This window comes from Medicago truncatula, chromosome 8 (genome assembly GCF_003473485.1).
Source record: "Medicago truncatula cultivar Jemalong A17 chromosome 8, MtrunA17r5.0-ANR, whole genome shotgun sequence".
NCBI lineage: Eukaryota > Viridiplantae > Streptophyta > Magnoliopsida > Fabales > Fabaceae > Medicago > Medicago truncatula.
In genome coordinates, this window is record NC_053049.1 from 472,051 (window position 1) to 616,229 (window position 144,179).

Consider the following 144,179-nt stretch of genomic DNA (forward strand, 5'->3'; position numbering starts at 1 on the left):
AAGATTAATGTTTATCATATCTATATCATATTTTGTCACTATCAAATTTTATATCTTATTTTATCTCTATCTTGTCTTGACCATCAAACGGATAAGGTGACTAATGTGGTGATTCTGTGAATGCAGAATTTTGCCGGACTACATTGAATTTGTATACTATGTACTTCTTTTATTATTTGGGAAGAGATAAATGTCTTTAACTGTCACTTTTGTGTTAAGATGAAATCAATATAGATTTTACCACTTTATATTAAACACATTTCTATGTTGTGTGATCAACATTAATTTAATTCAATAAAAAAAAATTAAGTGTTAGAAAGAATGTGAAAAAGATTGTTCTTAATTTGGTTCAAAAGTGTTTAAACTTTTATTAGCCAAACCAAACCTAAGTTGGTAAGAACGAAGTGGTTGGAGTCCTAAACGGCCGTTTAGGTTGGGGGTAGAAGGTAAAACATAGTACCAACTAACAAACGGGAATTTGAATCCTTCCATACACTATAACCCCGTTTTTGGTAGGTGGTAGTTATTCCTTTAACTAGACCAATTTAGTTGCACCCTATTTTTCAACTAGCAAAATATAATAATTTACATGCCTAAGCACACATGCTAGCAATTGAATTGAGTGGTACATTCCTTTCAAAAAGAACAAAAGAAGCAATTCAATACCCTTTTTCTACCAACTACTAATACGAGAGTTTGGCACCTACATCCCACAGCAGCACACATATTTATTGTACACTCAATTACTTAGGATATACACGTGTGTGTATGTGTTTATAACTCTCTTGAATGTACACAATACTTCCCTCCAATAAATTCTTGCTTTGATTGAATACAAACTTTTTTCTTCTCTTTAGATCATGACAGACAGATCCAATTTGATTTATAAATTTTATATTATGGAAATCAAAAAAATGTATTTAAAAATGATCTCAAAATTCATAACATGATTTTTATTCATCTTCTTCATTCTAATCCAAGCCAAAAACATGGCCACATATAACACGACTCGCCTGTAAGCACAAAAATGCGATTGTGAAAAGGTTGATATGAGAATCTCTCAAAAAAAAATTAACCAAACAGGAATTATATGCAGGGGCGGATCTTGATCAAAATATTAGGGGGAGCCGTAAATATTAACTAAAAGGTCAAATGTATTTAAAGGTTTTTAAGTTTTTTATTTTTTCCAAAGTCGTCCTTTAAGTTTCAAAAGTTCCAAACAAATCCTTTAAGTTTCAAAAGTCCCAAACAAATTATTTTAGTTTTTGAATCGTTTCAAACAAATCCTTTTAGAGGATGATGGTGATGATTTAGATGATAGCAACAAAGAGCATTATCCACCATTTGTCACGCCTAAAAAATGACTAATTTTAAGTGGGTGTTAGGAGCCAGATTTGGTACCAAAGATGAGTTCAAGGAAGCAATTACCAACTATGCTATCTACAATAGGACTTGTTTGAAACGATTCAAAAACTAAAAGGACTCGTTTGAGACTTTTGAAACTTAAAGGACGACTTTGGAAAAAATGAAAAACTTAAAGGACTTTTAGATGCATTTGACCTAACTAAAATGTTATAATTAAAATTCATAAGAGATTTATATACTTTTTTTCTGAAAGAAAAAAAAAAGTAAAATATCTATTAAAGGAGAGGGTTTTCTTGTAAAAAAAAAAAGTAATAATGTAGGCTTTTAAAACCATTTGTTGCACTTAGCATATTGTGAGCTTTTAGAACCAGTGCTCTTCCAAATAATAATGATAAGAGAATTAATTTACCCACATCCACTTTTACTAATACTACTATTTACTACTACTAGTTTATAACTATTAGCTATCTGAGAAAGGTGAAAAGAAGTTCTATCGTTTTCTTCACCCCTTCTCCAAACCCTTAAACCTTTCTCAATCAATTTTTATATCAAGTTTCTCAATCAAATTGAATATACAATAATTTCTCAATCAATTTTCCCCATTTTCCATTATCATAATCTTCAGCCCCACTTTTGTTTCTTCTGTTCAGTCCAATTATCTTACACCCCCTGACCCCTTTCGTCTTCTTCAGATGGTTATGTTCTCCAACCCCATCTCTAATTCAAATCTTAACTGGGCTTTCCAGAACACTAAAGGTATCACTGTATTCATTCTAATCAAAGGCAATGGAATTTCAAAAGAGAGAAAACATGAGAGTTAAAGGAAGGAAAGGAATTGAGATTCGAATCTGCGGCGACATGGATATGAAAATTTGAGATCATTGGCCGAAAGATTCTGTGTGGATGGTTAATGAAATGAACATATGGAGGTGCCATGAGGGAGAAGTGTTCAGCCATGGAAGATGAGCTCTGCACTAGCACTATATATAAATAAAATAAAATAAAGTGGGGGGTGCCGTGGCTACCCTCCGCTCCCAAGAAGATCCGCCACTGATTATATGTGTGATAAATTAGTCCTATAATGTTATTTTGTAACAAATTAGTTTTTACATTTTTTTTGGTAATAATTTGGTCCTATAAATCATAAAATATTTACATTTTTACACTTTTTTGCATCGAACTTCCTTAAAAAAATACTTACATTGCTCTTTAATGTTGAGGTGGTAGGTTCAAAAAATATTTATGACACCATGTATGATTTCTTACATAAAATTTCTCCTTTTTTTTTCGCACATACAGACCTAATTTTATCAATAAATGTTTCATTAACAATATTTCAAATCTAGTAAAAGATCAATTATGTTTGAAACCAAGATTGAAATACACTTATATGAATTTAGACACACTAATTTACCATTAAACATCAATAAACATAAACACTTTTAAACTAAGTTTGGTAAAAAGAGGGTAATGATGAAAATATTTACTACCTCCGTTTCAAAATGAGTGTCGTTGTAACAAAAAAAATATTTTAAAATGAATGTCACTTTCAATTTTCAATGCAATAATAATTTTTTCTTTTCAATTGTATCCTTCAATTAATAATACTATATACACTACTTCCGAAGTATTATATTTTCTATAATGAAAAACAAACCAATAGTTGATTAGGATAATTTGCTAAAATAACATCTCTCTTTCTTGTTCAAAAAAACATCTCTCTTTATTTTAATTAATACATTTCTTAATATGTGTATAAAAACCTTAAATGACATTCATTTTGAAACGGAGGGAGTAGTAATTTTTAAATTGGAAATTGTGTAGTTATGACTTTTACATATATTTGACTTGTATTTTCAAGACAGTTTCCTTTTATGGGTTCCTTAAACAATACCCTTACGATACTTGTTAGCAAGATCCTTTATTTTATTATTGATTTTGTCTACATATTTGATTATACTTAATTAAGCTAAAATTTGTAGAGGTTACATTAAATTTGACACCCACTATGTAGTAGGTTAGGATCAAATTGAGTGTGAAACAAAGCCATAAGACCTTTTTAGTTGCCAATATTACAATTAGCTGACATATTGTTAGGAGAACAAATTTTAGGCAATTTACCTCAAAATATTTGAATTCCTTCATAACATTACATTTCCTCAATATTACATTACATTCCCCCATCCAAACAATGAAATTCACATCAAAGTATTTGAACTCCCTTAAAACATTACATTCCTTCAAAACATTCCTCCATCCAAACACACTCTAAAGGTTTTACAAAATCGAGAATCAAATTGAAATATTCCAAAGAGTAGTATACTATAAAAATAAAAATAAAAAGGTTTAGGCTAGTTGAGTAAAGCAAGGCTCTCAAAAACTAAAGTTTTCACGATTTTGGGTACGAAAACCTAGCTAACCAACCATATTTAATAAGGTTTCTCCTCTCAATCATACTTTTTTCACTCATAAATATCAAATCTGGGACCTTGTATAGTTTTAGTTGATACAAATATCCAATATTGTATCCAAATACAATACTATCCTTATATATATAAAGAATTAAAGTGGCTCCAAGCCGTCATCAGAAAAGCAGGTAATTATACAAAATAAAATGCTTAATTGACAGAGCTTAACAAATTGAGGGATCGAAAGTAAATTGAAGATTTACTACAAATCATTCTTCCACCAAATTTGAAAATATTTCTTCATGGATTTCATTCCACCAAATTTGAAAATATTTCTTCATGGATATCATCAAAGCCAAGAACCAAATAGCATAGGTGGCGTGCAACTATGAAATTCAATGATCATTGCACACCTTATAGCACCATGAAGCATTTAATTTTCATATACTAAATAAATATTACAGCATAACTTAAATCAAACAGTAACTGTAAATAAAGTAACATTGGCAAATGAATCCTAAGGTAAACTACGAGGCAGTTATATAACTGCATTATGAGAACAGAAAATACTCATGGAGAACATTTTAGTTGAATACTTTTATCATAAATTGAACTACTGTTGAGCGCATTGCACCCGAGGCTGCGAGTGCTCATCATCTTCATCATCATCGTCATCATATGCCTCGCGGTATTGTTGCTTCTTTCGACTCATCTCCTCTGCAATATTGACATCATGCAGGGTGGTCTCCTCACAATCATCTACCTCCTTTTGGGACAAGTTCTTGCTTGTCTTTTGAGGTAATATCTTTTCTAATTCCAGGCTTTGGCTAGGGGAAAGAAAACCCGAATCTGGGAAATCAACACTAAACTTGATGTATAGGCGTCCTTTCATGAATGGCCTACCGTGTTGTGGCATTCCCTCATCATTTATAGCTTTATGTTGACCTACAAAGTAACATGAACGTTCATAAAATCAGAAATGAAATAATTGAATTCTAATTAAATGTATTCCAAAAAAATAAAATAGTACCTGGCTTGATGACTTCGCCAGGGTTTGATTTGACCAATAGTTGCCTTCCATCAAGATGTGTGACATTAAACTGGAAGCCACAGAGAGCCTCAGTTAAGCTCAAATTGTGTTCAATGTGGAGGTCATCACGCTCCCTCCGAAACTTCGGATGTCCCTTTACTTGCAAGACAAAAACTATGTCTCCTGTGATTGTGTCAGGCTGCATAATGTAAAGTTGAATAATCAACTTAAGAAATAAACCGTGAAGACACAAAATCATCAACTTCTGGCAAACCGTGGAGACTCAAAATCATCAACTTCTGGCCATCTTTACTAAGTATTAACATAGTAAGTACACTAAATTATAAACCACAATCCCTAACAGGAAAAAAGTAATAATTTCTACTTACAGCTTCATCAGCTTGTCCTTCGAATACAATCTTGTGACCCTGCTGCATCCCCTTTTCCACATGCACCTCCAGCACCTTCTTTTCTTGAGTAATCTTGTTTCCCTTGCATTGAGGGCATCTATCTCTCTCACTAATGACCTCGCCTGCAACAATGAAGCATGAGCTGCTGGACAAAACAACACAGAAGCAGCTTAACAAATATGGAAAATGAAATTTCCATTACCTGTTCCTTTGCAGTCAGGACAGACGTGTTGCATTTGTTGAATCATGCCCAGTCCAATTTGCCTTCTGGTAATCTTCATACCTGTGCCCTGGCATCCAAAACACCTTCCAGCTGTTCCACTTTTTGAACCTTTCCTGATAAATTAAAAATTGCGAACAGACTATTCTTATTTCTGCTTAGTTGTTAAATATTGACAATAAATCCCTACCAAGTTAAAGGATTGCTAAATTGAAATAACAAGTACTGCAAATCGTGAAATAACCAAGCAATTAAAACAAGACTGTGACGTGTGTCACCACAAAAAGATTCGACTTCCCTACGGTGAGCAACTAACTAGCTTTAGAGTGTAAATTGAGTATTCAACAACCATTTAAAAACAAACCAGAGAAGAATATCGCATGCCCATCATCACAACAAATCATGAGTTCATTGAAATAACAACTCAAGATTTTCCCACCTTACACACTTTAAAGGGAGTCAAATTCAAGGTAAAATATGGTTTATATTAAAACTTTCGGTTCACTCAAACACCATTGGTTTGGGTCCAACATAAGATCTGTTTACATGGATTGGAGAAACAATGGAAGCTCTATCATGGACTGAAACATAATCTTCATCCTATTAGGAGAAATCTACATCATTAAAGGCATGAATAGTGATGTGCAAGTTAAACGAGAAACCAAGTTAATTTTAAACATACAGACATTTTCTGATAAATTATTAAGACTAACACTATTTTTTAGCTCCGGTTACAATGTGTGGTCCGTACACATATACTTGTCATGTGCTCTTTCCTTTCATAGAGAAGCAGGGTAGGGAAATAGAGCTACCAAATCTAAACATGGAGATCCTAAACATAAACTTGAAGTAGCATAAGGTGCATTGCATTCTAAAGCGGTACGTAGATTGGATGTTAAAACTTCTATTTAAAAAGAATCTAGAGTACAGAACATTTAAGCATGGATAAGACCGTACCCTTTACATTTTGAGCACAGTGCATTCCTAGAAAGTGATAGCTTCTTTGTAGTGCCGTTATACACATCCTCCAAGGAAACCTTTATAGAATGCACCACATCTTCTCCTTGCTTCTGTCTTCTTGCGCGTGAAGGACCACCACCTAAGAGCAAATAGAAATAGGCCAATGATCAATATTGCAAGAATGAAAGATGATTTAGAAGTGAAAATAAAATAACATGAATGTAAAATGTGAGAGCCTCACCACCAAAGCCTGCACCAAAAAATGATTCGAAAATATCAAATGGATTATGAAATGAGCTTCCTGCTCCTCCCCCCATTCCTTCTTTAAGGGCATCTTCACCATATTGATCATACAGTTCTTTCTTTTCAGGATCGCTCAACACTTCATATGCTTGGCCCAACTCCTTGAACTGATATAGAAACAATATATTAGGATTGAAACAACAAAAACAAGGTCAGCAACAAAAGGAACATTATGCAGTTCTTCAACCACGGAAGTATGCATCATGGTTGTCAAATTCGGGATTCAACCAAAGATCGTTTGGGCGTAAAAAAAGCGTAAATCGTAAGATCGTAACTAGAATCGTAAGATCTCACCAAACAGACAAAATTATAGGAATAGCTAAGAAAAATAACTTGACCATCATTTTTTAATTAATTCAATCATAAAGATGAGTTTGACCAAAGTCAAAAACATAAATTATAGAATTTTTTATTAATTCTCACCAACCACGGGATGATAAATGCAAAGATCGGATAACCTTTGATTGGAAGAAGGGAATTAAAAAAAAAATACCTTGAAACCAAAAAAATAAAAATACGAGTCCCAAAAATAGGATGAGAACTTCCCAAATTGAGGAGAAATCTCACGAGTCCCAAAGTAAGTGTACGCTACAATCTATTCCTTCTCTTGCCATGAAAAACGGATTGAATTCCGAGTCAAAACATGTGAAACTGGGCTGTAAAGGTGCGGGTTGTTCTGGGTCAAGATTTGCGACCCGGGTTAAAAAGTGTGAAACCAGCACGGGATAAAGCGCTGCTCCTACGATTCCAAGATCTTCCTCTGTGCGCTCACCGCTCCGGCCTCTTCAACGATTTTCGTGCCGCTCCGGCACGGTGGAGAGAGAAAAACGCGCAGGATCTTAAGATCTCACGATCTAGATCGCGCTCTTAACAACCTTGGTATGCATAAGAACATCAAAATTGAATAACATATTTCATATATAAAAAAGTCACAAAACAAAAAACCAACACATAGCACGCTCAAGCCATCTGCATGCCACAGTAAGATTGAATTATCCCTCAAGTAGCCAGTGGCGGACTGCAGAGCATTGCTGCCACCTACCCGTAAAACAATATTTTTAGGAGAAGTTGAAGTAGAGAGGCTGCACAAGAGAAGGATAAGCAAAAGTTGCAGATGCAAGAGGTGCAGTGTTAGGGCTTTCAGACACATGGGTTTTTGGTTGTACGAAAAGAGGGAGTCTTTTTCGGTTTGTCAAGGCTTCATTTAAGTGCAGCCGCAGCCACTACGGTTTCCAATTGTCCATAAAATTATTTTCTTCATTTGCACTATATTCTAACTTTATTAGCAGAGTTAGAGGCAAAATAACCAATATATATTAAGTTTAATTAAATTATATAGTCAGAATGCAAACAAACAAGGACCATAATAGCAGGGTATTCACATTGCATAGTATAATGAAAATGCAACAAAATAGCAGTAACCATGAGGCTAACCTTCTCAGGATCCCCACCCTTATCTGGATGGTTCTTCATCGCTGCCTTTCTATAGGCTTTCTTGATTTCATCTTCACTAGCACTTTTTGAAACACCAAGAATATCGTAATATTTGGTGTTATCACTCTTCCTTGTTGGTCCGCGCCCAAACATGATTGATACACCTTAAAAACACTACACAAAAACAAGAAGGAATTATAAACTTACAAATAAAATACAAAAAATAAGGGATTATAAAATTTCAAATAAAAGAAATCTACAACCAAAAACTTTATAATGTGAATTTTTCCGAATCAAGCACAGAGCATCTCACATACTAACATTACATGAGAATCTATCAGAACTGATAAATGTATCCTACACAAAAAGAACAACACTCCACAACCGTAAACTCCATTGAAACTAACAAATTACAGGCGAACCAGCTCAAATCATGCACAATATACTACATGGTTCACAATTTTCATCCAAAATATCTACCCAGGTTAAATTCAATCATCTCTTCCTCCCTCTCGCAAACTCTCCTTCACTACCACCCACTCGAAGCACACTTCACCACCGTCAACATGTGATTACATTCAATTATGTCACTCATTAGCATGCATTGCGACTACGAGTTACAGTTTTACCAGCTCAAATCAAGCACAATATACTACATATTTAACAAATTTCATACAACAAAATCTACCCAAGCTAATTTCAATACCATTATAACTATAAACAAGACTGAATTAAAAAAAAAAAAAAAAAAAAAACATCAACACACGATTAAGTAACAATTACTACTCTTTCCCCAGAAAATAAAATTACAACTTTTGGTGCAAAATATTATTTTTATCATCTAAAACCTAAAATTCAATATAAAATCGAAACCCTATCAGAAAACCAACAAAATTTTGAAACTTTAAGTAAAAAAATTATGAAAGGATCAAAATTGATCTAAACCCTAATTGAATGGATGATAAAATTTGGGATCTAAGGAACACGGAGATTGAAAAAATTGATCAAAACCCTAATTCAATCGAAACAGATCTGAACCCTAGAAATCAAATAGAAAGAATAGGATAGAGAAAGAACATACCCAACAGAATTTCGTACGTTGGTGTTGTGGATGTTGTTGTTCTTCTTCTTCTTCAAGGGAAAAAAAACGAAACCCTCGAAGAGAGAAAAAGAAAGAGAGAGAAAGTAAGAGTGAGAGTGTGAATTGGTTTTGTAGTTAGCGAAGTTGTTATTTGCACTCCCTTTTAGTTGTGATAACTAAACAGCAATATTATGTGCTATGTAAAGTGAAGTGACAGGATTTGCTTTGTTGTGAAGGACTTGTTTGGGATTGGGTTTTGATAAGGAGCTTGTGTTTGTGATGTGGTCATGTTTGGCGGCGTTCCTTAACAAAACTTCCTATCATTGTTTTTTAGCTTAATAGCAGTTTTCGTCCCCTCACTTTTACGACGTTGTGATTTTAGCCCTCTAAAAAAATACATGGCATCTCATTTAGCGTGCCACGTCAGCGTAGTCCGAGTCAAAATCGGCCTTGGAGGCCAAAATTGCTACAAGTGCAAAACTTATGGGCGGTTTTGTAATTTTTTTCTCAGGGGTCTAAAATCGCAACTTCGTGAAAATTAGGGGGTGAAAACTGCTATTAAGCCTTGTTTTTTTAATGAAAAAATATTTTTGTAAAATATATATTGAAAAAAATTATTTCACAATTTTTTTAAAAGGAGAAAGAAATTTTAAATAGACCAAGCAATCAAAGTAAAAGTAGTATTTTGGATGAAAAGTTACAAAGTTAACAAAAATATATCAGATTTTTCTTCTTTTTTCATTACGTCAGTTTACAAAGTTACAAAGTTACTGATAGGAGGATGAATGTAGATGAAGATGAGGGAAGAAGAAGAAAGTAAATAAATTAGGGGTTGGTGATACACTATAAAATTTGATAGACCTCCGTAATCCAACAGTCTCTTTTTCTAGGGGATTAAAATTATCAAAATTAGATCAAATTGAATAAAATAAATAAGTTAAGGGACATGTTTGAGAAAGTTAAGACTTATGGAACCAAATTGAATAAAAGAAATAAGTTAAGGGACCGACAGATTAATTAAGCTTTGAAAAAAAGACATTAAAAAAATGAAATCTCACATTTTCTATAAAAGTCTTTCTAGTCAGATTATTTTCAGTTTTCACACTTTAAAAATTCAAAATTTTTATACACCCCAAATATTTAGTTATTAGTACATCTTAGTAATAAACTATTATTCTTTCTTTTTTTTTTTTTTTTTGTAGAGACAAACTATTATTCTTTTATGCTTGTGTACTACGGTGTGATAATTTTCTATGTTATGTATCTGTCTTAATAATTTATCGACCTTATTGATTACGTATTGTCGAATTAAATGTCTCATACAAACTAACTCATTATGATATATGTATATGGTACCCTAATTTACTAAAATATTTGGTATACAATGAAGTGAGCTATTTAGTATGTTTAATTTAGGTGTCACACTTTGGACGCAATTTGTATGTTTGTTTTGTACCATCAAAATTTTAGAAATAGGTATGTTTAATTTTTCACCATTTCTTTTTAATTGATTTAAAAAACGATAACTCATAAAAAATATTCGAAAATAAACTATAATTCTTTCTTACATAAGGATTCAAACTCATCTCATGGAGTTTGAAGGCATACCTTCTTTTATCTGGCTTCACCTTTATAAGAGGTTTGAAACTTCTTTTATCAATACACTCAAAAAACTAACCAAGACAAACTTTCAACCATAATTTTTTGAAAATCAAGCACTCAAAAAATAAATGATTAATTTATTCATTCAAATTATATCAAGCTAATAAATGTGATGCTAAATTATGTATTTCTTTAAGAATTATATTATCTTTGGTTGGAAGATGATCAAGTAACAACCTCCAAACAAACAATAATATCTTTATTGGAACCAAATTGTTCTAACTAATATTAAACAGAGGAGAATTTATTATTTATTCAAAATTAGAGATTAGTTCATAAGCTTCTTTAACCAAAAACAAGCAGGCTAGGATCTCAAACTCAAAATGTCCTCCATATCATCATCATGTAAGGTAATGTTAGATAACAGCGCTTTGCACCACTTTGGCGCAACAACCCTTCCTTCTCTATCCTTACCCTCCACGACACCACACCAACATTTGCCTTTTCTTCTTCACCATTGTACCTTCCGATCGTCACTTTAAAGATATCACCAATGTTCCTTCTAATTAGTCATTTTAAATTCTATTTATTTTTTTGGTATTCCATTCTATTAATGTTTTATCTAATAATAACAATTTTGTAACTATGAAACAATAATAATGACCTCTTGATTTTTAATTGTTTTTTATTTGAAAATTCACAATTAACTTATTTTGTAATTTTTTTTAAGACAACTTTTTAGGCTCGAATAATCTGAGGTTGATTGGCTGAGATTCAACGACTAGCACGAGGTACTATCATTATATTCATTTTGTTTCATTATTTTATCGTATAATGTTTTCTCACGAAACCACCAAAATTTTAAAAATAGGTATGTTTAACTTTTCACCATTTCTTTTTAATTGATTTGAAAAACGATAACTCATAAAAAAATATTCGGAAATAAGCTATAATTCTTTCTTACATAAGGATTCAAACTCATCTCTTGGAGTTCGAAGGCATACCTTCTTTTATCTATCTTCACCTTTATAAGAGGTTTGAAACTTCTCCCATGCCTAACGGATGTTGCATTTGGAAAGAGTGAAAAAAAATCAAACTCATTTTTATCTAATAGTAGATGAGGGGGAGAGCTTTTTCACCTCTCTTTCTTGAATCCTTAACGATGTCTCTTTGTGTTTAAGTTAAAAGAATCATTATTTAGTGATCCTTTATAGTCTTTTTCAACAACCTCATAAACATCATGTACTTCAAAAAGAGCCTGCATTTTTATACACAAATTATCACATGTACTTCCTTTATGAAGTGGAACTAAGAAGGATGTCGCTCTATTGCTCATCATGAGTTCATGACTATGAAAGAAAGGGTTTCTTCTCATTACCTAAGTTTTGATGCCACTTTGTTGAAAAGGAGAAGGTTGCAGTGAGATTTTGTGAGAAATTGGGAAGCATATAATATTTGAGAGAACAACAATTTCTATTGCTTTAGTGAATATTTTACATTGAATGACACACTTCTCAATTACTCATTAAATGCTATATCTACTTCCTAATTAACCTTATCTACATATTTTTAGGGGGTTGTTTGTTTTGTTTCATGAATTGCAATCTTATTCTCAAAAATGTGATCTTGAAAATCTTATATTTTACGTTTATTTCAAGTTTTAATAAATTATGAATGGATATTTTTTATTCCTAGGAATAAAATGTACAGTTGTCTTTCTCATATTTTATTTTTACGACAAAGGGTGGGAATCATGTTTTCCTATGAGAATAAAAGATAATCAACCATAACTTTTCACTACCACTTCATTTAAACATATTTACTTTTATTTTTATATTTGAAATTAATTTATTTATAAACATTCATATGAAACTAAACCACTTAATGAGTTTCCTATATTTATTCTATGAACAACTTTTCTCAATTTTTTTTTTTTTGGGCTGGACCACTTGAAACAAAACGAGTCTAGCACTTGATTAATCGAATGGATCAAATATAGTTTATAAATTTATAATCCAACATGTGTATGAGTCAAGATCCTCCGTTGTGACTGATGTCTTGGATTCATGCCAAAATTTGGATTCGTGGATGTGGTTTTGTGGTTTCATGTTTAAGTATTCATCTCAATCGTACCAACATGGACATTAGATCTCAAACCGAATAGTGATGGATTAACCAAGTAGCTTTCTAAGTATTGTACCATGCATAATAATATATTTTTTAAATTGCCACCATATATATATATAGGCATCTCTTACTCACTCACCTTTAACACATTAGTCTGGAAAAATAGCATTGTCTGAAATGGAGGCTTCAAGTCACAATGATGCTGGTATGCATTCTTCCTTGGTTTAAGATTAATTTATTTTGTTTATAGTCATTCATTCCGTCATTTTTTTTATCAAGTAATCTGGTGGATATAATTCACTTTTTAAAGTGAATAAGTGGAGTGTAGGAGTTTAAACCCCAATCCATGTATATCACTATACATTTGCATTATCAACTGAGCTATACTCATGGAAACTTTTATTAAGTCATTATACAAGAAAGAAATAATATATTTATGTTTTTGTTAATCAAGTAGTCTAGTGACTAGAGTTCACACATTTTAAATGTGAAAAAATGGTGTGTCTAGGGTTCGAACCCGACCTATATATATATTGTCCCTACCAACCAAATTAAAATTACGAGAACCCACTTATGTTGATAAATGTTAGTAGTTAATTTGTTAAATTAATATTTTTTTTCATTTGTCGGAACTTAAACCCAAGACATCAAACTCCTTTTCCTAATATATGTAAGAAGTATAAAGTATGTTTGATTCGAAAAGAATGAATGCACGATTTATATAACAATGTATATTGCAAACGGTTTAAGTTATCAAAGAGTTTTTTTGAAAAAATCATTGATTAAAAAATAATAATAATTAAAAACAAATAAATAAATTTAAACAAATTTAAACCCAACTACTTGAAGAGAACCAGTACTTCAATGCAAGCAAAGTTATCAAACAAATTATTGTTTTCTATGATATCGCTTAATAGATTATGTGATATGAATAGAAACATCTATATGCTAATAAGAAAATCCATGTCCCTTGAATTTGGTAATCTACTAATTGGTTGAGTGTTTTTTTTTTTTAATAATAGTCTATGAATTTCCATTTTTGCCCCTAAACAAATTTTTTTTAATTATTTTTTAATAACTTTTAATTATTTTCCAATTTTTATATTTTTAACTATTTTTCAATTTTTTTTTCCCAAATTCATTTGCTTCTACATTGCCGTTGTGGAAGATTAAAGTATCGTTTGACCTACCTTTTTTCAAACTTCTCTACATTTTTAAGGAGAAGTTAGGCCAAATACAAATATCAATTAAGTACTTACTAAAAAATGTACTTTTTTAATGCATAAAATTGAATGGAATGAGTTTTGGCCAAAAGTTGTTGAATGCTACTTCAAAAATCTACTTCTCAACAATTTATTTCACAAGTATCTCTCTTCAATTCACGTTGAGAACCTTTTCTTTTATTTTTTAATATTATATTTCAATACTTTTTTTTCTTTCATTTAATTTTTTTTCGCACGGTTGCATTTAATTTATTTTAAGGAGGTCCCATTTAATTTTATTACCTTTTTTTCAAAGGAATTTTATTATCTTTTTATCATTTATATATTTAATTTCAATATCGTTTAATCATCAGAACCTCACAAATATTTTTATTCACGCTGTCATTTAATGATACCAAATATTTTTATTTTCTTTCTTCAACCTCACAAATACACACACACGCATTAATGTTTAGAGTAATACTTTATGTGTGTCTGATTTTTTGTTACGCTACTGCATATAATTTTTTTTTGGCGTTGCATAATGCGTATGATTATTTTTATAAAATTTTGATTTTAATTAAAAGTAACATTGTAGATGTCTTTTCTTCAAAAAAGGTCCAGATGCCTAAAAAATTATACTTATATATATATATATATAGGATGTATACAGTGAGAATGACTTCCTTATATGAGAATGTGAGAATACATTATTAGCCATTCAGATTAAAATGGAGGACTTAGATTTAATGTACCAATAAAAACATCATATAGACCATCACCTTCTTCCTTTCTTTCTCACTGGATATGTTTTTATGTTCTGATTTTTATTTTCAAATCTTTCACTCTCTTACCGCTTTAACTCTTCTCTTCTTCATTCTGAAGCTGTCGTTTCTTCTTCTAAAGTTGATGTTTCTTATTCCTCTCACCGTCAATTATTTTTCCGACGACCCAACCGGCACCGTTTTTGCCATCTGCACTCGTTCATGGTCGTAAACCTGTCGTCGCCACCTTCTACCTCCGGTTCACGGTCATAAACCCGTCGTGGCCACCTTCCACCACCGGTTTGAGGTCGGAAACCCGTTGCAGCCACCGTCTGCATCCGTTCGCTTTGCGGTCGAAAACCCTATAAAAGAAACCATTCCAGATCCAATTTCAAGCTAATGTCCATCTTTTGTTCTTTATGATCTGTCTCGACTCGAACGATCTGAATCACTTTGTTTTGAAATTTTTGTTTGGCTTCTTTTCAGCAACTGAAAATCTTAATCATATTAATTCTTAAATTAAATTGAATTAAAGAAAATATGGAAACGTTGGTGAACAACACTTGCGGTTCTCAAGCATATTGAATTCAATCCTTTCAAAAAGACAATAAAAATCTGTCCAGTACATAATCACAACTAGGAATGTAATAAAGAGGATTAAGGGAGAGAGAAAGAAGAATTAAGATTAATAGAGGAATCACGGATGTGATTTTGTTCAAAGGAGTTGAAAAGATAAAATGGGTTTATGAGAATGAATGTAGTAGGAGAGATACATGTATTTCTTAAATCAGCATTTTTAATCTCAATCATTTATTTTTGATCTAATGGTTATTAGATATTCTCATCATTCTCACATAAAGAAGACATTCTCACTAGATATGTCCTCATATATATATATATATATAGGGCATATCAAATTAGAGGAGTGTTAAGAGTAAATTGGCTTTCTCCATTTCCCTTATCCCGTTCTCTCTCTCTCTCTATTGCATAAACCATAAGTGACTGCTCTTTTTACCTCTTCTATGTATTGTTCTTCCTTGATTTTTCTCTCTATAGAAAGGATCTCTTCCACGTTCTTTTGTTCCTTTCTTTCCTCTCCCTCAATTTAGGTTCAATAGAAAGAAAACATAATAAGATTTTGTTAAAGAAAAGAAAGATTATGATAGCTTTGGGAGAGAAATTCCAATTAGTTAGAGTAATTTTGTAGAAGACTAACAAATAATCACAAGCTGATTTAGTTAAGAGTGAAATTATAGTTTAGTTATACTATTGTTCAAATCCAACATATTATATCAGTCAGTCATGGTTACCGCATTTAAAATTCTGCCACAATGATGATACTCAGAAATATATGTGATAAATGTCTTTTTTTTTCTTTTTTTTTTTTTTGTTTTTTGTGCTAAATCGTCTCTGGCTATGCTTGAAGGTATTTGTTGACAAGGCTGGAACGAGAAGTGACATCCCAAGCATTGACAAGAAAAAGTAAGATGTTGTCTGTCCTAATACTGAATGAGTTAGATTTAATTTTTTTATCATATTTTCTTAACATTATTATTTATGTAAAGTTGCAAAATAATTTGGCCATACCAAAAAATTAAAGCACTATACAAGTAGTTTATGAAGCTTGGCTATAAGCTATTTAGTATGTCATGATACCCGTGTGAAATGATTATTCTATTTAATACTACTAATTACCATAACTTAATAAGGATGTTCTGTGGTATTTCACACTTAAATATATCTTTTTTTTTTTTTACTTCCCCAGAGTGTTACCAGTAAAAAAATTTGAACCAACAATTCATGTTTTGCAGGTAAATCTGATGATCTCCAACACTTAAATATTGGTATTTGAATGGAAAATTGAGAATTTTTATTAACATAAACATGACAAGTGAGATAGACCAAAATGAAAACTCAAAAGGTATAAAATAAATAAATAAACATTTATAATGAATTATAATTTTGCCTCTTTGATTATTTTTTTCATGTCACATTGGTCTATAGGTCTATATGTCCAAAGAAAAAAGTGCATCTTATTAAAATGTACCTTCATAAAAAAGAGTGTATGTGTTCTAACAAATAATAATATAATTAGAAGTGTCTATTTAACTCCACAATGGGAGTGTCTCTTTAACTCGATGTTAAATAGGTGAAACATCCATCATTATGGATGGTCTAACACTCTTAAACCTACATACATGGACTCTTGTGGACGCGAGAAAAATGTTACTATCTTGTATTCAGCCATTTTGCAACAGCCTAATCTTCATTCACCCTAAATTCGATTGTTTGTTGTTGTTGGCTAACATCTTATTTATTTTTAGGTGCAGAGACAACTATATGTGTGTGTGCACACACCATTTTATTTGTAGGAAATATGGCAAATTCTATGGTACACTAAAAAATTTGGGTGTATTGGTACACCAAGTCAATAAATTAATAGTTAAATGTGTTATTTTTTGAAGAGAAAAATTGTTTTCTATCACCTATAATTATAATAATTAAATCTTATTTACCAAAAACGTCGAAGAAATAAAATTTAATTTTTCTGAATTTTTTGTGCTCATAATAGAGAATTTTGATTATTTTTTACAATAAAATATAAAAAAAGAAATAGTATGATTCTTATAAACAACGGAATGACGTTTTTTTTCTTATAAAATGACATTTTCTAAAATATAAATATCAACAAATAACTCTTTATTCTATAAAAATAATAGTTAATTTAAAGATTTTTGAAGTAGGAGTATCGATACACTTTAATTTACGGGTGTACCGTAGAAGTTCCCAGGAAATATATATATATATATATACACACACTTTTTTTTTTGATAATATTTGGATTCAAATAAACCATCTTATCCATATCAATGCAGCTATGTTTATATCAAAAAGAAATCTGCCACCAGCCGATTACTTGTTTAAGATCGAATCATATTCCTTGTTAACATATTGTTGTTGTCTATGCTCTAGGAAGCTGGTACTTTATCCAAGTGGCAATTGCAGATCCAGAGAAGATTTCTCATGGTCGGAAGGTTAATGTAAATTTTAAGTTGTAATTCGTGTATGATAAGAAAATTGCCAAATATTTGATCATCCAAGGTACATATATACCATACATACTACTTATTATGAATCATGCATGCATGAAAAGTATTTGTGATATATATGCCTAGTTTTTTTTCTTTCAAATTTTAAAGCATTATTCAATTACTCTTGATTATTGTAGATGGTGCCAAAGTACGAACATTTTGTGAAGAGAAAACTGAATGTGGTTTTGAGAAATTAATTTCATTGAAGGAACTCTTTGATCATAAATCTAATGGATACTGTGTTAAAGATTCATGTAAGTTTGGAGCTGAAGTCTTTGTGATTGGCCTGCCATTCTCCAAAATCAGAAACTCTTTCTGTAGTTAAGAATCCTACTATTACCCCCTTCACATTGAAACTTAAGAATTTCTCAACATTGAATGGCCTCTCTTACGGTTCTGAAACCTTCGCTGATGGTGAGAGAGACTGGTACGTGTATGTATATAATCAACCTCTGATGAATTTTCAACCCTAAACCCTAAACACACTTAGTTGTTATATCTATACATCAAATTCTTAATTTTGTTTAGTTATATATCATTGTTTTAATAACTAAAGTTGAATTTGTGTAATTCATTATGTATGCAGGATTTTAAGGGTTTATCCCAGAGGAAGTGATGCTCCGACCAAGATAAATATCTATCTTTTTAACGTGTATGCAACTTACACGTTAAAAATTGTAGACCAGCTGCGTCATAATATATATCATCAGAATATATATATATATATATATTGTTGACACCAAATCTCAACCGTTGATTTATTTAATCCAAATGCCTTGAATTATTTGTACAATTTAACTTGGGTGAACCTTTCCTCCTCCTCACCACATGATACTCCTTCGTTTTGCCGCTACTCATGTTAACAAGATAAACTCTCGTCACCGATCTGATCTCAATTTCACCTGCATCTTCAAAGTCATACCCAATTGTGATTTTTCCATACTGAAAATTGGCCACCAATTCAATTAGTTTTTAATTAAGGATTTTCTATTCATACCCAACTGTGATTTTTCTGTACTCTAAAAATTGGCCACCAAAATTAATTTGAAAATCAATTGATTTTATACATCCATACCATATGTAATGAATCTTGATATCTGGCTGTTTTTAATGATTTCAATTGCCATTAATTTCATAGTTTGACATAATACTTGCAAAGGTTGCAATCGATGAATTAATCAAGGGATACAAAAATGTCGACAACAACGTTGTTGAGAATAAAATAAATTCTAGAAACAAAGAATATGTATGGTAGGTAACACAACAATGTTTTCAAATTAGGCTAATCGATTTCTTAAAAAAAAAAAAAGGCTAATTGATTGAAAACAAAAAAAGTGTGAATGGAACAACAAAAAGATATAGAAGTATGCCTGGAAATCACAAATGCAGAGAGAGAAAACCATGAAACAATTTAGGAAATGAAAATCTCAAAAAGATATACTACATGATATTTTAAATGAATAAATATAAGCCTTTGGATCAAAAGAAATCCACGATTAAGATTTGGTGTCAACGGATCATGACTATATATATAATAATAATAATAATTTGTAATAGTTGGGAGCTTCTATGATGAAGTCAGGAAAATGACTTCTTCGGTGAAGTCGTTTGAATGGGCCAATCAGATTTTAAATGATGACACGTCAAAAACCCTAATCATGTTCCAGTGTAGTGCGGTCTACGGTAGCGTAAGTGAAGGAAAACTTTATTTCATAATTTTAATGGTTAGATTTACTTGATCTCTATGTTATTGTGGTACACCATCTACACATGATTTTTCTTCTAGTACCAATTTTCTCTCCTCTTTATTTTTCTTTCTTTATTTATTTATATTCTCTCTCTTCCAGATTTTTATTAAATCAACATCTTCATCTTTCCTTCATCTTCTTCATATCATATCTTCATCAACTTATTCATCATCTTCATGAGAGAAAAAAAAAAAACCCAAAAAATAAAAAAAATAAAATGAAATTACATAATAAAAAAAATGTAGATATAACATGCTTATATATATTATATATAATATATTTCGATTTTAGACATTAAAAGATAGATGATATGGTGGTTACAATTTTGATTTTGCACACCTACTTCCCTCTCAAAGCTCAGACCTCCCTCCCATTCAACACTTCTTTTGAATTAAATTAAAAATAAAATACTTTATACTCAATATCTTAAATTGTTTTAAATTTTGCATAATTTTTTTTTAGAATATTATAGGTTTCACACAATATTATGGAAACTTATTTATCTTATACAATTTTAAAAAATGTTTATAATTAAGAAAATATATTTAATCATTGTCTAAAAAATTATATTTAAATAAAACATGTGATAATAATTATCTTATATTAAAGATATGAATAATATTTATCTTTTTTTTCCATGATTCAACCACATACAATTAATGCCTAAAAAATGTCAATCTCTTACTCTCCAAATTAACTTGTCATTATTTAATATAAAATCTTTTTTTCAAGAAAAAGACTTCCTTTTAAAAATTTAAAAGTGTATAATATATAAAAAAAACTTATGCATTAAAGTAAATTTTTGTGTGATGTTTTTGATTTTTTTTTTCTTTTTCTGAAACGTAAGATGTTTTCGATATCGTTATTAACGCAAATTTCCGAGCTAATTAGCCATTTTCGATACTGTTTTTAAATAAATTTTCGATGCCAATATTTCTTCTTTAAAAAAATATAATAATTTTTATTCTGCAATCACACTTAATACGTATTTAATGCTAGCTGTATAAATTGAATCACACTTAATACGTTTTTAATGCTTTTTTTTTTAAGAAGAAACGGAAATGCTAGTTTTTTTAAGGGCGTTTTAATGGTAATTATTACTTATTAGTACGTTTTTAATGTTAACATTTTCCTATTAAGCCAAAAAAATAAGTTAGAGTACCTAAGGTTCAATTAAGCCTAAAAACTATTAAGACGAAAATGATGATTATATAAATTGTTTTAAATTAAAATTGAAAAAATGGATTGGGTTAAAGTCACCATGTTTAGGATAATTATATTTTTCCTCTCAATTCACGTCGTTGATACTTTAACCAATATTGTTGCCCCATAAACGAGTACTCGCTGAACCAATAACATGATGGACATACTAATTTTCAGCCTGACCACATCACTTCTTTTGTGCATCTATCATAGAGATTTGTCGTCTCAATTTGATAAAAAAATTACTTTTTAATTGCTGGAAATTAACTAAAAGCATAGCTGCTCTTGATTCAATCTGTATAATTCTGCAACTAATCCACTGAGAGTATATATTGTCGCATAGCAGCCGCAATTAACACTCTACTTGTCCATCAAGAGTTGGATTTAAATTAGGGTAATTGACTTTTGTGTTGATTAGAAAATGGAGATGAAGAAAATATTGAGATTTATGTTATTTGGAGATGTATTTGAGTAGTTATTTTGTTTTTTGTTCAATAAAGAAGATGATGAAGGTATGAAGATGGTGATGATGTTCATAATCTTCCTTGGTTTATTTATTTTTAATAATGAAATATTTTTTTATAAAAAGGATTATCATAAAAAGGTTTATTTAAATATTTTTTGAAATAGAAGGAAGAAAAAATCAAAAAGGAGATTATGAACACAATAACACTAGTGAATTGCTTAATCTGATAGTTCAAAAAAGCTAGTCTACGGTGGTACATATTGAGCAGATACACGGTATATATCATACAACAGTCAACACACATGACATCATTCAACAATGTGGCGCATTATTATTGGATGTAGGATAACTTCTCTGAAAAAGTCAATTTAATGACTTCACCATAGAATTTCCCTAGTTTAATTTCCCAAAACTAAGGTAAATTAGTTTGAAGGTATTTTTTTACCAAAAAACCCCAATTTGATGTATCTTTTTTATATATTGTCATAGATAAATATAAATTTGTAATTTATTGAAACAAATATTAATGTTTTTTTTTTTTAAAAGCCAAAATGATTCAATAACAACCACAAATAGACGCTTCAGTACAAGAAGTGTCAAAAAGCCTATCCAAGATCAAGGTTTAGTTTAGATACACTATGTAAAGCCTCAAAGGCAAAGAAACAAGCAGCAAAAAGAATGAATAAGCTAAAAGATTGAATTTAAGCAAGCTAAAGGAATCTGCCTCCACACTTGGTAGTTAAAATAGAAAGTAACATATTTCGACTTCAATCACCAAAAAGACTGAAGCTTCACCCTTTCACATAACGCTTGACACCTTTCTTTTTTCCTATGAAACATTCTAATGTTACGCTCTTTTTAAATTATCTAAACAACAAATAGCTAAATAATGTTCATTGACTCCGTATCTGCTTTCGAGAAACCCCAATAGCCAAATATTATGTTGTTTGTCAATGCTTCTTATTTTAAGGATTTTTTTTCTCTAAAACATTGATTTTGTGAATGTAAAAATTATAATATGTTTTTTTTTTTTTGGCTAAGTTGTATATGTTTTTCATATGCAGCAAACAAGTTGATTGGAGATTCAGGTAATGATTTCTATAACCTCTTTTTGTGGACATACTTACAAATTAGATAAAATGATCTTTCATTTATTTCTATTTTTATGCTAAGTTGTCCTTTTTCTTTACCAGCCGCTAGCACGGTGTTAGGAGTCTCAAGTAATGCTTTTTACCACCACAACTTTGTTATTTAATCATACAACTTTTATGATAGAGTAACATTTAGTCGAATTTTGAGAATTTTTCGACACACTGACTCTTTGGTGACATAAGAATAATATTTTATTATTACAAAAAGTTATGATAAAGTTGTATATTTGTTCAGCTGCAGCAACCAAGTGGATTGAAGCGAAAGGTAATGATTTTCTACAAACACTTTTTTGTTATTTTTATCCTTAATTAATCACAATTTTTATGTTTCAAATAACACTTTCCCAACAACTTAGCAAAGAAACACCATAATCATCATAGATCTAGAGCCTTTAGGAGTAGTCCATAAAAGATAGGAGGAGAAACTTTTCAAAGGCTTGATTCTAAACAAAATTCCAAATATAAACTATATTCTAATGATAACTTATCTTAAATTTATTTTAATATAAATATTAATTTATGATTTGTTTAAATAGGTGCTAATATTGTTTGTTAAAAAAAAATTAGAGTAAAATTAGAATGAGAAGATAATGTCCTAGTTTAAGGCATAGAAGATTTTCAGGCTTAGTCAACGTTTATAAAATTATTTACATTTACTTGTTGTAAAAGCAATAGTTATTTGCATTTTTTTTTGTCAAAATAATTATTTACATTTACTTGATGTAAAAGCAATAGAGTGACTCTCGGATCCAAGGTCTATAAGTAGCAAGTCGGTTCATTATAAATATATAAAATTAAACTTAATGAATGGTATTAATGAGAAACTAAAATTAAATATTGTTTTTAGGTTGAAAAGAAAAAGAAAAAAGGGAGCTAAAACGAAAATAAACTAACTCTTTGAAAAGTACCTGCATAAAGCATCTCCTAGTAAAGCTGATGATAAACACGAAAGATGTTCATTAAAGTAACAAGATGATCTAGACTTTTAGCTCCCATTAGCAAGACTATCAACACAAGAATTTCTCTCTCAAAGGATGTGATGAATTTAGTCGAATGAGTTCTAAGAGATTTGAATAATGGTGAAACCTTGCGGTCTCCTTCATTACTAGCTGCACCACATGAAGAAAGTCGAAATAGCACATGAACTTTCTATATCCTATCTCCCAACACAATATTACACAAGTCAATTGTTTGAATTTCAACATGTATCATATTTGAGATCCTATACACTAACAAAGAAACCAAGTTAAAAACTTCCATGATGCTTACGAATTAGACCACCATAACCTACTTTCCTAGATCTGTCACCTTGAATTTAAATAAGAGTGTGAACAAAAAATAAAGTTTAAATAAGAGAGAAGCGGTGCCGGTAAAATTTGATTATTGTTTTTTTTTAAGGAAAATTTGATTATTTATTATACTAAGAAATTATGAAAAAAATATGTGACAGCCAATTTCAATCCTATGGTCATTGTTTAATTCAAGTCTTTGGAAAATATATTACTTAATTAAAATATAGTATTTCTTTAATTCAAGTTGGTCATTCTTTAATGAAAATACATACTTGGTCATTTTTAAATCAGGTTTTTCGTCAATATTTAATTAAAGTTTTTCATCACAAAATGTGTATATATTGATTATTTGGCATCTAATACTCATCGTCTCATCCCAATTGCTCATAACCCAATCTATATATTTTCTTTAGAAGATGCCGTTGTCTGATTTGGAAACTGTTTGTATCCGAGAGCCAACCTCAAGTGCTCGTTGTGGTGTTGGTATGCATTCTTTTTCGGCTCAAGATTAATTTCTTTTCTATATTATTTTTTGGGTACAAATTATTTTTATTTATTATTCTGTTTTTTCTTTTCTTTATTATTTCATTTATTCCATTATGTTATTTTTATAAGAAACAATTAATATATATTTTTCATATATATCAAAAACTCATGATCCATTTGATTTGCAAAAGAATGAATACATGACAAACACTTAAATATATGGACATTATTTTTTTTAATATATATGGTGTGTGGTGTGGTGAAGAATTCACAACATATTCAAGATTAATTTCTTTTCTTTTATCATTATTGGTATTTATTTATTCCATTCTGGTATTTTTATAAGAAATAAACAATAATTTTTTTTCCAACATAAAGCATATGATCAGTTTGATTTGCAAAAACTTGACATGGTAGTACATGATAAACATTTAAGTTAGGAAAGAATTTTTTTATCATATACAATGTTTAAGAACAATTCACAACATATACATATGTAATTTGATCCTCCTCTCTCATGATGTTTATGAATTTAAATATTACTATTTCCGTTCCTAAATATATGACATATTTGAGAAAAATACGGGAATTAGAGAAATTAGTTGTTCTATTAATTTCGTTGACGATGTCTATTGGTTTATCTTCTATTTTACAAAGCTATCACTTTTTTTTTAAAAAAAAAAAGCTATTTCAGAAATTCAAGAAAAAATATTTAAGAAAAAGATTGAACATGACTATTTTTAAAAATAAATATTTAAGGCTTGTTTGATTGAGTTTTCATTTTTAGTTTTTGAAACTATTTTTTTTAATCAATTTTACGAAACTGTTTTTAAGATGAAAGTTGAAGAAAATTACGTTTGGCAAATTGATTTTTAAAAACAGTTTTAAGATTGAGAAAATGAAAAAATCTCATAATTACTCAATTGCCATTAATGAAAAATGGCACCATATCCGCCTTTTTTCTTGTTTTCAAAATCAAAATTAAAAAGCAAAACTACTTTGAGCTGTTTTGCTTTTTTAGTTCTCAAAACTATAAAACACAAATCAGTTTTTAAAATTACTTTTGTAAAACAAGTCTACCAAACAACTTTTTTAGTTTTTCACTTTTTAAAAATTAAAAACTGTTTTTAAAAAGTGAATCAAACAGACTTACTATTTATGGAATCTTTAACATGTGCTCTTAGAAATATAAGAGCATTCTTTAAGAAACGTGTAACAGAAAAATTCATCTTAGAATTATAAGTCAAACACTTGTCAATGTCATAATTATACCACTTTCAACACAACATTATAATAAGATTATTTATAACAAAATTTTCTGAATGATAACATTATAATAAAACTATTTGAGGTTTTTAATTTTTGAGTTTATTGTATACTTGTCGAAATTATATATACTCCTAGTTTTTTGTTTTTATTTGAATTTGAAGTAATCATTTAATTTGCCCATATAAGTGCAGGCATTTCAAGATCCAAGAGAGATTTGGCACCAGCAGACTACTTATTTAAGATCGAATCATATTCCTTATCGATGGACACAAAGATGGAGAAGTATGAGTCAAATGCTTTTCAAGCTGGTGGACACACTTGGTAGGTTTTAAGTTCATCCCGTACATTCTTACAAAAAAAAAAAAGAGTTCATAACCATACATTTTTTCTTAATTTAGACTCATGATAGATTCTTTTGGTGTTAATCATCCGGATCTCAGGGAAAATGGACCCTAATAACATCTTAATTACTTTATAAAATCATTCAAAATATTCTTTTGGGGTAATTTTTTTATTTTTTATTTTTTTTATTAATGTTTATGATTGCCTAAAATATTTAGTCAACTAGAAGGGAGTATTCTTCCTAAACAGTTTAAACTATGTTTGGGAAGTAGGTAAACAATATTAATATCTATCTAGCTTATAGTATTTTTTTCCCAATATATGCCGTTTTTTTTTTTTTTTTTTTTGCTGTAGGAAGTTGGTACTCTACCCAAGTGGTAATTCAAAAAGAAATGGCAAAGGCCATGTCTCCTTATACCTTGCAATAGCAGATACTGAGAAGCTTTCTCGCGGTTGGGAGGTTTACGTAAACTTTAAGCTGTTCGTGCTTGATTATAATTGTAACAATTATTTGACAATCCAAGGTATATATATATATAGTATATAACATGTGAGCTTTTCAATAAAAAAGATTAAAAAATAAATCCAGTGACTGTTAGCGCAACATATGTTTCTTGCATCACAAGCAATCACCTATGATGAATGAAAACTAAAGAGAAAGAGTGAGATTAGATGATGATGATGAAGATCAAGATAGAAGAAAGTTTGTTGTAACTATATTTCATTGATTGATGCAAATCAGAGTTTACAACTTATTTATATACATACAAGTAACTTGTTGGTCAAGTATATAGAATTAACCAACTAACCAAAGCTTAACAGCTTTGTAACTAACATTTATTCACTATTATGGATTAACTAACTGTGACAAAAATCTAAGGGGAAAAAAAAAAAGTATGTTAACGTTATTTCAATTCATCGGAATTTTGGTCTAAAATCTTTAAATTCACATATATATCCTTGCACAATCAATTCAGGCAATTTTATTTGTAATGAAATGTTAATTAATAACTTGATAACTGCAGATGCTGATGGGGTTGTACGAAAATTCAATGAAATGAAAAGTGAATGGGGTTTTGATCAATTAATTTCATTGGAGGTTCTCTTTGATCCATGTAATGGATACCTTGTTGAAGATTCATGTGTGTTTGGAGCTGAAGTTTTGGTTATTGGTCATTCTGCCAAATCGGAAAGTCTTTCTATGGCCGTCAACACACTTCCGGTGAAGCCTCCTATTGGGCCTCCGGTGGAGCCTCCAACATATGGCTCCTTGACTTGGAGACTTCAGAACTTGTTAACATGGGCCGCCTCTGATGTGGTCATCTCCAAAACCTTCACCGTTGGTGATAGAGAGTGGTAATCAACCTCTCATCATCCCAATATATTATTATTATTATTATTATATCTAACAAATTCTTATTTTGGTTTAGTTAAAATTGTTTCACAGAAAACAATTAACTTCGTGTATGTATGTAAAAAGATGTAAAGATCTTTTAAATTTGTGTGTCTATAATGACATCACACAACTTGTATTTATAATGACGCTTATTTAGTAAGCACTAGCCTAGGAAGTTGAATACTCTAGGAGTTATACACAATAAAAGGGATATCTAAAGATTATTAACTTTAACAATGTATATATAGGAATTTACAGGTTACTCCTAAAGGAGATTCTGCAGATGGGATCAGAGGCAAATATCTATCTTTATTCCTACAGCTAACAGATTGTGAAAGGTTCCCATCAAATACAACGGTGAATGCAAGTTTTAAGCTTAAAATTTTAGACCAGCTTCATAATCAACATTATGAGAAAACAGGTACTACTATTCTGTGGACATTTTTTAGACACACTGATCTTAGGGTTATTTGAATAATTATAATATGAAATTTCTTCTAAGTTGTATATTTTTTCTGCTGCAGAAAACTCTTCGTTTTGTGCTTCACATAAGCAAAGGGGATATTCAAAGTTCATATCTTTAAGTGAACTCTATGAAGTAAAAAATGGATATTTTAAAGACGATGATATAATCTTGGAGGTTGAAATATTAAAGATGGCTATAATCATGGAACCTCTAGCATATGAAAACTTCACTTGGAAACTTGAGAATTTATCAAAGTTCGACTGGCTCAAGCGAAACCACAGTGGTCCTGAGAGACATTGGTATATCAACCATTCATTATCACACTTAATTAATTGTTATATCTCACAAATTCTTAAGTTAGCATAGTTAAATTGTTTTCGCAACATCCTCATGAGCATAACTCAGTTGGTAAGGACCGGGAACTCCAAATTCCCCACTTATTCACAATTCTAGCTAGCCATTAGATTATTTGATAAGAAAAGAAAAGTTTTCGCAACTAATATTTAATTAACTTTGTGCTTGCAATTTATTACATATGCAGGAAATTCGAGGTTCATACTAAAGGAGTTGAAGCCGTTTCAAAAAAGAAAGGAGTTGATACAGACAGTATCGTAGGAAAATATCTAGCTTTATTCGTGAACTTATCAGAGACGAAAAAGTTCCAATCAAATAGAACAATCAATTTAACTTTGAAGTGTAAAATTTTAGACCAGCTTCGTAATAAATATTATGAGAAAACAGGTACTAACATTGTTTATCAATGCTTCTTATTTTGTGAATTTCTTTTGATACACTGGTTTCGGGGTCATAAGGATTATAATATGATTTATTTTTTTCTGTTGCAGAAAACTACTCATTATTGATCTCAGACACACAATGGTTGTTATCAAACGTGATATCTCTAAGTGAACTCAATCTAGCAGAAAATGGATATATTAAAGATGATGCTATAATCATGGAGGTTGAAATCTCTAACATATCCATGGTTTAGATACCTCCAAGATCATTTACTTATGATTAATATAAAAATAAAATAAAAATCAATACATTTGTGGTTGTGGTGAACAGATATAAACTGTTTTCTTGTATTTCATTTGGGTGTTGTTCAATAAAGTTCTTTGTGGACTGTTCTATTTGTATTTAATTTTGATGTTTTTTCAAATAAAGTTGGTTGTCCATATTAAACTGGTATTTTAAAATAGACAAACACTAAATGGATTTTATAAGTCAAATCAACATATATAGTAACTATAAAACTAGACATAGAGCACAAAGTTGTACCCAAATATATAGCATAAACAAATTAGTACATCAATAGGTATGTAGCAAACTTTTGTTAGTCCGAATTCAAAATCAGTACCTCATAAGTGGGGCTGGGATGGGACTGTAAAATGTTATAGGGATATTTGATGCAATGGGCTGTTGGTTTGAAATTTGAAACCACAATGCTTGCACTTAGTGTGTGAATTTCGTTGTTAGACTCATTCAAACCAAAAGAACAGGTGCAAGAAGCATTCCTAATTGCAGAGTTAAAAGCACTATAGCAACAAATAGTGGCTCAACATTAAGAACAATCCAAGCCTTATTCAACTAAGTTAGATCGGTTATATGAATCAAACCACGTCAATATTTTATATCAAAAACCATGTCTTTCTCCTACTTGTTTATCTTTAGATCCCTCCTAATAGTTTCTCGTATAGTTTTTTTAAGATTACCCTTATCTCTAGTGATATGTCTTCCCCATCTCTGTAGAATCCACAAGTCTTCTGTCTACATGCCCAAACCACCTTAAAAATATGTAAATTATGTGTGTCAATAATGAGATCACACAACTTCTATTTATAATTGTTTTACAATAAATGCATTCAATGCTTAATTAGTAAGCAAGAGACTAGGAAGTTGTATACTTCAAAAGTAAGAACAATCAATATAGGAATCTATACAATTAAAGGAATATCTAAGTTCTTAATTTTAACACCCCTCCTCAAGCTGGAGCATATCTGACATAAGCACCAAGCTTGTTACAACAAAACAAAAGTCACCATCAAGATGATCATCAATGAGTAGAGAAAGGACCATTAAAAATCATTTGTTGGAAAATAGTCATTGAGTCACCCAAATGATGAAAAACACATTAGAATGTGGCAGAGGGGGATACATGTGATGGCTAAATCGGGAAACCGATGGCCGAATAAATTTAAACATCCAAGACCAAGCATCCAAAGAAAGGAAAAATCTTGAAAGAGAATTCCAAATTCAATTGTATAAATTACATAGCACCTCTAAATCATCTTAAACATCATGAATTTGAAATGTTTGGATCAATTTTTTTTTTTTTTTGCTATCATAAATATATTTATTTATTTAAAAATGGATTAAAATATAGTACATAAATGAATATTAGAGAAGGAGATTGTAATCCAAAGCATCTCTTAGGGGAGGGAGTATAATTTATTTTAGGTTTTTTACTTTTAAGGGAGATAAGTGTATATTCTAACATAAAAGAGAAGAGGAGTGTAATTCAAGTTTCTCTTAAGAGAGATGAATGTAATATACTCTAGTTTTAATTGTTCTCAATTCACCCCTTATTTAAGCGCAAGCTCATATTATCAAAAAGATTGTTTGTATATTGTTGACTCATAAAATTATATAATATTTTTTGTTTAACAAATTAACATATATAATATTATTGACTTTCATTATTATAATGTTATACTTTTCCTTAAATTATATAATATTATTGACTTTCATTATTAAAATATTATACTTTTCCTCATTATCATTAATTATTATATAATTAATTTTATTATTATTGCAATATTTAATGCTTTGGTATACAATAAAATTAATTTCAACCTTATCATCTATAAAATTAAAATTAATTGTATAAAATGAATTTAAATATTTATCATCTATAAATACTCACCCCAACTCTTAGTTTGCTAAAAAATTAAATCCTCAATTCTATCACAATGGATTCTTCAAATGCTCAAACCCAAATCAGCAAAATATCCAAGCTGAATCCACATGCACAAGAGTGGAATAGACCTAGAGAGGAGGATAGATGTCTATTCATCACATTTTCAAAACATAATGCACCAATCAAGGCACAAGATTTAACTATGTATTTTGAAAAGTAAGTTCCTTTCTTATCAATTTGGATAAAAAAAAAAAAAATTACAATTCTATCTTTACTTCGATTTATATATGCCACTTCTTAACATGATTTATTAATTTTTTTTTGTCAGAAAATATGGTGACTGCGTGCAATCAGTTACAATGTTAAGGGGAAATGAAGGTCAAGAATCAGCACTGTGTGCTAAAGTGATTTTCAAATTATCAAGAACATTGTTTTTGGCAACATCAGGTGAAATGAACTTCTTTGTCAATGGCAAGTCAATTTGGTGCAAAAGGTACCAACCAAAGAAAAAACAAGGCCCAAGATAAGGGTTCGATCGAGAACATGGAGTAAACCTATCAGATATATTTATGTAACTGGCTTATAGATCTAGATATAGATGTCGTCTAAATATTTGTTACTGTTAAGATCGTGATGTTATTTGTTTACTTTTCCGTCAATTTGAGTACTTATGATATGGAATAACTACCCCTAAAGTCATCTTGTTTAATTTTCTCTCTTCCTGGCCTTAGGCCCCTTTGTTTAAAATAAAAATAAAAATGGAATAACTCTTTTTTTTTTTTGACAAAAGAATAACTCTTTTAATTACAACCTGATTTACCAATTACATCATTTGGAGTGACTTTAATTTACTCCCTCCGTCCCAAATTGTATGACGTTTTGGACATTTCACACATATTAAGAAATACAATTAATATTGTGTGGAAAATATATATTATGAGTTGTTTTACAAAATTGTCCTTAATAAATAATATGAGAAAGATAAATGAAAGAATTGAAAGAAGAGGGAGTAATAAATAATTAATGTTATAATTGGAAAAAGTAACATTAATGTTACATGGGTATTGTAAAGCGACATATAATTTGGTACAAATTTTTTCGCCTAAAGTAACATATAATTTAGGACGGAGGGAGTATGAGTTTAATTTTCAAGCACCAAAAGTTTAACACTGTGGACGCATCATAATTAATCATGTGTTGTGACTTTAAAAGTAGTTTTGATAAAAGTCAAATAGTTTTAATGATATAATTAACGATTATGATTAATTAAATGTATACAAAAATTTATACTAACAATGGATATAAATTAGTTCTTAAATTAATGAAATTTACCTTTTTAACATAACTTTTAAAAAAGGATAACGGTGAAGTGTAAAATTACTTCGTGGAATTTTTTTTTTTTTTTTGAATTGTAAAATATATTATATATAGATAAGGGATTAAATCCCAAGTATTACACCAGAAAGAAAATAAAAATACACCAAAACACTTAGCGGAAAATCAACAAATAATCAAGTTTCCACTACCACCAACGGAGATAAAAAAAAAGCAGCCGACAATGATATGTTGCATCAAACGATCAGATTCACCCACCACTCAACAACCGATGAGTTGGAGGAGCCACAAAAAAGCCGAAAAGAACTTGCATAAAAAAAAACTAGCTTCCGATCTCGAATCTAAAGTGATCGACCCACCAGACTCCCGACACAAATCAAAACGGCATCCGTCAACTCACAATCCACCAGAGCAGACACCTTAAAAAACTCGGCCCACCAATATCCCAATGCCAAACTCGAAGACAAAGAAAAGGTGGAACAACAGCGTAAATCGACCAGCTCGAACAACAACAAACCAACACGAGCCACAAACTCAACCACCAATAGCACCGCCCTGAACACCTTATCAGCGCCACCCTCTGGACCACTATACCGTCTTTCTTCGCAGAGGAGAAAAATCTCAAATCATCCAGAGAGATCCACCACAACTGCACGACCCTTTATAGACCTAAAGGACGACGCCAACCAAAGACCGACGACGAGGAGAGGTTGGGAAAGCACAAAGAAGCTTGGACGACCAGAAAGAAGGAACAATAACCAAAAACCAGCGTGAAACCAGCACAAGCCCCTCTCCAAGAAAAAAAAACGGAACAAAAGCACAAGATCCGAACAAACGAACAAAACAACAACGACGACCAGATACATGAATGACTGCTACCGCCAACACAGAGCGTTTATGCACCAAACTCTTTCGTGTAACATCCAAAAAAGGAAGAGATCGCCATAACCAACACAAACGACACAAAACATCTCATCGGCGGCACATAGGTGACATAAAACGACAACCTAGCGTCGACCCACAAACAATAACAACACATAACACAAACAACGAACAAAGGAAGTCTCTAAGAGCACCGACGTGAAGACAACAAAACAACATTCGGGAAATCTGAAGATCTCAACCGATCTGGACAGCGACACCCCAACACCGAGAAACCAACAAACCACCACCAAGAGAAGCGACAACACACAAAATGACCCACAACCACCGGCGAGGCTCACGCCGTTGATAGAACACCAACAAACGTAAACGACGACGGCAGCGGGAAACACAAACAACCACATAACCATCGAAACAAACAGCCAACGAATTTGACAAACCCACGAATAACCAAACGAACCAACCCTAACATAACTTAAACATAAACGAACCAAACCTCAATTTGGCGGCGCAGAAACCGGCGACGGAAGAAGCTGGAGTGCCGGATCTGCAAGAAAGAGATGCAAATGATAGCACCGACGGGTTGAAGAACCTCCGGTTGGGGAAGAAAAACGAAGATATGAAACAAAACCATCTGCGGCGGAGAAGGGTCACCGGAGGTACTGTAGCAAACGGCTTGTGGAGGTGGTGCGACTATGATGCACACACACCATCCACACAAGCAACTTCATCTAAGAGGAGAACTTTGGATGTTAAGGGAGAAGAAGAAAGGATGTTGGTGTTTAAAGGGGTACGGAAACTGTAGAGAAAGAAGAGAGGGAAGGGAGCTTCTCTCTCTAGCTTTCTCTCTACGATGTCTCTTTTATTACTTCGTGGAATTAATTGTTGGAAAAACAAAAACCAAAGACCAATCTTACATATAAAATCATATGAGAATTGTTGTTTACACATTTGATAAGGCTGTGCCACATGTGTAAATGACGTTTTTGTCCTTCGACAGTTAACTGCCGAGGAAAAAACGAAAAAAAAACCTCGGCACTTAAGTGCCGAGAAACTCATCAATGTTTTGGTTGTCATTTTGGCCGTGATTTTGTCCACCGACTGCTGTTTACTATTGATAAAAGCGAAGAAGAGACGCACCGGCTGCTATTTCAATAATATAGATGCTATTATAGAGACGCATCATCTATAATATTTTAGCTTAATCAATGCCTTGTTTTAGTATATAATATATAGTTTTGGCTATGAATATTAATTTTAAAAGGCTATTCTGTGAACTGTGATGAAGTTGTGCTTGAATTTAAAAACACAGAGTCATTGTAATTTGATTTTGCTACAATTGAAATAGCAACAAACATGTTTTATGAAGATAGCAAAATAGGCAGAGGGGGATATGGACAAGTCTACAAGTAATAAAAAATTGATGAGTTTCTCGGCACTTAAGTGCCGAGGTTTTTTTTTTTTTTTTTTTTTCGTTTTTTCCTCAGCAGTTAACTCCCGAGGTTTTCCTCGGCAGTTAACAATAGCCGAATTTCTAAAACTTCGGCAGTTAATTGTCGAAGGGCAAAAACGTCATTTACTCGTGTGGTACAGACAACAATTCTCAAATCATATTGGCCTTTAAAAAAAAATTGTCCTTCAACAACTAAAAAAAGGACTAATCTAGTACAAACCATCTTAAAATTTGTAATTGAGTCTATAAAACCTGTTTATAAGTTGATGATTACCCTCAGTTATAAATATTTGTTTAAATCATTTTCCATCTACTATGGGACATTTTAAAAAAAAGTTTCTTATACTCTCTATATTCAACCGAACTAAGCTCTTGAGAACATATATCTTTATCTTTTTTTTTTCTTTTTTTTTTTTTTTATAAGTGAAAGTAGACTAAATATATATATTAAAAAATCAAAAAATTTGAGTGACATAAACCTTAGTCAGGAAAATTAAGAAAAATATAATGAAATAAAAATAAAATCCTCCTCAATGAGCTTATAATAATGGATGTAGGAATTACATACTCTCTCCTTTCCTATTTACATGTCCTATTTTTTACTTTTTACACATAAGAAGACAACCAATAAATTTTTATAAAAGAATGCTAACGAGTGCCATAATGACATTGATTAAGTATCTAAAACAAGTACGTTTTAATGAAAAAGTTGTGTAATTATTATTTGATCAAAAATAACATTTATCTTATATTTTCAAGATAAAATTTCTATTTGCGAATTTCTTAACCAATGCACGGAGGATACCGGTTAACAAGACCCATTTTTATAATGGTTTTATTTTTGTGCACTAATTTATATATTTTTATACTTTTAATTTCAATATTTCTCTTTTACAGAATACTAATGAGTTCTCTTGAGATATTTGTTAAGTCCTAGTTCTCTTGAGGGACTAAAAAACCTATTAAAATTAAGTAAGGATTAAACTTGAAAGGTCCCTATTTTATAGAGACCAAAAACATATTTAACCCAAAAAATAATGGCTTAAATATGCTTTCGTCCCTGCAAATATAGGCCATTTAAATTTTTGTCCCTGAAGTTACTAATCCTTCCAATCTGCCCCTGCAAATATTAATCATTTCACTTTTGGTCCTAATTAGGTTTTTTTTTTTTTCTAAGGTGGGTTGTCATTAGCGACGTGATGCCCATGTGACAAGTGATGATTGGGCGAGGTGGTTTGCTTAAATAGGTCTTTCATCCCTGCAATTATAGGTCATTTGAATTTTCGTCCTTGAAGTTACTAATCAGATGTAATTAGGACCAAAAGTCAAATGATTAATATTTGTAGTGGCAGATTGGAAGGATTAGTAACTTTAGGGACGAAAATTCAAATGATCTATATTTGCAGGGACGAAAGATCTATTTAAGCCAAAAATAATTAATGTACTTAGAAATACCAAAAACATCTTATAAAAAGAGACAACTTAATTTTTTAAAAGGGTCTTATAATTAGATAAGGAGGTAATATAAAACTAAAAACTTATAATATCCTTAATCATTTATTATTTCGATTCATCTATAGTTCTAATGTTGAATGTACTGTATCGTCTCATAGATAACAACATAATTAATACTCCCTCCGTCCCAAATTGTATGACGTTTTGGGCATTTCACACATATTAAGAAATGCAATTAATATTGTGTGGAAAGAGATATTATGAGTTGTTTTACAAAATTGTTCTTAATAAATAATATGGGAAAGATAAATGAAATAATTGAAAGAAGATAGAGTAATAAATAGTTAAGGTTATAATAGGAAAAGTAACATTAATGTTGTAAAACAACATATAATTTGGGATAAATATTTTCTCCTAAAGCGATATACAATTTGGGAGGGAGGAAGTACATAATAGTAACTAAATGTTACCCTCGTTTTTGGAGTATCACAAATTGACGAATAATCAATTATTAATATTACATGTAAATACATAACTAATTCATAAGTGAAAACAATTTCAATTTCTGAGAGTTACTCTTTCCTCCCATTTGAGCACTAAACTAGAGAGTGCCCTCCTAGAGGAACCATCTTCACTCACAGCAGCAGCAGCAGCCTCAACTCTCAAATCTTCAATTCTTTTCCGTAATTGCAAACCTTCACCATCCCTTGAATATTGGTTCATTATAATCTTTATAACTCTTGCAACTTCTTCTCCTTTTACAATCCCATCTTCATCATCAATTTTTGGCCTCACTGCCACTTTGAAAACATCGGTGAGTGCTGCGGCGTTCATTCTCTGCTCAGCAAACAATGGCCAAGCAATCATAGGCACACCATAAACTAAACCCTCTAAACTTGAACTCCAACCACAATGAGTCAAAAAACCACCAGTTGAACTATGACTAAGAATTTCAACTTGTGGAGCCCATGATGGAACCACCAAGCCTTGATCTTTAGTCCTTTCCAAGAAACCTAATGGTAAATAATTTAATGGATCATCATCAAGAGTATAATTAAAATTACCCTTTTTTGAAGATCCACTAAAATAAGCAGAACTTGAGTGCTTATTTGGAATTCTAATAACCCACAAAAAATTGCAACCACTTGATTCTAACCCAAAAGCTATCTCATTGATTTGTTCATGAGTGAGTGCTCCACCACTCCCAAAAGAGATGAACAAAACAGATTTTGAAGGCTTATTGTTCAACCATGTAATACACTCTAACTTATTTTCTTTACTTTTTGACTCTCTTTGAATGATGGGTCCCACAGGGTAAACACAAATGATATCTTGTATAGATTTTATTGCATCATGTTCCAAATAAGTGAAGCTATTGATGATGACACCATCTACCAAAGAGAGTCTTTGACACGCACAAAGAAATGCTTTGTATGTTTCACTTGATCTTCCAAAAAGAACAGGGTCAGGAAAATCTTTTACCTTAAAAGAAACATTTGAATCTGGAATGTCAAATGTTTTTGTTGTGTCCATGAACTCAGAGGAAACACTCTCATCTAGTTTGGGAAGATTAAGACAGAATTGAAGTGATATAACTGATGAAGTAGCGAAAATATAAGACATAAGGTTGAATTTTTTAGCGATGTCGATTACATCACTTGAGAAAAGATCAAAAACCAAACCAACAAAGTTTGTTTTTGAACAAGTTACGATTTTGTTAACTTCTTGATGCAAATAGGGTATAGAGTGTTTAACTGTGAGTTTCATTTGTGTTGCGATGTGAATGTTGGGAGGAAGGTCTTGGATATTGATCTGAGGAAGGAATGTAAAATCAATGTTTGGTGGAAGAGAGTTTAAGATAGATTTGGTGGATGGTGTAGGAGAACCAAGAGTTGGAATGAGGAAAGTGACATGGAAATTGTTGTGATGAAGAACAAGTAGTTTTGCAAACTCTACAAATGGGATTAAGTGGCTTAGTCCTGGACAAGGAATCATGGCTATGCATGTTTTTTGCTCCATAGTGATGAATTTAATTCAATTTAGGAAGCTCTAGGTTTTTGTGGAGATGCATTAATAAATGTACAATCCACCTAAGTATACACACCAGCCAGCAAAGTAAGTTCAATTACTATGAACATAATTGACGAGAAGGTAGCCATGCACGTGAATTTCTGACTAGTAGAGAGAATGGAAATTACGATTTTCGGTTTGCAACATTTATCATATACCAAGGTCCACTTGTTATAAATAGGAGGTAGATGAGAAACCCAAACTCAGAAATTACATACAATTATTAGTCATATTTTTGTCCCTAAACATGCTAAGAAGAGTTGAAGGAATATCGTTGTGTCATTTTCAATTTAAAATTCTCGTTCAATCTCATATTAAGTGATCAATTTGCAAAATAAATTCGTCTCAAAATAGTTGACATTTTAATTTTTTTTAAATAAATATTTTTAATTTTTAAATAGTTGGCAGGGACATTGCATAATTTATGCAGGGGTCGGGGTTCGAATCTCGAACACTCCACTTCTTCACATTTAAATGTGTGAGCTCCAACCACTATATGCTAATAGACCAAAAAAAAAAAGTAGTCATTGTTTTTCGCCTTCCTTGTTTTCATTAAGTAAAAAAAAACCACTCTTCTTATCGATGTGTGTACATTGTCATTGAACGATGTACTATAAAGAATATTTCACAACTACACACTAAAATTAGACTCGCATCGACAAGATCACAATTTTAGATAAAAACTAAAAATATTATGTTAATATTTATGGATATTGTAATGGTCATTATGGTGTAAGATCATGTTAATTTTTTTTTACAAACATAAACGATAATTATTCATTCAAGTTGATAAAATACATCCATATAACACAATTTCAAAATCGTTAAAAACAAAAAAGAATGAATTTGCGAGCAAACTCATAAATCCATATTAATATCATAAAATTGCGAAGTAAATAAGCTTACAAATACGACTATATTTAAGTGTTCAAAATACTCATGTTTTCGGATCTGTAACATTGATTGGATTCACATTAGGTCAAAGACTCAAAACTAGTATTTCAAGCTGAATCAAATAAGCATTGCACTAAAGTGAGATATAATTAAAAACAAAACATCGCACAAATGCAATCAAAACAAATTAAACAATGTCGTGCTACGAGAAAAAGAATCACAAAAACATACAAAAGAAGACTAAAAGTATGTGTAAATAACTTATTTAACTAAAAGAAAAAGAAAAATAATAATCTAGAGAGGTACTTTTAAGCCAAAATTGACTATAAACCACCCCTACTCGGTAGATCTAGAAGAAGAAAAGTGATAACGACAAGTTTACAAGAAAAAAAGGGACAAAATTAACCACATTGATTACTTTTAAAGTATGGTGAAGCATGATTCCTACCTCTTGGATCAACATCTTTATTTTTCATCATTTCCTTAAGATAAGCACCATTTGGTGATTTATTTGGGGCCCTCACAACCCATAAAAATTTAACTCCACTTAATTCCAAACCCAATGCAAGCTCAAAAATTTGTTCTTGATTTAATGTTCCACCACTCCCAAATGAAACATAAAGAACAGAGTTACATGGTTGATTATCTAACCAACCCATAAAAAATTCTGATTCCCTTACCTTAATGCTTGAATCAGTTTGAATGATGGGTCCAATAAGGTAGATTGAAGGAAGCTTAGCTTCTTTTTTCTGCACAGCCTTGATTGTATCTGCTTCTAAATTTGTAAAAGCATTTAGTATTATTCCATCTGCAAAATGCAACATTTTGCATACATAAATGAATGATTTATACACAATGCTCGAACGGTTTTGAACTGTGCTTGGAAAATCACAACCATGAATTGGTCTGCAACCAGGCATTTTGATTGCTTCTTTTAAATCCTTGAACTCACATGATGTAGTTTTATCAAGGTAAGGTAAATGGAAGAACAATGAAATTGATAAAGCATTTCCAGGGTAATATATGTAGGACAAAATGTTGAACTCTTTAGCTACAGAAAGTGTTTCTGCAGCAAAATAATCAGCAACAACAGAAACTACCTTTTTGCTACAACGTTCAAGGCCTAGGGTTTTTTTAAAAGAAGTGAGTGAGTGAGAAACGGAAAGTAGGAGTGAAATTGTATTAAGCTCCAAACCTTTGTGAGCTTAAACAATATTTTTCTTAAATACAATTTCAGTTTCACATTTCACGGTTTAATCCTTCCAGTTTTAATTCTCAAAATATATCTCAGCATTTAAATTAAAATATGAAAAAAATTCCATCACTAATAAATTAAATCTTGTTATTTTGTTTTATAAGTCCTAAAAGTATTGTTTTAAAAAATAAAACTTAAAATGCAAAAAATGTAGAATCCTAAAAAAAATAGGTTTCCCAAAAAATATGCATTGGCACATCATCTTGTTACTTGCTACCTGATTATGAAACATACACGGTAGTACTAGAAATTCTTGATTTTTCTGTGGAATTACCTACGGATTGCAGTGAAAATTCTGCAGGAAATATGTTTCCAGCAGATTTTGTCAAGGATTTATTTTTTCAGATAATATCTTCAGGGGTAATTGTTTCCTGACTATTTTAGGATGCGCGGAAAAGGTATATCCGCAAGAAATATTTTGTCGGTCTTTAAGAAGTTTTCCTATTCGTAAGCATGGTTATTGCGAATACACTCGCAGGTACTTCCGCAGCAAACAACGTAGGAAAATCCATATGAAACTATTTTCCGTAGGTAAATCTGCAGGAACATTATTTTATTTTTTTGAACAACTGATTTATTCAATTAAAGAAAAATAATGCACCTTAATGCATTCTAGAACGATAAAAATATAAATTATAAAAGATACAGTTTTTAAATATTTTAGCAATTAGAACAAATTAGATGAGTAGAACAAAATAATGTTTAACAATTGCAATAACCACACAACAAAATAAATCACATGTTTCATTGTAGTTGAACCTCCAATACCCCAAATTCTAATGTCTCGTACCTCTCCAAGTATTTTCGACTAACACCACCAAATATACTCCCTATAATTACAAAATCATTTCCGACGCACTCATCTTATGCCACATGTTCATTTTGCACTCACCTGCATTAAAGATTCAACATTGATCAACACATGCAAGATTAATCGAACATATTGTTATACCCTGATTTTGGACCTAAAAATACTCGTTCAAACTTCTTTTCTAACACTGATACTTGTCAATTCTCTGTTATTTTACTCTGAATCTTTACTCTCTTTTTAAACGTATTTTACTGCCTCTGTCTGTCTTTTCTTGCATTACAAGTCATTAAAGAACTCTCTGAAACGTCGCATTACTTTTCTTGCATTTTATTTCAAAAATCATACAAAAAGGGTATTTTGGTCATTTCCTGCAGTGGAACCCATTTTAGTCCCTGTGTTTGCCTCTGAGTCTTTTCAATTTGTCTGTACAAATCATTGTGGAGTCTCTGTTTAAAAGTCATTTCAAAAAATTGCATCTGAGTCAGTTTGAGTCAGTTTAGTCCCTAGGGGCATTTTGGTCTTTTCCTGTCAAAATTTCGGCAGAGAGGTATTTTAAAATACCTCATTTTTGTAATTGGTTCGTTTTAGTCCTTTTGTTGATTTTATTTTTGGTTTCACTTTACGTTTTTTTAAATTGCCAATTTTAGTCCAATTTTATTTTTAATTGCATTTTAGTCCCTGAACAGTTTCTAAAATTGCATTTCAGTCCCAAACAGTTTAAAAATTACATTTTAGTCCTTTTTTATTATTACAGTCCAATCCTCCATTTTTTCTTTTTTGCAGAGAGGTCCCTAAGTCCAGTCCAGGTGTCATCACCCCATTGGGTCTCAAATTACACATGGCAGCCTATAAAAGGCGCATTCAATGCACAAGTCAAAGGTCAGAATCATCAACCACACGCCAACTCACAAACACGTGAGAAGTTTCTCTCTCCATTCAGTTAGATCAAAACAGAAAAAATTCACAAGAACACGAAGAACAATCCGAAACCCTAATTCTCCAGAATCACCAAATCAACACGAATTCAACAAAGTTTTCTGCGATTCTCAGAGATTCATAGTGAATCTTCATCATTGAAGCGGATTCCTTCGCAATTCAAAGTGCGAATTCGTCACTAGAAGTGACAAACTCCAGCACTGATCACGAAGGAACCAGTGAAGAGAAGAGGGAAAGAATTAGAGATTCAAACCGGTGAAGAAGATAAAGAAAGCAAACCAGTGGAAAACACCGATTTATTTTCGGTTTCAGAGCGCTAAAGCAACAAGACGAAGTTTTCCGAAGATCTCCGTTGAAATCTCCAAATAACAACTCAGGTAACGCGTAAACCTTCTCTTTTTCCATCTCAAAGTATCAACGAGAACAAATCAACGTAGATCTGTGAGTTTTCTTAGAGGTTTCTTTCAAAAAAATTGAAAACCTAAAATTTTCAAAACCGTGAACAACAAAACTCAGATCTGTGTTGATTCAAAGCCTGCATGCAATTTCTATTATCAGATTCATGTTTAGAACGAAGAGACGAGTCGATTGATGTTAGATTCATAGGTTTCTGGTGAGGTTAAGACTCGCCGGAATCTGGAATTCACGGCGGAGTCAATGAAGATTCCGATGAATCTTCATCTTCTCCGGCCGTCTCCTTCCAGAAACCGGCGGAGGAGGATGAGAGCTTAGAGAGAGAAGACGAGAGAAGAGAGAGAAAGGATTTGTAAAATGAAAAAAACCGGCGTGAGCTTGTTTATATAGACAACTGAACCGGACCGGTTCAAGACCGGTCCAATCCCTTCAATCCTGAGCGTTGGATCTAGGGTTTTCCTCCCTGGATCAATCCAACGCTCCTTGTGAATCCGGATCCTTTGGTTTTGGGTTGGGCCTATTTCCTGTACGTTTTTGATTTTTTCTGCTATCTGCACCCTGCTTTTTTGCTAATTGAACCTCTGCATGCTCAATTTTTTCTCTAAAAATTCCAAAAAATTGTTATATGTTTCTTAATACATTTTAACACTTTTGTGATATTTTCCAGTGGTTTAAAAAATGATAAAAATGTGTGTGTTATTTTTCTTGATTAATTTTGTGTTTGATCTAAATTTGTGCATTTTTTGTGGTATATTTTCTCATAAAATGTTGGCATGTGATGTGGATGATTGGTGTGTAATTTCATGATGAATATGTTGCTGATCATGTGTATGTCTTGCTGATTGTGGATGTAGATTTTCATGTCTTTCTTTTTTTGCAAGCAATGTGTGTTTTTATCAAGAAATAAAGTGCAAAATGTCTTTGAAAATGTGTCATGATGCTTGGCTTGAATATGTCCTATTTGTTCCTACATTATAGCTCAAAATTAAACCCCTTTAACATTGCTATAATGAGGGGATTATAGGTCATATGCACGTCTAAGTGTCATAACCAATTTTAGGTATATTTTGCCACTTTGTTTCATTTCATCACCTTTTCTTTCTCCTGCTATTCTATTCAATTTTGTTTACTCTTCTACTATTTTTTATGCCTTATGATACTAACCATTTCATCTCACATTTCATTCATCCCATAGTGTTGGCATCATTTCTCTATTCATTTCTATATCAATTGGGTTTGTAATAATTTTAGATAGATTAGTTCCTTTTTAAATTCCTTGCAAGACCATAGTATGTATTTAGGACTCAATGTAAAGGATTATGGACACTATAAGTGATGTACACCGACACGAGCACCGACACATGCACACACCCCACATGGATGTTCTAGATGCATGATTAGGGAATGTATGTTTAGATGTATGCTTAGGCTTTACAACGCTTAGACCAAAAATCTTTTTTTCAAAAATGTGAACAACCTCACTCGAAAACTTTTTTCTAAAAATAGGAGTCAAAACTCCTCATTTTCCCTTTGTTTCCTTAAGAAAAATCCCAATGAATTTTAACCATACTTAGACTTTATTTTGCAAAATAACTACTTCCGCCTCACATTTTCCAAATCTCATGCCCTTGAGGCCTCTCATCTCCATTCTTCAAAATTCCTTTTTCAAACTTAAAATCAACCAACAAAAACAAAAACAATTTTCGAGAACGAACTACGTTTGGTTTTGATCCCTTAAAAGGGTATGTAGGCAATGAGTTAAAACTCCTCCAAGCCAAGTAAAATAAAATCCCGATCATCTTCTCTTCCCCCATTCTTCACTCAAATAAAATTTCTCTTTTCAATAAGTAGGCAATAAAAATAAAGCGTAGAAATAAGCTTAGGAGAACGGTTCTTATGGAATACCATAATCGTTCCGGGTGCCTAACACCTTCCCGTAGCGAAAACGACCCCCGAACTTAGAATCTAAGGGTTTTTTTTCTCAATTTTGCCCTTCCCAAGAAAAAATAGAGAATATCAAAGATTGAAAGGTTCAAGCCTAATTTATGACTTGACACCCGAAAATCGCGATAACACATATCAACCTAAATTCACAAAGCTAAATTCGTGTATATCCCGCACTAGAAATCCAGCTACATTGACATGAATAAAACTATCATTATTCACTTGGGCAAGTGAATTAGAGATTGTGCATGCGTGCTTTATTTGAAGAGAACAATATTGCAATGCAAGGAAAGTCATATTTTTAGATTACATGGATTGAGGTTGACTAATCTGAACTACAATAAAGCTTACCTCAACGAGTTCATTAAGAATATCAACGACAAGAATTGAGGCTTTATTAGGGAAGAACCTGCAAATAGGAAGTTCATAATCAATTACATATTACAATATATAGAGTGATTAATAAGAAACAAAATGGTTACCAAATGTAAGTCTGCCCAGTAAAATTTTAGAAATAAAACAATGAGAAATCAGTCATAACATTGGGCCCGTTTGATGCACATGATAAGGAGATAGGATATGATAAACCAATCATATCCTGATCCAAACCGCTGTTTCGTGCAACAATAGAAAATGATAAATTAAACCTATTTCTAATCATATCCTATTCACCCTTTGTTTTTCTAATCCTTTGTTTTTTTGGTGGGTTAGCAACATGATAGTTAAAACATCACACGCGTATTGTTTTATTAACAAAGGAACCCGCTTCAACTCCCACTGCAACCACTCAACTCCACTCCACTCTGACTTTCAATTTTTTTCTTTCTAATTTTATGCTAATCGACATCAAATTCTATGTTAATCTATTCCTAATTCTGAAGCCAATTTCTGATTCGATCCAACATCAATTCCAGTCCTTTTCCAAATGGTTCGACTATGGGATATATGAAGAAAACATGCAACAAACCCTCTGTTCCAGAATTACACAATGTGCAATCAACACTTCAATCGTTAACCCATCGTTCATTACTTCTCTATATATGTAATTATAGTTTCTAATTGACAAAAACGGATTGACAAAAGTTGGATCACTGTTCATGTACGATTCAATTTCCAATTTGACGTCAATTTCCGTTCCTATTCTAATTTGAGTTTGTGTTTCCATGAATATTTTGCTGTCAAATTTGTACATAATATTTTAATCTATAATTGCTTATGAGAAATTACAACAAAACACTTTCTTATGCGGCAGTCTTTATCCAAATCACTTCTGCATGTGTTTTATAACTGAAATGGATGGATTATCCATGTATTTCTTTGGTGACAATATTTTTTTAATATATACTACATATTTTGTCAAAAAAATAATATATATATACTACATACAAAATCACCCCAAAGCATATATGCATAACATAAGCTATAAGGAAGTCATTGATAAAGTATATATAGCCTATGATTGAACATGTCGTGCAATTTCGTGCGTTGAATCTGTCAGGCTATTTAGCAACACTCTTTTTAATTTTAGTTGCTTTAAAAAATTTATTCCGTGTTTTGTCCCTCTAAATTGTTTAGTTTCAATTTTAGTCTCGTTTTTTTCTCACAAAAGTTCACATTTCGTGTTCTAAACGACCTTTTTATGATATACGATTGATAAAAAATTAAAATATTATTAGTTTAATAGTTTAACTATTTAATCTTTATCAATTTATTATAATTTCAAATTAAAGATCAAATTGTAAAATTTAGTACTATATAGTTAGATTATTAAACTAATGATGTTTTATGGTCTTATCAATGGTATGTCACCAAAAAGAAGTTATTTGGAACACGAAACACAAACTTTTGTAAAAAAAAAAAAAAAAAAAATTAAAAATGAAAACAGAAAATTTATAGGAACAAAAAGTCATACAAAATTTTTAGAAGGGCCTAACAAAAAGTTGATATACTTATAGAGATTAAAAACATATTTAACTCATAGACAATATTTTCCTTAAATACAATTTTGGTTTTACTGTTCACAGTTTTAATCCTTCCAATTTTAATTCTCAAAATACATCTTACCATTTAAAATAGAATTTGAAAACAATTCCACCACTAATAAATTAAATCTTATTATTTTGTTTTATATGTCATAAAATTATTGTTTTAAAAAATAAATCTTAAAATGAAAAAAAAATGTAGAGAATCCTAAAAAAAATAGATTTCCTAAAAAATATGCAATAGCACATCATCTTGTGACTTGCTACACGCGAGTAAAAATAATGCTCAAATTTAGTGGTGGAGAAAATTTATAAAAAAAAAAAAAATGTGTAGGGAAAATTTCGAAGTTTTAAAAATTTAAATTAAACCATGAATCAATATTTTTTATTTTTATCAACAAAAATTATCGTGAATGAGTAGGATCTTCGTGGTGAAAGAATATTTCGTCTCTTCGCCGAGGAGACGGGTTGGTGGTGGGTTTGATGACATCTTAGTTTGGGTTGTTGGTGATGGGTCTAAAGCATGTTTTTGGTTGGATGCATGGTTGGAGGGGGAAAGTTGTGTGATATGTTTAAGCGTATGTATGATTTAGCATAGACTAAACTGGTATATGTGGTAGAGATGAGCGCATTTGATTGGAGGGGCTGGTGTAGAGGCTTGGAAATGGTAATGTCATTTATTAGTTTGGGAGGAGGAGCAGGTCAGTGTAGTGAGCTAGAGAACAACATTGATTTGCATGTTGGAGTGGATGATAGTTGGAGGTTGTCTGTTGCGTCAGACAAAGATTACACTGCCAGTTGCGTCTATCACATGTTGACGGCACAAAAGTCGATTGCTCATATTGTTACTAATGATACCATTTGGAATAAGTCGGTGACTTTAAAAGTGTCTCGTTTTGCTTGGTGATTGTGAAACAGGATTCAGCGAAGAGTAATTCAATATAATTGTGTCATTGGTTGTAGCTCATTGAAATGTATTCATCATTTGTTCGTGCGGTGTGATTTCTTTGGATCAATTTGGGTGTTAGTCAGGCAATGGATAAGGGTTCGTTCACCAAGTCCCTTATTTTTAACAGATCATCTTTCTCACTTTATTAATCTTAGAGGTTTCTCTAAAAATAATTGGTCTTTACTTCAAGTGATTTGACTAGCTTTTGTGTGGGTAATTTAAAAGAAACAGAGTTTTCGCTACTTTCGGCAAAAGGAATACTTAATTTAGCGTATGTATGATAAAGCAAAAAATTTAGTTACAACTTTTGATCTGCATCATTGGTGGCTGGAACCTTTTATGGTTTCGGTAATGTTTCTTAGTTGTAGCTTTATTGTTCGTGTGTTTTGGTTTTTTGTAATGACACTGTGAACTCTTTAATTCTACCCTTGTACTCCTTGTGATAGGTAGATCCTTTCGTTTGTTTTATATATTCTATTTTAACTTGTTAAAAAAAATGTTGTGAATGAATATCGATAAGGGATCAAAAATGCTTTTATGCCAAATATATTCTATGCTACATAAGACAATTTTTATTTTTGGCTGAACATGACCATTATACATTCGATTGAAAATTATGTAAGAAAAAAGTTATTAAACATCGTGAAACATACAAATAATTAAGATTAAAACATTGTCTAATGACCAAAACTTATTTGGACCACATTATGATTCTCCATCATTCATCTATGGGCTTTTCCAAATTTTTCAAAACTTGCCCATATCTATCAGAAAATTGCTCTTCTCGCTTTTGATTTTGCTCATTCCTTTAATTTAGTGTGAGTTAACTCACGCCTGGCATTTTTCAGCGTGAGTTAACTCACGCTGACATTTTTAAGACCGATTCAATTATTTTTTAAGTTGGTTCAACCGATTTTAAAATTGCCAGCGTGAGTTAACTCACGTTGAAAAAATGTCAAGCGTAAGTTAACTCATATTGAATTAAGGGAATAAGAAAAATCAAAAGTGAGAAGAGCAATTCTCTATCCATCAATCTTCTATGGGCCTGCTCAAGCTCTTCCATTTAAGTGCCAACAGAGAAAAGGTCTTCATGGATGACCCATTTTCCATAATAGCACAATTAGCAAACTTTTGTAGTTCTTTCATTCTTCTTCGAATTTCTCCACTCTCCAAACCCTCCATGATACCCTTTATAATATTAGCCACTTCTTCCTTTACCACTATGCCTTTGCTATTATACTTTGTCCTCATAGCAATCTTGAGGCCATTAGTTACCAATGCAGCATTGCTTCTTTGTTCAGCAAATAATGGCCAAGCTATCATTGGGACACCATGAACAATACTCTCCAAAATTGAATTCCAACCACAATGAGTTAAAAATGCACCAATTGCTTTGTGTTTAAGGACTTCAACTTGTGGTGCCCAACCACACATAACAAAACCTTGTCCTTTGGTTCTTTGTAAAAATCCTAAAGGTAAAAAATGTAAAGGGTCCATTTCTTCATTGCTTAGATAACTAGCAGTTGCTTTATTATTTGGTGGTCTGACATTAACCCATAAAAATTTATGGTTGCTAAGTTCCAATCCCAAGGCAAGCTCATTAATTTGGTCTTGTGAAAGTGTGCCCCCACTTCCAAAAGAAATGTAAAGAACTGACTTAGGTTGTTGATTATCTAACCAACACTCACATGCATGTTTTTTAATATTTGGCCTTGTTTGTATGATGGGCCCAACTGGATACACATCAAAGGTGGTACCATATAGATTTTTTGGAGAGATAAGGGATATTGCTTTCAATGCTTTTGATTCCATTTCATGAAAGCTATTGATTATGATGCCATCAGCTTGACGAAGTTGTTGGGAGCGGTGAAGAAATAACTTGTATGCTAAACTGGACCTGTTTTGAAGACTGTCTGGGAGATCTGTGCCTTGAACAGACATGCAACCTATAATAAATAACCACAGTTAAAGGAAAATATCATATATATAAATATCATAAATAACCTTCAAAATACTTCAAAACTCAATATAAATTCTTATTGATCCCAGCAAGAGGATGTTTCATCCTTGAAGTAACCATTCCAACATGCATGATTGAAATATTTGTGTTTGACATAAAACTAAAACCTAAAACAATGATCGCATGATATCACAGTCTCTCTTCTTTGTCTCCGTCATTAGTGAATGAACAGAGCAAATGAGCAGTTAAACATAGAAAGAGAGTATAGAAATGTGTGTTTGATGAACGTCCGGAGAGTTGCAAAGAAACTTTAGAGTGTTCAATGAACCCCGGACCTTGAAATTTATAAGTAGCTTCAAATTTAAGCAAATCTAACTATTTTACTCTATTAAATAGTATCATTCCTAAAATACATCTTCATTATAGTCCTATAAGTTTTTTTTTTTTCTTTCAATGACGACTCTTTTATTTACATGAAATAAAAAATTTCTATTGGAAGGTACCTTTTGAGAATACACTTATTTTTATGGGATCAATAAAATTAAATTGCATTTGACTAAAATCTTGATTATTTTTTTTTAGAACATTTTGTAGAAGCTTTCATCATTTGCAGAAGTATATCATCCTTAACTAACATATTATCTTATCTTCATCACAAAAATGATTTCAAAAAGCCTCTTTTCTCATTGTTAACAAAAAAAATTGAAAAGAAAGTTTAAGAGCCAAAAAAAAAAAACATTACTAAGCAAACTAGACGTAAATTATTTAATAAATGTAAATAATTAATATCGGATCAAGTATAAAGTTGTATCCAATGAGGGTTAATTAATTTTACTCACCTGGAATCTCTATTGGTTGGGGATGATCTTTGTACTCACAAGTAATTGTTTCGTCAAGCTTTGAGGAGTATAGGCACATTGATAATACCATAGCCGAACAAGGAAAGTAAATGTAGGATAAGATGTTTAATTCCTTAGCAAATTCATGTGCTTCATGTACAAATGAATCAACAATTAGAGCAACCACATTAGAGCTAGAACTTATTGACCTTAAGGTTTCACACACTAATGGCATAGATCGAGTAACCGCGATTTGAACTTGAGATTCAAGCACAAGTGATTCACTCCTTAGATCCTCAAAGTTGATTGGAGGAAGAAAAATGCATTGTATGTTAGAAGGGAGGTCATCAAAGTAGTGTTTGGATGATATGGATGGAGAATCACTAATTGTGGGAATGATGCATGTGACTTGGAATGAGTTTTTGTAGAGATGATTAAGTCGTTTAGCAAACTCAAGCAATGAAACTTGATGGCTAAAGACAGGGATAGTAACAAGGGCTATGTGAGTTTTTGCTTCCATAGAAACCAAACTAGTATAACATTAGCAAACTCACACAATAATGAATCAATGACAAACTCTATACTTTTATAACCTCTCCAACTCAAATAATTTGTCAAAAAAAAAAAAAAAACTCAATTAAAGAAAATGAATTAGTCATATATAAAAAATATTGATATGTAGGCTCAATTATATCTATAATAATTTGTTACAACATTAAAGTACAAAATATTAATACCTATAGTTTTAATTAAAATCAAAATAATTCTATTCAAGATCAAGATTGCATAAAAACTACTGCTTCTAATTTATACAAATTAGCGCAATAAAAAGAGTATATGGTTTTTTTTTACCGAAGATAATTCTAAAAAAACCATTGATATGAACATTTTTAATTATATTTTCTCTCTACCCCAATTTTTTTTTTTTTTTAAATTAAACCAACAAGTTTGAACTTTGAACTTATTTTTGAAAATCATTCTTATCCAAACGTTTAGATGGGATTTGGATATAGCCTCGTACATGCAGCATCATTAAAACTCTTAAAAGAGAGTTTACCGTTCATTTAAATCTTATAATATTCGAGGATTAATCTACACAGTTATGCACGGTGGATACTTGATTTACGCCGAAGAAAAAAAACACCATTCTTTGCACCAACCTACACTTTCTTTTCTTTTTTCTCTTTTGTCCGATACCAACCAACCTTGATTGCCAATTTAATTTTTGTTCCAAACGAGCCCATATCAATAACACCATATTTCCTTTCAAAAAAAATAACACCATACTTGTCATTGTTCCTAGCACAAACATCCCACCTTCTTTCTTTAAGTGGTATTGTAATTTCTAAGATATAAAAGACTCAATAGTCAATTTCATGAAAAATAAATACATATTAAAATGAACAATATGATAGTTGTAACCAAAGAACAATAGTATGATAATAGAATTTATTTTTACGGTCATGCAAAAGTTAAAACAGAACCAAGCTAAGAAAAATACATTGCATTCATACGTACGTAGAAAAAATATGAAACTAATTTTCATCAAAACCTTCCATCTTTGTCCATTTTGTGACCAATTGGGACATAGTGATTATGGAAGATCCATCTACTTTCATTGCATTAGCAGCAGCATCTTTTAGTACTTTCATTCTTCTACGAATCTCAATTCCTTCATCTACAATTAACCTCTTCAAGACATTTACAATTTCAACTTTTTCTACAACACCACTCACATTATCAATCGTTGGCCTTATAGCAATTTTAATCCCATCAGCTAGAATGGTTGCATTCATTCTCTGCTCAGCAAAAAGTGGCCAAGCTACTATTGGCACCCCATTTACAACACACTCAAGTGTAGAAAACCAACCACAATGTGTAACAAATCCACCTATAGCTTTGTGACTAAGAATCTCAACTTGTGGTGCCCAATTTGAAACCAAAAATCCTTGCTTATTTGTTCTTTCTAAGAACCCTTTTGGTAAAAAACTCAAAGGGTCTTTTTTAGAATTAGAAACATCAAAATAAATAGCACTAGCTATATCATTTGGTTCTCTCACAACCCAAAGAAACTTTTGACTACTCAATTCTAACCCTAATGCTAACTCATTCATTTGGTTTTGAGAAATTGTTCCACCACTACCAAATGAAACAAAAACCACAGAATTTGGTTTTTGTTCATCTAACCATGATAAACATTGTGACTCATTTTGAGTATTGTCACAATTTTGTTGGATAATTGGTCCAACCATATAAACAGGAGGGTGAGAAACATTGATGCTTTCTTCAATCAAGGCTTTAACTGCTTGTGATTCCAATTCTACAAAGCTATTGACTAATATACCGTCGCAAAGATTTATCCCTTTGGAACGGAGAAGAAAATGGTTGTAAGACTCACTATTCCTGTCTTGAAATGAAGATGGAAGATCGGTTCCTTGAATCGGTACACAACCTGGGATTTTGATTGGTTCTTGCAAGTCTTTAAACTCACCAGAAATTGTTTCATCTAGAACTTTTGAATGAAAACAAAGTGATAATACTGTGGCTGATGAAGGAAAATATGTATATGATAAAATGTTGAGTTTCTTGGCAAATGAGAACACTTCATAGGCAAAATAATCAGCTATTATAGCAACTAGTTTTGATGTTTTTGTTTTCAATGCATCAATGATATATGGCATAGTTAGAGACATTGAAAGAGGAAGTTTGAGTGTAGGGACAGTTTGTGGTGGCAAGTTGATTGGTGGAAGAACAATGGTATCTACATTGAGAGAAGAAAGAGAAGCAATAATGGATTTGGAAGCATTGGAAAGTGAATCTAGTACTGGAATGATTAAGGTGATGTGAAACTTGTTAGGATGAAGATTAAGGAGTTTCTTGATGAACTCAGAAATTGCTATTTGATGACTCACAATGGGGACTGAAACCACAGCAATGTGTGTTTTTCTTTCCATGGAAATTTGATTAGTTTAGGCTCTGATCCGTGTTAATGGAAGGTTGATTTGGTTAATTAAATAAGATAATTAAGACAAGAACAACAAACGGCTAGTTGTCATGTTGTACATATGATAGTGTAAACAAGAGTAATTTACACTCCATGATAGTATATAATATACAATACCATTAATTCTTGTTGTGAGCGATTTAAGAATCCTTAATTGGATCCACGATTCACTCTTGATCTTTTCAAGAATTTTGTCCTCTTTGTCTTTCTCTTATTATTGTAATCTTTGATAGAGAAGATACTACTCCAGCTATTAAAAGAAAATTTACCTATGAGAGTTTCTTCTTCTTGCATGCCTTTACTAATTAAACATACTCATGACTCTTAATTAATATGTCAATTTTTACAATAAGCATATCATTAGTCATTGAATCAATACCGTACCATGTTCTAAGCTCAGTAGTTTAGAGTTTATAAAAAAAAAAATCCACCAATCTCGACCCAACATATATTGATCTACCGAGTGTAGGATGGTGACATATGCACTCCAAATCTCAATCAATATATTGGAACTCTAATCAAGATATTAGATTCTTTTGACAATATAATGTGTTGGAGTATTTGTGAAAAAATGTGCAATTTTTGTTTATTTCATGACGTGTTAGATTCGATTAGACTCAAGTTGGAGAATTGTACATTGCTTAGGAAGTAGTACATTTAAAGGTGTAATTTCAAACTTTTGTTTTCAAATAAATGCAAGTGATCTAACAAGAAGTCTTAATTACTTCAAAATATTTAAAATAACAGCTAACATATCAAAATGCTAATTAAAATATCTTAACCATTAATTCATGAATTGGGTCAATTAAGCCCAATATCTCTTAAGCATGGGTACTTCAAACATGGAGAAGTATCGGTACACACCCGTACCGAGTACCCATACGGTATTCATAATTTACGCATCGAATCATACCTATTTTTACTTATAGTTGTTTCGTCGTAGTTGGTGCAGCAAAAGTGTATGGGCGGTGGAAAAATAACCAAAATTATTTTGCTTTTTATTGTATTTTAATTCTATCTCTTGTTTTTTTTTTTTTTATGAAAATAGTAGAAGGGTGCACAAAATAAGTAAATCGCTGAAGCAACATGATGGTAGAAGTGTAGTAATTCACTTGAAAAATCTTTTTTCCGATGTTTTATATCAACGTACTTGTACCTTCATTTTTTAAAATTTGTTGTATTATGTACCCGTACCTGTACCCATCATCGGGCCAATATCAGTTTAAGTTCCTAGATGTGACTCTAAACCTTTTCCATTTTAATGCCAATTGTGTAAGAGTTCTTGTTGAAGATCCATTTTTCTTCAAAGCATCAATGGCATCACCTTTCAACTTTTCCATTCTTTGGCGAATTTCCTTTCCTCTCCATCTTCACCAACCATTAGATTTCAAGTGTTGAATTCGAACCAAAATGACATAAAAATCCATCAATTGAACTATGACCAAGAATTTCAACTTGTGGTGCCCATCAGCTAAATAGAATATATAGGTATGCAATAAGGAGTCGCTAATGGTTCTAATAGGTCTTTGTATGTGGAAGAAATTGTTCTCTCTATATTTGAAGAAAGCAAATTAACAAAGTGATAGTAACACGGTTGTGGATGGAAAATATGAATAGGCTAAAATATCTAGTTTCTTAGCTAATCGTAACACTTCATTGTTTAAACCGTCAGCAACAAGCACGGGAAAGTTTGCATTAGAATTTAACGTGTTCAATGCTTCGTAAATTAAAGGATTAGAGTTGAACTTTAAGGGCAGGGTGAATATCTTGCGGTAAATCTTCTAAATTTACGGGTGGAAGGAACATGTAGTTCACGTTTGATGGAAGAATTTCATTCCTATTTGGAGCATAACATGACAACAAATAGGTTAGCTAACTTGGGATGCTCTTGTGACACTAGTACATATGTCCTGATCAAATAGGAGATGTTTTCTTGATGATGTTTGAAGAGGCATGTCTCATTGTATTTTTAATTTATTTTGGGCTTCGGATCTCTTTCATTCACTTTATGTAGCTAATCACATAGATTCTATTTGTTTAAAATAAATAAAAAATGACATTTGAAATGAGATAGACACACGTTGAGAGTTCTCTCTTCAACCTCAAGAAACTCGGTTCGAGACTAATCATCAAGAGATGGACATACCTAAAAATATATAGTAGATTATACCACTAAAAAGGTCTCATAAACATTAATGATCTATATTTCTTCAAACTTTTTTGTATCTTTATCGATTAAAATAAAAAGAATAGAGATAATACTTTTTTTTTGTGATAACCACGATTTAAACCTAAACCTTACATATATTATACATTGTTATCGGGAGCTCACGAGGACAAAAGAGAGGGTAGTAAGTGAACAACATGTGACATGTACGTTTCCATTAATTAATTTACATTAAGTGTAGTTGTTAACAAAAGAAAAAATAGAAAAACACGTCTTATATCGTGATTGGTAACACAAAACAAAAACTTTGTTGGTGGAAAGTGGGAATCACAGCATTCCATTGTAAACAAAGAAAACCAATTCTCTCTCTCTCTCTCTCAATCAAGCAGAAATAATGAATCCAACATCATCATCATCATCATCATCATCAAAATCAGAAACAATGAATCCAAAAAAGCAAACACAATACCAAAACATAATCGTAATGAGACATGGAGATCGCATAGACAACTTCGATCCATTATGGATATCAACAGCACCACGACCATGGGACCCACCTCTCGTTGAAGAAGGTCGTGTTCGTGCTTTCTGTACAGCTCGCAAGTTTCGTAATCTTTTCGGTTATCCACTTCATCGTGTTTTTGTTTCACCTTTTATTCGTTGTATTCAAACTGCTAAGGAAGCTGTTATCGCTCTCTCCGCCATCCATGATAACCCCGAAGCTCTTACTGGTGATTCTCTTCCCATCGATCCTTCCAAAATCAAGGTCAGTCATACATCCGTTATTCAATCACTCAAATATGTATGGTTATAGATGTTTGATGGTGGTTGGTCTTTTTGGGTGTTGAAGGTTTAGATGATGATTTTATTGGTGTTTATTTTAGATAAGTTCAAATAAGTCAATCTAAATATAAAAGGTGATTATCGTTGTTTTTCAAAATAAAATTGTATCATTTTCTTTTGTACAGGACGGTAAAATCTTGCTATTCAAGAAATAGGGAGGATTCAATTCTAACTTATTAGAAAATTATAGAAACTACTGTTAATTTTTACCACTGAGATTACTAAAGTTAAATATGTCGTATGTTTGATTTGACAGAGAAAAATAGGACAATAGTTGTGTGTATTTCTTTAGATGCTTTTGGTGTTGTTCTTCATTTAAATTACACTTTTTTTGTGTATATAACAAAAATTATGAATTTGAGGACATTATGGGAAGTCATGAATAGCATCAGAAGCATATAAGGAAATTCACCAAAATTTTGTCCTGAAAAAGATCCTTTGATATTGCTTTGTTTTTGTAGACGTTATTATTTTAGATTGAGATTAAAGTTTTAGATGTTTGTTTACTTTGAAACAAAACTGTTTAAACATGTTTAAACATAAATCGCTTAACTTCAAAATCAGTTTTTTGTAATTAATTTCATCCAAAATCACCTTTACCAAACACTCTTCAAGACTCACTAATAGTGATTGCATGTTGACATGGACACAAATAAAGAAGTGGTTCTTGCTGTGTAAGCACTAACTATTCTTATATATGTTCTAGTCATCTGTTCTCAAATTAACAGTTATAATTTTGTTCACATCACATGGTAATTATCACCGATAATTTGTTTGATTTGCTTTGAACAGATTTTTCAGTTATGTCACTGCATCCAATGATTATGTTTGATTTGTCTATATTTGATGTTTGAAGTATACACTTTAATACAACTTTTAAACCTTGACATTCTCATGAAAACTGAATATACACTCACATTATAGTGAAGATGTTTAGTTTCATATGTGGAAATAAAAATGTAGACTTTTATTAGTGTAAAGAGTAAGGTGGTATTTCATTTCCATTATATAGAATTATAACATAACATACAAATCCCAAGTAGTTGATGCATATATACATCAGTCATTTAGTTGGTAAAATTCTCCAACTCACCTCCACCATTACAGGTCTCTGTAGAATATGGGTTATGTGAAATGATGAGCAGGAGGGCAATTAGGCTTGAGGTGGCTCCTAAAGATGGAAATTGGGGTTTCGACATATCAGAGCGCGAGGCCATGCTTCCAGCAGGAACAGTGGATAAAAATGTAGCAAGGGTCTATAAAGAGGTATAATAGATTCTTTTTCATTTTAAATTGCAAAATATTTTTGCCACTTGACAATTATATAATATGATCGTTACTTTTTATGTTTGAGGAACTTTTCACTTTAGTTGCCTAAGTGGGAGGAGCCGCTTTCGGACACGAGGGCTAGATATGAAAAAATAGTCAAAGACCTTGCTGATAAACATCCTACTGAAAATTTGCTCCTTGTCACACATGGTATGTATCATATTCAATTTCTTGTCCATAAGGGATATCTATTTTATACCACTTCAAAACCACCTTTTTGTGAATGCAATATTTTTCTAGCACTTCCCCTTAATTACATGATAATCACAAAAGTGTAGTTTACTGCTTTGTTAATATTTGGTATAACATCGCCGAATTTGAACAAATCGCTAGTGTTCCACAATAAGCTATTTTTAGTCCAAAATGTTGTTAAATAGCGGAGCCATATCACTGTTATATTGCGAAATTTGAACAAACTGATATTTTCCGTAATTGACAACAATGCTGCAAAGCATGAAAGAGTTCGAACACACTGGTCTATGAAATATTGAAAGAATACCGTGCCTCGTTTTTACAAGTTGAATTCTAATTGAACTGCACCTTTTTCAGGAGAAGGAGTTGGTGTAGCTTTTTCTTCTTTCAAAAAGGGTACTGAAGTATATGAAGTTGACTATTGTGGATACGTGGAACTCAGGCGCCCGATTTTCAAGAAAGATCAGTCATTTACAGCAGGAGAATTCGAAGTACTTACTAATACCGGTCAAACTGGCGTAAAATATTCCATCTAAATCTAATAGTCCGTGAGCAAAGACATTTGTTATACTTCATAATGGCTTTAAACACTCCAGATTCTCACTCATCACTCTGCTTATTTTTACATTGGAGTCCACTGTCCACCAATGTCCAAATGACGATTCCATTGTGCATGATTTATTCAGTGGGTGAATTTTAGCTGCATATTCTTCTTTCACTCGTATGATATTTGGTTTGATTGAATGGTAAACACAGGTGGAAAAGAAAATAGATATTGGTTGAGATTATGTTGCTGTTTTATTCAGTATTCTATTGTGAAGATATTGCTTAGTTGTACAATAATAATGAATAATGTAATGTGGCTACGAACCAAAGTGAGATAATCTTCTTTGTGCTTTAACTAAGCTGTCTTTGTTTTTTCATCAAGCAAACAAGCTTGAGCATGAAATGAAATACTAAAGGAAAAAAAAAAAGCTCTGACATTATTATAGTACTTGTGTTATCAGCGGGGTTGGGTCTGGTAAAAAGAATAAGTCTCCTATAACATTGCAAATCAAGATTTGTATTTCGGCCGGAGGAGGTGTCTATATTTAATGTATGATACTCCTTTTAATATGATGTGGACATAACTTATAAAAGAAAATGTTATAAAAATATGGATCTTGTTAACCACCGGTTAACATTCCCTAAAAATATTATAGCAATTGTTTACTTGCATAGGTTATCCATGAGTTATGATTTATCTTTCTAACCCTTTAAAAATTACCGATAACTTTCTAAGTTGTTGTTTGACACTTTTCCAATAGATTATAAATTAGAATTAATCGATTCATAAACTATCACCATTTCTCAAATTTAGTCCATAAACTATGTAAATATTATAAGCAGTCTCTTGATGATATGAAATTTGTATGGTCACAAATTTAAGGATAAAATTAGTGTATTTTATTATTTGTGATAATATTTTATTTGGTCAAATCCTTTTGGCCATGTCATATATTTGACTTAGTTTAACCCCCACTAACCCTTTTATCTCTCTTAAGCTAACCACTCTCCCTATGTTTATGTGAAACCTGACGATTTTTACAAGAATTTGAGAAACGCTCATTTTACTTCTTCAATTTTATATGGTTTTCTAATGTCAAAAATATTCTTGTTGTTGTTCTTGGTTCCAGAGAGAGGTATCTCTTAAATCCGGAGGGTTTGCACAAAGGGACGGACCCACGTTGAAGGGTCTGTATGCCATGGCCCTCACTACATTTTTTAGTTTCTCAATACCATGCCCATGCAATTTGTTTACTAGCTAGCATAGTTATATTATTATTATTTTTGAAAGAAACTAGCATAGTCATATGTAATGTAGAATTGTGTTCTTCAAATAAAATTAGTCAATATAGATGTTCTAGTCAATATATTTTTAAAACAATTATTTTATTTTTTTCATTTTTGTAGAAAAAAAAAAAGCTAACAAAAATATTCATACACCCTCCCGGTCACTATTTTACAATGTTGATTTTTGTTTTTAATGGTTTAGTGTATATAATATATTTATTGCTAGAAATATATATACACATGGCCCTCACTATACGGTATTTCTGGATCCGTCCCTGTTTACACAATTAAGTATATAAATCTTTGATAATAGTGGTTTTTTGTGCGTCTCAAATTTCATTGTTTGTTTCATTTTGCAGATTTTTGACAAGATCATTGACAAAAGACATAACATAGCATAAAATATTTTATGAAGATCAAAAGACAACAACTACTATTTCCCAAAGGTGTGTGCTTGCTTAAATAATGCAAAAGCTTCACACTTAGACAAGTTTGGCCAACAAAAATAAGTAGCACTATGGACATTTGCATTTGCAACTGCCCTACAAATGATATTAGTATCATCAATAATCCCAAATTACAATGACTAACCAGATCCTATGTGTTACAAATACTTTTCTGCCCCTAATTGCAAAATGTAAACACAACTACAACAAACAAACTATCATAATTCAGAGCTTAGAGAAATTTGAAGGTGGCTCAATGTTATCAAACATGTCCTCTGGAAAATCATCAAAGAACCTATCAATTTTGCAACTCTCTGATGGCTCAAAAAAAGGAACCATTCCAAACTCAGATGTTTCCAAGGGACCAAACACATCAAATAAATTGTGTTCATCAACTCTTTCCATTGGAAAAGTAAAATCAGTATCGAGTTCTGGAATCTGAGGAAATCCAATGTATTCAGTGCTTTTATAGCTCTGATCAAAAGGGGTTAACTCTTGTTCAACGTAATTCTCGTCGAAACAAGGTTGCTCGGATTTTTTAAGATCCAATAATGGAACCATTTTAATAACTTGATCAGAATTCTCAATGCATGGTAATGAATATGATTGAGGCTTTGATGATGTTTCTCCCTCTGATGAAGAACTGAACTTATAAGGAACCTTCAATAAAAATATAAGAATTTTAGAGAAAACGGAATGAAAATTCAGGTCGCACATTCCCGCATTCAAGCGGAAAGTTACATATGCAGCCGTTGAATCAATGCATATTTTTTATATTTTAAAACATTAAATATTGAGTTTGAAATCGACATTGTCCAATTTTGATCCAACGACAACAAATGTGGCTGAGGGTGAGAATGCAGAGAACCAAGACAAGAAAAAGAGTAACATGTGTTTTTTAATTACCTCGTAAGATGGAACATGGGAAGAAACTTTGGCTTTGTTTTTGTGTGACTTTGAGGTTGTTGATGATGATGTTTTGAGAAGCCTAGCCAACCTTTTTTGTCTACTGCTCCAGAAATTTTTTACATCATTGTCTGTTCTTCCTGGTAAATAGGATGCAATCTTAGCCCATTTGTTTCCAAATTGTTCCTGCAACTCTATCACAATCCTCTCTTCCTCTATTGTAAACTTGCACCCACTTTTAGAGAGAGACCACAAACACAAAAATCAAATAAATAAATAAATTAACCAATCAATAAAAAACGCATCAAATAATTAATTTCAATGATGTAAACTTAAGTAACCAAACATGCACTTAAAACAACATAAACCAATTTACTCTATGTTTGTATCATCACAAAAAGTACGAATAAGCAGCACCCAACATAAACATTGAACATGATATTCAGACAGACATGTTGACACTAATAATATTTTGGGACACTAAACAATGTTAGTGCTACACCGTGTATTATGCAAGTGTATTAAAATTATGAACAATCGATGGAGAATTGGATACATAATACTATATATCAAAAGAAGAAACTTCACTAATCACTTGTAGTAAAGGCTCGAAAAAGATGAGACAACCCATGAAAGAAATTTCATATTTAAACATACAAAAACTAAAGACTTGGAACATAAAAGAAAGAAGCAACCCCATGGTTGTAAATTTTCATAAAACAACACCGAAGCAAAATTCTACTTTCCAAGCAATGAACCAAAAACATTTCAAGTCGAATGTGTGTGTACTGCGATGCATGATTTCATTCAATTATCTTATTTTCTCAAATAATTTTCAGTGTCAATATCAAGTGTCAGACATATCAATGCTTCGGTGTATATGTTTATGCTTCATAGATTGCGAGTAGAAGTAAAAAAAATAAAAAATACTTTAATGAGAAGAGAGATGAAAGTGAAGTAAGGATATTACATACTTTTTGAGGTTAGGTCGAAGTTTATTGACCCAACGAAGACGACAAGACTTGCCAGTTCTTTGAAGAAGACCTTTGGATCGAATGGAGCTCCAATCTCTTGGACCATACTTCTTCACATGATGAAGTAACACTTCATCTTCTTCTGTTTTCCATGGACCTTTCCTTACATGCTCTTGATCTTTTTTCCCATGCATTTTTTCTTTTTCTACCTATAATAATATTATTCATTAAAAACAAGACACACTTAACTACTTTACATTCTGGTTTATTTATTTATTCATTTTCTACTACCTTTGAAAATGCTTCACTTTTTCTTTTCTTCCTCCTAAATCTTTGCTACACACGCACACATACACTATTCCATGTTTTGGAGACTTTTGCGGTTGTAGCAGTTACTGCCTCACCCCACTAAACATGCCCACGTCCTCCACTAGTTTGTCATTAATTTTTTTAATTATTAATATAATTAATAACTGTGATTATCTAATATTCCTTTTTTTTTTTTTACCATTATCTAATATTCTGTCAAAAAAACTATGATTATCTAATATTTTAACTAATAAATAGACATTTTGTTTGATTCCATGCTGTTTTTAAGTTTTTGGTTGGTGATATTTTGATTTTTTTTTTTTCACTTTATATATACTTAATAAAAAATGTTATATGCAGGGGTCGGGGTTCGAACCCCGGACACCCACTTATTCACCTTGAAAATTCTAACCACTAGACTAACTGACAAAAAAAAAAAGTGTTTTAACTTTAATTAATAATCTCTTATGTCCTTGTGAGCTTAGCTCAGTTGATATAGACAATGCATAATATATGTAAGGTCCGGAGTTCGAACTTCGACCACCATAAAAAAAAAAAAAAATGTTTGACTCATAGTATATATATATTTCACTCATACTTATATTCCGTTCGTAAAAAAAAAAAAAAAAAAAAAAAAAAAAAAAAAAAAAAAAAAAAAAAATTAACACTTTGGTTGGATATATAACTAGGGTAAGGCTAGCACATTATTCTTTTTTTTGGGATGCTAGCACATTATTCTAGTAACCAGAACAAGTATGAATGATGCTAACATATTAACTAGATGACAAAGATAGTAATTTTGTCACTATCACATTATTTGATAGATAAAATTATTTTTTCTTGTTTTAGCATTTTCGGTCTATACAATAATTTTGTCAACAACGAAAAATTGTCAATATCATGTTAATAAAGATATTATATATATATTTGGTTCGTTAGCAAAATATTTGTACGAAAAAATTGTCAATATCAAGTTAATAGGGATAGTTTTCTCTCAAAAAAAAAAGTAAATAAGGATACTTGACCAAAAAAAAAAGATATATTTTTATTTTTTCTGTATATTTGGTCGGTTTCCCTCAAAAAAAAAAAAAAAATTGGTCCGTTTGCAAAAAGTTTGTTAGCTTCGGCACTTGTTGAGGCAAGCTTCAAGTCCATCCCATCTCTATGGCTAACCTAGAAGGTCATGACGGTGATATTGTGTTTGACGATAACAATATTGCTAGTGTGTGGAGACGATGACATGGGAGATAGCAATCAAAGAGGTTTTTACACAAAATTCACAAGGAACGTGTTCTGGGAGTGATTTTTGCTAATTAAGACAATATTTTTATGAATCGACTAATATGAAAAATTCAATTCCGTCGACTAATTCCACTTTAATTGAAGAGTTACATACGTTTTGGTACAAATCCAGGTGATAATGGAACAAACCATTAGTAATGTCATTATGGTCATCCAATCAATCACTAAAAAGGCAAGGACGATTAAACGCTACAATGATCACTAATATGTCTTTAATGGAAAATGATGATAAATTAAAGAGGATACGTAATCAGTATTCTCAGGTGTTAGTAATTCCTTAATGCATGCATGGTCCAAATGAGGAGAATGAACAAAACAATGACAAACTTGCAATGGACAATAAATCAGATGCTTTATTTTTCCATATTTTTACGTTCTTTTTACAGCTTTAATTGAATCAAATAAAGTGGTGAAAAACTATTTGCACAACATGTCAACATTGAATTTCTGTACAAGTTACACACAAAAATTGATGCACCGTCAATCCTTTATTAAATAACACTCTCATCTCATGTCCTCCAATTCCTTGAAGTAGGAGCCCTAAATCTCATATTCTTCAAGTTTAATTTAATACACACGAGAGTGACAATGTTTAAATAGGAGCAAAAATAAAAGCCTTAAATCACACAAATAATCAATCACCCAAGTTGCATTTCTTCAAGTGGAAGTTACTTCACTTAAATATAATTTTGACTAGAGGTGATCATATTCAAACCCATACAAAGTAAAATTGTAAATTGTTTCAAAAAAACAAAAACTACATAAAATTGAATTTATTGATGTGTTTATATATGAATGGTAAAACGGGTCACATCGCACTCGTCATTAACACATCTAAAATGGAGCATAAGGGGTGGACTACCTAGAGATATAAGGTTGAAAATCTTACCCTACCTCATTTTATGGCGGGCCGACGAGTTAGCTGATCGACCTGTCAATGTATTTAGTTAAAAAATTATTAATTAAAAGAAAAATAATTAAAAACTTAAAAATAACAATGCAAAAAGGGTAAAACTAAATAAATATAAGACCAATTTAAGCAAACCAAAAAATAAATATGTAACTACTATTTGCACTTAAAATATTTAGACATTCAATCTCGGGCTTTTGAGATCTCTAGAATTAAATTTGACTCTTTCAAAAAATGGATTCAAAAATACATTTAACATCTTACTATAATTTTTATTGAAAGAATATCCTTCTGTACTTTAGAGTTTTGATGAATATCAGTATTTGGCAAAATTAATTTCAAAGTTAAATTTATTCAAAATAATAAAATATAAAAAGTTAAATGACATTAAATAATTAGACTGTATACATTATTCAATTAAAACTTTCCAAGTATTATATAACAATATTGCTATATAGTGCAAGCATGCTATGTGTGAAAACGAAAAGTGACGAAGCTTTTACAAAAGGTAAGATTTCATATGCATTGGCAAGAATACACAAGGTGGTTAGAAATAAAATTAATTTTTAATAAATAATAACAATAATATAATACTTCCATTTACCACAATTCACTCGACATTTACAATTGACGAAGCTTGTTGTCAAAATTTGTTTTAAAAGTTGTTCGGTATTGGGAAAAATTCATCATGTTCCACATCGGATATACAAGATTCTTGGTAAAAGTTTATATAGAGAAAGCGATCATCACTTTATGAACCAGTTTTGTAAGGATAAATTAGATCCTCAATTTTATTACCAATAAGCATTTTTCATTATATAAATAAGATAAGATACTTAATAGATAAAACAAAAATTAATTTTTTTTAGAGGGAATCAAAAAGTAACATAAGCCATACAAAAAAAAAGGTAATAAATTTTAAAAAGGAAAAATCAACAATATTAAGCACGTGAAGAGGGGGAAGACATTCGACCAACCAAAACAAACCCACAGTTTTAATTGCAAAACCCTTACCCTTAATCCCATGAGCGCCCAGCTAAGCAAAATCTGCCGAATTATGATTTTCTTACGCTGCCAAAACCTTCCATTAATAATTATATATATATATATATATTTTTTTTTTTTAAATCTCTACTTTAAATATATACCATTCAATGTTGATCCAGCACATGACAATTGTGTAGATGACATGTTTGTAAAAAAAATGTAATTATATTTTAAATTCATCCTATTATAAATCTACAAATAATCTAATTAAATGATTAAACTTAAATAGTTTATGAATTTAAGTTATATTGTTGAGGGAAGTAACTCTTATCTTAACTTTATTTAACTTAAAAGCAAATTTCATTTCTAAACGAAACAATATTTGTTTGGACTTTACTTATATTTTAACCAAATTCCATTATAGAGTTTAATTTAAGTGGATTATGGCTTAAAAACAAAATCTAGAAATAATCTTAAAAAACATTTTACGAGATTCTCTTGTGTTAAGTAGCAATAGCCACCACAATCACACTAGGAAAGTTACTACACTCTACACTCATCTCTTAAAAACAGATCTCTTTCTTAACATTAGATCTGTACAATTATCATCATTGGAATCATCAAACACAACGACAACAACAATTGTAACCATAAACGATGAATGTTTTTGATGGAAACAAGTTCCTCAACACCCTCCTCCTCCTAATCACAACCTTAATCGCCGCTAAACTCATCTCATCATTCATAATACCCAAATCCAAAAAACGTTTACCCCCAATTCTTCAAGGATGGCCCATTATTGGAGGACTTCTTCGTTTCCTTAAAGGTCCAATTATATTGCTCCGTGAAGAATACCCAAAACTTGGTGGTGTTTTCACATTGAAAATCTTTCATAAAAATATTACCTTTTTGATTGGTCCTGAGGTTTCAGCACATTTCTTTAAGGCCCCTGAATCTGATCTTAGTCAACAAGAGGTTTATCAGTTTAATGTTCCTACTTTTGGTCCTGGTGTTGTTTTTGATGTTGATTATTCTGTTAGACAGGAACAGTTTCGCTTTTTTACTGAAGCTCTTAGGGTTAATAAACTCAAGAGTTATGTTAATCAGATGGTTTCCGAAGCTGAGGTAATTCATGTTTTTGTTAAATCCCTTATTATATCTGGTTAATTGTTATTGATTTACTATTTACTATGTGCAATGACACTATCAAAGACATGTAATCAGACACATGCGATTATATTGAATTATATCATTTCTTTTACATTATTTTCTTGATTTTGATTGGTCAGCATTCGTGTCATGTCCGGTGTCAGTGTGCTTCATAAATGATTTATGCATAATTGTGTTATTTTATATTGTGTTGATTGTACTAGGATTTGAAATTTTGATTAATTTGTTCATTGATTTTAATCAAGTATTATGAAGAATTTATGAATAAATCAATGATTGATGTTAATTTGATAGGAATAACAAATCCTGAATGTGTTGGTATATCAATATTATTTTATCAACATTACATTGGTGTGAGTGGAATTTGACCCGGATCCCTTAATTAAGATATTGGCTTTGAGCCTTGTGTGTAGAAAAAATGTGATTGGGACCCACTAAAGGTGTCCAGTTAGGTTTCCCCGGCTGAGTTAGTCTTCGACTTTGTTGATAGATACTTTGCATTAATAACATGGTTAACAAAAAATATATCACTATCAGTTTTAGTATCATGTGGTGAATAGGGAAGCATTGATTTGGTCAGACCCTTGTTTTTTGTTAGAAACTCAGTAGTTGGTATGGATCCATATTTTTTATTGCTGTTTTGTGTACTTCAATTGACCTTTTTTTTCAAAGGCCACATGTGCATTTAATGCTTTATTCTGTTTGGTGGTTATTGGAAATACCTGTGGTGATCTGTGTATACTGCAGGTTGCTGATGAGTCTAGTAAACTTATTGCAATTTTAATTGAAACATTTGATTTAATGATTTTAAGTCAGTAGGACCGTTATTTATATCAATGTGTCTTTTTTGGTTCCATGATGACAAAAATTGATTCTGTCAAATTGGTTTTAGCAAAGTGAGTTGAATGTTAAGTGGTATATGTTAGGATTCATTGGCGTAAAAGTGAGTTAGACAATAAATTTGAATGTAAAAATCACGTTTGGAGTTTGTATCAATTCTAGTTGGTGGTCTGGCAACACCTGTGGTGATCTGTACATAACGCTGCAGGCTGGTGCTGTGTCCGGAAAACTGACTGCGGTTTTAATTGAATGATTTGGCTTTATGACCTTAGGCGAGATCAGTTATATAGGCAGTATTCTAAGTGAAGAATTTTAGCTCTGGAATGAGAACTGATGAGTTATAACACTAATGAGTAGAAAATTAAGAGAATAAATGTTACTCCATCTGTTCCCTGTGTTGTTTTTCTAGAAATTTTGTGTTTCTATTAATTTGTCATTTTCAAATTTAAAGTAGTATTAACTATTAACATTAAAAGGAAACTTTTTTCCCTTGCCTTTTGATAAAATAAAATTTACAAAAAAAAAACATCAAAAGAAACAATTCTATCAAAATTAACAACATGGTAGTTGGGGGTGATAAACTTAAACGACAATTGAAAATGAAAGCAGGTAATAATAACTTTATAGTAGATAGTGGTGATACATTTATCACAATGTCAGCTGTCATGTACTCATGTTTGCATCTAATGGTTATCCACCTCCACACTTTTCATGAAGCCAAATTCTTTGAAAATAAAATTTTACACTGCAACTTGAATTCATTATCATATTTTGATAAGCTGGAGAAGCTCTTGAATTCTGTTTGGACTTGACATGACCATGGTATAATAATGGTATCAAACCTCTGAGACTTGATTGTTTGTTTCTTTATGTTGATAATTGTAAATTCCTCTCTTGCAACTTTCTTTCACTGTGTTATTTCTCAAACATGAACCAAATTTACAGGACTATTTCTCAAAGTGGGGATCAAGCGGTGAAGTTGATTTGAAGTATGAGCTTGAGCATCTGATCATCTTGACAGCCAGTAGATGTCTCTTGGGTCGTGAAGTTCGTGACAAGCTCTTCGATGATGTCTCTGCATTGTTCCACGATCTCGATAACGGAATGCTTCCAATCAGTGTTCTCTTCCCATACCTGCCAATTCCGGCTCACAGGCGCCGTGACAACGCACGTAAAAAGCTTGCTGAAATATTTGCAAACATCATATCTTCACGAAAAATTGCCGACAAATCAGAGGACGACATGCTGCAGTGCTTCATTGACTCAAAATACAAAGACGGTCGCCCAACAACAGAATCTGAAGTCACAGGACTCCTCATTGCCGCTCTTTTCGCAGGACAGCACACCAGTTCAATCACCTCCACTTGGACCGGAGCATATCTTCTGTGTAACAAACAGTACCTTTCTGCTGTGGAGGAGGAGCAAAAGAACTTGATGGAGAAACACGGAGATAGAGTTGATCACGATGTTTTGGCTGAGATGGATGTCTTGTATAGGTGCATTAAAGAAGCCCTGAGACTCCACCCTCCACTAATTATGTTGCTGAGAAGCTCACACAGCGATTTCAGCGTCACAACAAGAGAGGGGAAAGAGTATGACATTCCCAAGGGTCATATAGTTGCTACATCCCCTGCATTTGCAAACAGGTTACCACACATTTTCAATGACCCTGATAAGTATGATCCTGATAGGTTTGCTGTTGGGAGGGAAGAAGACAAGGCAGCAGGGGCATTCTCTTACATTTCCTTTGGAGGTGGTCGACATGGATGCCTTGGAGAGCCTTTTGCATATCTGCAGATAAAAGCAATTTGGACTCATCTTCTGAGGAACTTTGAACTGGAGCTTGTGTCACCTTTCCCTGAGATTGATTGGAATGCCATGGTTGTTGGAGTGAAAGGAAAAGTTATGGTCCGATACAAGCGGAGGGAGCTTTCTGTTAATCAATAGGGCCATGATATGCTCCAGTGTACTGCTTGGATTTCTTTTTTTGAAGCTTTTCTTGTTAGCATTATTGATTCTGCTTCATTGTCCATGTTGACTGTTCATTTGACCATGGATAACTAGAATCTTGATTTGGAATTCTTTTTTTTTTTGTGCAATTGTAGTAAGTGGTTTTAAATATTTTTTATTTTATTTTATGATTTAGTGAATCAGATGATTGGAGTGGTGATTACTTGTGTTAAAGTGAAAGGGTTAGAATAAGTTGCTAATTGGGATGTTGTGTTTATATCACACCCTCTTAACTTGGAGTTAGGATAGATCCAAAATGGAGAGGATCTTGACTCCTTAACATGTGTGTGTGTGTGTATAGATCAAATATGAACCAAGTTGCCAAATAACCATACAAGAGTACATGAGTTCCTAAGTGCATAAGCTCAAGTACAAAACCAAAGTGGCAAATCTCAAGTACAAAACCAGGAGTACAAAACTGGTACAAACTCTGAACTAAAGTACTAAAATGGAAGGACAAAACAGTGTATGAAAGTTCCTGCATAAGCTTACTACCCTAATCCAGTTGAATTCTTAATACTTGAAACGACATACCATTTGGGTGTTACATTCACATTATCCCACCCTAATCCAGTTTCTCTCACAAATAAGTTCTACCATACCAATCCTTTAGCTGAGCTTTCCCATACTTTCTTTGAACTCAAAAATTGGTTACTAAATCAGTCACAATAAATTCATTCACGGAAACAGTCACAACAGATTAACGACTAACAGTTAACCAACCGATTTAATTGGTTAACAGTTAACCACTAAATTCAGCCACAGATTCAGTCGCTATAAATTCAGCCCTATACACAAAACGTGCATTGAAGCAACATCAGAAATACAAATGGCTGGAAATATGCGGCACCCTCCCAAAAGAGTTAAACAGACCACAGTAAAAGCATCTATGTCACAAACAGGGGTACCTCACCCATGACAGAACCGAAATTGGCCAAAGAAACCTATACCACAGCACAGAAAATCCCCTACACAGATAAGCAAAAACACACACAAACCCTCCAAAACAGAAACAGTGCCCATTAACCCTTCTGCAAGCAATCCCGCGGGTTCCACGCCCATTCATAGAAAAGGTAAGAAGATTTTGACATTCTATTTAGACTCCAATTCTAGGACAACACTTTGACTAACTCATTAATCTCATTTGCACGATTATTGAAAATCACCTTATGAAACACAAACTGTTGCTTTGGACATAACTTGCTCCCATAATGAAATATTAGCCAAATGGACCCATTTAAAATCCGTGTGCCTTCTACCTCAAATGTAGAAAATTCTTAAATGTCATCAATTTGTAACCTACATAAAGTAATTTATTCAGAAACCAACTCAAATGAATCGAAACTGTCAGTAATTTATTCTCAAACCGCACCTGTCAAAAGGAATCGAAACTGGCAAAATAACTTGTACCACAGTACAGAATATCCCCCACACAGAAAAGTAAAGTAAAATTATGTACAAACAAGGAGTAAAAATGGAATTTGAAGATAACTGTTAAAATAAAATTTAGTTCTTAATTTACAAAGTGTGACAATAGAACAATGACGAGATAAGTTAGTATTATACTGCTACAATGTTAGCAGAAACAACAGTGCAACTCAATTCCTGAACACGATTTACAAAAGAGGAATAATTGGCCACTAATCAAGGGCAAGTTCTTCTATATGCAAATACACGAACAAATGTGATAGCACAAAGCCTCCTATGACAGCGTCAAACCACGACAATCGATCACTGCAATAAAGCTTAATTTTTTAAACTTGAATCTTAGAAGAAGAATAACTAGCATGTATGGAGGGAGTTGACATGGATCATATACCTTTTTCTTCCTCACATTTGGTTGAGGTTTTAGTTTGCGGGTTTCCATTAAGAAGGAGGAAGTGTTCCCTCGAAAAAAGGGAAACAAAGAATTAGAAATCAAAATTACAATGAAGAATAACGACATTAGGTAAGAGTGTTGTAATTTGTAATCTAATAAAAAATGGAGGGAGGAGATTAAAGAAAATTGTTTTCTCATTTTTCTTTTCATCAGAGATAATTTGCTTATGAGAACAATATTCTCTCCAATCTTTTTTTTTAAGGGCTCTCTCTAATCTTAAATATAAACGGGTAAATAATATTTTTTTTTAAACTCGACATCTGATCCAAGAATTGAGTACTTCGAGAAGATCAATACTACCGCCTACTTGTGGATGCCACATTTAAACACAAAGTAAAACTTTGTATTGACTTGCCTACTCGATATCTGATAGCATTATTCTTTTTTTATTCTCATGAGATAAGTAAGTACCAATAGATGTTGCTTTTGAGAATGATAATTTTATTATCAAATCAAGAAAAATAATTGCATATAAATAAATTTGTGAAGGGGTTTAATTAGAATATTTTGACATTTAACGGTGTAAATAAACTTTACACCGTCAATCAATGAAATCACTCTTTTAGACACATGAGTGTAAATGTTAATAATAGAAAAAAGAAAATAAATCTTTCCTAATAATTGCAATCTTCCCATTTCTCTTATTTTACGGTTTTGATGGTATTTTTTTTTTTTATCGTCGTCATTATGATATCGCCTCCTTTCACCTTTTCAAACCTAGTTAACAATGGCTGAATAAGATCGTAGTGAACTAACCAAGTTGTTTGGGCTCTAGTGGCAAGGAGCTACTTCCAAGGACGTACTCGAGAAATACCGGGTTCGATTCCTAGGGAACAACGCTTGACCAGTGCGCATGCCTCTACGCATGAGTCGGATTAGTCGCCCACCTTTGATGGATTAGAAACCGGTGCGAAAGCCAAACAAAAAAAGAAAAAAAAAAGATCGTGGTGAGCTTTTCAAATTGATTCTACTTTGATATGAAGAAATGAGTTTTAAAACTTTTTTGGGCCGGTTTAATTTAACCTCGGGTTTCATATGAATTTCAAGGAGATGCTGCTTTTAAAGAAAGAATCATACCACTTAACATTGAACCAAAAGAAATTAATTTAATTGATTTTTTTTTGTTGAAACGGCAAAATATTATTAGCCAACAAGCCCGTACAAGAAGCACTAATAAGCTTGAGTGGGGAAAAAAAATATAAAGAAGGGAAAATTGGTTACCTTTTCAAATGCCGGCGCGATCAAAAACCCCTTTAAAAAACCACCCTAAAAACAAAGGAACACACCAAAAGAGCAATGACGTCGGCATATACAAGTGACATATCACATGCATACCCTGCGTCAAGACCAAAGATAGCAGAACCTACAAAAGAACAACCAAAAACTTCCACCCAAAACAACATATAATTGATTGAAAGGGCGAGAACACATATAAGTGTAAACAAAATTAAGAATTTCATTATAAGTAATTCTTTACTAAGAAATTTCATGAGAAAGCCACCACCGTCCTAATATCTTAATTAACCAAGCAACGCTTGCTCATAAAAGGTAAGATATAGGAGGCAAAAGCTATTAATACCGAAATCAAATGAACAAGATAACAAAAGCAATTATTTAAGATTTTATTTAGATTCTTCCATTTTTAATTCACTTATTCTTATGTGTCAAAAATTGATTCTAATTGGTTGACAATGTAAAGTGGATTTACACGGTCAGTCTGTTATAATTAAACTCTATTTAGATTATGTTTATTTTTCTTTTTTAAATTTAGAATATGGCAGCTATTTTATTTATATATTATATGTTGAACACTTTTTTTTTAAGGAGTCTTGAAAATTTTCTTTTATTTTAGATTTGTCCATATGTTATTGTAGATTTGCCCATAATTTTCTTTTTCTACTATATTTTATATTTGTCCATAGTAGGGAGATTAACAACTTGGGAATTAATGCTTTTTCTTTTTCTCCCTCTAAAAAACACATCCTCTGACTTCTCTCTAAAACATTAAAAGTCTTGCCTCATGATGAGAGTTTATCATATTACATTTTTAGAGTCTGTTTAATTAAATTTTAATTCTATTTTTATTAGTTTAGTACTTAATTTATAATCCTTTTAAATAAATTTCATGTCCTTATTTATTGGGTCAAGTCATGTATTATTTAGCTACTATTATTATGGATCAATGATTACATGAGATACCAAAGGTGTGTCATGCTTTGAAGTGGTGAACAGTGAAGTTAAAATGACAAAATTATGGTTTAGTTATTATAATAGGCCACATGTGCAACATGTGCTTGGTGAATTAGGAAAAGAAAAACAAATGGGCTTTTAACCCAAGCTTGTATTAGTGACCCGAGAGAAAAGAAACTGAAAGAAGGTATCTTGCTATCATGCTATTATTAGAGATTTATTTTTTTTATCTTATGACTTTCCTCGCGCGTCTTATTTTTTTCCATTTTTATCCCTGGTCTGAATTTTATTTTTCGGATTGCATTGTTAGAATTTTGCAGATGTATCCGAATTTTAAAATCTGGAATAATGTTTTTCCAGAACTTTTACAATTTTAAGCTTTACAATTCGTAAAACAAAATGCAAATAAAATAAAAAACAGAAATAAAAAAGACACAAACATAAAAACAACTCATTTTATTAATATATGAACAATAAATTACAATAATTTTCAAGCTTATTACATAAGATCCTAAATCTATTTCTAATCACCTAAGAGCCTAATTCTAATCTCCTAAGAGCCTAACTACTGCTATATGATAGGACATATCAGTAGGTTCCCTATTGGAGGGCAATTAGAGGAGGAGGGAAGAGGAAGGCGGGAAGAAGATAACAATGCCCCTGAGGGAGGTAGGGGGTGCTCAAACTTACGCCCAGACAGGCCAAGCTAAGAACCACATTGACCTACATGACCCTTAGATGAACCGCACTTCGTTGCAGTGCGGTTTCATCCTCATTGATCGTTCATACAAACCCTAAAAGTTTTCAACGAGGCCCTTATCTATGAAAGGCCAACGATGGAAAACCATGGTTGTAGAAGGAAGAAGAGGATGGGAGAGGATGGTGTGAGAAACGGTGGGGTTTGGAAGGGTATTTACAGGGAGGAGGGGGTGGGTCAAAAACGGTTGGGAGATCATAATTGTAGTCAAAAAGCGTGGTAAAATTAGTTTTTTGACTTGACCACCGACAAAAACATGTGGTACAAAGAACCAGCCATGACACTGATGCATTCCGGAAAATAAAATCCGGAATGTAGCTTTGTTTTCTGGAATATATTTTCCGGATTAATACGATAATGATGAACGAGGGAAAAGTTGCCACTTCTTGTAGGGTTAAGGACGTTCCGGAATGTATAATCAGGAAAGCTTCAACATTGGATTCTTTTGAGAGAGAGCCATCAGTGTAGCTTTGGACGGTTACAACCACTAACAAGTTTTCATTGACTGTACTAATGAACTAAGACTTGTTTTAGGCTATAAATAGGCTTCTATCTTCAACAAATACCTTCATTCTTCACTCCACCTCTTTTCTTCAATTTTCTTCAAATGTTTTTAGTTTTTTAAGGGTGTCGGTGGTGCCATGGTCATTGTTGACCGTTCATATGAACCCTGCAATTGCATTGCAGCTTGTGTGGGGTTCATATAACGGTCAACAAAGACCCTTGACATCAAAGAAAGACACAAAAAAACACATAACATCTGGTCCGGATTTCTTTGTCTAGATATCACTAACAATCTGCTTCGGATTATATAATTCAGACCACAGGTATTTTTGGAAATTTTGCAGGGCGTGCGAGAATACAGCAGGGTGGGGAAAAGTAAAACTCCTATTATTATAAAGAGAGCTGCATAGTAACAAAGAGGGGGATTCACGTTTTATCACACAACAAGGAGCAGCAAGCACATCACGTTTTGGAGAATTGCGACGGGAGGCACAACAACAACATAAAGAGGATGAACCTTTGAGGGAAGCATTCACTATCCGGTTTAGTTTTTCTTCTAAGTTGTTTATTCCTTTTGTAATGAGTAGCTAATTCTCTGTTGTTATTAATATAATTCAGTACTCATAATTATTTTTGGTTAATGCTTTTTTTAATATCGTGTTTATCACTATTAACACTAACTTCTATCGATTGCTTGAATTGAATTTAGGTTTCAACTGACTACTAACCCTAGCTATTGAACCGGACATAGTAATTGTGATTAACTCAACATATAAAACTAGAGATAGGAAGTTGAGAGTTAAGACTTAGGGTTTACGAACTAGAACATCGCTTCAAAAGTTATTCAATCGATTTAAGAGATTAAAAGGTTATAACCTAGGAAAGGGCTTTGAGTCAAGAGATTGATCAAAGCTAATAAGTTAATCCGTCGGAAATGATGAAATTACATTGAGAACATAGAGAATCTAGCAACCATAGATACGAATAGAGGATTCGAAAGCTTGATCATCTGTTTTCCACATAATTTCCAACCAGTTTTATTTACTTGCAATTTATTATTTTTAGCACTTAATCCAACTGCCTAGGGTAACCATAATTTTAACACATCCTTAGTTTTAACGTCTTTGTCGAGTAGAAATTGAAACAGTCCATGCGGATACGAACTTATAAATTTTATTACTTCGTTATATTTTTAATACACTTGTTAAAAGACTATCACCTCCCTTTTTCCAAATCTGTGGCCGTAAGAGATGTAGAAGGTGGTACTTGGGAATTAATGCTTTTCCTCTCTCTCTCTCTCTCTCTCTCTCTCTCTCTCTCTAAAAAAAACACATCCCTCTGTCTTCTATCTAAAACATTAAAAGTGTTTCCTCCCTTCTTCCAAATCTGCGTCGTAAGAGATGTAGAGGGTGTTGGTGATGCGATGATGGATCTTCCATCCGCATCACCTATCCTTCTTGCTTCGTGTCTGAAGATTAGTTTTTGTAAGCGAAACACACAACGGTCGTCACGCATGTGGGTTCTGTTCATCGATTTTCTATCCTCTTCTCCTTTTGGCGACCAACACTCTCTTTGTTTAATCATACCTTCGTTGCATTTCATTTGGCCGCTACCGTTTGAAAGGAACGAGGAGGTTGGTGTTGGTTTTGATATGGCATTTGGAACTCGGATATGGGGTTATTTCAGACCTGGTATTGTGTTTTGATTATAATCGTTGCTCATTGGTCTGAATCTGCTAGTTTGGGGTTCAAGTTGGTTCAGTTTGAATTCCGTTCGTGTATGCCGAGAGGTTTCATGCTAGTTTCTTCGTTGTGGTCCTCAGATCACCGATTTTCTGTTTTTGGTCTTTGTGTTTTTTTTTTCATTTTGTAGGTTTGCTGGATCTTCTTTGTTGGTGGTTGTTTGTTTTGTGAGGTCTCCAGTTGTTTGTTATGAGTTTTCTTGTCCAGAGATTGGGGAGCTCAAATTATGGCTTAGTTGTGGTTAAGTTTCAATAACCCGAAAAGGAATGGTACGATTACAATAACCCGAAAAGGATAATGGTTCGATTACAATAACCCGAAAGGGTCTGGTCCTGTTAACCCAAAAGGGCATGTTCGGTTACTAACACATTGGACTCATTACTCGATATGAGTTCTTATGTGTCTATGCTCGAAAGAGCTTTTATGCTTGCTGGTGTGTTCAAGGAGCTGTTGGACTTGGATTTTATTACCACGTTGGCGGTCAATCCATTTGCCATTTTTAAACCTTAAATGTTCTTTTGCAATGTTCATTTTTCATATTTTTTGCAATTTGGTTTTGCGCCACTACACGGGTTCCCTGAGTTGCACCCGTGATAAGTGAATATTTGTTAAGATAGATTAGAGTTAGTCCACTTGATATGATTTATCATGACCTATTCCCGCTTGGGTTTTACATGGGTTTTCCTGCTTGGGTTTTTTTGAAGTAGTTTTGAAAATTTTCTTATATTTTAGATTTGTCCATATTAGAGATCTGTCCATAATTTTCTTTTTCTACCATATTTTAGATTTGTCCATATTTTTTTTCTTTTGACAAAATAAACGATATATTCATTCATTCAAATTGATAAAATACATCGATATAATACAAATTTGTAAATGCCTCATTTATAGCCAGAGCAAAGCTCTATATGGACTTGTCCATTGAAATTGACATCAAAAGAAATCGAATTGAACTTGAGACATTGAGATGAGCGTACTTCAAGATCTCTCAAGCCAACTACTAAGCCAAACCAAACGAGTTATAATTAATTTATTATTATTTTTTTTTTTATCTTTGGTTAAAGCAAATATACCTTATTTTGACTCTATTTAATGTTGTTTATCCTAAAATACATTTAATATCATGTAAGTTTTATTTTGGATAATTTTTTTATTCTCATGAAACAAGTTCAAAATAGTTGTTACTTTTGAGAATGTTATTTTCTTAATATCAAATCAAGAAAAAGAATTGCTTATAAATAAAGTTTTGAAGTTAGATATGTTTGTTATTAATTTAATGGGAGAGTATTGTTTCCTTTAAAAAAAAACGGAGAGTAATGTGAAAAAAAGTGATATGGCAATCTGAAACAAACAAAACCTGAACAAGATGAGAAAGATAAATAACGCCGGGACGACGAATAAAATAACGTTGCATTAAAATGATGCAAACATAAAAGAAAAAATTAAATAGATATGAAAGTCACTTAATTAAATAAAAAGGGAAAGAGAAAAACGATTTATATGAGTGATTTGTGGTCAAAATCGACTCAAAATCACTCCTCTGTTGTTGATGATGTAGAAAAAACTAAGGTTTTAGATGAGAGGTAAGAAGAGAGGTGTTCCTTTTCTCTTTGGAGAATAGATTTGTCCAATGTTTTTAAATTTTTCTTTTTTTAAAGGAGTGTTGAAAATGTAGTAGCTATTTTAATTAAATAATTTAAATTTGGGAAATGTTAAAGAGTGTCCTTGGAACATTCGTTAAGAGAACATAAATAAAAATAATTTGTTAAAAAATGGTGAGAAATGTTAATTCAACTTTCTAAAAGTCATAAAGTTGTAGTTCCCAATACAAAACTACTATTTTTTTTTCATTAACCATTGTTTTGAGGGCGCTGGTATTATGTACAAATTTGCACATAATAGAAAAACCTTTAAAAAATTAACCGTTAGTTATTAGAGATTTTGCCTATATTTGAAAAATGTGGAAGCATAGTGTGTTTCCTAATTCGAAACAGAATCGTCCACATTACTATACATTATTACTACACCAACATTATTCTTATAGCTCTCACAGACCAATTACTCCTCCAACGTCAGCCAACACAGGACTAGTGCTGACAAAGGCGGCATATGTCCTGATTGCAATGAACATAAGACCTTAAAAACTCAGCATGAACATACTGTTGTTTCATTTTGTAGGATGTAAAATATAATAAATATTGCAGTTTATTTTGGAAATTGAAACAATCAATGATGATAATCACTCAACTTTTGGAAGGTGGATCACCTCACCAACACTTGCATAATACTCCCTCCGTTTCAAAATACATGTCCAAGTCAACCACTTCACATATGTCAATGCATAATTTTGACTGTTAATATCTTTAATTTTCTAAAGTAAAAAATTATAAAAATTTAATATTTTGAAAATATTTGTCGAGACAAATCAAACAACATCTTACATGCTAATATTTGTATTTATATATTAGTTAAAAAGTATGGTCAAAGTAAGTCAAGTGAATAGTGCACATTGCAAAAATTGGACATGTATTTTGAAACGGAGGGAGTATTAATTACCCCCTATTTTTTTATTAATTTTATACTACTACTCTTTAAAACTCCTTCAAAAATATTAAGTATTTCAATGGAGACTATATTAAAAATTTTACAAATAACTGGTGAAGGGATAATTTACAAAAGTATAAGAGGACATATAAATTAGACCTAACCCAGATGTTCTTTTTGTTTTTCCTTCTCCAAGAATTACAATAAATCCCCAAAGGTGTAGTCCTTCAACATAGATTATGATGTTTAGTGGCGGAGTCAAATATCAAAATTTAGGGTGAAATGAATAAAACTCCAATATATATATAATATAGGTCAAATACAATATATACGGTCCTATAAATTAGATGTTTGAAACAAAATAGTTCTTTAAGGTATTTTTGTAACATGTTATTAGTCCTTTTAGTCCGTAATTGTTTAGGTTTTTAAAATTGGGTTAAATATATTTTTGATCCCTATAAATATATCAACTTTTCATTTTAGTCCCTCTAAAATTTTCCTTCAACTTTTAGTCCCTATAAAATTTTGAATCACTACTTTTGGTCCCTATTTTAAAGTAAATTTTAGTATTTTTTTTTTTAATGAAATTGTACAGAAATGTGTAGAATATTGTAAAAACATTTCCCAAAAAAAATTAGAATTTTTTAAGTAAACATAAATTATATATGAATTTTTAACCATAAATAATATAAAAATTCATATTAAATTCATGTTTTGTTAAAAAATTCTAATTTTTTTTGGGAGTGATTATTATAATATTATGATTTTTTCTGAAAAATTTTATTCAAAAATATGAATTCTACATATGAGTTTACTTTAAAAGAGGGACCAAAAGGGAAGATGGAAAATTTTTTAGGGACTAAAACGAAAAGTTGGTATATTTATAGAGACCGAAAACATATTTAACCTTTTAAAATTTTAAATACATTACAAAAAATTGTTGTGTTCGTTATTTACACTACACGACATGAATGGTGTGTTTAGCCTATCCTACGTGTACAAACATGAAATTGTATGATTGATCTACAAGTCTTAAAGTTGTGTCTACAATCATCTAGACACATAAATCGTTTAAGCATGAGCACATATATAGACCTTAGATAAGGTTTGATGGATGTACATGTAGGATAAACTAAACACAATGTCCAGTCACATAATGTAAATAACTAATACATCATCTTTTTTGTAACAAAAATAGTTTAAAAGGTTAAAGATGTAGACTTTTACACACTAAAAGGATTAACTAGTTACAGATATTGAATTCAATGGATCGTACAATATATTTTGCCTTTGCATGTTAAAAACAACTGTTTGACATAGCAATTTGGTCTTTTTGTTTAAGCTTTTTGCTATGTTTAGTACAACAACAACAAAAAGGCTAAAAATTATCATTTTACCACTCTATGTCTAAATTCCAAATTTCATCTCTTATTAGCTTAGTTAGTAGCCACCATGTATATACACCTTTTTGTCACATATCTACACCATGTAAGTCTAATTCATCTCATTAATAATAAACGGATATAAATAATATAAATAAAAAGGGACTTTATAAAAAATATAGGGGTTAGGGTGTGATAAAGAAATTCGAATTATGTTACGAGCTACTTTATTTTAGCCTTATGACATAGCTTAGTATAGTTACTCTAAAATGGCAATAGAACCTTATATCTAGTAATGATATCTTCAAACTCATTTTGAAGAATAGAGTTAGAGTTAATGGTTTCAACTACGAGCTTGCAACCTGACTAAAAAATAACAAATGTCATGCCTTGATTAGCAACAAAGTTTATAGCCTCAAGCAAGTCTAGGGCCTCGGCTTCAGAAGGAGTAGAATTGTAAATAGAACACTTTTATAAGAAATTCAACAGTGCCTTCGAGTAGTCTCTGAAACAACTGTCAAGACCTATGATGGAATTATTGTTGAAGAGTGTACAATTCACGTTACATTTAACCCACAAGTCATCTTGATGTATACCCTTGATCGATTGCATTGCTCTTTACAAACTACGCCATTCATGGAACAAAAAAACTTTTATTTTTTTGAAAATGATGGAGCAAAAATACTTACTATCAGGAATCAAAGGAAAAGGAATGAAATGAATTCTCATTACTTAGAATAGAGCTTACAACAAGTATATATACTAATAACAAGATGTATGGTAAGCTATAATGATCTAACTATAGAGGAACATGAACATTAGTTACTTGCACAACAAGTAACAACTGTCTAAGTGATATTGCTATCAACAATATCATTATGTAATATCCCCCCACAAGATGGAGGTTGATAAATGTTTATAAAACCCAACTTGGATAGGAGTACATTAAAAGTCTTAGGAAGCAAAGCCTTGGTGAAAAAATCAGCTACTTGAGCTTGGGAAGAAACAGAAAGCAACTTGAGAATACCATTTTGTAGCTTTTCTTTGATCAAGTGACAGTCAATTTCCAAGTGTTTGGTGCGCTCATGAAAGATAGGGTTAGAAGCAATGTGGATTGCACTCTGATTATCACAGTATAAAACAAGCAACTTGGAGCATGAAACATGTAAATCTCCGAGAAGGTATATAATCCATTGCAATTCACAAGTAGCTGAAGCCAATGCCCTGTATTCAGCTTCAGAGAAAGATCTGGAAATTGTGATTTGTTTCTTTGTTCTCTAAGAAACCATAGAGTTTCCTAGAAAGAAACATTGACCAGTAACAGACTTCCTAGTATCTAGACAACCAGCCCAGTCAGCATCAGAAAATCCTTGTAAAATGCGAGAAGAGTTTCTTGGAAAAAAAATAAACCTCTTCTTGTACAACCTTTGAGGTACTTCAAAACTCTTAAGGCAGCATGATGATGAGTCTGTGTTGGTTTAGACAGGAATTGACTCAACTGCTGAGTGATGAAAGTGATATCAGATCTGGTAGTGTTTAGGTAAAGAAGTCTACCCACAAGTCTCCTATATGCATCAACATCTTCAAAAGGAGGACTTGAATCATGATGTAACTTGATGGAGAAATCAGAGGGAGTAGAGACTAGTTTGGAACCTACAATGCCCGAATCAAGAAGCAAATCCAGACAATACTTCCTTTGACACAAAGAAATCCCCAATTTGGAATGAGCAACCTCAATACCTAAGAAGTATTTCAATTGACGTAAGTCTTTAATTTTGAATAGAGAATCCAAAATAGACTTAATATGATCAAATTCACTTGAAGAATCCCTTGCAAGAATGATATTATCAACATCCACCAGAAGAACTGTGAATGATGAATCAATTTTCTTGACAAACAGGGAATGATCAGATGTAGCCTGTAAATAGTCTTGAGCCAAAAGAGTATAAGTCAATATCTCATACCACTTTCTACTAGCCTACTTAAGACCATATAGAGACTTTTGGAGCTTGCAAACTTGATTTTGCTTGATTGGTTTGATGCCAGGAGGAATCAATATGTACACATCTTCCTGAAGTTCACCATGAAGGAAGGCATTATTTACATCAAGTTGATGTAAATGCCAATTATGAATGAAAGACAAAGCAATCACAAGTCTGACAGTTGTGAGTTTGGCAACTGGAGAATATGTATTAAAGTAATCTAAGCCCTTAATTTGATTGTAACATTTGGCAACCAATCTTGCTTTATATCTCTCAACAGTGCCATCAGCATGAAACTTGACTTTGTAAATCCATCTACATCCAATGGGCTTAACATTTGGTGGTATATCCACAAGCTTCCAAGTGCCAGTTTTCTCAAGAGCTTGAAGTTCAACTTGCATTGCATGCTTCTAAAAATCATATTTACTTGCTTCAGCATAGGATTTAGGCTCAGGTTGTGAATGTAAAGACATAACAAAAGAAGAATGATTGTTAGAAATATTATTATGTGAAAGAAAATGAGAAATGGGATATGTGGAAGCTTGAATATTGTTACAAATATAATCTTGGAGGTAAGATGGAGTAGTGGTGTTTCTGGTAGAATGTCTGTGAATAACAGGTAAAACAGGTGAAGATGGAAGAGTAGGAGGTAGAGTTGGTGAAGAGAAAGTGGTAATATCATCAATGATTGGAAGTTGACAAGAAGGGATAGAAGTACTAGTAACAGGCAAAGAGGGAAAATGAGAAAAATATTCCCAATCAGGTAAAGTAGAAGATGGGGAATAAGGATATGGGAGATGGTTTTCATGAAAAGCAACATCAGTATGAATAAAACCATTATAAACTTACACACACAAGTAGAGGTGTCGGGGTTTGAATCCCGATCATGACATCCAGCCTACCAATTTCGGCATTTTGTCAGTAATTGAATTGTAATTGCAAGTTCAATGTTTAAAAAATATAAGTAATGGATTGTAATTGCAACTTACAATCATCTAGACACATAAATCGTTTAAGTATGAGCACATATATAGACCTTACATAAGGTTTGATGGATGTACATGTAGGATAAACTAAACACAATGTCCAGTCACATAATGTAAATAACTTAACACATCATTTTTTTTGTAACTAGTTACAGATATCGAATTCAATGGATCGTACAATGTATTTTGCCTTTGCATGTTAAAAACAACTGTTTGACATAGTAATTTGGTCGTTTTTTTTTTTTAAGCTTTTTGCTATGATTAGTACAAAAAAAGAGGCTAAAAATTATCATTTTACCACTCTGTCTAAATTCCAAATTTCATCTCTTATTAACTTAGTTAGTAGCCACCATGTATCTACACCTTTTTGTCACATATCTACACCATGCAAGTCTAATTCATCTCATTAATAATAAACGGATATAAATAAAAAGGGACTTTATAAAAAATATAGGGGTTAGGGTGCGATAAAGAAGTTCAGACTATGTTACGAGCTACTTTATTTTAGCCTTATGACATAGCTTAGTATAGTTACTTTAAAATGGCAATAGAACCTTATATCTAGTAATGATATCTTCAAACTCATTTTGAAGAATAGAGTTAGAGTTAATGGTTTCAACTACGAGCTTGCAACCTGACTAAAAAATAAAAAATGTCATATCTTGATTAACAACAAAGTTTATAGCCTCAAGCAAGTCTAGGGCCTTGGCTTCAGAAGGAGTAGAATTGTAAATTGAACACTTCTATAAGAAATTCAATAGTGCCTTTGAGTAGTCTCTGAAACAAATGTCAAGATCTATGATGGAATTATTGTTGAAGAGTGTAATTCACGTTACATTTAACCCACAAGTCATCTTGATGTATACCCTGGATCGACTGCATTGCTCTTTACAAACTACGCCATTCATGGAACAAAAAAACTTTTATTTTTTTGAAAATGATGGAGCAAAAATACTTACATTCGCATTTTTTTTAATCATGATAGAGAAGTGCATTTAAATTTCTGGATTTTTCTTACAAAATATTAACTACATTTACTAATGTATCCCTACTAATAATCGGCCGCTTGGCAACATTAAAAAATTAATGTAAATGTACTTTTGGAATAGTAATATTAATGGGTAACCATGTATGGGGAATTATAGACAAAGTCTATAAAAAGGACAATGGGTACAATAGTTAAGAAAATGCTAAAAATCTTCAATAGTACAATAAAAAGTAAGTATGTGTTTTAAAGATATGGGGTAAGATGACTTACGAGCTGGATGCTACTTAAAGATATATGGCTTCGGAGGTACATTCATCTTTGATTTTAAATTTGATACAATGTAAAAAATTTATACCTTCAACAAAACACAATAAAACATAATTGTACTTTTAGATGCACACTATTAAAAAAACGTCAATTTCGAACGGAATTTCAGACGGTTTGAGATGAAATTTATGGACATTTTCCATGGAGTTTGGTCGAAAATTTGTTTTGGACAGAATTCAGACAAATTGGACGTTTTTCAAAAAAACCGCGTCACAAATCATAGCTCCGTCCCAAATTGTGTTTTTGTTTTTGCTCTTGGTTTATATCTTCATGCTCATTTGCCTTTTCTTTCTATTTGAAGATATCTTGTTCTATGTTTTTTTTTTTCTTTAAAGGCATTTGAGCATGAAGCAATAGTATACTTTGAAGCATTTGTTCCTATAAAACCTAAACTATATAATGTTCCTTTTTTACCTTTGGGAGCTACTTCCTTCAAAATAGTAAAGTCATCTGGCATATTATGCTGGGTTTCAGAAGACAATCATTCTTCCTCTTGATTTTGAGACAATCATTCTTCCTCTTGATTCTGAGACATAGATATGCACAATTATAAATTAAAGTAGTGACATTTAAAATGTCTAACATTGATGATTGATTACCCGTTTAAATAATATATATATGTGTGTGTGTGAGCTCTAATTACTAGACTACTCGAAAAAAATAAAAAAATATGCTTGTACTTGTTAATCATATTGGTAAACTTTCCACAACCATGTGATAATAATGTATGCATGATATGATTATCTAATTCATTCATGTACTTGGAAGTTGGAACTAAGACTTTAATTTATGAATGGATCAGTTTTTGCTATCTAACTCACTTTGCATAGTGAAACTTTGTTATCTACACTTCATTTTTATGCATTTTTTTTTTTTTTAAGAAACTTCATTTTTATGCATTTGTTAACTATCTTCCTATCATGATATATCACTCTATCAGTTGTATATAGCAAACTAATTTTTCATCTTCTTCCAAAATAGGAGTCTCAATAATAACAGTTTCACTGACAGCATTCCTATTTCTTTGACCAATGTCACTCCACTTGAAGCTCTGGGAGTGTTACTCCTTTAGATTTCCAAAGAGTTATAGTCAAAGTAGATTCTTATATTTTGTTGAAAGAATCAAAGTAGATTGCTATTTAACCTACAATCATATATTTGCATGTGTAAATTGATTGACACAATGGCAATCTTGAAATACAGTGATGTCTCAAACAACAATCTTGTTTGTTTACTTCACCATTACCAACGTCAAATCACCGCAATTTCAAGGAAGATAAGTTTATTTGTTATCCCTCTTGTTTATTCTCTTTAATATTCAACTGATGCTTTTATTTATATGATGATTATTATTTAGAGATAATTTATTCCTAATTTTTACAACAAGTGCAAATAATTTTATTATCTATGTGTTATTGTTGACAGATGACCTGAAACTTTGCTAAAGCCCTTTGTTCGACTTCACAGTTATCGAAATAATCCTCGGTTGAAACAACCAAAAATCATTCTTGCACCACTCTCTCCACCGTCGTCAGCTTCTTCAGGCTCAGTGATGTGTGTTTTTTGTTGACAATAACTTGAACAGAAAGCTCCAATTCTTAATACAATATTAGCTTGCTAATAACTCTCTTGAATTGAAACCAAATTAAGTCAACTTCATATTGATGTCATGTAAAAAAAACCACTTGACCTAAAAGTTTGAGTTTTTAAGCAAGGACTAAGGATGGTATTTCCACAGCTCATAAAGTTACGGCTATGTCAATCAAGTATTCAATTTCACTTGATCTTGATCTTGGAAAGCATACATAACCTTAGCAACATAACCATAGGAGTTGTTTTCATAAGTTAATCATACGAGAAAAGAAGTTCTATGATCACAAAGAAGGTTGATGTTGTGAATTCGATGAAAATCGCACCAATAACAACTTGATGCGTGGAGCAAGAGATAATCAAGCAACCAAAAAACAAAGTGTATGAAACAATTAAATACAAGCCAAAAGTAGAAAACAACGGCAAGAAGAACACAAAGAAGAGAAGAACACAAAAAGAATTTGTTGACCCAGTTCGGTCCAAATTGACTTAGTCTGGGGGAGAGAGCAGCCCTCCGATCCACTATATGATGAGTAACGTTACAAAAGAGAAATCAATGGGTTACAAGAATAAGTCTCCCGCCTAATTCTACCCAAAGTCCCAGCCTCTTCCCATAACCAAGAGACTCAATCCTAATAGTGTTTCCTAAGGTGAATCAACCCTCAAACCCTAGTGTTTGTTCCAAAGAGACAAACTCTATACAAACCCTAATTTTGTTGTTGCATTTCTAAACCCTTGTTTCAGCCCCCTCTATCTCTCTCTCTCAAAGTTTGCTATGATATAAGGTCTATATTTACAGTGAAATATAACTCATAAATTTGGAACAAATATCACACCGAAGATACGTTCTTTTTTTTTTCTCCTTCAGTGAAAGAATATTTGCATAAAATATATAATATTCTCTTTCAAAATATATTTGCATCAAATCGTCCTTCATACGATACAAAAATATATTTATTGTCCATAAATATATTTTCAGCACAAAATATATTTGAAACAAATCTTTTATATTTTTAGCAACAATATTCTTCTTCCATCAAATTTTGAGTGATACTACAACAGTTGACAACAAATCAAATTCCATTTAAAGGGAGGGATGGAATGACGGCAGCATATGATGCAATACAAGTATGTCATTTCCATTTTAATATAGTAATTAGTTAAGTTTGGCATCTAAAGTCAACGAATCCTGAATAACATACATACATAAGAATTTAAAAACATTTTCATGTTGTCCCATGACTAATATATATTGATGAATTCCATTGTTGGTTGCAGAACATAAGACCAAGTGTTTCCAAAAGAACTACTTCCCTTATTGGAATCCTGTTGGGAAGAAGATCAAAAGTTGCGGCCAGAATTCCTAGCGATCACCCAAACTCACACAAAGCTTCTCCATATATAATTCTCGCACAACAAAGGAGGTATATCATCACAAAGCTCTAACAGAGACTCCTACTGGTCCATTAGTGCTACATTACCTGGCAGGGACGAAGGAGAAAACTTAAATAATCACCCAGGACCAAAAGTAAAAGAAACCATATGTTATAGAGATCAAAAACTGAAATTATCTAAAAAGAAGTGAGCAGAAAATGAGAATATCATTTTCCTAGTAGTTAATTAAACCATTGCTTTGGACATAACTTGCTCCCATAATGAAGTATTAGTCAAATGGATCCATTTAAAATTCGGGAGAACCTTCTACCTCAATAGATGGTTTAGATAAAAAAAAAAAAAAAATCTTAGATGTCATCAATTAATAACCTAAAAAAAGTAATTTATTCAGAGACCAACCCAAATGAAGTAGCTTATTAGAGAAAGTTCATGATTCATTAATAATGCTTACTTTCAAATAGTTCATGATACCCTCAAATCATCCAACATGTGTAACAGTATGCAAGCAAGTTCTAGTACATGTAAAATACTAATTAGAAAAGGGTTATAATTCATTCCCTAATAATGATATATAATTCAGAAAAAAGTTATTCCATACCTATAATTTTCAAGCAACTTAATATCGAGGACTCCACAAAAAATGAAAGAGAGTGAATATTACAGCTCCTATCCCAAGTAGGGTAGAACCATATCTCCTTAATGGACCCATAGCCTTTCTCCATCCACTGTTGTAGTGTTCATTAAGATCTTCCATAAGTTGGTAATAACACGATGAATTCGTCACAACATGTTTGGATAAATTGATAACAAGACTCGTTAATTCCTCGTGGCTTCCTAGTTCATGCACAATCATATCTTTCTCAACCAACAACTCTGCATCATCTTTGGTGTCAATAAGAGAATCAAGCAAAGAAACATAATTGCAAATGTAGGGCTTGTCTGGATAATGACACTGCTCAAAAGCAATTAGATTCCTAAGAATGCTTTCTGTTGAGTGGTTTACTTTTAATTGTGGGAACAGAAATCTAGCTTTGAAGCATGGAAAACAGCCACAAAGAAACAAGGACAAAAAATGCCTTTTCTTAAACTTTATGTCAAGTAAGGATCTATTATAAACTTTCTCGAGGCTTATGCCAGCTTCATTCAACTTTGTTGCAGTCCTTGACATCAAACACTCATTTTGAGAATCCATATATTGATCGCTTAGTTTCATTGGGAGATATGAATATCTAATCAAATCGGTGAAATGGAGTGATTTCTCCCAATTTTTTTCCTCAAACATTCTTTCTGATGACTCCTTGTGATGAGGGTAACAAGATGCAAAATACTCATGTGCTAGCTTGATAAACCGATTGTGGTTTTTGACACTGCTTGGAACAACCGTGTCATATAATTTTTCTAACACATAGATTGGAAGCTGATTCTCAAGAAGCAACAAATCCCGTTGGATACTTTTGCTTACACAATGTTGAGTTACTATGTAATCATCTTTGTGTTCCCATCTTTTTTTCTCTCTAAGAAACAACTCCATGATGAACACAGCATCCAATAGTATCATATCAACAAATTGTTTCTGGCTAATATCAACAAAAATTTTCTGGTAACAGTGGCGAATATTATGTTCTTCTTGTTCAAGGAAAGTTTTGTAGTTCATTAAATCACTTTTTTGGTCTAGGCGATTCCAAAAGAAATGAAAATATCTCTGTTTGTGTTCTTGCATATCCTCATGTGTTTTGTTGCTATGGTGGATAGGTCCAATTGATATGAGTAGAGGTGTATAATCTTCTTCCTTCACATTCAAAAGAGTAGTAGGAACCTTGTAGATACAACATTGAGGCCAAAGGGGAGGCTCTATATTTTCAGGGATGTTAATTATTTGTTGGATATGATATTCAACAGAGGAAGATTCCATGATATTCAGGCTGTGTTTGAATAAACAATTTAATTAAGTATTTACATATAAATCATTTTTATAACAAAAATAGAAATGATGTTAAACTGTTTTTATGTAAGCTATAAGTCATTTTAATAAGCTATTCAGAGAGACTCCCTAATTAATTTCATGAACAAAAACTTAGTTTTATAGACAGCTATTTTTTTTCTTTCAAAAATCATGTATGAATAAACTATAATAAAACAACACAACATGAATTCATAATATACTATAACATGCAGTGATTAATAAATTTTTAAAAAAAATAAAAATCATAATTTGACAAAGGTCACATACCTTTGTTGTTATAAGCTGAAAAGTTAGGAGATTAGTAATTGATCCAGCCCTTCTTCTAGATTAATGCTGCAAAACAAACATCAATAGAATGAAATTTTGAGTTGAATGCAAAAGGAATGATAAAGTTAGGGTTATAAATAAAGAAAGAGATTTACATTCTGAAATGAACGAGAGAGGAACAATGTTGGTAAGTGAAGATTCTGGAAACGTGAAGGGCATGGGTTTTGAGTGTTTCTATGTTTGATTCATGGTTGAAAAATGTACTGAGAATGTTTGGGTATGATAGATAGTGAATGAGAGTGGGTGAGTATTTTTGGTAAGTGAATTTTTTGGTGAGTAACTGTGATAGTTACTCTCACACCTACCGTTAATTATTGGTGGCGTTTAATTAAGAATTATTGCTATAATAAAGTGAAGAAATAAAGGTCAGCATTTTTTTTATAATAGTTCATAAATTTACACCATTGGGTTGGGTACAGCTGATACTGCATTTTGTTAATATAGAATATCAGAATTACCGCACAACAAATGTATTATGCTTAAAACTATAAAATATCTCGTCTCAAGATTTTAAATTGTTTCTTTGTGATCATTGTGTTAATGTCACGAGAGCATGTGAGAAATCGAACTTATTATCTACATAACGTATCAACTTCTTGTTAAAAAAATGAAGCCATTAATGCTACCTAAAACATGAAGCCACTTACCTTAACTAAACGATAATCGGCTAGATGAGATCAAAATTAGTAATTTGAACCTAAGATAAACGGAGTGGTGCATCGAAAATTTAAAGTCTTTGGTTATCTTTATTAATTAATTTTGTTAGATCCACGTGAATTTAACCTAATATTTTTCCTTCAATTTGCTGTATTAGCTTAGCAGTCTTTAACCTAATAAATTCAATCTAAAAAAATGTATCGCACCAATTTCATTCATATCCTCTTTTTTTTTTTTTTTTTTTTTTTTACAATATTTTCTACACTTATCCTAATATTTTCCCTCCCTATTTGCTGTATTAGGTTACCAGTAATTTAACCTAACAAATTTCATCTAAAAAAATGCATCGCACAAATTTCATTCCTATCCTCTTACTTTTTTTTGACAATATTTTCTACACTTATCCTTATTTATTAATTTTGTTAGGTCTGCAGCAACTTAATCGAATATTTCCCTCCTATTTGCTTTATTAGGTAAGCAGTAATTTAACCTAACAAATTTCATCTAAAAAAATGCATCGCAACAATTTCATTCATATCCTCTTGCCTTCTTTTTTACAATATTTTCTACACTTATCCTTGTTTATTAATTTTGTTAGATCTGTAGCAACTTAACCTAATATTTTCCCTCTCTATTTGCTGTATTAGGTTAGCAGTAATTTAACATAACAAATTTCATCTAAAACAAAGCATCACACCAATTTTATTTTTATCCTCTTGCCTTTTTTTTTTATAATATTTTCTACACTTATCCTTATTTATTAATTTTGTTAGATCTGTAGCAACTTAACCTAATATTTTCCCTCTCTATTTGTTGTATTAGGTTAACAGTAATTTAACCTAACGAAGACAATTTCCTTTGACTGTATCATTTGCAATGACAATTAACAAAAGTCAAGGGCAGTCGCTTAAATATGTTGGTGTATATCTACCAACACCTGTATTTTCTTACGGACAGTTGTATGTTGCTGTTTCAAGAGTTACATCCAAAGAAGGATTAAAGATATTGATCACTGATGAAGATGGTGAAGATACCAATGTAACATCTAACGTCGTATATGAGGAAGTATTTCGCAATGTGTGATGAAACTACATGCCAATGTACTAAATATTTCATATTTCTTTTACCGAATTATTGATAGGATTACCGAATTTTCTTTTATAATATTTTTCAGATTTTATACATTTTATGAAGTGTTTTATTTTGTCTACTATGGATTATCACGTGTTATTTTTTTCACCGTTACCAATTATATATTGCATTTTATTATTCGTATGTCAATCCCTTAGCAATAAACTCGCGCGGAGCACGGCCAAACATCTAGTATTCCTAAACTTTGAGGACGAAATTAAAAAGGGAGAAGAATGTAACAAGACAATTGCTTTTTTGACATAAAAACTTCATAAATACACACGTAAAATACTTAAATACCCCCAGCGGTAGTTAACTATCGCAACTATAGCTGGAAAATTGCTTTTCTGCTCTCTATTCTCTCTCATCCCTTCCATCTCTGTTCTCTCTATTGCTTTTCTTTTCAAAATCATTTTTCAATTTATGCCTATTACTTATTCCTTATTTCCATAACTCACTGTGAATAAGGAACTGCAAAATCTTCTCTTCCTTCACCTCAAAATCTAAACCGACATCATTCACTTATGTAAAGGTTCTGTTTTTAATCACCAAACAGTCATTCACCGCATTAATCAAATCTAAAAAAAAAAAATCACCACCATGATTACAAAATTCACCACAATCGAATAACACCCTTTATAAGTTTCCAAACCCTAATTTGCTAAACAATTGATGACATCATTATATAAAATCAAAAAACATATGAATCATATGATGAGAATAATTTGGAATAGTTCATATTGGCCCACAAGAGTAGCAAGATTCAGTGGTATATGAAAGTGATCTATGAACAAGGAAAGTAGCAAGATTCGGTGGTATATGAAAGTGGAATCGGGTATTGTGTCTGAGGTGAAGGAAGAGAAGAAGGGTATTGTTTGAGGTGAAGGAAGAGAAGAATTTGAAAACGTACATATGCTGTATAGGCATAGATTGAAAAATGAATTCAGTGGTAGTTAACTCCCACTGAGTGCCAGCAATTAACTGCCGCTGGTTTGTAGAACGGTAGTTAACTAACTGCCGCTGCACTCAGCGGTGGTTAATTACCGTTGGAGGCATTTAAGTATTTTTTACTTGTGTCATTGTGAAGTTTCTTATGTCAGAAAATCAATTTTCATGTAACAATCCGCAAATAAAGGAACATTGTTACAGACAGAGCTATTATTCTTGTCTTGTAGCAGAGACACAAACTGAGTAGTGGAGATAGTGGTTGTACACTTCGTACAATTGTACTTTGTCAACGCTCTTCAAAGAACAAGCATCCAATGCTTTCAAATCCTTTCAAAATAGTCGTTGCTTCACTCTTCTGGTCTTCTGCAATGCTTAGACGAGATTGAATCCAATGAACAACCTTTGAAGTTTTAAGTCTTGCATTTCCTGATGAACTTTAGCTTCTTGTGATCTTTAGCTTTTGATGAACTTGCTTCTGATGACGTCATCACTTCAGGAGCACTAGACTTCAGCAACGCTTCTCTTTAGACGCTTCAAACTTCCTTTTTGTTGATTCCTTAGCTCTCTTTTGTTCTTCCAGAACCTAATAAAGATATCAAATTTTTGTCTATGGTCCTGTACACTTGAACAAATATTAGCAATTCCAATTGACAATTTTTAATATCTTGTTATCATCAAAACTCTTAAAGGGTAATGTTACACATTTTGTTCCAAGACACTCACCCTATAAAAAAAATTGGTTGTTCTTAAAATGTGCCAAACAATTATCAAATAAATTGGTGATATTTTGTTGGGCCCTTTGTTCTTAATAATGTGCCTCACTAATATTAAAAAGTCTAACACTAATTTTGTGTCATGTATTATTGTTGTTATGAGTTTAACATTTTAGAATTTTCCATCCAAAAGTTTAAAATTTAATTAATTACGTGTTGATATACTTTTACTTTTTTGGTGTTATTATTCTTAGTTGCTAAAATTTAAGCTTACTTTGTAGATGCTATTGTTCTCTACTTCAACAATATTTTATTTTGTTTTGTTGTCTATGAAGTATTTGATTTATTTTCAGATGTCGTCTAAAAAAACATTTATTTGGTAGTGAAAAGCGAAAAAAAAAAAAACTAAATGACGACCTAATAAAATTACAACAATGAGCTACAAAAATTTATGATGTATTATGTAATGGACCATTTTCTCATATTAAGTCTAAGTCTACGGCCAGCAAAACTCTAGAAACTAGTATTTTCCTTATTGCTAAAAAGCCTATTATAAAGTTCGGTTCACAAAACCCAAACATATAAAAGCCAACATTAATAAAGACTAATACCTCAAATTCGTCCTTGAATTTTGAAAAATCGGCCAATTTCGTCCCTGAATTTTTCGAAATATCAAATTAGTCCCTGAATTTACAAAATGTCAATCAAATTAGTCCCTCCGTTAAGTTGGTCTGTTAACGGAGGTGACGTTTCACGTTAACCTCTGACAAAGCTTACCACGTCAAATACCACGCAAGCAGGGACCAAACTGATTGATTTACAGAAAATTTCGAAGGACGAAATTGATGGATTTACACAAAATTTCCAAGGACCAAATTGATGGATTTTCAGAAAATTGGCAATGGCTCTTTCCCTTCTTTGTGAGTAACGACTCTTTCTCCACTTCCTCATTAAGGGCTATTCCTTCCCCAAATATATAAATTTGGAACCCTAATGTTATAATTCCTTACATAGAGTTCAAAATCCCCAATGTGGAAGATGTGGATTGATGGAACATAACTCAAGAAGTTGTGCAAAGTAAGGTGTGGCTAGGAGACCAAAGAATTGGATTGACACTGAGCCTGAAGAACAAGTACAAAGTAATGTGGCAAGTGTAGAAACTGTTGTTAAGAATGTTGCTACTGAGATGCAACAAGAGGATGTTGTTAGAGTTCCAAATCCAAATTACGGGCCATCCGCTTCTACTCAACCCCAATACATGGAGTTTATCCCAACTCCAGGATTTCCAAAACAGTGATGCATGTTTTAATTATGCTTTTGGACTAGTTTAATTAATGCTTTTTTGGCTATGTACTGTTGTTTTTTTGGCTATGTAATTACTTATTAACATCGAATATTGACTTATGATATAATGCAAATGTTTGTCTTTTTATAATCAAAGTGTTTCTCTTTTACTTTTTACTTTATTCAGCAAATGTATGCACAAAGGATCAAATTGATTTCTGTTATGATAATTCAAGGACCAATTTGATGGTATTTTCACTAATTTGAGGATCGAAATGACGGATATGAATATAATTCAAGGACGAAATTGGCTGATTTTTCAAAATTCAAGGACGAATTTGAGGTATTAGTCCATTAATAAACTATGAAATTCAAATTTACATTACACGGGTCAAAGATGTAGTATCATCACAAAATGCGAAATAAATCAAATTTGTTTGCTATTTAATTAAGCCAATTATTTATTCTTGCGGACCAAAATTAAGCCAATTTAAATTAGGTCTTTGAATTTGCAAATCATTTCAAATAAATTTTTTGTCTTGGAAATATAGGATGTTACTTTTGATAAAGTAATGATTGCACAATTTTTTTGTCTACAAATAAATTTTTTGTCCATTAGGGCAATGATTAAGGAATCTACAAATAAATTTTTTGGCTTGGAAATATAAGATGTTACTTTTGATAAAGTAATGATTGCACAACTTTTTCATGAAAACTTATTTGTTTTAGATGTTTAACCATTGCACTTGGAGCACTGGTTAATATTCTCCTTTAATTAGTACTCCCTCCGTCCCAAATTGTACGTCATTTTAGAAAAAATATTTGTCCCAAATTGTATGTCGTTTTATAATACCAATGAAATATTAATGTTACTTTTTCTATTATATCCTTAACTATTTATTACTCCATCTTCTTTCAATTCCTTCATTTATCTTTCCCATATCATTTATTAAGGACAATTTTGTAAAATAACTCATAATATCTCTTTCCCACACAATATTAATTACATTTCTTAATATGTGTGAAATGGCCAAAACGTCATACAATTTGAGATGGAGGGAGTAATAGGCTTAATTACACTTTTGGTCCTACCATTTTGACCAACTAACGAAAATGGTCATATCTTTTTTAAATGGAACAAAATCGTCCTTAAACTATATGTTTTTTGCAGTTTTAGTCTTATCTCTCTATTTCCAATTCCAGAAACGCATAGAAATGACAGTTTTAGTCCAACCACTTATGCTAAACCATGAAATAAACAAAAAATAAAACATGTGGGTACAAGGAATCTACTTTATTCAGCACACTAACCTATTAGAAATTAGGGTTTTTCTTGGTTTGTGTGCTGAACAAAGAAGATTCCTTGTACCCACATGATTTATTCCTTGTTTATTTCATGGTTGCGCGTAGGTGGCTGGACTAAAACTGTCATTTGTGTGCGTTTCTGGAGTTGGAAATAGGGAGATATGACTAAAACTGCAAAAAACATATAATTTAGGGATGATTTTGTTCGATTTAAAAGAGGTATGACCAATTTCGTGAGTTGGTCAAAATGCAAGGACCAAAAATGTAATTAAGCCTTAATAATATTGTTCGATGACAGTGTTGTGTTTTCTCCTACTTGGAAAATTCACTGAGATAATCAATATCTCACCCATATTGTTGATATTTTTTACATGCATAAGCTTTGTTATTCAAAAAACTTTGAAGCCGGATCAGAGTTACATTCTAAGTCTAAGGCTTTAGCTTAATTTTATATTTATCGAAAGAGTTGTAAATCCAAATATTATTTGAAGTCAAATACTGATTTAGGATTTTATTTGTAAAGATTAATTTAACTTTGCATGTTTTATATAAGATGTATGAAAGGAAAGTCCTTCGACATGTTTCATAAGAAAAAAGGATTTAAGTTCCACCCAGAAAATGAGGCGTTGCATATGTTACCTCCAACAACTTGTCGGTTCCAAGCTCCTGAAAGTTCTAAGATCTCTTTCTCTTTAGTCCTTAAACTTTAGGGTTATGATATTTATTGAAGTAAAACTTAGAAAAGTCAAAGAAACTCACACAGTGCATTTTATTAGGAATTCTTGAAAAGGAAAACGTATATATTTAAGAATGTTGTTATATCTCGTGAGAGATTTGCTAGCGAAAATTTCACGATAAATCTTTTTTTTATATTTCAATCCTTTTTCTTTTAAACTTTAGGAATGATTATGTTTCTAACATCATCATCTTCCTCCTCTCTTTCCAGTCAAGAGAGGTAACTAACATCAAAACGGATTATTTTTTAGCAAACTAACATCATATCCTTGCAATTATATAAGTTTTTTTTTTTTTTTTTTTTTTTTTCTTCTTTGTTGCGATATTCTTGAAAAAAGTTCTTTTTTTTTTGGATGTGGGAGAAATGGTTAAACTTATGATATGACATGTTAGAATATTCTAATTCCTTTGTAAATTTCAGTTGGGTGTGTTCCTTGTGTTCATAACTATCCTATAGTTAGTTGAGTTAGTTTCTAGCATCTATTTGATTCTAAAGATGAGATTTTTAGTTTTGTTTGGGATTATTAGTTTACTCACATATTCTTAATGTTTTTTTTTTTTTGGTACAACACATATTCTTAATGTTACAACTATCCTAATAAAGAATGTTTATAATAAAGAATAAAGATAGAGATTAAAGAATATAAGTCGGTGCAATGTAATTTTTGAAATACTCATGATGTGCGGTTTCACGATATTATGCATTTTTGTTTATTTAAATACGGGTAGTTTATGACCGGGTTGTCTTCAAGTCGGACTTAGCTACTCTAGTGCAAGCTCTATCGTCTTCAGGTCATGGTGATTCGAAGTTCTATGCTATTGTTTCTAGTATTATTTATTAGTTATCTTTACATTTCAACTTCGTGGTGAAATTTGTTAGGAGACAAGCGAACATGGTTGCTCATACTTTAGCTAAGGCGGTCTGTTCTTAGGCTAGTCACCGTATTTTTTATTCTTATCCTTCTTATATTGAACATTGGTTGATTAATGATAATAGTTAAATTTGCTTTGGTAAAAAAAAAAAAAAATACGGATAGTTTATTTAAATCTTTATACTGAGTGGTTGTTTATGGACACTTATTTAAATCTTTATACGGGTAGTTTATTCGAACCGGTCCGGCCGTGAACCGGTGGGTATGCCGGTTCGAGCCTTAAGTTAGATCGGCCATGTAATTAAACCGGTATAAATCGGTAAGACTCGTTAAAAATCAGCGACTCGGCCGATTTTCGGTTCAATCGGTTTAATAGTTTTTTAATATAATTTTCAGTCATAATTAGTCATTAACTACATCATTATTCACGATTAATAGTGATTAATGCAAATTAAATGCGGAGTTCATTAGCTTTAACGGCTTGGACTTCAAATTTGTTTAGAAAATATCAAAATTTGAAAAAACACCTAATTAAAAGAAAACTTTACCACTGCGCAACAACTAAATGCTTGTGTCACAAATGAAGTGTATTATATGTATAAGATATTACATCATCATTTAAGAAAAAATACACATCTATTTTCTTTTGTTCAAAAAATAGTAATAATACATATCTTTTAAAAAAAATATATAAATATAAATAAATAGCATCTCTACCTAAAAAAATAAATAAATATAAATATCATTTTTTTTTTTATAAAATCTACGTATTATATTAATATTAATAGATATGCAAATCAAAATATATTTCTAGTTTTCTCAAAAAAAAAATATATATCTTGTCAACGATATACGGTTTAATCCGGTTCAGTCACGCGGTTCAACAATGACTCAGTGGTTCGACCATTAACTCAATGATCCAGTGCCCCTACCGAGTCGATGACTGAGCCGAATTTTAAAACTATGAAAAAAACTACTCCCTCCGTCCCAAATTGTATGACGTTTTGGGCATTTCACACATATTAAAAAATGTAATTAATATTGTGTGGGAAAAAAATATTATGAGTTGTTTTACAAAATTGTCCTCAATAATTGATATGAGAAAGATAAATGAAGGAATTGAAAGAAGAGAGAGTAATAAATGATTAAGGATATAATAGGAAAAGTAACATAATTTTTCATTGGTATTGTAAAGCGACATATATTTTGGGACAAATATTTTTTATAAACTGACATACAATTTGGGACGGAGGGAGTATACAGTCCCAACAATAATTCTGTTAATCTTGGCTTTGATAAAGTTGGTGATAAAAAATCAAAGCTCAACAACATTAATACAACATGAAATTCGAATTTGCATCGCAAGGGTCAAATACCTAGTATCGCAAAATGGGAAATAAATCAAATTAGTTTGTTCTTAATTAAGCCAATTTATTCTTGGGGACCAAAATGAGAAAAGTCATTGGATAACACTTTTCCTTCATTTGTTAAAAAAAAAAAAACACTTTTCCTTCATTTGTTAAAAAAAAAAAAACACTTTTCCTTCAGACAGGCTAATTAATAGGTCAACCAGGTTAATTAACAGGTCAACCATTTAATTCACAAATTACGAAATAATTTGAATTTGCAAATCATTTCCTTTGTTGGAAGCAATTATAAATTAAGATTGATGTAGTCTTGTTGGCATGGTGCATACAACAATGGCAGTTCCAAGTACAATTACCTTCAAATTATCGATACTCCTAATCATACTATTCTCATTTGAAGCTAGAGAAACTATAGCTATTAGCCTTACTGAAAAAGTTACTATTACCAATGATGTAACTGATCCAACTCCCAAAACCATCACTTTTAATTGCAAATCCAAAGATGATGATCTTGGAGTTCACACACTCATGTTTGGAGAAATTTACAGGTTTTCATTCAGACCAAAAATATTATATCCAATTGTTCATCCAACGGTATTCTCCTGCAGTTTTACATGGCTTGGTAACCCCCATCGTCATTATTTTGACATTTACGACCAATCACGTGACAGGTGCTTCCATTGCGATTGGAAAATAAACTTAAATGGAGGCTGTTTGAACGGTGATAAGTGTCGTCCTTGGAAAAGTGTCCAATTAATGGTTGCATAAAACACTTCAAAATGGCTGCAAGGGAATGGTGTATAACATTTTCATTGTGATCCTCTTTTCAACAAGTTTATTTAAATTATTTATCATATAATAACTACCATGAATATGAATTTTACAATCATTTGTTGTTATAAGCATCCATTTGAATATCGATTAAAAAAAACCTCCATTTGTCCGCTTGAAATGCCTCCATTTAGCTTTAATATCATAAAGAACAAGATCTTTTTCTTTGACTAATCATAAAGAATGAGATTTGTTTACCAAAAAAATGTAAAGAGCGAAAAGGAAGATTTGATTGATATTGAACACCAAAAGCTGCTACCTTTGAAGAAATTTCCAGCACTCTGCGAAAAGGAAATGGCATACCTTTAATTCAATTGAATATTCATAATCACATTATCAATAGACGTAGAAACTAAAGTAGACGACTCTTGAATTCTCACTGCTCTGTCAACAAACTAAAATCAAGCAAAGCAATCAAGACAGTAATCCATTTTTGCTATGATTGGTAAAATAGTACTAAAATTAGTTTGAACAATAACAAAGCCTATGTATTATTCCCCTTGTCCTGTTATGTACTAAATTTGCATCCTTCTTTTTTATTTGTTTCTGTTTCTCTGCTCATGCTATGTGGACATTGGTTTTATGTGGCTGATTGTCATCAATGTTACTCGACATTCCTATCATAAATACCGAGCTAGCTTCACTCATTTACATTGTCATCTCAACTATCCCTTAAGCTATTCACTCATTTACATACCGAGCTAGCTTCCTATCATATCTCTTAATTTATATGCACCAGAGAGAGGGCGACAGACAATCCATCCAAGATTTATACGTTCATTTGAGTACTTAGTCGACTACTTATGAACCCGTGATAAGTTGTAAAAGCAAAACTGCAATGGTACAAATCTGCAAATTAATGATGAACTTTGGAAAATATTCTTGCTTTACTCTCATTTCAGAAAACATAGCCCATATACATGAATCCTAGAATGCAAATCCTTAAAGAACAATAAGAAAAATATTATTCATTTGCATTGACAGTTTAAGATTCTTACGGCAAAGCTTTCTTATGCGGATCCTTAAAGAACCCACAAATAAATGGTTGCGAAAGGTTCATCATGAAGACCTTCACAAGGGAAGAATCGTACCTAAAGATTCAGCTAAACTCATAAAACTATAAAAGTAATTACAGTCTACATACACACGAGCAATCCTGATTGAATTGTGAGTAGCACCAATAAAAAAAAGAAAAATGATCAACATCATTATAAAATGTTACTTTCCTTCCCGGAAAAGCAATAATCTAAAAATTGAAACACAATAATTCAGATCTATGACCAATCCCATTTATTTCTCTGCCAATTCGATAAAATGTGCGGACATAATACCCTGCATCATAGCAGAACAACCTGAAAACTAGACTTCAAGTAAGCTACTAGACTTGTCTCTTCTATGGCAGTGGCAACATCAAACTTGGTGCTTTTTCTCATTAACATAAACTTATCACATTCCTGCAGTACGAATTTCAAAATCGATCAACGAAATAATACAACAATCACGACTTCAATTGTAATTATGCAAAGCAGCCTCATAAAGATCACTTCCAACATAAGCTTCTAGGTTTGACACAAGATAGGCATCAACTACCTTGAGAACAATCGATGCTTCCTCCCTGGGATCCTTCAAATCACCCTCTTTGATATCAACACCTTTCTTTGGATGATCATGTATGAAACCATTATAATAATGTGCAAGTACTAGACAATCGCCTTGCATAGAGAAGGTTGGTTTGGTGACAATGTTAGTCGTCACCAAGACTTGTTTCTCCTCTCAAATTCTACCCCCAATATTTTTAAATGAAACTTCTAATCTGGTTAAGTGTTATTGATTTACTATTTACTATGTGCAATGACACTTCTAATCGAAGACATGTCGTGTGTCTAAAACGTCAACCACCAGACACATGCACTTATATTGAATTATATCATTTCTTTTACATTATTTTATTGATTTTGATTGGTCAGCATTCGTGTCTTGTCCGGTGTCAGTGTGCTTCATAAATGATTTATGCATAATTGTGTTATTTTATATTGTGTGGATTGTACTAGGATTTGAAATTTTGATTAATTTGTTCATTGATTTTAATCAAGTATTATGAAGAATTTATGAATAAATCAATGATTGATGTTAATTTGATAGGAATAACAAATCCTGAATGTGTTGGTATATCAATATTATTTTATCAACATTACATTGGTGTGAGTGGAATTTGACCCGGATCCCTTAAGCAAGATATTGGCTTCGAGCCTTGTGCATAGAAAAAATGTGGTTGGGACCCACTAAAGGTGTCCAGTTAGGTTTCCCGGCTGAGTTAGTCATCGACTTTGTTGATAGACACTTTGCATTAATAACATGGTTAACAAAAAATATATCACTATCAGTTTTAGTATCATGTGATGAATAGGGAAGCATTGATTTGGTCAGACCCTTGTTTTTTGTTAGAAACTCGGTAGTTGGTATGGATCCATATTTTTTTATTGATGTTTTGTGTACTTCAGTTGATCTTTTTTCCTTACTTCAAAAGCCACATGTGCATTTAATGCTTTATTCTGTTTGGTGGTTACTGGAAATACCTGTGGTGATCGGTGCATACTGCTGGTTGCTGATGAGTCTAGTAAACTTATTGCAATTTTAATTGAAATATTTGATTTAATGATTTTAAGTCAGTAGGACCGTTATTTATATCAATGTGTCTTTTTTGGTTCCATGATGACAAAAATTGATTCTGTCAAATTGGTTTTAGCAAAGTGAGTTGAATGTTAAGTGGTATATGTTAGGATTCATTGGCGTAAAAGTGAGTTAGACAATAAATTTGAATGTAAAAATCACGTTTGGAGTTTGTATCAATTCTAGTTGGTGGTCTGGCAACACCTGTGGTGATCTGTACATAACGCTGCAGGCTGGTGCTGTGTCCGGAAAACTGACTGCGGTTTTAATTGAATGATTTGGCTTTATGACCTTAGGCGAGATCAGTTATATAGGCAGTATTCTAAGTGAAGAATTTTAGCTCTGGAATGAGAACTGATGAGTTATAACACTAATGAGTAGAAAATTAAGAGAATAAATGTTACTCCATCTGTTCCCTGTGTTGTTTTTCTAGAAATTTTGTGTTTCTATTAATTTGTCATTTTCAAATTTAAAGTAGTATTAACAATATCAAAAGGTAAATTTTTTCCCTTACCTTTTAATATATATATAAAAAAAAAAAAACATCAAAAGAAACAATTCCATCAAAATTAACAACATGGTAGTTGGGGGTGATAACCTTAGACGACAATTGAAAATGAATGGAGGTAGTAATAACTTTATAGTAGATGGTGGTGATACATTTATCACAATGTCAGCAGTCATGTTTGCATCCCAATGGTTATCAACTCCACACTGTTCATGAAGCCAAATTCTTAACGTAATTGAAAATAAAATTTTACACTGCAACTTGAATTCATTATCATATTTTGATAAGCTGGAGAAGCTCTTGAATTCTGTTTCGACTTGACATGATCATGGTATAATAATGGTATCAAACTTCTGAGACTTGATTGTTTGTTACTTTATGTTGATAATTGTAAATTCCTCTCTTGCAGCTTTCTTTGGCTGTGTTGTTTTCTCAAACATGAACCAAATTTACAGGACTATTTCTCAAAGTGGGGATCAAGCGGTGAAGTTGATTTGAAGTATGAGCTTGAGCATCTGATCATCTTGACAGCCAGTAGATGCCTTTTGGGTCGTGAAGTTCGTGACAAGCTCTTCGATGATGTCTCTGCATTGTTCCACGATCTCGATAATGGAATGCTTCCAATCAGTGTTCTCTTCCCATGCCTGCCAATTCCGGCTCACAGGCGCCGTGACAACGCACGTAAAAAGCTTGCTGAAATATTTGCAAACATCATATCTTCACGAAAAAGTGCCGACAAATCAGAGAACGACATGCTGCAGTGCTTCATTGACTCAAAATACAAAGACGGTCGCCCAACAACAGAATCTGAAGTCACAGGACTCCTCATTGCCGCTCTTTTCGCAGGACAGCACACCAGTTCAATCACCTCCACTTGGACCGGAGCATATCTTCTGTGTAACAAACAGTACCTTTCTGCTGTGGAGGAGGAGCAAAAGAACTTGATGGAGAAACACGGAGATAGAGTTGATCACGATGTTTTGGCTGAGATGGATGTCTTGTATAGGTGCATTAAAGAAGCCCTGAGACTCCACCCTCCACTAATTATGTTGCTGAGAAGCTCACACAGCGATTTCAGCGTCACAACAAGAGAGGGGAAAGAGTATGACATTCCCAAGGGTCATATAGTTGCTACATCCCCTGCATTTGCAAACAGGTTACCACACATTTTCAATGACCCTGATAAGTATGATCCTGATAGGTTTGCTGTTGGGAGGGAAGAAGACAAGGCAGCAGGGGCATTCTCTTACATTTCCTTTGGAGGTGGTCGACATGGATGCCTTGGAGAGCCTTTTGCATATCTGCAGATAAAAGCAATTTGGACTCATCTTCTGAGGAACTTTGAACTGGAGCTTGTGTCACCTTTCCCTGAGATTGATTGGAATGCCATGGTTGTTGGAGTGAAAGGAAAAGTTATGGTCCGATACAAGCGGAGGGAGCTTTCTGTTAATCAATAGGGCCATGATATGCTCCAGTGTACTGCTTGGATTTCTTTTTTTGAAGCTTTTCTTGTTAGCATTATTGATTGTGCTTCATTGTCCATGTTGACTGTTCATTTGACCATGGATAACTAGAATCTTGATTTGGAATTCTTTTTTTTTTTTGTGCAATTGTAGTAAGTGGTTTTAAATATTTTTTATTTTATTTTATGATTTAGTGAATCAGATGATTGGAGTGGTGATTACTTGTGTTAAAGTGTGTTGTGAATTCGTTGAGAAAACCACACCAATAAAAATTTGATGCGTGGAAAAAATTAATACCAAGTAATCAAATCAAGCGGGTAGCAAATAATCCAATAAAATAAAACAGCAAGAGATAAAAGGAAGAGAGAGAAAAGAACACAAGAATTTATTTACCCAGTTCGGTCTAATGATGTCCTAGTCTGGGGGAGAGAACAGCTCTCTGATCCACTATAATGATATGAGTTTCTTTACAAAGAGATAATGAGTTTCAAGAATCAGTCTTCAAACCTAATTCTACCCAAGTCCCAGCCTCTTCCCGTGACCAAGAGACTCAATCCTAATAGTGCTTTGTTCAAGGTGAATCAAAACAATCCCAACCCAAGTGTTGTTGCCAAGAGAAATTCTCTATAAACCCTAGTTTGTATGTTGGTTTCTAAACCCTGTTTTTCTACACTCTTTATCATCTGATACAAGGCTTAGATTTATAGTGGAAAGTAAACCCTTAAAAAACTGAAACAAATCTAACTGAAAATACGTTTTATTTTTATCTTCAGCGCGACCATCGTGGCACGAAATTTCCAGTAGCTTCCCAGGAATCTTGCTTCAACAATCGTGGCGCGATGCTTCTTTATCGTGGCACGATACTCCAGATTTCTGATTTTAAGTTAACTCTCACAATTCTTCACCTTGACTTCAAATCAGTGATGATGTCAATTTAACCATCAGTCACTTTGCTGCTCTCTCCAATCCTTCATCTATGCTTCAATGAAGTTTATCAAGTCCAAGCAATGCTTGAACTTTGATCTTGGTAATGATTTTGTGAACATGTCTGCTGGATTGTCTTCCGATGCCACTTTCTCTACCATGATCTCCTTTGTCTCAATCATGTCTCTGACGAAGTGCAAACGAATGTCAATGTGTTTTGTCCTTTCATGATATACCTGATGATTTGCCAAATGAATGGCACTTTGGCTATCACAATGTATCTTCACACACCCTTGACTAATCCCCATTTCTCCAATCATACCTTTCAACCATATGGCTTCCTTGACCCCTTCAACAAGGGCTATGTATTCTGCTTGAGTTGTTGAAAGGGCTACAACTGATTGTTGATTTGCCTTCCAAGTTACCGCTGTACCGAACAATGTAAACACAAAACCTGACAAAGATTTTCTAGTGTCTACGTTACCTGCATAGTCCGCATCCACATATCCCTCCAAAGCATCCCTACCTGGTTGTGACCTTGTATACCTTAGACCACCTTTCAAAGATCCATTCAAATATCTCAGAACCCACTTCAAAGCTTGCCAGTGCACTTGACCCGGATTTGCCATAAACCGACTTATCACACTAATTGCGTAGGATAAGTCCGGTCTACTACAAACCATACCATACATGATGCTTCCAACCCCACTTGCATAGGGAGTACCCTCCATCTTGCTTTTCTCTTCATCGGATTGAGGACACTGCTTTATCGATAGCTTTGTGTGGTGACCAAGAGGAGTGCTAACGACTTTAGAATCTTTCATTCTGAACCGCTCCACCACTTTCCTCAAGTACCCCTGCTGAGATAAGAACAACTCACCTTTGTTCCGGTCCCTTATGATATCCATACCAAGTATCTTCTTTGCATTACCAAGATCCTTCATCTCAAATTCATCATTCAATCTTTCCTTGAGCTTATGAATCTCTTGCCTGTCAGAACTTGCCATATGAATATCATCTACATAAAGGAGAAGGTAGAGAATGACTTTCTCATTCCTTCTCATCATGTAAACACAACTGTCATAGTTGCTTCTCACAAAACCAGCCTTTTCTAGGAACTCATCAAACCGACGATACCACTGCCTTGGACTTTGCTTCAACCCATACAAAGATTTCTTCAACAAACACACTTGTGCTCGTGATTTTCGGATATCAAACCATTAATTGATTTAAATCGTCAATCTTTGAACTCTCGATTTTTATTCGTGGGAAGGGAAAAAATGAGTAAAAACCCTTATCGAGACTTTGGATTCGGGGGTTGGTTATGCAAAGGGAAGGTGCTAGCACCCTAAGCATCTACGGTATTCCGTAGGAACCTCTTACCTAATTTACCTTGTGCTAAATTGATTTGCTTATTTGAAAATTATTACCTAAAAGTCTAAGTGAAAGAATGGAGGGAGAAGAAGTATGTTTTTGGTTATTTTTATTTGATTTGGAAGGATTGAAAATCCTATGCCTACATACCCTTAAACAAAAGGGATCAAAACCAATGTAGTTCACCTAAAAAGTTTCTTTTTGGTGGGTTAGGTTGATTTTAAGATTTTTTGAAAATGGGTTTTTAGAAGGGAAAGAGGCCTCAAGGCATGAGATAAAATAAGGTGAGGTTGGTCGAATTTTAATTACAAAGAAATCAAGTCTATTATGAATATTAATTCAATTAAGCATTTGATTAAGAAAATAAAAAGGAAAACACTTGGGTTACAAACCAAGGTTTATTAAGAAAATATTTTTGGAGTTTTGCATGTTTTTGTTGTTTTTGAATAATAAATGAAAATTAAACTGACGGAGCAATAAAAATAAAAGCGCGTGGATTTTTGTAGTGATGTTGGATCACCACAAAATCCCTAATCTAATTTTTTTGCATTTTTTGGATATATCTAAGGCGGTAAGGAAATAAAAGGACACACACACCCACACACTTTTCTCATTTATATTTACATTGGACCTAAATACATTCTAATTGCTGGAAAATAAATAACAATAATTAAAATGCTAAATAGAAATAAAATAAAATGTAAAAATGCTAAAAAGAAATAAAAATGCAAGAAAATAAAAGAAATGGACTACCGAAGGGCCAAAATTCCGAAGGGACTTTTCCGAAGGGACTTATTCCGAAGGGACTTATTCCGAAGGGACAGAAAAAAAAGGGAGAAGAAAAGAATAGCTCGTTAACACAAGCTAAATAGGGAGAAGAGAGAAATATTCTTTGACAACTCAAGAGAACTTTTTGGTGTGTGAAATTGTGTGGAATGAGGGCTCTATTTATAGGTGAGGAGGTTGATGAAAAAAGGAAAAATGGTTTAATGGAAATGATGGACAATTATGGTGAATTTTGAAAAAGGAATGTTAAAGTTGACACTTGACTTGAATTTTTTTTTAGACCTTGTACATTTTATTTTGGACCTATTGACACTTTGTTTTTTTTTACACTAATTAATTAAAAAGAAATAAAATAAATCTAATACGAAATAAAATAAAACAAATTAAACTAAATCATGTAATGAAAAATAAAATTAAAAGATGGAAAATAAAAATTATTAAATATAAAAAAAGTAACTAATCTTAAAATTAAAATTAATAAAAGAAAATAAAAAGAGAAAAGAGGGTCCGACTCGGAATAAAAAATGAGGTACTTCAAAGTAACCTCTTTGCCAAAATTTCGTCTGAAACGGCGAAAATTCTCAACTTTAAAAATACGAATAAAATGGGTAAGAATAGAGGAAAGTGGTCAAAATTTGGGGTATGACAACACTTTTGTATTGTCTTCTACAAAACCTTCTGGTTGTTGCATATAGATAGTTTCTTCCAACTCTCCATGTAGAAATGCGGTCTTCACATCCATCTGTTCTAACTCAAGATCATACATGTTAACAATCGCCATAAGTACCCTTATAGAACAATGTTTTACCACCGGTGAAAATATTTCATTGTAATCAATCCCTTCCACCTGAGTAAAACCCTTTACTACAAGTCTTGCTTTATACCTTGGTGCTTCGACCCCTGGTATACCTTCTTTCTTCTTAAACACCCACTTGCTTCCCACTACCCTTTGATTCTTAGGTAATGGAACAAGTTTCCAAGTCTGGTTCTTCTCCAATGAAAGCATTTCCTCATTCATTACCTTCAGCCAGTCCTTGTTTTCATTGCTTTCTAATGCTTCCCTGAAGTTCTTTGGTTCCGAGTCTTGCAATTCTTCAGCCGCATTCAAAGCATAACAAATAAGGTCAGCATAACCGTATCTCTTAGGTGGATTAATATGTGTCCTTGCCCTATCTCTTGCTAGCTGATAGTCAGGATTAATTATCTCTTGGCCTTCACTCTCATCAGGTACTGAAGTCTGATCCTCCCTCTTCCCTTTCATCAGTGATAGGCTCCACCTCAAACTGAATTTTCTCTGTCCCTGTTTTCGAGCTTGTATCCAGGTCTTTGCACTTCATCCCCATGCGGGTCTCATCAAAAGTAACATCCTTGCTTATAATAAATTTTGATCCTCCAGGTTCCATCTTCCACAGTCTGTAACCTTTCACACCTTCAGGATAACCCATGAAAATACATTTTACAGCTCTAGCATCAAGTTTGTCTTGCCTAACATGGGCAAACGCTAAAGCTCCGAAAACTTTCAAGTTAGAGTAGTCTACCGGTCTCCCACTCCAAACCTCCATAGGTGTCTTGAGATCTATCCCTGTTGATGGACATCTGTTAATCAAATATGCTGCAGTACTAACAGCCTCTCCCCAGAAACTCTTGGACAATCCAGCTCCCAACAACATACACCTCACACGCTCCAACAAAGTCATGTTCATTCTTTCAGCAAGACCATTCTGTTGAGGTGTGTATGCCACAGTTCTATGCCTCTTTATACCTTTCTTCCTGCAAAACTCATTAAACTGCTCTGAAACAAACTCCAGGCTATTGTCAGTTCTCAACACTTTCAGTTTAGTTCCAATCTGATTTTCTACAAGTGTATCCCATTCTTTGAATTTTTCAAAAGCATCACTTTTATTCTTCAGAATGTAAACCCATACTCTTCTAGAATAATCATCAATGATAAAGATGAAATATGAACCTCCCCCATGAGTCTTAACTGATGCTGGACCCCAAAGATCCGAATGAACATACTCAAAAGGCCTACTAGATTTATGTACTCCCACTCCAAACTTCACCTTGTGTTGTTTGCCTAATGTGTAGTTATCACAAAAATCTAGTTTGTTCAATTTTTCATTCCCTACCAAACCTTGTTTAGCTAGCTCCACCAAACCCCTCTCACTGACATGATCTAACCTCAAATGCCATAGTTTAGTTATGTCCAGAGTGTCAACACTAGCAACCGATGCATTAGCTATTACGGTAGAACCTTCTAAAATATATAAACCATGTATTTTAGACCCTTTAGCTATAACCAATGCACCATGAAAAATTATCATCACACCACCTTCAATTCTAGTGCAATAGCCTAGACCATCAAACATGCTTATGGATATTAAATTTCTCCTAAGTTCAGGAATATACCTCACATCCTTCAAAAGAAAATCACGATCATCAAACATTTTTGAGACGGATAGTACCAATACCTTGAATTTTACAAGCTTTATTGTTGCCAAGGCGAACTACTCCACCTTCTCCCAGCTCTAACGTTTCAAAGTATTCCTTTCTCGGACAGATGTGATAAGAGCACCCAGAGTCCAAGACCTAGCCCTTTTCAGGTTCCCAACTTGTCACAGTAAGTGCTCCAACACTCTCATAACCCTCATCTTTACTTGCAATCTGAACGGATGGATTACCACCTCCATTGTCCTTTCTCTCCGGACAATCCTTCTTGAAGTGACCTGGATTGTGACAAATAAAACATTTGTACTGTGTTTTATTGCCATCACCCTTCGACCTAGACTTTGACCTGGAATTCTTGCCTTTCCCTTTTCCTCTATTCTGACTTCTCCCCCTTGAGACATTCAAGCCTTCTCCACTATCATCAACCTTCAAATCTTTGAACTTGGTTAACTCTTTGGTTCTCAAAGCTGCTTGAACTTCCTCCAAAGTGATAGTGCCCTCTTTGCCATAAAGCATAGTATCCTTGAAATTCTCAAAGGACCTAGGTAAAGCACACAATAGGTGTAAGGCTTTATCCTCGTCTTCTAGATTAACATCTATGTTCGCCAAATCATCAATAATCTTATTGAACTCCGTCAGTTGCTCCATTATAGGTTTTGACTCCACCATTCGGTAAAAGTAGAGTTGTTGTTTCAGACATTGCCTATGTGCCAAAGACTTGGTCATGTATAATGAATCAAGTTTATTCCACATAGACACCGCAGTAGTCTCCCTTGATACTTCTCTCAACACCTTATCCCCAAGACACAGAATGATAGCGCTGACCGCTTTATCATTCATCTCCGTCTTCTCAGCAGGTGTCAGATGTGCAGCCATCTGTGCTTCTCCCTTCAATGCTTCAACACACTTTTGTTGAATTAAAATTGCCCTCATCTTTACCTTCCACAACCCGAAGTCGTTACTACCGGTAAACTTTTCAATATCCCACTTCGAACCCATGATACGTGGTTATTGATTTGACCTTTGCCCCACGGTGGGCGCCAATTGTTGTGAATTCGTTGAGAAAACCACACCAATAAAAACTTGATGCGTGGAAAAAATTAATACCAAGTAATCAAATCAAGCGAGAGAAAAGAACACAAGAATTTGTTTACCCAGTTCGGTCTAATGATGACCTAGTCTGGGGGAGAGAGCAGCTCTCCGATCCACTATAATGATATGAGTTTCTTTACAAAGAGATAATAAGTTTCAAGAATCAGTCTTCAAACCTAATTCTACCCAAGTCCTAGCTTCTTCCCGTGACCAAGAGACTCAATCCTAATAGTGCTTTGTTCAAGATGAAACAAAACAATCCCAACCCTAGTGTTGTTGCCAAGAGAAATTCTCTATAAACCCTAGTTTGTATGTTGGTTTCTAAACCCTGTTTTTCTACACTCTTTATCATCTGATACAAGGCTTATATTTATAGTGGAAAGTAAACCCTTAAAAAACTGAAACAAATCTAACTGAAAATACGTTTTATTTTTATCTTCAGCGCGACCATCGTGGCACGAAATTTCCAGTAGCTTCCCAGGAATCTTGCTTCAACAATCGTGGCGCGATGCTTCTCTATCGTGGCACGATACTCCAGATTTCTGATTTTAAGTTAACTCTCACAAAGTGAAAGGGTTAGAATAAGTTGCTAATTGGGATGTTGTGTTTATATCACACCCTCTTAACTTGGAGTTAGGATAGATCCAAAATGGAGAGGATCTTGACTCCTTAACATGTGTGCGTGTGTGTGTATAGATCAAATATGAACCAAGTTGCCAAATCTCGTAACCATACAAGAGTACATGAGTTCCTAAGTGCATAAGCTCAAGTACAAAACCGAAGTGGCAAATCTCAAGTACAAAACCAGGAGTACAAAACTGGTACAAACTCTGAACTAAAGTACTAAACCAAGTTGAATCTGAACAATTACAACAAGTGGAAGGACAAAACAGTATATGAAAAGTGGTTACTAAATCAGTTGCAATAAATTCAGTCACGGATTCAGTCACAACAGATTAACGACTAACAGTTAACCACTAAATTCATCCATGGATTCAGTCGCTATAAATTCAGCCACGGATTCAGCTCTATACACAAAACGTGAATAGAAGCAACATCAGAAATACAAATGGATTGAAATATGCGGCAAACTCCCAAAAGATTAAAACAGACCACAGTAAAAGCACTTATGTCACAAAAACTAAAATCCCAAACCACACCTGTCAAAAGGAATCGAAACTGGCAAAATAATTTGTACCACGGCACATAAAATCCCCCACAGAGATAAGCAAAAACACACGCACAAAACCTCCAAAACAGAAACAGTGCCCATTAACCCTTCTGCAAGCAATCCCGTGGGTTCCACGCCCGTTCATAGAAAAGGTAAGAAGATTTTGACATTCTATTTAGACTCCAATTCTAGGACAACACTTTGACTAACTCATTAATCTCATTTGCACGATTATTGAAAATCACCTTATGAAACACAAACTGTTGCTTTGGACATAACTTGCTCCCATAATGAAATATTAGCCAAATGGACCTATTTAAAATTCGTGTGCCTTCTACCTCAAATGTAGAAAATTCTTAAATGTCATCAATTTGTAACCTACATAAAGTAATTTATTCAGAGACCAGCTCAAATGAAGTAGCATAACAGAGAAAGGTCATAATTCATTAATAATGCTTACTTCCAAATATTTCATATTTTCATTACATGTAACAAACAGTATGCAAGCAGATTCTAGTACATGTAATTCTTAGATACATCAAATTCATTCACGAACAATGATATATAAACTAAAACGTTATATCTAATCAACGACGCAACAAAAGTTGAAAGACGCGGATTATTGCATGGAACTCCACTGTAGTGCTAAACATGACATTTAAGCACTATTAACGGCGAGACTTGACGAAGGGACTAAGTTGATCGTCGTTCGTAATATTCAAGGACCTATTGGCTATTTCGAAAAATTCGGAGACGAAATTGATGGATGCATATAAATTTTAGGACTAAATAGCCTATTCACCCAGGGAATTATAGACAAATTAACATTAACCATTAATTAATATTTGACCATAAATAAGTACAATTAGTGCAATGGTTAAGAAAAAGCTCAAAATGCTCATTAAATAAGTTTTCCATGGGAGTGTTTGTGATCATGGGATTGGAAGGGTCGGCTTTTACTTTAAGTCCTAAATTACTAGTAAAAAGCAATTAGTAAGACAACATTACAGCTTGATATTCACCCGGTTCCCATATGAAGCAAATTACGATTCTGTTTGTGTTCATTTTGTAACTATGGAATAAGGCTTTGAATGAACTGAATAATGGCAATTTTTCCTGCTATGGATGTATACTTTTTGCTAACTTGAATCATGTTAGTTTTGATTCGTGAATATAATCAGTTTAAGCACTCAATTGATATTGTCTTTGATTAGGGTATTTTCATGCTGTGCAATTTGGTGGATCATGTTTAAGTGCTTTCTGCTCTGATGAATTCTGTTTTGTGGGGAAGATGCAATAGTCTCTTTTGTGTGGTGAATTCAATTTAGGATGCTTGTAACTAATTGTTTCTTTATTCTTTATTACTTCATTTCCACTCATTGTAGGCAAAGGATAAATTTACTACTTCCTTTACAATGCTTAGCATGTTTCACCACTTCTATTTCTACTCATTGTATGAAGGCAAAGGATAAATTAACATGAAGATTTGAAACATGAAATTTTATTTCTTTTATCATATATGGTATCTTGACTCAAACTGTAACTTGGCCTTGATAACCTTTTATAGTCTTTTTATTCCTTAAATTGATGAGTTACTATTTCGTTAAGTGGGATTCTAGCATTAAAGAATGTAATTAGGTATATTTTTTTTTTTTAAAAGAACAGATTGTCTTAGGCTTTTAGTCTGCCTTGATACACACTTTTGTTTGTATGTCTGCAACTATAACTTTGAGAAGCCTTTCTTGTACCTTGCCTGGAAACTTGCAAGGTAGGTGTCTTTTGTGTAGTTCCTATACAGTCAGGAACAATACATTGAACTTTATTATGTATTTCTAACTAATTATTTCTAACTTTTGTCAATTTACAGCGACCCTAATAATTTCTAACTTTTTAAAATACCATGCAGTCAATACCATGCCTTCCTGCATTTCCACTTTCACAGTGCCGAAACAGTGGTATTAGGGTAAAAGTTCTCATTGTCAATACTCACGTTACTATTTCCACATGAATCAAGTACATGCCTTGTGCGGCTGCACCGTGTATATAAGCACTTAGTTTTGGTATCTAAGTGGCCTTTTTGTTGCATACTCCTTTGGTATGATAAAAATTTATTTAATGTTTTATTTGAAGGACACTAAGAGCACTTATATTATGTTACTTAATATTCTTGATATACTTATGCATCACATTTATTTCTATGAATCGTTAGTTCCAACTTCCAACATGAAAATGCACACTAAGCTCTACATACATGTATTTATTTAGTTTGAGCTCTAAACATGCACATGAATTTCAAATCATTTAACATGGCAATTTGAGGTAGTGGAATCAAACATAGTTGAGGTAGAGGTTGTAGTTGCGACATTGCCAATTTCATGTTCCATGGCTTTGGCATTACAAAATGTTTGTTTATTTGAGGTCCTTTAAAAAAATACTAGCATGTTGCATTTAATTTGGTTGATATATATTACCTAGACACTGGCTGCATTTTTTGTTAAATGGATTAAAATAGAACATATCTTTGAAATCTTTCAGTAGCATTTGATTTTAGTGTTGACTCTGTGTTTGAGTGCTTACATTTAGCATGAATAAGATTACATATAGGTTAGGGATTAGTGTTGTTGCATAACACTATTAGATGTCACAGCTTTGGACAAATTTTTGTTTTCCTGTTACATAATGGCAGTCCAACTGACTCAAATTTTGCCAAACTTTGTCGCTGGCAGGATGCGTTCTAAACAGAGAAACAGAAAATACTTCTTGTAGATACGTCAATATCACAAGTTCAGTCTATACGTGCTGCTGGGCATAGTTTGCACTTATGGTTGCTGCAAGTTCAAGGGAGACGTGCTCTTCTCTAGGGCTGGTCAGAGATTCGATGTGGTTGACATACGATGTGTGTCATTTGAACATATGATGTGTGCCATTTGAATAGAACTTTTTTGATTTGCTTTAATTAGGGTGGTATCTAATGAATTTGTATTTCCAATGATATACAATGTATTTATTTTTTCGAAGAGACATACAATGTATCGATTATTTTCATCAAATTCAGCCATGTATTACTAAATCGGACTCAAATATTGGTTGCTAAATCAGTCGCTATAAATTCAGCCACGGATTCAGTCGCTATAAAATCAGCCACGGATTCAACTCTATACACAAAACTTACATAGAAGCAACAACAGAAATACAAATGGCTGGAAATATGCGGCACCCTCCCAAAAGGGAAAAAACAGACCACAGTAAAAGCATCTATGTCACAAACGGGTACCTCACCCATGACAGAACCGAAACTGGCCAAAGAAACCTGTACCACAGCACAGAAAATCCCCCCACACAGATAAGCAAAAACACACCCACAAACTCTTCAAAACAGAAACAGTGCCCATTAACCCCTCTGCAAGCAATCCCGCGGGTTCCACACCCATTCATAGAAAAGGTAAGAAGATTTTGACATTCTAATTAGACTCCAATTCTAAGACAACACTTTGACTAACTCATTAATCTCCTTTGCACGATTACCATGGAGTTAGGATAGATCCAAAATGGAAAGGATCTTGACTCCTTAACATGTGTGTGTGTGTGTATAGATCAAATATGAACCAAGTTGCCAAATCTCGTAACCATACAAGAGTACATGAGTTCCTAAGTGCATAAGCTCAAGTACAAAACCGAAGTGGCAAATCATAAGTACAAAACCAGGAGTACAAAACTGGTACAAACTCTGAACTAAAGTACTAAACCAAGATGAATCTGAACAATTACAACAAGTGGAACTACCTAGTACTTCATAGTTGAATTCTTAATACTTAAAACAACATACCATTTGAATGTTACCTTCACATTATCCCACCCTAATCCAGTTTCTCTCACAAATAAGTTATACTATACCAATCCTTTAGCCGAGCTTTCCCATACTTTCTTTGAACTCAACAAGTGGTTACTAAATCAGCGCAAAAAATTCAGTCACAACAGATTAACGACTAACCGTTAACCACTAAATTCAGCCGTGGATTCAGTTGCCATAAATTCAGCCACAGATTCAGCTCTATACACAAAACGTGCATAGAAGCAACATCAGCAATGCAAGTGGCTTGAAATATGCGGCAAACTCCCAAAAGATTAAAACAGACCACAGTAAAAGCACCTATGTCACAAACACTAAAATCCCAAACCACACCTGTCAAAAGGAATCGAAACTGGAAAAATAACATGTACCACAGCACAGAATATCCCCCACACAGATAAGCAAAAACACACGAACAAAACCTCCAAAACAGAAACAGTGCTCATTAACCCTTCTGCAAGCAATCCCGCGGGTTCGACGCCCATTCATAGAAAAGGTAAGATGATTTTGACATTCTATTTAGACTCCAATTCTAGGACAACACTTTGACTAACTCATTAATCTCATTTGCACGATTATTGAAAATCACCCTATGAAACACAAACTGTTGCTTTGGACATAACTTGCTCCCATAATGAAATATTAGCCAAATGGACCAATTTAAAATTCGTGTGCCTTTTTGTAACCTACATAAAGTAATTTATTTAGAAACCAACTCAAATGAAGTAGCATAACAGGGAAAGGTCATATTTCATATTTTCATTACATGTAACAAACAGTATGCAAGCAGATTCTAGTACATGTAATTCTTAGATACATAAAATTCATTCACGAACAATGATATATAAACTAAAACATTATATCTAATCAACGACGCAACAAAAGTTGAAAGACGCGGAATATTAGAGTTGCGATCCAAGCTATTTTAGAAAAGCTTCTCCTTAATTTACCCCTAGCAGTTCTCCAATGTTCATCAAGATCCTCCATAAGTTGGAAATAACACGATGAATTCATCACAATATGTTTGCATAGACCGTTAACAAGATTCGCCAATTCCTCGTCACTTCCTAGTTCGTGCACAATCACTTCTTTCTCGACCAACAACTCTGCATCATCTTTGGTGTGAATAAGAGAATCAAGAAAAGAAACATAGTTACAAATATAGGGCTCGTCTGGATAGTGACATTGCTCAAAAGCCATGAGGTTCCTAAGAACACATTCGGTTGTATGGTCCACTTTCAATTGAGGGAATAGAAATTTAGCTTTGAAACATGGTAAACAACCTAAACAAAGAAACCAACTGAAAAAGGGCTTTTTCTGAAATTTAATGTCAAGTAAGCATCGGTTGTGAACTTTCTGAAAGCTTATGCCAACTTGTTTAAGCTTTGTTGCAGTCCTTGGCTTCAAACATTTTCTTTGAGAATCAATATGTTGATTGCTTAGCTTCATTGGGAGATAAGAAGACCTAATCAAATCAGTAAAATGAAATGATTTCTCCCAATTTTTTTCCTCAAACATTCTTTTTGATGACTCTTGGTGATGAGGGTAGCAAGAAGCAAAATAGTCATGTGCTAGCATGGTAAACAGATTGTGGTTTTTGACATTGTTTGGAACAACTGTGCCATAGAGTTTCTCCAAGACATACATTGGAAGTTGATTCTCAATAAGCAACAAATCCCTTTGAATACTTCTACTCACACAAAGTTGAGTTATAATATAATCATCTTTGTGTTCCCATTTTTTGTTTTCTCTTAAAAATAACTCCATGATGAAGACAGAATCCAACAGTATCATATCAACCATTTGTTCATTGCTGATATCATAGAACTTCTTTTGGTAACATCGGCGTATATTCTGATCTTCTTGTTGAAGAAATTCTTTGTAGTTCATCAAATCATTTTTGCTGTCCAAACGATTCCAGAAATAATGAAAATACCTATGTTTGTATTCTTGCATTTCCTCAAGTTTTTTGTTGTTGTTATGGTGGATAGGACCAATGGATATCAGCAGAGGTGTATATGCTTCATCCTTCACCTTCAACAAAGTAGTAGGAACCTTGTATATGCAGCATTGAGGCCAAAGTGAAGGCTCTATAATTTCAGAGATGTTAAGTATATGTTGGATATCACAATCAGCAGAAGATTCTATCTCCATGAGAATATAGGTTGTGTTTGAATAATGGGAGCAGTTAGTTGGTGAATTTTGGTTGTAATTAACAATGGTGAAAAATATGAGTTTTGTAGTGAATTATATATTTGATGAAAGTTTTGTGGGAAGAAGAGAAAAGGGTTAGCTTCTGGAAACAGAGAAGAAGATGAAAATTTGAAAATAGGGTGAAACAGAGAAGGGTAATGTGAGTGGGAGTGTTTCCAGAACCGCTAGCATTTACCTTTGACTTCAATTCAACAAAAATCATAGTTGGCACATGGTAACAATATAAACCAATCACAAACTGCCACCTCATGTCAGGTTAATGTCTTGAAACTGGTTTTCACTACATATATGCTTGCTCAAAATTCATGAACTGGTCACCTCGTTGTAATTAATTTTGCTTTACATTCATTTTTTTGGTGCTGTGTAAATTGCTTTACATTTTTAAAAAACTTGGATAAGCAATAAATAAAGGACTAACAAAGAATAAAGGTCAGCACATTTATTAATATAGGAGTAGTTGTTTAGCACATTAGCTGTGAAGAAATAAAGGTCGGTAGTTATTAGTGGCTTTTAAAGAATTACTATAATAGAGTGCTGTACAAAAAATAGTACCTAGACACCATTGGGTACAAGTGATCGATACTGTAAAAGTAAAGTAAAATTATGTACAAACAAGGAGTAAAAATGGAATTTGAAGATAACTGTTAAAATAAAATTTAGTTCTTAATTTACAAAGTGTGACAATAGAACACTGACGAGATAAGTTAGTATTATACTGCTACAATGTTAGCAGAAACAACAGTGCAACTCAATTCCTGAACACGATTTACAAAAGAGGAATAATTGGCCACTAATCAAGGGCAAGTTCTTCTATATGCAAATACACGAACAAATGTGATAGCACAAAGCCTCCTATGACAGCGTCAAACCACGACAATCGATCACTGCAATAAAGCTTAATTTTTTAAACTTGAATCTTAGAAGAAGAATAACTAGCATGTATGGAGGGAGTTGACATGGATCATATACCTTTTTCTTCCTCACATTTGGTTGAGGTTTTAGTTTGCGGGTTTCCATTAAGAAGGAGGAAGTGTTCCCTCGAAAAAAGGGAAACAAAGAATTAGAAATCAAAATTACAATGAAGAATAACGACATTAGGTAAGAGTGTTGTAATTTGTAATCTAATAAAAAATGGAGGGAGGAGATTAAAGAAAATTGTTTTCTCATTTTTCTTTTCATCAGAGATAATTTGCTTATGAGAACAATATTCTCTCCAATCTTTTTTTTTAAGGGCTCTCTCTAATCTTAAATATAAACGGGTAAATAATATTTTTTTTTAAACTCGACATCTGATCCAAGAATTGAGTACTTCGAGAAGATCAATACTACCGCCTACTTGTGGATGCCACATTTAAACACAAAGTAAAACTTTGTATTGACTTGCCTACTCGATATCTGATAGCATTATTCTTTTTTTATTCTCATGAGATAAGTAAGTACCAATAGATGTTGCTTTTGAGAATGATAATTTTATTATCAAATCAAGAAAAATAATTGCATATAAATAAATTTGTGAAGGGGTTTAATTAGAATATTTTGACATTTAACGGTGTAAATAAACTTTACACCGTCAATCAATGAAATCACTCTTTTAGACACATGAGTGTAAATGTTAATAATAGAAAAAAGAAAATAAATCTTTCCTAATAATTGCAATCTTCCCATTTCTCTTATTTTACAGTTTTGATGGTATTTATTTTTATTTTTTTTATCGTCGTCATTATGATATCGTCTCCTTTCACCTTTTCAAACCTAGTTAACAATGGCTGAATAAGATCGTAGTGAACTAACCAAGTTGTTTGGGCTCTAGTGGCAAGGAGCTACTTCCAAGGACGTACTCGAGAAATACCGGGTTCGATTCCTAGGGAACAACGCTTGACCAGTGCGCATGCCTCTACGCATGAGTCGGATTAGTCGCCCACCTTTGATGGATTAGAAACCGGTGCGAAAGCCAAACAAAAAAAGAAAAAAAAAGATCGTGGTGAGCTTTTCAAATTGATTCTACTTTGATATGAAGAAATGAGTTTTAAAACTTTTTTGGGCCGGTTTAATTTAACCTCGGGTTTCATATGAATTTCAAGGAGATGCTGCTTTTAAAGAAAGAATCATACCACTTAACATTGAACCAAAAGAAATTAATTTAATTGATTTTTTTTTGTTGAAACGGCAAAATATTATTAGCCAACAAGCCCGTACAAGAAGCACTAATAAGCTTGAGTGGGAAAAAAAATTACAAAGAAGGGAAAATTGGTTGCCTTTTTAAATGCCGGCGCGATCAAAAAGAGCAATGACGTCCGCATATACAAGTGACATATCACATGCATACCCTGCGTCAAGACCAAAGATAGCAGAACCTACAAAAGAACAACCAAAAACTTCCACCCAAAACAACATATAATTGATTGAAAGGGCGAGAACACATATAAGTGTAAACAAAATTAAGAATTTCATTATAAGTAATTCTTTACTAAGAAATTTCATGAGAAAGCCACCACCGTCCTAATATCTTAATTAACCAAGCAACGCTTGCTCATAAAAGGTAAGATATAGGAGGCAAAAGCTATTAATACCGAAATCAAATGAACAAGATAACAAAAGCAATTATTTAAGATTTTATTTAGATTCTTCCATTTTTAATTCACTTATTCTTATGTGTCAAAAATTGATTGTAATTGGTTGACAATGTAAAGTGGATTTACACGGTCAGTCTGTTATAATTAAACTCTATTTAGATTATGTTTATTTTTCTTTTTTAAATTTAGAATATGACAGCTATTTTATTTATATATTATATGTTGAAAACTTTTTTTTATGGAGTCTTGAAAATTTTCTTTTATTTTAGATTTGTCCATATGTTATTGTAGATTTGCCCATAATTTTCTTTTTCTACTATATTTTATATTTGTCCATATGTTAGTAGGGAGATTAACAACTTGGAAATTAATGTTTTTTCTTTTTCTCCCTCTAAAAAACACATCCTCTGACTTCTCTCTAAAACATTAAAAGTTTTGCCTCATGATGAGAGTTTATCATATCACATTTTTAGAGTCTGTTTAATTAAATTTTAATTCTATTTTTATTAGTTTAGTACTTAATTTATAATCCTTTTAAATAAATTTCATGTCCTTATTTATTGGGTCAAGTCATTAATTATTTAGCTACTATTATTATGGATCAATGATTACATGAGATACCAAAGGTGTGTCATGCTTTGAAGTGGTGAACAGTGAAGTTAAAATGACAAAATTATGGTTTAGTTATTATAATAGGCCACATGTGCAACATGTGCTTGGTGAATTAGGAAAAGAAAAACAAATGGGCTTTTAACCCAAGCTGGTATTAGTGACCCGAGAGAAAAGAAACTAAAAGAAGGTATCTTGCTATCATGCTATTATTAGAGATTTACTTTTTCTATCTTATGACTTTCCTCGCGCGTCTTATTTTTTTCCATTTTCATTCCTGGTCTGAATTTCGTTTTTCGGATTGCATTGTTAGAATTTTGCAGATGTATCCGAATTTTAAAATCTGGAATAGTGTTTTTCCAGAACTTTTACAATTTTAAGCTTTACAATTCGTAAAATAAAATGCAAATAAAATAAAAAACAGAAATAAAAAAGACACAAACATAAAAACAACTCATTTTATTAATATATGAACAATAAATTACAATAATTTTCAAGCTTATTACATAAGATCCTAAATCTATTTCTAATCACCTAAGAGCCTAATTCTAATCTCCTAAGAGCCTAACTACTGCTATATGATAGGACATATCAGTAGGTTCCCTATTGGAGGGCAATTAGAGGAGGAGGGAAGAGGAGGGCGGGAAGAAGATAACAATGCCCCTGAGGGAGGTAAGGGGTGCTCAAACTTACGCCCAAACAGGCCAAGCTAAGAACCACACTGACCTACATGACCCCTAGATGAACCGCACTTCGTTGCAGTACGGTTTCATCCTCATTGATCGTTCATACAAACCCTAAAAGTTTTCAATGAGGCCCTTATCTATGAAAGGCCAACGATGGAAAACCATGGTTGTAGAAGGAAGAAGAGGATGGGAGAGGATGGTGTGAGAAACGGTGGGGTTTGGAAGGCTATTTACAGGGAGGAGGACTACAAAAAAACGCGTTAATTCTGGCGGTTTTATATCGGCGGTCCATGATAACCGCCACTATAACCAGTGTATTGCGGCAGTTTTATTGACCGCCGCTTTTTACTGTACATTACGGCGGTTTCGACTGCCGGTATCAACAAAATATTATGGCACAGTTAACCTTGTTTATTATGGCATTTTAAACCGCCAGTATTAACGTTTTTAATTTTTTCAACTCCACACTCTCTTTTTATTTCCCTAAAATTTTAGAAAATCCCTTGTTTTTTATTTTTTATGTTACGAGGGAAAAATCCCTCCATCTTTCCTTTTCCTCCCACAACTTCAAACCCTAAAACCTAATTTTTTTCTTCAATCTCACTTTCTCTCAATCTGAAACCTATAGATCTTCATCACTCTCACACTCAATCTCACTTTCCTTTAATCTCACTCTTACCCTTGTTTTTGTCAATTTCACCGGCGCTCACCCTCAATCTCACTCTCACCCTCGGCTCCCTCAATATCACTCTCAATCGACGAAGACTCATCGTCAATCTGACTCTCTCACTACCACCCTCGCCTATCACCACCAAGTTGTTCGTTTCATCCTCGCCTATCACCCTCAATCGCAGAAATTCAATCAACTCACATTTTTACTTGTTAATTTCTTAATTTGAGTATTTTTCTGTTAATTTCTAAATTCTTTTAATTGCGCGTACTTTCTTATTTCAGTTTCGCGGTTTCGCGATCTCAGTTCTGTGCAATTGGGGTTCTTCGTGGGTTTCACCGTGGTTCATAGTTCTTCAGCTCTCATACTTCAGTTTATCAAGGTAAAATTTATTAATTTGAATCTTTATTATTGGTACAAAAAGAATCAGGACATTACTTGAAATAGAAAGGGCATTTTTGTTTAATGTTGTTTGGATTGTTGGGCTTTAAGGTTTTTGTATTGTTTGAATGATGAAGCTACAAGGATTCTGACAAGATCGAAACACAACTCAGTATCACTGCAGTGCTGATTGTGCTTCAATTCAAACTGCTTATGGTATGGTTTTGGTTTTGGTTTTGCAGGTAGTGCTTTTCACTCTTCAAGCACAATTGAGAACGCGTCATCCAATATAGGCTCTAAAGTTATAAGGTATGGACAATTCAAAGAATGAATATGTGAATGTGATCCACCTCACAGTTTATATCCTTGTTTATGTAGTTTTCAAAAAAAAATTAGAGGACAAATAGGAGAATCCATTCTAAATATACATGTTTATGCAGTTTATAAACATTCACAGTCAATTTTCTTCAACATGGAACTGATTTCGTTAAACACTCACAATCAACTTTAACTGTTGTCTTTCTTATATAATAAGCTCTTAAATATGAAGGCCCTGAATCCTATTACAGAATTGTCATGCCTCCTCTTTTTCTCATTCATGCTGTGAATAATGTTAAGTTTTAATGAACAACAAAGACATCGATTCAATACACTGGCAAAATTTTAGATGTTAGTTTTCTGAACTATAATTTGTTGCAGACTGCTTATTTGTGTAAAACAAACCAGAATCACTTCTAGAATACCATACCAATTGTTTTACTCTATAAAAGGGAAGGGCTTCTGGTTAGGGGACATAATGTGTGTGTTTGTGTTAGTTAAGGAGGCACATTTTAGTTGATTTTCTTGCTAATTTTTGATTTCAGATTACTATATATGGTGTTTAGAATCAAATGAACATACATAATCTAAACCTTCAAACTCAATCTAAAATTCTCAAGGTTCTGTGTATACTGAAGAAAGAGGGCTATCTACTAGGATGACCAAGGTTCATCAATAAATTTGCAGTTTCATTGTTGTTTAATAGATGTGTTATATCATTGCCAAATTTGAACAAATAAAGGTATTCAAGAAATTAGAACAACAAGATATCATCATCAATGTACCTGTGAATTTTATTTAATTTGGTTGCTTTGCATATCCTTGCAGGTACAACGAGATATTTGACGACATCATTTTGGCTAACGATGTCGACTCACTTCTCAGGTTAGTTAGTTAATTAATCAATAGGGTTTGTGTTGGTTTTTTTTTAGAGCAAAAGGTAGTGAAACTTATGCATCATACTATTCTTGAACTCTTGTTGTATCCTTTTTCACCTATACTCCTGGTTTTGCACCTACAGTTTCGTTATGGCAAGTGACAAGATCATGGAATGAAAGATTGTTCTAGAGGTTAGTAACAATATGCATAATGATCTTCTCTTTTGTTAACATTGTTCTAGTTGCTTTATCTTTTAATAGGCTTAGTTATTTTTAATGCAAACTAGTTGATAATTAGTTAAGATTGGCTTAGTCAGTACTTTGGGAGAGTTACTGATAGAAAGACAAGTGATCAATCGGGGATTGTTTTTGAAACTCAGGTTCCTCTTTCGCTTCCTCTTTTAATTCTTTTTCATCAAGTTCTATTGTTTTGTGACTTAGCATTATGTGAACCTTATTTGATCTACGTGTGTGTGTGTGTGTGTGTGTGTCAGAGAAGTTCAAGAACAACATAACATTAAGGAGATAAGGATGACCATACATATGTAGAAGGGATCAAAGATAAACTCTACAACATAATTGAAGAGCTTAAGTTTAGTTTATACACATTCATATTTTTTAAAGAACTTTATAAACATTCATGGTTGCTGGACTATATTACACATTGTAATATTACAATTTATGTACAAAAATTATCTATATTAGTATTATTAATTGCTATTTAGGTGTGTCATTCAGATTTTTTTTTTTGTTAAAAAAGTTAATATTACGGCGGTTCAAACTGCCACTATGTGCAGTATTTTTTTCTTAGAAAATGAGCATTACGGCAGTTGAAACTGCCACTATGCTCAATTTTTTTTGCTGAAAAAATGTATATTGTGGCGTTTAAAACTGCCGCTTTAACCAAACGCGTATTACGGCAGTTAACATGGCGGTCCTTCTTAAACCGCCGCTTTAAACTTTGTGGCAGACAAAATTTCGGCAGTTTTGAAACCGCCAGAAATGTACATAGCGGCGGCTAAAACTGCCGGAACATCCAAATTTTAGCCGCCGGAAAATACACATTTTTTTGTAAGTCAAAAACGGTTGGGAGATCATAATTGTAGTCAAAAAGCGTGGTAAAATTAGTTTTTTGACTTGACCACCGACAAAAACATGTGGTACAAAGAACCATCCATGACACTGATGCATTCCGGAAAATAAAATCCGGAATGTAGCTTTGTTTTCCGGAATATATTTTCCGCATTAATACGATAATGATGAACGAGGGAAAAGTTGGCACTTCTTGTAGGGTTAAGGACGTTCCGGAATGTATAATCAGGAAAGCTTCAACATTGGATTCTTTTGAGAGAGAGCCATCAATGTAGCTTTGGACGGTTACAACCACTAACACGTTTTCATTGACTGTACTAATGAACTAAGACTTGTTTTAGGCTATAAATAGGCTTCTATCTTCAACAAATACCTTCATTCTTCACTCCACCTCTTTTCTTCAATTTTCTTCAAATGTTTTTAGTTTTTTAAGGGTGTCGGTGGTGCCATGGTCATTGTTGACCGTTCATATGAACCCTGCAATTGCATTGTAGCTTGTGTGGGGTTCATATAACGGTCAGCAAAGACCCTTGACATCAAAGAAAGACACAAAAAAAACACATAACATCTGGTCCGGATTTCTTTGTCTAGATATCACTAACAATCTGCTTCGGATTATATAATTCAGACCACAAGTATTTTTGGAAATTTTGCAGGGCACGCGAGAATGCAGCAGGGTGGGGAAAAGTAAAACTCCTATTATTATGAAGAGAGCTGCATAGTAACAAAGAGGGGGATTCACGTTTTATCACACAACAAGGAGCAGCAAGCACATCACGTTTTGGAGAATTGCGACGGGAGGCACAACAACAACATAAAGAGGATGAACCTTTGAGTGAAGCATTCACCATCCGGTTTAGTTTTTCTTCTAAGTTGTTTATTCCTTTTGTAATGAGTAGCTAATTCTCTGTTGTTATTAATATGATTCAGTACTCATAATTATTTTTGCTTAATGCTTTTTTTAATATCGTGTGTATCACTATTAACACTAACTTCTATCGATTGCTTGAATTGAATTTAGGTTTCAACTGACTACTAACCCTAACTATTGAACCGGACATAGTAATTGTGATTAACTCAACATATAAAACTAGAGATAGGAAGTTGAGAGTTAAGACTTAGGGTTTACGAACTAGAACATTGCTTCAAAAGTTATTCAATCGATTTAAGAGATTAAAAGGTTATAACCTAGGAAAGGGCTTTGAGTCAAGAGATTGATCAAAGCTAATAAGTTAATCCGTCGGAAATGATGAAATTACATTGAGAACATAGAGAATCTAGCAACCATAGATACGAATAGAGGATTCGAAAGCTTGATCATCTGTTTTCCACATAATTTCCAACCAGTTTTATTTACTTGCAATTTATTATTTTTAGCACTTAATCCAACTGCCTAGGGTAACCATAATTTTAACACATCCTTAGTTTTAACGTCTCTGCCGAGTAGAAATTGAAACAGTCCATGCGGATACGAACTTATAAATTTTATTACTTCGATATATTTTTAGTACACTTGTTAAAAGACTATCACCTCCCTTTTTTCAAATCTGTGGCCGTAAGAGATGTAGAAGGTGGTACTTGGGAATTAATGCTTTTCCTCTCTCTCTCTCTCTAAAAAAAACACATCCCTCTATCTTCTATCTAAAACATTAAAAGTGTTTCCTCCCTTCTTCCAAATCTGCGTCGTAAGAGATGTAGAGGGTGTTGGTGATGCGATGATGGATCTTCCATCCGCATCACCTATCCTTCTTGCTTCGTGTCTGAAGACTAGTTTTTGTAAGCGAAACACACAACGGTCGTCACGCATGTGGGTTCTGTTCATCGATTTTCTATCCTCTTCTCCTTTCGGCGACCAACACTCTCTTTGTTTAATCATACCTTCGTTGCATTTCATTTGGCCGCTACCGTTTGAAAGGAACGAGGAGGTTGGTGTTGGTTTTGATATGGCATTTGGAACTCGGATCTAGGGTTATTTCAGACCTGGTATTGTGTTTTGATTATAATCGTTGCTCATTGGTCCGAATCTGCTAGTTTGGGGTTCAAGTTGGTTCAGTTTGAATTTCGTTCGTGTATGCCGAGAGGTTTCGTGCTAGTTTCTTCGTTGTGGTCCTCAGATCCTCCCAATTGCTTGTTTTATACTGTGATAATCAGAGTGCAATCCACATTGCTTCTAACCCTATCTTTCATGAGCGCACCAAACACTTGGAAATTGACTGTCACTTGATCAAAGAAAAGCTACAAAATGGTATTCTCAAGTTGCTTCCTGTTTCTTCCCAAGCTCAAGTAGCTGATATTTTCACCAAGGCTTTGCTTCCTAAGACTTTTAATGTACTCCTATCCAAGTTGGGTTTGATAAACATTTATCAACCTCCATCTTGTGGGGGGGATATTACATAATGATATTGCTGATAGCAATATCACTTAGACAGTTGTTACTTGTTGTGCAAGTAACTAAGGTTCATGTTCCTCTATAGTTAGATCATTATAGCTTACCATACATCTTGTTATTAGTATATATACTTGTTGTAAGCTCTATTCTAAGTAATGAGAATTCATTTCATTCCTTTTCCTTTGATTCCTGCTAGTAAGTATTTTTGCTCCATCAGTTTCAAAAAAATAAAAGTTTTTTTGTTCCATGAATGGCGTAGTTTGTAAAGAGCAATGCAATCGATCAAGGGTATACATCAAGATGACTTGTGGGTTAAATGTAACGTGAATAGTACACTCTTCAACAATAATTCCATCATAGGTCTTGATATTTGTTTCACAGACTACTCAAAGGCACTATTGAATTTCTTATAGAAGTGTTCTATTTACAATTCTACTCCTTCTGAAGCCGAGGCCCTAGACTTGCTTGAGGCTATAAACTTTGTTGCTAATCAAGGCATGACATTTGTTATTTTTTAGTCAGGTTGCAAGCTCGTAGTTGAAACCATTAACTCTAACTCTATTCTTCAAAATGAGTTTGAAGATATCATTACTAGATATAAGGTTCTATTGTCATTTTAGAGTAACTATACTAAGCTATGTCATAAGGCTAAAATAAAGTAGCTCGTAACATAGTCCGAACTTCTTTATCACACCCTAACCCCTATATTTTTTATAAAGTCCCTTTTTTATTTATATTATTTATATTCGTTTATTATTAATAAGATGAATTGGACTTACATGGTGTAGATATGTGACAAAAAGATGTATATACATGGTGGCTACTAACTAAGCTAATAAGAGATGAAATTTGGAATTTAGACATAGAGTGGTAAAATGATAATTTTTAGCCTTTTTGTTGTTGTTGTACTAAACATAGCAAAAAGCTTAAACAAAAAGACCAAATTACTATGTCAAACAGTTGTTTTTAACATGCAAAGGCAAAATATATTGTACGATCCATTGAATTCGATATCTGTAACTAGTTAATCTTTTTAGTGTGTAGAAGTCTACATCTTTAACCTTTTAAACTATTTTTGTTACAAAAAAGATGATGTATTAGTTATTTACATTATGTGACTGGACATTGTGTTTAGTTTATCCTACATGTACATCCATCAAACCTTATGTAAGGTCTATATATGTCCTCATGCTTAAACGATTTATGTGTCTAGATGATTGTAGACACAACTTTAAAACTTGTAGATCAATCATACGATTTCATGTTTGTAAGGTCTATTCATTTCACCCTAAATTTTGATATTTGACTCCGCCACTTAACATCATAATCTATGTTGAACGACTACACCTTTGGGGATTTATTGTAATTCTTGGAAAAGGGAAAACAAAAAGAACATCTGGGTTAGGTCTAATTTATATGTCCTCTTATACTTTTGGAAGGTGGATCCCTTCACCAGTTATTTGTAAATTTTTTAATATAGTCTCCATTGAAATACTTAATATTTTTGAAGGAGTTTTAAAGAGTAGTAGTATAAAATTAATAAAAAAAATAGGGGGTAATTAATATTATGCAAGTGTTGGTGAGGTGATCCAGCTTCCAAAAGTTGAGTGATTATCATCATTGATTGTTTCAATTTCCAAAATAAACTGCAATATTTATTATATTTTACATCCTACAAAATGAAACAACAGTATGTTCATGCTGAGTTTTTAAGGTCTTATGTTCATTGCAATCAGGACATATGCCGCCTTTGTCAGCACTAGTCCTGTGTTGGCTGACGTTGGAGGAGTAATTGGTCTGTGAGAGCTATAAGAATAATGTTGGTGTAGTAATAATGTATAGTAATGTGGACGATTCTGTTTCGAATTAGGAAACACACTATGCTTCCACATTTTTCAAATATAGGCAAAATCTCTAATAACTAACGGTTAATTTTTTAAAGGTTTTTCTATTATGTGCAAATTTGTACATAATACCAGCGCCCTCAAAACAATGGTTAATGAAAAAAAAATAGTAGTTTTGTATTGGGAACTACAACTTTATGACTTTTAGAAAGTTGAATTAACATTTCTCACCATTTTTTAACAAATTATTTTTATTTATGTTCTCTTAACGAATGTTCCAAGGACACTCTTTAACATTTCCCAAATTTAAATTATTTAATTAAAATAGCTACTACATTTTCAACACTCCTTTAAAAAAAGAAAAATTTAAAAACATGGACAAATCTATTCTCCAAAGAGAAAAGGAACACCTCTCTTCTTACCTCTCATCTAAAACCTTAGTTTTTTCTACATCATCAACAACAGAGGAGTGATTTTGAGTCGATTTTGACCACAAATCACTCATATAAATCGTTTTTCTCTTTCCCTTTTTATTTAATTAAGTGACTTTCATATCTATTTAATTTTTTCTTTTATGTTTGCATCATTTTAATGCAACGTTATTTTATTCGTCGTCCCGGCGTTATTTATCTTTCTCATCTTGTTCAGGTTTTGTTTGTTTCAGATTGCCATATCACTTTTTTTCACATTACTCTCCGTTTTTTTTTAAAGGAAACAATACTCTCCCATTAAATTAATAACAAACATATCTAACTTCAAAACTTTATTTATAAGCAATTCTTTTTCTTGATTTGATATTAAGAAAATAACATTCTCAAAAGTAACAACTATTTTGAATTTGTTTCATGAGAATAAAAAAATTATCCAAAATAAAACTTACATGATATTAAATGTATTTTAGGATAAACAACATTAAATAGAGTCAAAATAAGGTATATTTGCTTTAACCAAAGATAAAAAAAAAAAAAAATTTAATTATAACTCATTTGGTTTGGCTTAGTAGTTGGCTTGAGAGATCTTGAAGTACGGTCATCTCAATGTCTCAAGTTCAATTCGATTTCTTTTGATGTCAATTTCAATGGACAAGTCCATATAGAGCTTTGCTCTGGCTATAAATGAGGCATTTACAAATTTGTATTATATCGATGTATTTTATCAATTTGAATGAATGAATATCGTTTATTTTATCAAAAGAAAAAAATATGGACAAATCTAAAATATGGTAGAAAAAGAAAATTATAGACAGATCTCTAATATGGACAAATCTAAAATATAAGAAAATTTTCAAAACTACTTCAAAAAAACCCAAGCAGGAAAACCCATGTAAAACCCAAGCGGGAATAGGTCATGATAAATCATATCAAGTGGACTAACTCTAATCTATCTTAACAAATATTCACTTATCACGGGTCCAACTCAGGGAACCCGTGTAGTGGCGCAAAACCAAATTACAAAAAATATGTAAAATGAACATTGCAAAAGAACATTTAAGGTTTAAAAATGGCAAATGGATTGACCGCCAACGTGGTAATAAAATCCAAGTCCAACAGCTCCTTGAACACACCAGCAAGCATAAAAGCTCTTTCGAGCATAGACACATAAGAACTCATATCGAGTAATGAGTCCAATATGTTAGTAACCGAACATGCCCTTTTGGGTTAACAGGACCAGACCCTTTCGGGTTATTGTAATCGAACCATTATCCTTTTCGGGTTATTGTAATCGAACCATTCCTTTTCGGGTTATTGAAACTTAACCACAACTAAGCCATAATTTGAGCTCCCCAATCTCTGGACAAGAAAACTCAGAACAAACAACTGGAGACCTCACAAAACAAACAACCACCAACAAAGAAGATCCAGCAAACCTACAAAATGAAAAAAAAAAAAAACACAAAGACCAAAAACAGATAATCGGTGAAACATGTAAATCTCTGAGAAGGTATAGAATCCATTGCAATTCACAAGTAGCTGAAGCCAATGCCCTGTATTCAGCTTCAGAGGAAGATCTGGAAACTGTGATTTGTTTCTTTGTTCTCCAAGAAACCATAAAGTTTCCTAGAAAGAAACATTGACCAGTAACAGACTTTCTAGTATCTAGACAACCAGCCCAGTCAGCATCAGAAAATCCTTGTAAAGTGCGAGAAGAGTTTCTTGGAAAAAAATAAACCTCTTCCTGGACAACCTTTGAGGTACTTCAAAACTCTTAAGGCATCATGATGATGAGTCTGTGTAGGTTTAGACAGGAATTGACTCAACTGCTGAGTGATGAAAGTGATATTAGGTCTGGTAGTGTTTAGGTAAAGAAGTCTACCCACAAGTCTCCTATATGCAGCAACATCTTCAAAAGGAGGACTTGAATCATGATGTAACTTGATGGAGAAATCAGAGGGAGTAGAGATTAGTTTGGAACCTACAATGCCCGAATCAAGAAGCAAATCCAGACAATACTTCCTTTGACACAAAGAAATCCCCAATTTGGAATGAGCAACCTCAATACCTAAGAAGTATTTCAATTGACCTAAGTCTTTAATTTTGAATAGAGAATCCAAAATAGACTTAATATGATCAAATTCACTTAAAGAATCCCCTGCAAGAATGATATTATCAACATACACCATAAGAACTGTGAATGATGAATCAATTTTCTTGACAAACAGGGAATGATCAGATGTAGCCTGTAAATAGTCTTGAGCCAAAATAGTATAAGTCAATCTCTTATACCACTTTCTACTAGCCTACTTAAGACCATATAGAGACTTTTGGAGCTTGCAAACTTGATTTTGCTTGATTGGTTTGATGCCAGGAGGAATCAACATGTACACATCTTCCTGAAGTTCACCATGAAGGAAGGCATTATTTACATCAAGTTGATGTAAATGCCAATTATGAATGGAAGACAAAACAATCACAAGTATGACAGTTGTGAGTTTGGCAACTGGAGAATATGTATTAAAGTAATCTAAGCCCTTAATTTGATTGTAACCTTTGGCAACTGTTATACCCTGTTTTTGGACCTAAAAATACTGGGTCCAATTTCATTTCAAACTTTGTCAATTATCAAATTTCAACTGCACAGTTCAAATTGTCTCTACCTCGCAGTATTTTCAATCACAATTTTACCTATGTTTTTCTTGCATAAAACCTTTCGAAATGTCTTTACTTGTCTTGTAAGTCATTCAAAAGTGTCTCTGAATCATTACATTGCTTTTTTCCACAGTTTATTTCAAAATTTGCAAAAAGTCATACAGAAGGGTATTTTGGTCATTTCCTGCAATGGGACCCATTTTCATCCTTATGACTGTCTCTGAGTCTTTTCAGATTGTTTTTTAACATTTCATCAGTAAACCTTGTTAAATTCATTTCAAACTTGCATCTGAGTCAATGTCAAGTCAATTTGAATCTGTTTAGGTCATTTTTAGCCTAGGGGCATTTTGGTCATTTCACACAAAATTTCGGCATAGAGAGGTTACTTTGAAGTACCTCATTTAAGCCATTGGTTCGTTTTAGTCCGTTTTGTCAATTTTATTTTTTGTTTCGCTTTACGTTTTGTCAGGTTACCAATTTTATTTCAATTTTATTTTTATTTTGCATTTTGGTCCTCGAAGAGGTCCAAAATTGCATTTCAGTCCAGATTTTTTCCAATTTGCATTTCAGTCCAGATTTCTTTCTATTTGCATTTTTAGTCCTTTTTGTTATTTTCATTTTAGTCCTTTAATTTTTCAATTTTGTAGAAAAGGGCTCAAAGTGTCAAACTTGCGTTTTTTTCAATTAGAGTCCAGATGTCACAATTCTATTGGTCCAAGATCACACATGTCAGCTATAAAAGGTGTACAGTGCCACACAGATCCATTAACCACACGCCACTTCACCAAAAACAGAATCAATTTTTCTCTCTCTTGTCAGTTAGATCAAAACCAAAATCACAGAGAAATCAGCAAGAACACAGAAAAAAAAATCACGAACCCTAGTTCACAAATTCGCCAGAACTCATCCAAATTCAACCGTTTTTTCTTGGATTTTCTCACGGTTCTCAGAGATTCGCGCGTAATCATCATCATTGAACCTTTACTTCTGCAATTCTAGGCGCGAATCCGCCATTGTTGACGGCGGACTCAAGCACCGATCACAGAGATCAAAGCAAAGAAGAAGAGGGAAAGAATCAGAGATTCAAACCGGTGAAGAAGATAAAGAAAGCAAACCAGTAGGAAAACACCGGTTCATTTTCGGATTCAAGAACAAAAGTCAACAAGCAGCACCAGGATTCAAGTTTCTCAAAGATTCCAGTTCGAAATCTCCATTTGAAACCGCAGGTAAAACACGTAAAACTCGCCTTTCTTTCTCAAAAATATCAATAAACACGAATCAGTTACAGATCTGTAAGGTTCCAAAGCTTTCATTCAACAAAACACTAAAAAGAATCAAGGAAAATTTCTCAAAACCGTAACACAAAACCGTAGATCTACATTGATTCACGCCTTGCATGTAAAATCCAGTGCCATATTCGTGTTTAGGATAAAAAAGGATATCTGAAAACATAAGAATTTTTGAAAACGGAGAAGTTCGTTTAACTCCGGCGGCGGCGCCGCCACCCTTGGGCGGCCGGCCACCACGCCGGAGGAACAAGCCTCACCGGAGAAGATGAAGATCTTCCACTTTTTTCCAGAATCCGGCGAGAGGGAAGAGAAGAGAGGCGAGAGCTTCTCTCACTAGGAGAGAGTTAGAGAGAGAAAGAAGAGTGTAAAGTGAAAAAACCGGTGCTCCATCCTTTATATAAGCCAGTGAACCGGACCGGTCCAAGACCGGTCCAATCCCCTTCGTTCCTGGCCGTTGGATCTAGGGTTTCCTTCCCTGGATCAATCCAACGCTCCTTGTGAATTCGGATCCTTTGGTTTTGGGTTGGGCCTTTTTCTGTACGTTTTTGTTTATTTTCCTGCTATCTGCACCATATTTCTTTACTGTTTGAACCTCTGCATGCTTAAATTTTCTCTAAAAATCTCCAAAAATTATCACATGTTTCTTGATGTATTTTCATATTTTTTTTTATATATTTCTCAATGGTTTTAAAATGATAAAAAAAAACATGTGATATTTCTTGGTTAATTAGTGTATTTAGACATAAATTTGTGCATTTTTTTTAGTAGTGTATTCCTCATGAAATGTTGACATGTGGTATGAATTTTTGGAATGCAATTTTGTGATGAGTTTGTCGCTGATTACATGTTTAATTTGCTGTTTGTGTATCTCAATTTCATCTCCCTTCTTGTCTTGCAATTAGTATGCATTTTTACTAGCAAATAAAGTGCCAAAATATTTTGAAAGTGTGCCATAAACTTTAGCATCAAATATGTCCCATTTTTTTCCACATTATGGCACAAAGCAAGACTTCTAAAAATGCCATAATGAAGGGATTATGGGTCATACATATGCTAGAGCCTTATGACCATTTTCATGCACATTTTGTCACTTTATTAGTTTCTTTTATGTCTTTCCTCTTAACTTTTTTGTGCACTTCTTTTATTCCATGTTTTGTTTTACTAATCATCTCACTTCTTTTGTTCCATTCATTTCATGAGTATTTCTCCATTTCACCACTATCTCCTCCACTTTCTTTAGCTTAGCATTTATTTTTGCAAATTTTAATTCATTCGGTGATGTAATTTGTTATCGTTGGTATGTAGCTTGGCAAAGAGGCCATAGAATGTATTTAGGCAATTTTTGTAATATGGACTATGGACACTATGGCGCACCGGCACGCACACACTCACCCTAGATGTATGCCTAGGATTGCATGTGTAGATGTATGGCTAGGATTGCATGGTTAGATGAATGCTTAGGTTTAAACACTTAGAGAAAATCCAATTTTTTCCAAAAAATATGCAAACAAATTCGCTTCAAATATTTTTCATAAAAATGGAGTCAAAACTCCAACATTCACCTTTTACTTTCTTAATAAAATTCTCAACTAAATCTAATCATTTAGACTTTTTTGCAAGATCACTAACAAACCCCCACTTTTTCATACTCTAATGCTCATGAAGCCTCTCAATCCCCTTCTTCAAAATCATTTTCAAAATTTAAAATCAAACAATTAAAACAAAAAACAACAAGTCTTTTTAGCAAGAACTACGCCGGTTTTGATCCCGTAAAACGGTACGTAGGCAAGGGACTTTAACCCCTCCAAGCCGAAATAAAATCAAATTCTACTTCTTCTCACCCCCATTTCTTCACTCAAATAAAACTTCTTTCAATAAGTAGGCAATAAAAATAAAGCGTAGAAATAAGCTTAGGAGAACGGTTCTTATGGAATACCATAATCGCTCCGGGTGCCTAACACCTTCCCGTAGTGAAAACGACCCCCGAATCTAGAACTTTTTAAGGGTTTTTCTCCTTTCACCCTTCCCAAGAAAAAAGAGAGATATCAACGGTCAAAAGGTTCAAGTCCAATTAATGGCTTGGCACCCAAAAACCATGATAACAGAAATGGCGACTTCACTGGGGATATTTTTAGCGGGTCGCGCCTAGTTTTCCTTAGTTTATATTTACGCTTTGTTTTATTGCTTACATATGTGAATACTTGTTTATTTTCATTTGACGTGTGGGGTGAGAATATCAAAAGTCCTATACCCGGGCTGAGTGAACTTATGTTTAGGTAGAGATATAATCGACAATTCGATCCGGGGGTTGCCTCGTGTATTGGATTATGCGATCAATCTCACATAGCTGAGACATTTTGAAGGTGATATTGTCGGCGTGTGTTGTCATGCTTAGGCACTTCACTTTCAATTGTTCGATGAAGCTATGAACCGTAGTTACCAAACCCATCCTAAGCCTTTTTAGGACGTAGTGCGGTGGCTAAATTGAGTGTTGTCTCAAACTTTAGTCGTCACGCGATACTACACTCAAACTAGACCTTCTCACAAATAATCATGGAACGGGTGTCGTCCTGTACTACCATGATATATGTGAGAGAGGTTGCAGTTTGGGAACTGTGTTAGAACCTTGGTTACTACTATCCAAAGCCTTAGTTCACCGGACGCCGTGTCCATCCGTGGCCCTGTTACTTTGAATCTCAACCCACCTTGTTCTTTGTAACTACACAACACAATCATGCATACATGCATTCATGCATAAACATTTTTTCATGCATTCATCGAAGGGCTTAAACAAATGGAAATTTTTGTAAATAATCACAGGTATGAAGAAGACTAAGTGCTACAAGTTCAAGGAGGTGGATTTGGTCAGTTTAAGAGAGTTGGCACTCAAGGTGAAGAGTCAAACAGGTTTCCGACTCCGGTATGGGGGATTGCTTACTTTGCTCCGAACCAATGTGGAAGAGAAGCTAGTGCACACTCTAGTGCAATTTTATGATCCGAGCTTCCGTTGTTTCACTTTCCCGGACTTCCAGTTGGTTCCTACTCTCAAGGCTTACTCCAATCTAGTGGGTTTACCTATAGCCGAGAAGACGCCTTTCACCGGTCCCGGGACTTCTCTTACTCCTCTGGTTATTGCTAAGGATCTCTACCTCAAGACTTCCGACGTCTCCAACCATCTTGTTACCAAGTCTCACATCCGGGGGTTCACTTCAAAGTATCTTCTTGAGCAGGCTAATCTCAGTACTACTTGTCAGGATACACTCGAGGCTATTCTTGCTTTGCTTATCTACGGGCTCATTCTCTTTCCGAACCTCGACAACTTCGTGGACATGAATGCTATCGAGATCTTCCATTCCAAGAACCCGGTTCCTACTTTGCTAGCGGATACCTACCACGCCATTCATGACAGGACTCTCAAGGGCCGTGGGTATATTCTTTGCTGCATATCTCTTTTGTATAGGTGGTTTATTTTGCACCTTCCGAGTTCCTTCCATGACAACTCGGAGAACTGGTCCTACTCGCAGCGGATTATGGCCCTCACTCCTAATGAGGTCGTCTGGCTCACTCCTGCCGCTCAGGTGAAGGAAATCATTATGGGTTGTGGGGACTTTCTCAATGTACCTCTTCTTGGTACTCGTGGAGGAATTAACTACAACCCCGAACTTGCTATGAGACAGTTTGGTTTCCCTATGAAGTCGAAGCCCATCAATCTTGCTACATCTCCAGAGTTCTTCTTCTATACGAATGCTCCTACCGGACAAAGGAAAGCTTTCATGGATGCTTGGTCCAAGGTTCGAAGGAAGAGTGTGAAGCATCTAGATGTGAGATCCGGTATTGCTCATGAGGCCTATACTCAGTGGGTGATAGATTGAGCTGAGGAGATTGGTATGCCTTATCCAGCTATGAGATACGTGTCTTCATCTGCTCCATCTATGCCTCTACCTCTACTCCCCACGACTCAGGATATGTATCAGGAGCATCTAGCTATGGAGAATCGTGAGAAGCAAGTGTGGAAAGCTCGGTACAATCAAGCTGAGAATCTAATCATGACTTTGGATGGTAGAGATGAGCAGAAGACTCATGAGAACCTGATGTTGAAGAAAGAACTAGCTAAGGTCCGGAAGGAATTGGAAGAGAAAGACGAGCTGCTTATGAGGGACTCCAAGAGAGCTAGAGGACGACGAGACTTCTTTGCCAGATACTGTGATTCAGATTCCGAGTCCGATGATTCTCCGACTACTTCCTATACTTGAGAGCTTCATTTGTTTATCTTGTCGAAATTTCAAAGTCTTCCTTTTGAAAATACTATGTAGTTTTGATTATTTGCAAAATTTCTAATTTGTTTAAAAATCCTTCGATGAAAAAAAAAAGAAGTCTTTTGCATTTGCATTTGCATATCATGCATCATATGCATCATGCATTGGTCACAAAGGCTTCCAAGTGCTCACTATCTCCTGGTTCCTCTGCCGCAGTTTGAAAAGTGGCTCGTGCTCAAAAGGTCTACGAACCTGATAGAATCGATCGAACCAGAGAATACAGAAGAAGGAAAAAGGCTATGGAAGAAGAGAACGCTCAGCTCCGTACCGAGTTAGCCACTCTAAGGGAGGAATTGGCTAAAGCTAATGATGTCATGACTGCTCTGCTAGCCGCTCAAGAACAATCAGCTACGGCTATCCCTATAGCCACAGCTGTACCAGTGACTACAAGCGTGCTCCCAACCACATCTGCAGACGCTCGCTTTGCTATGCCAGTTGGGTTTCCGTATGGGCTTCCACCGTTCTTCACTCCCAGTACTGCAGCAGGCACTTCGGGCACTGCTAACAATGTTCTGATCCCTGCAACAAATGCTGCCTCCATCAATGCTACTTTGCCACAAACAACAGCAGCTGTCACTGAGCCTCTTGTGCATACTCTGCCTCAAGGTATTAACATCAACACACAGCACGGAAGCATCCCCGTAACCAAGACCATGGAAGAGATGATGGAGGAACTTGCTAAAGAACTCCGTCATGAGATCAAAGCCAATCGAGGGAATGCGGACTCTTTCAAAACTCAAGATCTCTGCTTGGTGTCAAAAGTAGATGTCCCTAAAAAGTTCAAAATCCCGGATTTCGACCGGTACAACGGGCTAACTTGTCCCCAAAACCACATCATCAAATACGTCCGAAAGATGGGTAATTACAAAGACAATGATTCCCTTATGATCCACTGCTTTCAGGATAGTTTGATGGAAGATGCCGCAGAGTGGTATACTAGTTTGAGCAAGAATGACATCCATACCTTCAATGAATTAGCCGCTGCCCGCATTACTCCCGCTCTTGATGAAGAAGAAATGACCCAGACATTCTTAAAGACCTTGAAGAAGGATTATGTTGAGAGAATGATCATAGCTGCCCCGAATAACTTTTCGGAGATGGTCACCATGGGAACCCGTCTGGAGGAAGCCGTCAGGGATGGAATCATTGTGTTCGAGAAAGCTGAATCCTCTGTGAGTGCATCGAAGAGGTATGGTAATGGACACCACAAGAAGAAAGAAACGGAAGTAGGGATGGTGTCAGCTGGAGCCGGTCAATCCATGGCTACTGTTGCTCCTATCAATGCAGCCCAAATGCCTCCGTCATACCCATATGTGCCGTATTCTCAGCATCCTTTCTTTCCGCCATTTTATCATCAGTACCCTCTGCCGCCGGGTCAACCTTAAGTACCCGTCAATGCAATCGCTCAACAGACGAAACAACAGTTGCCGGTTCAACAACAACAACAAAATCAGCAAGCTATACCTACTTTCCCTCCGATACCGATGTTATATGCTGAGTTGCTTCCAACTTTACTCCATAGAGGGCATTGTACAACCAGACAGGGCAAGCCCCCACCTGATCCGTTGCCTCCAAGGTTCAGGTCCGACCTCAAATGTGATTTTCATCACGGCGCCCTAGCTGAGGGCAGGTAGGTATGCAACTTGCTGGGGATAGAATCTCGGAAGACTCTACTGGGAATAATGCCGGATGTATCGTGGACGTCGCATCTGTGGTCAATGCTTTTTGCATGTTATTTTTTCAACTTTCATTCATTCATTTTTTTTTTTGCATCCCATTTTTGCCTAGATCGCCCTTTCGGGTTTTCGACCCACCGGGGAAATAAATTCTTTTCAATGCCCCATTTTTGCCTGAACTGCCCTTTCGGGTTGTCAATCCAGCGGGGTGCTCATTTTTGCCTAAGCCGCCCTTTCGGGTTTTCAACTTAGCGAGCCTATTCATTTTCATGCATTTTCATTCTGTTTTTTCATTCTTGCCATTGACCACAGGCTATCCTGGAAGAGAACCTGCTTGTAACATATATTGAAATAGTCACCAACACACACTCGCTCATGCATGTTCATTTGAATGTACCCTGTTGCTCAGGTTTGCTTTTCAAAAAAAAAACTTTTTCAATTTTCAAAATGTTTGTTTCGAGCATTATCATTATCAAAATAGAAAGAAAATGTTTTGTATATAGCTTTGAAAGTAAAAAGAAAACAGAGTTCCAAACAAAAGCACAAGCTCAAATTGATGTATAAGAGTGGTGGTCAGCCGAAGGCGTGACTCCACGGATTTACAAAGCTTGGAAAATGGTAATTTTATTGGTTGGTGGTACATTGAACACAGTAATCATGACATTTCCTAGAAACTTTGAATTCGCAAGCGTAGGAGCTTTTGATGAAGATAGTCATTAACAGCTGCAGATGCCCCAAGGGGGACGGTGGTTAGCCAGATATAGTTACTTGCCTTTTGTTTCAATCTCATTTTTGCATGAACCGCCCTTCCGGGTTTTCGGCTCATCGAGACGCTCATTCTTGCCTGAGTTGCATACAATCTCAGCGAGCTTTTCATATATATTTTTTGTCCCTTATTTTTGCCTGGACCGCCCTTTCGGGTTTTCGATCCACCGGGAAGCGCATTTTTGCCTAGGCCGCCCTTTCGGGTTTTCGACCTACCACGCTGTTCTTTTCACATTTCTAGGCAAAGTATTTCTTGACTATATCGGCATTCATTGGATTTGGAAGTTCTACACCATCCATGTGTGTAAGGATTAAAGCACCACCGGAGAAGGCCTTCTTGACAACATAAGGACCTTCATAGTTAGGCGTCCACTTGCCCCTCGGGTCGGGTTGCTGGCTTACCCTCCTTTTCAATACAAGTTCCCCTACCTTGAATTCTCAAGGATGAACTTTCTTGTCAAAAGCAGTCTTCATTCTTGCTTGATATGACTGTCCACGAGCCATGGCATCCATACGTTTTTCCTCAATCAAATTCAACTGATCATACCGGCTTTGGCACCATTCAGCCTCAGATAACTTTGCTTCCATGATCACACGGAGAGATGGGATCTCCACTTCCAAAGGAAGAACTGCTTCCATACCATATACAAGAGAGAAAGGGGTTGCCCCGGTTGAACTGCGCACGGTAGTACGGTAACCATGCAGAGCATAGGGTAATATCTCATGCCAGTCCTTGTAAGTGGTTACCATCTTCTGGACAATTCTCTTGATATTCTTGTTGGCGGCCTCAACTGCACCATTCATCTGAGGTCTATAGGGAGAAGAGTTATGATGCTCAATTTTGAATTCTTCACAAAGAGCTTGCACCACATTGTTGTTCAGGTTTGTACCATTGTCGGTAATAATCTTGCTGGGAACACCATATCGACAGATGATGTTGTTCTTGATGAACTTAGCTACCACTTGCTTGGTCACATTGGTATAAGATGCTGCTTCAACCCACTTGGTGAAGTAGTCAATTGCCACTAAAATGAAACGATGACCATTTGAAGCCTTCGGTTCAATTCTTCCAATCATGTCGATGCCCCACATTGAGAACGGCCATGGGGATGAAATAACATTGAGAGCGTGCGGAGGCACATGAATCTTATCAGCATAGATTTGACATTTGTGGCACTTTCTGGCGTGCAGGTAGCAATCATGCTCCATGGCCATCCAGTAGTAACCTGCCCGTAACAACTTCCTCGACATAGTATGCCCCGTAGCATGGGTCCCGAAGGTACCATCATGTACATCATGCATTAACTGCTCTGCTTCATGTTCATCAACACATCTTAATAATACCATGTCATAGTTTCTCTTGTACAGAATATCTCCATCTAACAGGAATCTACTGGCTAATCTTCTCAAGGTCTTCTTGTCTTGTTTGGAAGCACCCGGCGGATACTCACGGCTCAGCAAGAACTGTTTGATGTCGTAGTACCAGGGTTTATAGTCAACCACATTTTCACCAGCCTGATCGATCACATCCCCAATAGCAAACACATGTGAAGGTCTTTCAAGGCGTTGCACTTTGATTATTGGCACATCATTCCAATGGTTCACTCGAAACATGGAAGATAGAGTAGCAAGAGCATCAGCCATTTGGTTCTCATCACGAGGAATATGGTGCAGCTCAACCTTTGTGAAATATGTCAGCAAACGTCTCGCATAATCACGATAAGGAATCAACTTAGCATGGTGGGTCTCCCACTCTCCCTTTATCTGATTGATGACGAGCGCAGAATCTCCATAAATGTCGAGGTGTTTGATTCTCATGTCAATTGCTTCCTCGATCCCAAAGATACATGCTTCATACTCAGCCATATTGTTGGTACATTCGAACAAAATTCGGGCGGTAAAAGGAATGTGATGCCCCTGCGGGGATACAATGACTGCCCCAATTCCTTTACCATAAGCATTGACAGCACCATCAAAGACTAAACCCCACTTGCTATTGGGATCTGGACCTTCCTCAATCAACGGTTCTTCGCAGTCTTTTGATTTTAAATACATGATCTCTTCATCGGGGAAATCGAATTCAATTGGTTGGTAATCATCAAGAGGTTGGTAAGCAAGGTGATCGGCAAGAATGCTACTTTTGATTGCCTTTTGAGTTTTGAACACAATATCATATTCAGACAAAAGCATCTGCCAGCGTGCAATCTTCCCAGTAACAGCAGCTTTCTCAAAGATATACTTTATCGGATCCATTCTGGATATCAACCAAGTTGTATGATTCACCAAATAATGACGCAGGCGCTTAGCGGCCCAGGCCAAAGCACAACAAGTCTTCTCAAGCATTCTATACCGAGTTTCACAATCGGTGAACTTCTTGCTTAGATAGTAGATAGCATGTTCTTTCTTTCCAGTTTCATCTTGTTGACCAAGTACGCATCCCATGGATTCATCAAACACTGCCAAATACATAATCAAAGGCCTTCCTTCCACGGGTGGGACAAGGATAGGTGGTTCCAGCAGGTAATTCTTGATGCTATCAAAAGCTTCTTGGCATTCATCATTCCATACAACAGGCTGATTCTTTCTGAGTAGCTTGAAGATCGGCCCGCAGGTTGCGGTCATGTGAGATATGAATCGGGAGATGTAGTTCAAACGTCTGAGGAAACCTCTGACTTGCTTCTCGGTCTGTGGAGCTGGCATTTCTCGGATGGCCCAGACTTTATCAGGATCGACTTCAATGCCTTTTTGGCTGACAATGAAGCCTAACAACTTCCCGGATCTGACGCCGAATGTACATTTGTTGGGATTCAATCGAAGCTTGTATTTTCTTAACCTTTCAAACATCTTTGTCAAATATTCAACATGTTGCTCCTCATCTGTTGACTTCACAATCATATCATCCACATATACTTCGACTTCTTTGTGAATCATGTCATGAAACAGAGTAGTCATTCCTCTTTGATAGGTAGCACCAGCATTAATTAGACCGAACGGCATCACTTTGTAGCAGAAAGTACCCCATGGAGTGATAAAAGACGTCTTTTCTCTATCTTCAGGAGACATTTTGATCTGATTGTAACCGGAGAAACCGTCCATGAAGGAAAACACCTTAGAGTGAGCAGTATTATCAACAAGCACATCAATATGAGGTAATGGAAAGTTGTCCTTTGGACTGGCTTTGTTCAGGTCTCTGAAGTCAACACACATCCGGACTTTACCGTCCTTCTTTGGCACAGGTACAATATTGGCAACCCATTCAGGGTACTCAACTGTCATGAGGAAACCCGCATCAATCTGTTTTTGAACCTCGCTCTTAATCTTGAGAGCCATATCTGGATGAGTCCTTCTCAATTTCTGCCTAACGGGAGGACATTCAGGCTTGGTGGGGATCCGATGCTCCACAATCATAGGATCTAGACCTGGCATATCTTCATACGACCATGCAAAAATATCCGGATATTCCCGGAGGAGTTGGATGATCTTCTTTTTAACCCCTTCCTCTAGAGCAGCACCGATCTTGATTTCTCGCTTGTTCTCCTCGGTACCTATGTTGATAAGCTCAATCTCTTC

The 144,179-nt window shown here is 33.3% G+C and overlaps 12 protein-coding genes and 1 long non-coding RNA gene across 20 annotated transcripts; 5 read left to right on the forward strand and 8 right to left on the reverse strand.

Moving 5' to 3' along the window:
- Window positions 1–4,020: 4,020 nt before the first annotated feature.
- LOC11436580 (chaperone protein dnaJ 3) lies at window positions 4,021–9,464 on the reverse strand. The gene is made up of 8 exons (XM_003626682.4): window positions 9,212–9,464; window positions 8,131–8,304; window positions 6,635–6,803; window positions 6,391–6,532; window positions 5,416–5,549; window positions 5,193–5,335; window positions 4,804–5,002; window positions 4,021–4,718 (listed from the first exon to the last, which is right to left on the reverse strand). Exons 2-8 carry the CDS (start codon window positions 8,281–8,283, stop codon window positions 4,387–4,389), a joined length of 1,272 nt encoding a protein of 423 aa, XP_003626730.1. The 5' UTR covers window positions 8,284–8,304; window positions 9,212–9,464; the 3' UTR covers window positions 4,021–4,386.
- A 14,759-nt stretch (window positions 9,465–24,223) lies between these two features.
- LOC11436579 (uncharacterized) lies at window positions 24,224–28,956 on the forward strand. The gene is made up of 8 exons (XM_024771878.2): window positions 24,224–24,341; window positions 25,805–25,934; window positions 26,310–26,479; window positions 26,981–27,311; window positions 27,600–27,772; window positions 27,876–28,116; window positions 28,359–28,558; window positions 28,663–28,956. Exons 1-8 carry the CDS (start codon window positions 24,275–24,277, stop codon window positions 28,806–28,808), a joined length of 1,458 nt encoding a protein of 485 aa, XP_024627646.1. The 5' UTR covers window positions 24,224–24,274; the 3' UTR covers window positions 28,809–28,956.
- Window positions 28,957–36,308: 7,352 nt separating this feature from the next.
- On the reverse strand, window positions 36,309–37,980 carry LOC11426729 (hydroquinone glucosyltransferase). Its single transcript, XM_003626667.4, has one exon. It carries the CDS (start codon window positions 37,879–37,881, stop codon window positions 36,421–36,423), a length of 1,461 nt encoding a protein of 486 aa, XP_003626715.4. The 5' UTR covers window positions 37,882–37,980; the 3' UTR covers window positions 36,309–36,420.
- A 1,247-nt stretch (window positions 37,981–39,227) lies between these two features.
- LOC11429929 (hydroquinone glucosyltransferase) lies at window positions 39,228–39,746 on the reverse strand. The gene has a single exon (XM_024772218.1). It carries the CDS (start codon window positions 39,744–39,746, stop codon window positions 39,228–39,230), a length of 519 nt encoding a protein of 172 aa, XP_024627986.1.
- Window positions 39,747–47,669: 7,923 nt separating this feature from the next.
- LOC11433486 (hydroquinone glucosyltransferase) lies at window positions 47,670–50,488 on the reverse strand. Its single transcript, XM_003626670.3, has 2 exons — window positions 49,917–50,488; window positions 47,670–49,063 (listed from the first exon to the last, which is right to left on the reverse strand). The coding sequence occupies exons 1-2, from the start codon at window positions 50,434–50,436 to the stop codon at window positions 48,147–48,149; spliced, it is 1,437 nt and encodes a 478-aa protein (XP_003626718.1). The 5' UTR covers window positions 50,437–50,488; the 3' UTR covers window positions 47,670–48,146.
- An 843-nt stretch (window positions 50,489–51,331) lies between these two features.
- Window positions 51,332–52,956, reverse strand: LOC11433487 (hydroquinone glucosyltransferase). Its single transcript, XM_003626671.4, has one exon. It carries the CDS (start codon window positions 52,868–52,870, stop codon window positions 51,452–51,454), a length of 1,419 nt encoding a protein of 472 aa, XP_003626719.1. The 5' UTR covers window positions 52,871–52,956; the 3' UTR covers window positions 51,332–51,451.
- Window positions 52,957–55,383: 2,427 nt separating this feature from the next.
- Window positions 55,384–58,352, forward strand: LOC11432418 (uncharacterized). Its single transcript, XM_003626673.4, has 4 exons — window positions 55,384–55,853; window positions 57,038–57,196; window positions 57,301–57,409; window positions 57,809–58,352. The coding sequence occupies exons 1-4, from the start codon at window positions 55,482–55,484 to the stop codon at window positions 57,985–57,987; spliced, it is 819 nt and encodes a 272-aa protein (XP_003626721.1). The 5' UTR covers window positions 55,384–55,481; the 3' UTR covers window positions 57,988–58,352.
- Window positions 58,353–59,726: 1,374 nt separating this feature from the next.
- On the reverse strand, window positions 59,727–61,804 carry LOC11428780 (transcription factor DUO1). Its single transcript, XM_003626685.2, has 3 exons — window positions 61,611–61,804; window positions 60,637–60,871; window positions 59,727–60,390 (listed from the first exon to the last, which is right to left on the reverse strand). The coding sequence occupies exons 1-3, from the start codon at window positions 61,802–61,804 to the stop codon at window positions 59,956–59,958; spliced, it is 864 nt and encodes a 287-aa protein (XP_003626733.1). The 3' UTR covers window positions 59,727–59,955.
- A 3,818-nt stretch (window positions 61,805–65,622) lies between these two features.
- LOC11432420 (obtusifoliol 14-alpha demethylase) lies at window positions 65,623–69,312 on the forward strand. Its single transcript, XM_003626684.4, has 2 exons — window positions 65,623–66,243; window positions 68,074–69,312. The coding sequence occupies exons 1-2, from the start codon at window positions 65,776–65,778 to the stop codon at window positions 69,073–69,075; spliced, it is 1,470 nt and encodes a 489-aa protein (XP_003626732.2). The 5' UTR covers window positions 65,623–65,775; the 3' UTR covers window positions 69,076–69,312.
- A 17,759-nt stretch (window positions 69,313–87,071) lies between these two features.
- LOC25500007 (UPF0481 protein At3g47200) lies at window positions 87,072–89,991 on the reverse strand. The gene is made up of 4 exons (XM_013588323.3): window positions 89,790–89,991; window positions 89,635–89,700; window positions 88,003–89,326; window positions 87,072–87,490 (listed from the first exon to the last, which is right to left on the reverse strand). The coding sequence occupies exon 3, from the start codon at window positions 89,314–89,316 to the stop codon at window positions 88,021–88,023; it is 1,296 nt and encodes a 431-aa protein (XP_013443777.1). The 5' UTR covers window positions 89,317–89,326; window positions 89,635–89,700; window positions 89,790–89,991; the 3' UTR covers window positions 87,072–87,490; window positions 88,003–88,020.
- Window positions 89,992–102,784: 12,793 nt separating this feature from the next.
- Window positions 102,785–104,396, forward strand: LOC25500003 (sterol 14-demethylase). Its single transcript, XM_024772231.2, has 2 exons — window positions 102,785–102,891; window positions 103,125–104,396. The coding sequence occupies exons 1-2, from the start codon at window positions 102,785–102,787 to the stop codon at window positions 104,170–104,172; spliced, it is 1,155 nt and encodes a 384-aa protein (XP_024627999.1). The 3' UTR covers window positions 104,173–104,396.
- A 12,262-nt stretch (window positions 104,397–116,658) lies between these two features.
- LOC25480641 (UPF0481 protein At3g47200) lies at window positions 116,659–117,977 on the reverse strand. Its single transcript, XM_013586896.3, has one exon. The coding sequence runs from the start codon at window positions 117,975–117,977 to the stop codon at window positions 116,691–116,693; it is 1,287 nt and encodes a 428-aa protein (XP_013442350.3). The 3' UTR covers window positions 116,659–116,690.
- A 4,435-nt stretch (window positions 117,978–122,412) lies between these two features.
- Window positions 122,413–126,236, forward strand: LOC112418399 (uncharacterized). 8 transcript variants are annotated; one of them, XR_005643720.1, is made up of 5 exons: window positions 122,413–122,957; window positions 123,199–123,265; window positions 124,103–124,159; window positions 124,296–124,344; window positions 125,901–126,236. It is a non-coding gene; the product is annotated as an uncharacterized lncRNA (long non-coding RNA). The 8 variants fall into 8 exon arrangements; XR_005643714.1 differs by lacking the exon at window positions 125,901–126,236 and adding an exon at window positions 123,820–124,016 and having other exon boundaries at window positions 124,296–124,866; XR_005643715.1 differs by lacking the exon at window positions 125,901–126,236 and adding an exon at window positions 123,820–123,941 and having other exon boundaries at window positions 124,296–124,866.
- Window positions 126,237–144,179: the final 17,943 nt, after the last annotated feature.

Excerpts from the sequence above, each read along its gene's own strand:
- LOC11436580 (XM_003626682.4), bottom strand. The coding sequence starts at position 8,283 with ATGTTTGGGCGCGGACCAACAAGGAAGAGTGATAACACCAAATATTAC. Across the intron at positions 6,533-6,634 it reads TTTTGGTGCAGGCTTTGGTG|GTGGTGGTCCTTCACGCGCA; the intron begins GTGAGGCTCTCA and ends ATTTGCTCTTAG. Across the intron at positions 5,003-5,192 it reads AAGGACAAGCTGATGAAGCT|CCTGACACAATCACAGGAGA; the intron begins GTAAGTAGAAAT and ends TACATTATGCAG.
- LOC11436579 (XM_024771878.2), top strand. The coding sequence starts at position 24,275 with ATGCCGTTGTCTGATTTGGAAACTGTTTGTATCCGAGAGCCAACCTCA. Across the intron at positions 27,773-27,875 it reads TCAACATTATGAGAAAACAG|AAAACTCTTCGTTTTGTGCT; the intron begins GTACTACTATTC and ends TTTCTGCTGCAG. Across the intron at positions 28,117-28,358 it reads AGTGGTCCTGAGAGACATTG|GAAATTCGAGGTTCATACTA; the intron begins GTATATCAACCA and ends TTACATATGCAG.
- LOC11426729 (XM_003626667.4), bottom strand. The coding sequence starts at position 37,881 with ATGGAGCAAAAAACATGCATAGCCATGATTCCTTGTCCAGGACTAAGC.
- LOC11429929 (XM_024772218.1), bottom strand. The coding sequence starts at position 39,746 with ATGCCTGGTTGCAGACCAATTCATGGTTGTGATTTTCCAAGCACAGTT.
- LOC11433486 (XM_003626670.3), bottom strand. The coding sequence starts at position 50,436 with ATGGAAGCAAAAACTCACATAGCCCTTGTTACTATCCCTGTCTTTAGC. Across the intron at positions 49,064-49,916 it reads CCAACCAATAGAGATTCCAG|GTTGCATGTCTGTTCAAGGC; the intron begins GTGAGTAAAATT and ends TATTTATTATAG.
- LOC11433487 (XM_003626671.4), bottom strand. The coding sequence starts at position 52,870 with ATGGAAAGAAAAACACACATTGCTGTGGTTTCAGTCCCCATTGTGAGT.
- LOC11432418 (XM_003626673.4), top strand. The coding sequence starts at position 55,482 with ATGAATCCAACATCATCATCATCATCATCATCATCAAAATCAGAAACA. Across the intron at positions 57,197-57,300 it reads TAGCAAGGGTCTATAAAGAG|TTGCCTAAGTGGGAGGAGCC; the intron begins GTATAATAGATT and ends TTTTCACTTTAG. Across the intron at positions 57,410-57,808 it reads TTTGCTCCTTGTCACACATG|GAGAAGGAGTTGGTGTAGCT; the intron begins GTATGTATCATA and ends CACCTTTTTCAG.
- LOC11428780 (XM_003626685.2), bottom strand. The coding sequence starts at position 61,804 with ATGCATGGGAAAAAAGATCAAGAGCATGTAAGGAAAGGTCCATGGAAA. Across the intron at positions 60,872-61,610 it reads CTTCGACCTAACCTCAAAAA|TGGGTGCAAGTTTACAATAG; the intron begins GTATGTAATATC and ends TCTCTCTAAAAG. Across the intron at positions 60,391-60,636 it reads CCCATGTTCCATCTTACGAG|GTTCCTTATAAGTTCAGTTC; the intron begins GTAATTAAAAAA and ends TTTTTATTGAAG.
- LOC11432420 (XM_003626684.4), top strand. The coding sequence starts at position 65,776 with ATGAATGTTTTTGATGGAAACAAGTTCCTCAACACCCTCCTCCTCCTA. Across the intron at positions 66,244-68,073 it reads AGATGGTTTCCGAAGCTGAG|GACTATTTCTCAAAGTGGGG; the intron begins GTAATTCATGTT and ends CCAAATTTACAG.
- LOC25500007 (XM_013588323.3), bottom strand. The coding sequence starts at position 89,316 with ATGGAATCTTCCTCTGTTGAATATCATATCCAACAAATAATTAACATC.
- LOC25500003 (XM_024772231.2), top strand. The coding sequence starts at position 102,785 with ATGGTAGTTGGGGGTGATAACCTTAGACGACAATTGAAAATGAATGGA. Across the intron at positions 102,892-103,124 it reads ATCACAATGTCAGCAGTCAT|CTTTCTTTGGCTGTGTTGTT; the intron begins GTTTGCATCCCA and ends CCTCTCTTGCAG.
- LOC25480641 (XM_013586896.3), bottom strand. The coding sequence starts at position 117,977 with ATGGAGATAGAATCTTCTGCTGATTGTGATATCCAACATATACTTAAC.